Source organism: Rhopalosiphum maidis, chromosome 1 (genome assembly GCF_003676215.2).
Source record: "Rhopalosiphum maidis isolate BTI-1 chromosome 1, ASM367621v3, whole genome shotgun sequence".
NCBI classification, from domain to species: Eukaryota; Metazoa; Arthropoda; class Insecta; order Hemiptera; family Aphididae; genus Rhopalosiphum; species Rhopalosiphum maidis.
This window is the reverse complement of record NC_040877.1, coordinates 43,324,588-43,468,766: the sequence shown is the minus strand read 5'-3', so window position 1 is coordinate 43,468,766 and position 144,179 is coordinate 43,324,588. Positions and strand designations below refer to the sequence as shown.

At 26.3% G+C, this 144,179-nt stretch overlaps 6 protein-coding genes and 1 non-coding gene across 9 annotated transcripts in view; 5 read left to right on the top strand and 2 right to left on the bottom strand.

Moving 5' to 3' along the window:
- Positions 1 to 10,945, top strand: part of LOC113550116 — a 21,589-nt gene extending 10,644 nt beyond the window's left edge. The window contains exons 2-9 of the mRNA XM_026951776.1: positions 1 to 161; positions 916 to 1,033; positions 1,786 to 1,874; positions 2,842 to 2,912; positions 3,009 to 3,111; positions 3,188 to 3,518; positions 4,375 to 4,494; positions 5,123 to 10,945. The exon at positions 1 to 161 is cut by the window's left edge and continues 35 nt beyond it. Of these exons, the coding sequence (XP_026807577.1) occupies positions 1 to 161; positions 916 to 1,033; positions 1,786 to 1,874; positions 2,842 to 2,912; positions 3,009 to 3,111; positions 3,188 to 3,518; positions 4,375 to 4,494; positions 5,123 to 10,090 (5,961 nt within the window). The 3' untranslated portion in view covers positions 10,091 to 10,945. The remainder of the gene's footprint in view (positions 162 to 915; positions 1,034 to 1,785; positions 1,875 to 2,841; positions 2,913 to 3,008; positions 3,112 to 3,187; positions 3,519 to 4,374; positions 4,495 to 5,122) is intronic.
- A 17,746-nt stretch (positions 10,946 to 28,691) lies between these two features.
- Positions 28,692 to 39,616, top strand: LOC113549558. Of its 2 annotated transcripts, XM_026950917.1 has the most exons (8): positions 28,692 to 28,706; positions 28,888 to 29,071; positions 35,244 to 35,346; positions 35,476 to 35,540; positions 37,162 to 37,197; positions 37,298 to 37,412; positions 39,189 to 39,253; positions 39,341 to 39,616. In XM_026950917.1, exons 3-8 carry the CDS (start codon positions 35,289 to 35,291, stop codon positions 39,452 to 39,454), a joined length of 453 nt encoding a protein of 150 aa, XP_026806718.1. In that variant the 5' UTR covers positions 28,692 to 28,706; positions 28,888 to 29,071; positions 35,244 to 35,288; the 3' UTR covers positions 39,455 to 39,616. The 2 variants fall into 2 exon arrangements, with proteins under 2 accessions (XP_026806718.1, XP_026806717.1); XM_026950916.1 differs by lacking the exons at positions 28,692 to 28,706; positions 28,888 to 29,071 and adding an exon at positions 32,183 to 32,310.
- Positions 39,617 to 46,135: 6,519 nt separating this feature from the next.
- On the top strand, positions 46,136 to 52,976 carry LOC113548865. The gene is made up of 7 exons (XM_026949951.1): positions 46,136 to 46,259; positions 46,776 to 46,872; positions 46,955 to 47,019; positions 50,055 to 50,090; positions 50,184 to 50,298; positions 52,107 to 52,171; positions 52,229 to 52,976. The coding sequence occupies exons 1-7, from the start codon at positions 46,203 to 46,205 to the stop codon at positions 52,298 to 52,300; spliced, it is 507 nt and encodes a 168-aa protein (XP_026805752.1). The 5' UTR covers positions 46,136 to 46,202; the 3' UTR covers positions 52,301 to 52,976.
- Positions 52,977 to 54,959: 1,983 nt separating this feature from the next.
- On the bottom strand, positions 54,960 to 90,506 carry LOC113552675 (filaggrin-like). Of its 2 annotated transcripts, XM_026955523.1 has the most exons (9): positions 89,987 to 90,506; positions 67,614 to 67,733; positions 67,033 to 67,135; positions 66,835 to 66,962; positions 66,523 to 66,712; positions 63,845 to 64,040; positions 61,513 to 61,730; positions 60,378 to 60,638; positions 54,960 to 56,891 (listed from the first exon to the last, which is right to left on the bottom strand). In XM_026955523.1, the coding sequence occupies exons 1-9, from the start codon at positions 90,092 to 90,094 to the stop codon at positions 55,939 to 55,941; spliced, it is 2,277 nt and encodes a 758-aa protein (XP_026811324.1). In that variant the 5' UTR covers positions 90,095 to 90,506; the 3' UTR covers positions 54,960 to 55,938. The 2 variants fall into 2 exon arrangements, with proteins under 2 accessions (XP_026811324.1, XP_026811327.1); XM_026955526.1 differs by lacking the exon at positions 60,378 to 60,638.
- A 9,484-nt stretch (positions 90,507 to 99,990) lies between these two features.
- On the top strand, positions 99,991 to 100,112 carry LOC113550755. Its single transcript, XR_003405064.1, has one exon. It is a non-coding gene; the product is annotated as a U5 spliceosomal RNA (small nuclear RNA).
- Positions 100,113 to 100,611: 499 nt separating this feature from the next.
- On the top strand, positions 100,612 to 103,583 carry LOC113560547 (eukaryotic translation initiation factor 3 subunit I-like). Its single transcript, XM_026966483.1, has 6 exons — positions 100,612 to 100,933; positions 101,040 to 101,286; positions 101,349 to 101,498; positions 102,152 to 102,279; positions 102,990 to 103,190; positions 103,275 to 103,583. The coding sequence occupies exons 1-6, from the start codon at positions 100,931 to 100,933 to the stop codon at positions 103,521 to 103,523; spliced, it is 978 nt and encodes a 325-aa protein (XP_026822284.1). The 5' UTR covers positions 100,612 to 100,930; the 3' UTR covers positions 103,524 to 103,583.
- Positions 103,584 to 106,923: 3,340 nt separating this feature from the next.
- On the bottom strand, positions 106,924 to 129,232 carry LOC113549573 (forkhead box protein D5-C-like). The gene is made up of 5 exons (XM_026950939.1): positions 128,297 to 129,232; positions 120,006 to 120,070; positions 117,215 to 117,523; positions 110,872 to 111,318; positions 106,924 to 108,244 (listed from the first exon to the last, which is right to left on the bottom strand). Exons 3-5 carry the CDS (start codon positions 117,521 to 117,523, stop codon positions 107,771 to 107,773), a joined length of 1,230 nt encoding a protein of 409 aa, XP_026806740.1. The 5' UTR covers positions 120,006 to 120,070; positions 128,297 to 129,232; the 3' UTR covers positions 106,924 to 107,770.
- Between the last annotated feature and the right edge of the window lie 14,947 nt (positions 129,233 to 144,179).

The following is a 144,179-nucleotide window of genomic DNA, read 5'->3' as shown; positions in this document are numbered from 1 at the left end:
CCAATAAGTTCGAAAAAATTTCCTAAGTATGTGGACTGTCAAGAAACGTTGGTGGAAATGTCATTTATTAAATGGTTAGCTGGTTTTCGGTTGGAATGCCGTATGATTTCATGCAGTACACATACAGAACTTTTCATTGGATTATTCAATTTTTTTTGTCTGTAAGTACTTGGAAAATAAAATTAGGTATCTATCTAATTAAAAATTATGTAAGCACACAGGAACGGCGCTACCTTTGCAAGACCCTAGTCAAAACTTATTTAACCAATGACCATAGTCACCTATAGCCTATAGGACATAGGTATTAGGTGTAATTAAATGTGCGAGGCACTGGACATATGCCCCGATTTGCCCTCCCCTAACGCCGACCCTGTATGCACATTTGTATGCCCAGTTTTAAATAAAAAAATACACTTCAAAAATAGAATGTATTAATATTTTACCTATTTATAAAGTGTCGTCTAAAAAATTACAACATTCATGGTTATTTTTTAATTTTTTAAGTACCTTATAACACTATACTATATTCATAATAAGAAAGAAATCTTAATTGCCAACTTGTGCTTGGGGGCTTCACTGCCTTCACTACACAGCAGGCATTTAAATGGTTCACTTGGTGAGGGTAATGGACGAGCATTGCCTGACTGTACAAAAACACCAAGGTTCTTTCTTATTGTGAACTGAGTATAGGTACAATTTTTTGGGGGCTATTTATCATAAAAATAATTATTACTTTAGGTGAAATTAAATTTATGGTTCAACGTTTTAATTAGTTATTTAATATAAATAAAGAATTTTTATTTTTCATCTAAATTGAAATTATTTTTTTCAACCTTGCTTGTTGTAAATTATGTATTTATAAAAAATGTGTTGTAGCTATACATTTATTCATAACAAGGCTTTATTTGTTAACAGGAATATAGCACCAGAAATGGTTGACTGCAGAAATAAAATTAATAAATCAACTCTTTTGAAATCTTATCTAGAACAAACCATGATGTTTTTTCGAGGATACTATAAACGCATTAAAAAAGTAAATTTATATATTTTTTCATAAATAAAAATATCCTAATTATTTTTAAAATTGAAAAATATGTTGTGTCATTTAATAATTATTTGAAAGTATGTTATTTTATGTTTAATTTGATATTGTTAACACTTAAAATATATATAGTTTGTAGTTGAAAATGTTGTAGCTATAGGTAGCTATAAAAGATTTATTTTCAAATTATTTTGTGAAGAAATTAGACTCAAACAATTCAAACTTTAATAATGTGCTATTCAATTGTATACCCATCTATATACCTATCTATCTTGTCTTAATCTTTCAAATGTGTAGCATAGCAAATATGTGTTAAACAGAATAAAGTTTGTGTTGTTAACTAATATTAAAGAAAATTGACTTATTTACAAATTTAAATAATATTATAACCTGTGTTTTATTTTGATATTTTAATTTTAAACACATTACAAATATGTATATATATTACTGTATAAAAATGTTAATGTTCTCAACTTCTTTAAAAATTAAAACATCATTGAAAAACAACATATAAACACAGATTTTGTTTTTAAGTTTAAGTTAAATGGTCAATTCACCCCTCTAATATTAAATCTCACAACTCAAAATTTGTTTGGCCAAACACAAATTTGTTATGGTTTATGTTTGTAGGACATGTACATTACACCGGTTATACCAAATTTTTGTTTTTTCTATATCATAAATTATAAAAAATGATTTAATCTATTTTTATTTTTATTTACTATTTATAATTTTTTTTTCAGATTAAAGGGGATACTTTGGATGTTATATATTATGATAGAATGAGTTCAATGTTGGCATATTACATTGATTTGAAACTAATGTCATCTCAGTAAGTTCTAGCTTAAATACTAAATTTTGAGATATTGATATAAAAACTGTATGACAACCTTTACATTCACACTTAATATTTTAAATATAACTTATTTTTTATTGATAAATGATTCTGCTTAGTTTTATTTTACATAATTTAAATCAAAAACTACTAGATAAAGCATAATGGTTATATAATCCTATATTTTACATATTTACTATGCATCTCTAATCCCATTTATAACAATAAAATACATATCATTTGATGCTTTTTTTTTTTTAATCTAAAATATATTATTTTAATGAAATAATGAATAATGATTTTGATAATGACATTTTATTTAAATCAATTAAAAATGATGTTATGTAGAATAATAAATCAATAAGTATAATAAAATATATTTTTAAGTATTTAAAATACTAAATTTGAATGTCTTATAGTTTTTATATCAATATTGTGATTTGTGAATAAAAAAAATGAATAATATAAAAAAGGACCTTTACTCAAAAAATATGTATGTAAATTTATTTTTAAAACTATATATTAAATTATGAAATTGATAATACTTTTTTCTAAATCACATAAACCAAAAGTTAAAATTAATATAATACCAATAAAAAAATATATTGAACATAAAAAATTATTTTGAATTTATGATACAAGTGTTATTTTTTAATGATCAATGTTCTACCTGATAATCTATTTGTTATGGCTTATGTAATATTACTCAGTATTTCTATAATTTTTTTCAACTTATTGGTAAATAAAAAAAATATCACTTAATTGACTATTTTAAAATATACGTAATAATGGCTAAATCTTAAATATTACTTGTGATTAATAAAAGTATAACTATTATAATATTTTTCTATTGGTGTACAAAATCTTAAAAATATTTGTTATATACATTTTAAAATTTTAAATTATATCATAAAGTTAAACTTATGATTTATAATATTTATATAATTTTAATTATATGTTGTAGGCGTTATAAGGAAAACTCATCTCACAAAAAAACTTCAAGTAAAATAAATACAATGATATTTGTTTTTTTAGGTAAGATAATACAAGTTTAATGTATTACTATTTATTAAAATTTATACAAAATGTATTATGTATTTTATATGTTTTTATTTTTATATTGTTTTTTAGATCAGAAACTTGATTATATGTTTGATGCAGTATTTCAATTATACTATGTATTTTATGGTTCTGTTAATATTAATTTAGGATCAATAATGCTTCCAGTTTTTAAGTTAGTATCTTATTATTAATAAATAATACTCACTTATAATAATTTTTTAATTGTTTAATAAATATTTTATTTATAGAAAATTATTGTCTGAACATCCAATGCCTAAAAAAATGAAGTTTCTAACATATTTGCGATATATTTTGTGTTTTAAACTGTGGAAAAAAATAATTCACTCCTCGGGTATGGCTAGTTCTATTAAGAGAAAGGAATTGGAAAATATAAGATTATTATTGAGAGGGTTGAATGCTCCATATGATTTTATGATTCAACATGCAAAATATAATTGGGCTAACTGGCCAAAATTGACCATGTCGCCAAATGGAACACCAGATACAATACAAAGAGATTTAAAAAATCTTACTTTTGTTTTGTATCATACAACTTTATCACTTAAAGAGTGTTACAAGGTAAATTTCAAATTAAATGTTTAATTTATTTAATGTCAGTAGTACTTTAAATTAATCATACTGTATATATTTCATAATATTTTTTTCATATTTTACTACATACTAAATGAAAATTATTTTAAATTTACTTTTCATTCATTAAATTTTGAACTAATTAATATAGTAAACATATAAAAAAAAAATTGAAACATACTATCCTTGTTTAATATTTTTAACCGTACATACAGACAAATGATTTTTGATTAATTGATATGATTAATTAATTATTAATTATTAAATGGTACCAGTCAAAAATGTTTGATTGGTAATTTTAACATAAACATAAATTATACTCCGGCCCACAAGAAAGCACTACTTCTTCGTGCATACAAATGATTGAGCTCCACGGTTTCGTACCCACATTTCTCCCACTCTACCACCTAGTGCCGCCCCGCCGTAAATACGTAGGAATGCGCGAGAATGGACAAATTTTGGTCGCCGCCCAGAAGTGGTCTTTTGTGGGCCGGAGTACATAAGTAATAATTCAACTGTCTATTCTTTAACATTGTATTTGATTATTAGAATACTGCAATGCTTAATACTACTTTAAATTTAACTATATCACTCAATATTTATAAAAGTTCTTTTTTAGCATAATTTTTGCAGTTTAGTTTGGAAAAATATATAATTAACAATATTTAGTATTTTATAATGTTAAACTGAACTACCTACTATTAGTTTTCAGTATATAAATTGTAAATAAAAAGGCTATAATATGATTTGGTCAATAATTTGTATGTACTGTTCTGTTTGTATTTACAACTATTTACTAGCCCATAAAAAGAAAAAAAGTAGTTAATTTTTTTATTTCTTTTAGGATATATTGGACGCTTCAAGAAAAGATATTCCAATAGTATTGAAACCAATTGAAGATCAGTTGAAAGTATTACGACCAGAATTATTTGCAATTTCTGGAAAAGAAGTATTAACAAATTGGGTAAGATATTATTTTTATTTTTAATTATAGCTTTTATGTTTTTCAAATAATTTTATTATTCATGGTTACATATCAGGAATTATTTGAAAAATATACTTGTGTTTTTAATGCATAAACCATAGGCTTTACCTATAAATTACCTATATATATAATATTATAATAATTTAAGACACTTTTAGGATATCTTTACTCATTAAATTCTAAATAATAATATCATAACTGAAATGAATGGTTATAACAAAAAACTATTATTTTATGATTGATTGATTATTATCTGCTCTTTTTTATTTATTTATAATATTGATTATTTTCATTATGTTGTAATATAATTTTTTTATATTTTTAAATTATAAACAACAAAATAAATTAAAATTATTTAACTATAATAAATATTTTATTACATATTATAAAAATAATAACTTTTATTTATTTAACAAAAGTAACAACATAGTTGTCAATATATTAACAAAGAAATAAGTCACTTAATTTTATATTATCAAATCATATTACCTAATTAATTGTATTATTTTAATATAAGGTTTAATGTAAATATTAATTGATAGTAATAAATTTTAATTCTTAAATTTTGTATACTATTGTGATTTTAATTTATAACTATTTTTTGCAGAATGAAAATTTTGATGACACTCTAAAACCACTTATACCAACTACACGTTCTTGTAATAGCTTGCTGAGAAAAATCAAGTATAATTTTTATACCCCAGATAAGTATGTATTTGTTGATGATGAAACCGATCAAGTTAGTTCTATTACAAACATTGATGATTTAAGCAATTCAAAGCACTTAGGAGAAAGTTCAGAAGATCCTACGTCACGTGCTGATAAAAAATGTACAGAAAAAACTAATCTTACGACTTCATCAACTAATAAAGTAAATAATGAAAGCAAAAAAGATGAAAATGAGAAATCTTCTGTTGTAACAATGAAATCTGTAGTTGCTAATGGGGAATCATTCCCGGTTAATGTAAATCAACACCCAAGTGATGATGAACTGCAAGTCAATGAGAAAAAATCAAAATCATCTGAAAAACATGCATTACACGGGAACGAAGGCAGATTTGATCCTACATTATCTAATAATGTAAATAGATTAAATTTTATGGCCGAAATTACAAGTGCTGTTCATCACTCCTATGGACCTGGATGTTCTTTTGCTAAAGGAACAAAAAGAAATCAATATTCATCATTTAGTGAAAATAGTAAAAGCAAAAAAGTTTGCAGAACAAAATCCAAGCATGAAAAAAATATATCAAACTGTAACTCAAATCAAATCATTGATTCTGATTGCCAGAGTTTGAACATTGATAATATTAGTCGTGGCACTTTAAATAATGATAACTCAGTACTTGAAAATTTAAAGAACTCTCAAGATATAAATGGAGTTTCTCGCCTAATGAATGAAACTTCAGCCAAAGAAAATAAATGGATATCAAAAGCATCACACCCTGAATTATCTATAACTGCTGTCTTAAATTTGAAACAGACTAATTTTACTGTCAGTGATAAAGATGAAAGTATAGGCAATTGTATTCCTAAAGTTATTGATCTAAGTAGTGATCAGGATGATACTGCTTCTCCTTCAAGTGACATTCAATGGCCTATAAAGTTATCACATTCTGAACCATATTCTCCAGAATCTAAACCAATGGCTGACAATTCTGAGCAAATGGAAATTGAAACAACAAGCTCTGATACTGAAGGTAACAATAGTCCAAAGACTGATCATTTATTATCTTTAAGAAACTCCGAGGAAATAATTTCAAAATTAGTTTCATCCAGACGATCTATTAAGGAAAATGAAAACACACAAATTTATGCTTTGCCTATGGAACAGAAACTATCTCACGTAGAACATCCTTACATTGAAAATACCATTAATTCAAATACCCGAGACTTGGAAGTAGTAAATGTGTTATCTCCTGTTTCTATTAACTCAACTGATATCCCTATGAATAAAAGTTCATGGGTTCCTGATATGTCATTGGTACATGCCCATAATGATCATAATGATATTGACTGTGATCATTCTCAGTCTTCTTTACAACAATTAAATGGTTTATGTAATTCAATTAACATTAACACCAGTCGTGTTACTAATCAAAATAATGAAGTTGAAATTTTAAATAATATGCAGTTGGAAACTTCAGTTATGTCTAGACCATGTTCTTACAATCGTATCGAATCAAGAATATTTCCCGAAGATTCATATACAGCTGCTTTATCTCCTAGTGAAAGTTCGGTTTCAAATTCAGCATATGGTACTGCATATGATGTAAATCGAATACCTTTGGCAGCGACTGTTAAACCTATTCCTGTTACTGTGTCTTCAAAAGATGTAACACATGAATTAAATGATTCCGGTAGTAGCATTTATCACAATAGTACTATGAATATGTGTTTTAATGGGTTTAAGAAAAAATCTATCATAGAACAACAACCTTCTTATAATTTTGCAATGAATAAATCTAGACCAACTGATATGAATATTATAGAACGAGGTTCATCAACTAACAAAGACAAACATGATGTTATTGATGTAGTTTCGGATGAATTTAGTGATGTTGACTCCATGGATTTAAGAATCAACAGTGCTGAACCTAAAGATATTAATTTATCAATGTCTAGTCTAATATCAACTGATTTAAAATCAATTAATACACTTAATAGTTTTGAAAAGTGCGGTAATTGGTCTACCATTAAAAATCCATCCGACACATCTAATCATCATCAAAAGCAAAAATTAAAAATATATACAGATCCAACAGAAATGATTTCAGTACCAATTAATCTGAATACACAGTCTGTAATGCCAATTAATTTGAATGAAGCACATGTACAAAAGGTGTTTTTAGGAAATAAAAGTCCTCCACAAGTATATTACAGTCCAATTGCTGATTTCCGTGTTTCATCAGATATAGATATGATAAATCATGGAAATATAGAAGATCCCAATTTAATTCATTTTAAGAATAGACAGAGAAGTTGTGTAAACATGTGCTCAAATGATAAATATATTCATCCTATGTTACAACCAACTGATAATGATCCAAATGTAAAACAAACTATAATTAATGGCTATGATGGAGTTCTTAATCAAAATTCGTCAATTATGAATAATGGACTTTTGTATAAGTATCCAAGACCTGACAGTAATGCATCTGTTAGATATGAAAATCCTCCTCTTAGACTACAAAATAAAAACTCAGAACGCATATCACCACATAATGGGTTACAATATTCAAGTTATGATCAGATACTAGGACCAAGTTTGTTGGAAGATCCAAATCAAAAAGAAGAACAGTCAATGATTAATATGACACATTTAATGCTACAGTCTAGCAAAAATTGTAAAGTTCATTATAAATGGCCTTTAAATAAAAACAAAAGTCAAACTTCTTCAAACGGAAAACTTTTAGAAGTTTCTCAAAGTCTAGATTACAAAAGAAATTCAAATGTTTTGTATAAATATACTGATGATGAATTAAATCAAAAAATGTCACCAAATGAAATTCCAAACCAATGTACTAGTTTGTCATTTAACGAAAGAATAAATAACAGCACTTCAATCCAGCCAAACCAACAGTTCCAAGACTTATCTAATTTTATTGCACCTGATCATCTTTCACCTACAATGCAATCTGGATCTGATTCTATTGATGAAAAAACACAGATTCAAACAATTACAATCAATTTTAAAGGTGATCCGCGAACAGAATCAACTGATCATCAAGAAATGTATAGAAATACCAAAATACTAAGCCAAAGTAAAGAATCAAGTACATCATTTGGCATCGATGGTTTTGAAGCAGCCCACTACTTATTCAATAGTGGCAAGTTATTTTTATGCATGTATCCAAAATGCACCAATAGACATCATTTCCGTGTTATACCTTCCAATGCAGAAATGCTACGGCATGAGTTCACTGTACCATTTGATGACTTCCGTTTCAATATTCAGTATAAATATAAACAGTTATTAACTTCAAACCCAAGAACATGGCCTAGTATACCTGAATTAGTACAGTTACCTAAACGGTGTCTGTGTGAAATTTGTGGTGATTTTGATTCAAAATTAAATCAAAATCAAGATATGTTATATACATATGTCGAAGGGAAAAAGCCAAGTATTGAAGAAGACAATTGTGAAAATGAACAGCCTACAAATACGCAAATAACATTGAGTTGGAAAAAACATTTGGCACATCGTTTTACTTCAGAAGATGTTGAAAAACAGTCTATTTCACAGATGATAGAGGATATGGAAAGACATATAAAATGTTTTGCATATGCTTTTACAATTATTTTTCCATTAAATAAAGATGTGAAAAGCAATTCACAAAATTTACAAAATGCATGTGAAAGTTATTCTGATGCTGCTAATGATAATAATGAATCATTGAATTCTGAATGTAAAGAAAAACTTGATATTGGACATAAATATTTTATTAAAGACTTACATCTTCATTCTTATCAATATTTACAAATACCTAATAAAGTTATACCAAAACATGTTTTGGAAGAATTATCCAATTCATCATACCAACCACCTAACCAAAATTTATTAGCTACTTCACATCAGTTTGATGAAGAACATTTCCCTAATGAAATAAATAGGTATTTTGTAAAGAACTCTCTTAGTCCTTCATATCAATCAATAAACCTAAATTTAACTAGCCAGTCTTTAAAATATGTTCACGAAAATATTTCTAACACATCACATCAAACTGCTGTAGAGAGTTCACCTAGTACATCACATCAATCATCAATTGGAAATCTAACTAGTTCTTCTCATCAACCCATTTTAAACAATTTTCCTACAACATCACATGGGATCTCTCTGGACACGTGTTCTTCTTTAAACGATAGAGGCCCCAAACATAATCATGTGTCTCGTTATTATTCTGATGGACAAATGTATACAGAATTCCCCCACACATATCTTCAAGTTCCTAGTGCTCAGTTTCCAAATTCTTCAACAAATTCATATTATGGCTCACCTGTAAATATGCCATCAGATAATTCTGTGCCATTTTGTTCTCCAAGTTTATCAATAAACTCTGTGCCTCATTCACCATCATCAGATTGCAGCATACCATCCTTGGTTGAAACGGTCGCTACTGCTGTACCTGAGCATGCTTTGTTAGATGATAGTTTAGAAGCAGTAAATGCTGCTCATAACTTAATGTTGATCTCAAACCGCCATAGGTACAACAGTACTACTTCAATTACAACTACTAAAACTACTGACACTATTACAGTCACAAGTACCGCAAATAGTAATTATAAAACTATTAAAAATTCAAGTATTAATACAACTGAAATAAAAGCTAATAAAATGTCCATAGCTGACACTATAGTTAATAATATTTCTCCAGCTGATACTACTGCTAATAATAGTTCACTCCTTGACTCTACTAATAATAATATTTCTACTACTTGCAATTTGAGTGGAACTGTACAACCTTCTATAACTGAACCAGAGGATCAAGAAACAGATATTGTCCACAATAGTCGAAGAAAAAAGAAAAAGAAACATGATAAAAAAAAGGATAAGAAAAAAAAGGGAAAACGTTGATGATTTTTATTAATTTTAAGTTTTTATTTTTCCACCTAAGCTTACATTCCAAGCTTATAAAATTTCAAACAATAGTAAAACCAACAGATTTTAAAAAAATTTTTTTTTATAACATACTGTGATTTTTATTTACTTTTAAACAAACTGTGATAATTTAATATTGCTCATTTCTTTCTTTCTTCATATTTGCTAAATACAATTTACATTTTAATTATATTTTAAAACATATTCATTTAAATTATAAAAATATTTTTTCTCTACACAGTTTATTTTTAAAACTATAATAACATTTTTGCATTTATTATCTATATTTTGTTTTAAACAAATTTATCACAGTCTTAAAATGCAACGTTTTCTAATAACTATCATATGAATTCTTAACTAAAAAAAAATAAAAAATTATCAATCATATTAAGGAAGGATAAGTGAAAGTGGACATTGACTGTTAATCTATTCAGTTAAATAGAACATTAGGAGAAAAAAAATGTCAAATTTGTTGAAATTTAATTAGTCCAAATATTATTATCTAAGTAATTTTTTTCTTTATTTTTTGCGATAAATGTTAATAACTGAGTAAGTACTAAAGTTAGAATTAATTGTTAAAATAGTTATATTACCAGTCTGTTAAGTATTATATAAGATTTAAGTCACTAATGTAACTTGGTATCTACTAAAATTTCAAACACAACTTTGTTTTATCAGGTACCTTAACATTTTCTTTCAAAGGTAAATTTGTATCATTTAAAATTCTTTGAAACATACGTAATTAGTTTAAAACTATTGAATTAATTAATGTAATTTGTAAAACTAATATTTGACCACATTGCATCGAACAACTGCCTATAAATAATCTAGGTAAGAACATTATTTTTAATTGCATATAATTTATATATATGTATATATTAGATAAGTTAAATTTATCTTGAGCTATTATAGTCAATTAGTAAGATTAAGTTTGTTTTAGCTATGCTATTTCATGGTATCTTAGCTTTTTTTATACCATTATGAGTACAATTTTTTTGAAGTATATTATGATTATATAGGCGCAATGTCTGTTTTTAACTTGGAGGGGCTTAACATACTTAAATGAAGCAGACAAGACTCCATTCAAGTACTGATATCATATTTTTCTTACACACTTTCCTACATTTCATATAATATTATAATGCATTTATTAACAAATCTAAAAATATTTGTTCTTTGTTTGCGGACTGGATAAAATGTGTTCATGGGACCACATTTTGTGACCCATGGTCTAACATCATGTTGTTGCATAAGCTCGTTTCTATGTTTTCAGGTTTAAACTTTAGAACCAATTTTTTTAAATAACATTTACTATATGATGTAGATTAGATAATTAATGAAGGATTTAATACTTGCTAAATATACAGGCTAAGCCCCTCCAAGTCCCCCCCCCCAAATTGCGCCTATGATTATGAAACTAAAATATCAAGTATTTTCTTATTAGAGGATTCTTTCTGTCTTTCACTATAATTTTGGTAATTGAATTTCCTACTTTCATGGGCGTAGGTAGGAAATATTTTCGGAGGGGGTTTTTGTCTAAATCTATATTAATATTATCAAATTATGAATAATTTATTTGTATGTATTATTTAATACAGTTGTTTTATTTAATTTTGGGTGGTGTTTGAACACTCAATCCTCCCTTGCATATGCCCATGCCTACTTAAGTTTATTTTTGAGTTTTTAAAAGTCTTGTAGTATATCATATATATCAGTATTTGTTTGTAAATTGTTAGTATAATGCTCAAATTTATAAAATTATTGCATTAAGTATAAAAAAAAAAAACCTTACCAAATTATATAGAAGTTCCTATTAAATATTTAGTAAGTATTAACACTAATTTAAATGTAATTTTATAAATAAATTAAAGTTGTAGTTTTAGTTTCTATTTCATAAAAAAAAAAATTATGATTAATTTGAGCAAAAAAAAAAGCTTACTTGGTGTGTAAATTAAAAAATTTTGCTATTCATATCTAAGTCATATTATTTTGAAACTATTGTGTATTAATATTCTAGTCTTGTGTGTTAAATAGTAACTAAGAATCGTTTTTGTTTATTATGATTATTAAAATTTTAGTATAAAAATAATTCATAATTAAATTAATGCATAATTTATTTATGTCTTATGCCTATTATATTATGATTTTGATGTTTTTAGTCGAAATTCGGTGAACATATGTGATTTAAATATATCATTGTACTAAGTACATATGTTCAAAAATAAATTAGATTAAATCGTCTACTTGATCATTTCATAAAAACTGATTTAATTAATTGAATCTTTATTTAAGAAATTAAGTTGAGTGTAATATTACAATTGCACTTAAGATAATTAATCAGTAATTAGCCAACTAATATAAATTATTTTGTATTGTGTATTCTTATTTGTCACCTAAAATATATTAAATTTAATAAATTATTGGTGTATGACCTAAGTAACTATAAATGTGTAAATTAAATCAAGTCATTGAATGGAAATGTATCATTATTTTAAACGTTGAATTCATTTTATTTAAATTACTAAAAAAAATTAGACACAAAAATATAATATTGGAATAGCCAAGGTACCTTTTTTTGCACCCATTGCCCCCCTCTTGTATCTGTCCTTGGGAGTAGTCAATACATTGTGTAGTTTGAGTGGAAATTTGTCAATTTTGCATATCGATAACTTTATATCAATGTATTATTGATAGTTTAATGCTGTGCTTAACCCTTTTTTTTAACAGTTTTTGATTGATATTTAAAAAAGAAAATCTATCGATTGTTGTTAAAGATTAAAAACAATACTAATTATAAACGCGTCTACCGCGAACATCTGGTTTTCGTGCATATTAAAATATCTGTTTAAAAAAGATGTTGACATTGTACTTACAAAATTTATCGTCCTCCCGAACCGATCAACAGATAATGTAAATATCTAACTTTTTCGTGATATCCAGTATTATAATATCAGGCAATGATATCGAATGGATCTGTTCATATAATTTGACTGGTGTAATGTATCAAAAAGATTTTAAAAATGAAAAAAAATGACTATCGTCTTTGGATATGACGTATTGCAAAATTAGGTACTTATAAATGATATATCTACACAATCTACATTTTGGATTTAGCTACTGCTGTTTGATGTAAAACGAAATTTAAATGTTGATTTTGCATAGAATATGTATACTTACATATATTATGTTAGATAAAAATTCTTTATGCACTACAAATTATAATTGTTGAAGGTTAAACAGTTAAAGGCGTTGCTTGCAACCTCTGAATACGCTACTTTATATTGCTTTTTTAATCGTCCATGTTTACATATGTTATGTAATATGTATTTTAAAACGTATGGTTATTTTTCTGGTATCGAAATTAATTTTGATGCTTAGTGGCATACCTAGAAGTCCACCAAGAGCCATTTATACTAACTCAATTTGACACGAAAGACAATCATAACTTTTCGAATTTCCAACATTAGTTTTTTATTAATACCGATTTGACAGTTTTATTATTGTGGATGTAATCCTGAATAGGTCTATAAAAATAAAATCGAGATTTCTCAAATACCTATGCCACTGTTTATACTTAGATTATTTATACTGTACTTGTTTACTTTCCGGAAATCTTCACACTCGCCGACGTCATAATTAGTGATTTATATACTTACCTGCTATAAAAAAAAATGATGATAAATATATGTCGCGTGTTATTTGTGTTAGTCTTACGTCTGGCATAAACCTATCAGTTATTATTGTTACGTTTCATGTGTATTTTATAATTGTCCTATTTTTTATTATTTTCAACTCAAGATTTGTCGTGTCCAACATACTGGAATATAGTGTGGACCGTGATGTGGACACGCTTTTATCAGTGTTTTGATTGCCTTGAATATTATAGTATTATCAAATATTTATACTGTAAAAAGTAGTAAAATTCATAATTCGTGGACTTATTTTTTCACTTCTGCACTACTACCATATTCGACTATTTTATTCTGTGATCTAAATTTTGTCTCAAAAATGTTTTAAAACGTAATTTTTGCTCAATTTGTTATGAAATTTGTCCCTTCTTTAGATTTTGTTACTAGGTTCAGTAACATAGATGATAGTGGTGGTTAGAGGTAGGGATTAACGATTGGACAGTTTAATACTCCTTTCAAAATTCGAGATTTTTTTTTATGAATCTTACTTAACATAGTATTACAGTTGAATAATTTATGTTCAAATTTCAGACAAATGTAACTTTTTAAATTCATATTAAATATGGGGGGCTCCAACTCCTTTAAATTAATCCTGGTTGCACCACTAACCAGGGATATTGACTTAGACTTATTGATTTAAAGTATTTTATAATTCATATTTATTTTATGATAACTTATTATAAACCTGATATATGGTTATTTTTAGTTACTTTTTGTTTTAACTAATTGATTTTTTTTTATTTATATATTTACAGAATAACCTAAACTGTCGATTTATATATTAAGACTATATAGAAAAGAATCAATAGTCTTTCAAAATTGCCACAATATATATCAGTATAATATAATGGGTCAATTTGGAATTGTCTTGTCTTATCAAGAAACGAGTTTTATTTAAATAAATATACAAAGTTAGCGGTAAAATCAACGGATTTAAGGAAGAAAGCATTCAAAGGTACCTACTTAATAGAATATGATTTATTTGTATAATTAAGTACTTGAAATATTATTATGATTATTAGCAATTTAGTATCAATACATAATACTGGTTATGGGTTAACAGTAGTAACATGTGTTAGGTGTTTTATTTTGTTAAATTCTACTTTAAAGAAAAAATTATTTAAAAAAAAATATAGCACATATATAACAAGTTTGGCTATGTGCAGTGAAACCATTTAAGCCATTTTGATATATTTTTAGATTCTGAGCAGAACGATGAATATAATTTATAACTTTAGAGGGGTTCTTAATATTTTTCAAAAGTCTCCAGAAAAACAAACAAAAAATTAAGAAAAACGAAAATTTTGAAGCAAATCCAGTTTTTGCTAAAACTGATTTTTGTTTTTAAATACGAATAACCTTAGATACTTGTATTTTTTATAAGCATTTGAAGTTAAAATTTTGTCAAAATCATGAAATTTGAAAATTTTTGAAAATGTAATACAAAGTTCCTCCAAAAGTAATTAATTCTGAAATCAAAAAATCTAAAGAAATATATAAGCATCATTTTCTTTATGGAAATATTAAGCTTACATTTGTACAAAATTATGTGTTTTACTAATGAATTAGGATATTCATTATAGTCATTATACTTTTATAAGTATGTATTTAAAATAAAGTTTAAACAAGCGAAGTAGTGGACAAATATTTTGCGGGGTAACCCCGTATCACTCCACTCCGCGCATCAAAAATTTAAATACTTATAACTCATAAACTACTCACCCTAAATTTGATTTTTATGTACCAAAATACTCAAAAAATTATTCTGATTTGGAATATGATATTTAAATTCTATGTTGTCATTCAAAAAAGTAAAAAACTTAAAAAATATTTAAAAATATAATTTTTTAATAAAAATGTTGTTTTTTTAACAACTTGTGAAACTATGGAAAAAAAAGTTTTCAAAAAAATGAATTCTTTTTGAAATAGTGAGTGTTTTATGATAAAAGAACCACTCTGTTTAGTGTTTTTGTGCAAGTGTATAATATATGACTGGGCCACCCTTATCTGTTTATTGGCCAGTAGTCACTTTTTTTTGTTGATAAAATCCTTAAAACTGATTAAGTCAAATCTGAAATTCTAATAAATAATATAAAATAATTTATACTTGTACTATAAAATACATAATATTTTGTCTATCAAATTGGATATACATGTAGTAAAGTCCTATAGTTCAGTAGATTTTTAATTATAAATATACAAAAATAATGTAAATTAAATGCTGGTTTTTTTTTAAAATAAGGTTTAATTTGAACACCAATGAGGATCTTAGCTATTTAACAATTTAGGATGTAAAAACATGAACAAAATTAAATAATTAAAGCTAAAATATATAATATTTTTGTGTTTTGATTTTTATAGCTGAATAAAAATGTTATCAAAGCAAAAATTATGGCAACTAACCACTGAAAATTATAAAATTATTTTTTCAGTCAGAATTTCAACAATATTATTAACTACTAATTAGATGAAAGTTCAAGATTTCCAGGTACAATTTAATGTAATTAGTTATTAATTTTAACATAGTATAATACATACAATTATATAGTTCGTGCAACAAGCTTAGGTATTTTTTAAATTGTTTTTATTCAAAATTAGTTTTAACATTTTATTATTTTATTAGTAACTTATAATTTAATTTAATAATTCAAAATAGCTAAAATAGAACTTATTTGTAGAAAAATGTTGATAAAAAAACATCTGTTAAGTCAAGAAGCTTAATTTTATGATTTTTAATTGTAAAAGTATTATTGTTTTATGATAATTAACATTGTATATGTTAAAATTTAAACATTTTTTCTTGTATTTTTTTTTATGGTGCATAATTTTTATTTCCGTAACTATTGATTAAATAGTTCTTATATCCAATACTAGAAATGTATAGAACTATTTTTGTGATTAATTTTTGCATTTATTTTTTTTGTTTTGAATAATCTGACATCTGTTCACAAAATACAGTAATCTCAAAATTATTAAATAATATAAGACTTAATTTAATTATTGATATTTACTATCAATAAACTTTTACAAAACTCCTTAAGATGATCTTAGAGAGGCTTTAAATTGTCAATAGATAAATTAATAAAACAAAATAGTTTAATACATTTCTGAGTATTAAACTATAAATTGTCATTTAAAAATGTATATTATTTTAACTTTTAAAAAAAGTAAAAATTGATAGCAAATTATTAATGATTTAACTATTTTGAAAAAATTATTATTTTTTGAATCAATTAATGTCTCAAACTCAAAAATATTGAAATTTAAAAAATTGTAAAAATAAATTATTTAACTTAAATAAATGTTTTTACTTTTTCAAATTTTAAGTCAGATTTACAAATTGCTATTTTGAATTTTGTAAAATTAAATGTTATTAAATTAAATTTTATTTTAAATAAATTATAAATTATAAACATTTTAAATATGTATTGATTAAAACAAAAGTCATTTCATTTATTGATTCTTTCTGTTACACCTATGTATCAATTCAAAAAATGATTAATAAAATGTAGTTAATTTAGGGAAAGTTAGCAAGTATAAATTTTAATATTCTAGTTTTTCAGTTTTCATTTGACTTATTAGAAATATTGGTTTCTATTAATTGTATATGTTCTTTTTTATTCCTTTAAGAATTTAAATAAAAAAAGTTACTAATCTTAAAATTTTACAATAACTGTTTTAAAATTTTAAAAATGTACATACTACATAATTTTACATATATTTTTATCACAGTTGTGTGCAATATACAGGATGTTTCAAAAGTCTTCATCTGATTACAAATTTAAATAGGTCGACAATCGTTAGCCACAGATATTGACTCATATACTAATGGAAAGATAAGATAACCTAGTTTATTTTAAGTTATCTAGCTGATAAATTTGGCACCATAATGATAGGTAAACTAGGTACTGTAATATAAATTTTTGAAATCGAATGAAGTCTTTTGATATACTATTATTACTATTTTGGTACATATCAAAGATATCTTTTAAGTAGTATTTATAATCTTTTAGTTTATATTTCATTTTTGACAACGATAAGGCTTATATTAAGTTGTATTTTTTACTTTTATAGAAGATTTGATTATTTCTTCAATGTGTTTATTCGCTGGATTTTGGTTATTTCTTATAGTCCTGGGACCAGTGATGCAACCAAGGGGGGTGTTTGGGGTGTCTGGACACCCCCTTGAACCATAACTTTTATCCATAGTATACTAACGAATTTAGAAATTTATTGGGGAACTACTGTTACGCTACTGGCAGACACCACCCCCCTTAAAAAATCCTGGTTACATTACTGCCTGGGAGTATATGATTTTTTTATCTTTCATAATTTAGGAAATGAATCTTGTGCTAGATTTATTATGCTTTGTATTGGACTTGATCGGAATCACTTGACAAATAATCTTATATTTGAATTTATATTATCAAATAATCTTGGTTAAGTTAGGTAAATCTAATTCATTTTAGTATAAAACACATCTCATGAATTTTATCTGTACTATTGTTTGGTACATCTTTTTCAACAATTTGAATTTTTTTTTTTTTTTGCCATTACTTTTAATGTAAATTATGTCGTGAGATTATAGATTTTAAAACTTGAAACCTCTTACATTAGCCAACTAGGTGAGTGTGTTGGTAGTTACTTCTAGAATGTGAATGCTATTATTTTCTGTACACAATTATATTTTCAAAACTTTAAAAGAAATCTTATTCCATGAACCTATTTGCATAATTCTATGGTAATGTAGCGTATGTTAATATTGATATAAGTTATAAACAATATTTTTGTTAAAAATTAGATCAACTTATAAAATTAAGAAAAAACATATTTAGAACAATAAATAATAATATAAATATCCAAATATCCCATCTTCTTTGCTCAGAATTTTTTCAGTAAACAAATTTAATAACCTATTATTATGAGTTACTCTATGACAAGATAAACCAATAAACAGCATAAACAATTACACAGCACAAACAAGTTTTTTGACATTTTATGTTTAAATCTGAATTTTAACCAACTGTTTTTGTGGTCTCACTTTATATTATAATTTAATTAACTTATTAGCTATATTTAATATAATATCATTATAACAATTTAATATAATTGTGTGTATATGTGTGTATAATTTTTTTTTTCAGAAGAAGGATACAATAGGTTTAAATGTATCTATTAAATCTGAAGAAATATTAAAATACATATTATGTCGAATTGCGAAATTTGATTAGCATTATTTAAAAAAATACTTATTGTCAAATTGTCATCAATCTGAAAAGTAGTTTAAATCATGTTAATGTAAGTAAATAATAAAAATATTAATGCTTATATCTACTTTAAGTTTGAAAATAAAAATTTGTTTTTAGATAGTCAACTTTAATTTTTAAACAATACTTTTTAATTCATTCTAACCTCTATTAAGTGAATTTTTACTTTGTAAAATTAATATTTTACTACATTTATTTCAAACACAATTTAATTTCATTTTATTTACATCTATCTTAAAAACTATGTGAGAATTTATAAAATTAACTTGTCCAAAATACTATTTATGGCTAGTGTTTCCATACATCCTGATTAAAATATAATGTTTCATTGTCTCAATAAAGTGTTTCGGGACCATCATTATTCAAAAATTAAACTTCAAACAGTTTGTTTTACTAAACGTGTAAAAAAATAATATTGTTTTAATAACAGATAAAATAATCAATTTCATTATTTGATTGATTGACAAAATCTATTATGTAATAATTTTCCTGGCTTGATTGTGATAATTATTTATGAATATGATCTCGGTTTTTCTGTTCTCTTATAACAATATTTGTTATTCTCTAACAAAAATTTTTATTTTTTGATAATTTGGTCAGTTACTCATTTGTAACAAATAGTTGTTGTATCACTAATAAAATAAAAAGACACCTAACAAATAAAATATAATACCCTATCTATGGCCAAATTCCATATGAATAAAACAGTTGTTTTGTAAACTTGAATCATTTTTTTCCAAATTATTGAGCTTTAAGTTATCTATATTTTTTATTAAAAATTTTAAAATATACTAATAAAATTATGTATATCAAGATATTTATATTGTACTTAAACTTAGAAAATAGTAATTGCAGTAACTAAAAGTTAATACATTTAACTTGTGACTATTTTAATATTTAAATGTTATGTTTTCAGATCAGATAATAAATATTAAAAGATTTACTATATAAGGAGTTACGCTGTTGCAACTTAAAATTATTTACATATTACGAGATACCGCTCATCAAAATCCTAATTAAACTCAGTTATTGACACTGTCAAACAATCGGAAGAAGAGGTGTTTGGATAATAATATCCTATTCTAACTAGAATACTTAATATTATAATGATCAGTTGATGAAATATTTCATTTGATTGTAACTGGGTTACAAAAATCAAATTTAATGATGCAATCATGTCAAACTAATTATTTGGTCAAATAATCAATTACTCGGATAATGTTTTCGAGTTATAATTTAAAAAATATAAAAAAAATGTACTCAATAGACTTATAGATAACTTTTTTAATATATTTTTTTCTGTTTTAAAATAATTGATTTGGACAATGTTATTTTTTTTTTTTAATTTATGTTAGTGGTAATGTTTCCTAATTTATCATGGTCATAATTGATCTCAATATTATTATAATTTATAATTTTTTGTGCTGCCCCTTTGAGGTTTAATGTAAATAATAACAATAATATAATAATAATTTTAACATTTTATTTATACTACTATTATTTTCATTATTATTATTATTATTATTATATATATATTTTTTTTTTGTTATAGCTTTCATTTGTTATTAATATAATTGATAATCCTATTGATACATTATTTTTTGTACAGGGGAATTATAATATAACATAGGCTATTAGAATAAAAAATGAATCCAATTATTTCATATTTTAAAAAGCAAAAAAAAAGTTATGAGCTCATTTATTATAATTATAAATTGTAAAGTTTGTGTGTTTTAGTGTATCTTGTACATATTGGTCTTTCTAAGACTTTATTATTATTAAAATATATTATAAAGTCATAAATAGCTGTTGTTTAACAGGTTTACTTTTATTACTATGTATAAATTAATAATTAATTACGTGTTTAATTATTGCAAAATAAAAATTTTAGTATTATGGTTTTAAAAAAAGGTGATATATAATATGATGTAAACAAATATCACTATTATTTTTGTTGATGCCGAAACAACAGACAGTTGTAAATGAAACATGACTTATGATTGTTGTATGACCAAAACCTTTTTTTCATAATCATCCAATCATCTATTGTTTTGGCACCAACAATGTAATATAAACTAATTTTAAATTATATAATATATTATTTTCATCATCGTCATTATTTTTATTATTATTATTATTATTATTATTATTATTATTTTTATAACATTGTACAAAATCACTATACATTATTATTATTATTATTATTTCTTTTTTTTACTTACAATTATTATACATTAATAACTATGTAGTAGGGTTTTGTTCGCGACCTCTGCTTCTAACATATTATATATATATGTATATATATATATATTCCTTAACGTCGTAGCATGTCAATTGTATGTTTTTTCACCTAAACCATAATATAATATTATAATATATTACAAACATTATATCTTTAATATTATATGTAATATTAAGAATGTTATTTACTCAATGTTAATATTGCTTGTTTATGGTTTTATATTATATATTATTATTATTATTATTATTATTATTATTATTAAAATATAATACAATAAACATGTGAATGTTAAAATAAATATACGATACTATGTGTATATAATAACTAGATTGATGTTATTGTCTGTATGTTTTTTTTTCAATTTATAAGCTCATGCTCTATATCATTATCATTATTTTAATTTGAGGTAATTAAAAAAAAAAAAAACTTACAATAAAGTATAAGACTCATCACTGATTTCAGTATGGCCACTATGGCAGACGTTACTATTCAATTGAAAATAAATCTGTATTTTCATAATATAATCTTATAATAGTGTATCAACTATTTTTCTTCGATTGATTTTAATCATTTTTTTTATATTTTTTTTTATTCAATATGCCTAATACATATTACATAATATATAAAATATAATATGTATGCCTATTACACCATCACAATATTAATTACATTATTTTGTGTAAACTTAGAAGTAATTTTGTATCCTTGTAATTAATTTATGAAACATAAAAATAAAACAACAAAAGTCAATATTCGTGTATAATTATAAATTATATTATATTTTCAATCAGTTGTAAATAATCGTTCTAAATGTTAATTATTGTTGTGTAATTATTATTATAATTGATGTTGTAATCTTCTCATGAATTAAACCAAAGGTTTTGTTTCAATAATTTGTTTATTTTTAATTTCAGTGACTAATTGGGCTGAACTGCTCAATTGTTCACAGATTTCAATTTCTGTTGGATGATAGGTTGAAAACTTTACCAATCCTTGGTATGGACGTCGAATTCGAAGAGTTTATTACTCTTCACGGTTTTTGTTGTATGCTTTTTTAAACACTGCTGCAATCAGTTGTTTTATAGTGAATTATTATAAAGTTGATTTTCTTTTAGCAAAAAAAAATGTGCTTTGAAAATGTCATATCTGTATATGTGGCCATTTAAGGATTGGATGTCTATATGGTGGTCTAGCCTACCACTCTAAAAAGATAAGTTGTCAACTTGACCGTTTCTCTGTAAATGAGAAGAAAACCCACAGGCCATCTTTATAATATAGAGGATCTTAAAATTATGAAAAATAGAACAAGCAGTTCATTCATCATGCTTTTATTGTACAACGATCTAGACTAAAAGATTGCATGACATCCACTCACTCATAGTCAGAGATCGATCTTGATGATCCTATAAAATATTTGCGATAGCGATTTAAGTATTGGTAGCAAACAGATCTGTGGGCCTTGTCTACAAGCTTAATAATATAAAATATAATACTTTTGCATCAAAAGTGTACCTTTTCCATAAATAGGCACCTACCTACTTGTTTTCACCAAAACAATTTGTATACCATAAAAAGTCGTAATACGTAATAGATCAGTGAAATTTACAAGGCAGTCAATTTGTTAAAAGATAAGGGACCTAATCGATAACGATTTATAACTTGAACTACTGGTCTTTACAAATAATAATTGTGTTCTTATTAATGCTTCACAGCCGTAATAACCTTTAGGACTAACACCTGAAAATCTCAAACCACCCAACTTTGAGCAGCTATAACTCACGAACAGTTAAATGAAAAATAATAATTTGAACGTTAAAATTCATAAAAAAATAGCCCTATTATTTTATATTTTAAATATAGGTTGCCATTTAAAAATCAAAAGTTGTTAGTGGTTTCACTATTAAATATAAGAGTGTTAGTTATATTAATATATTATACTAAAATAATATATTAGTTGAACTAATAAGCGTAGAATGATAAAAGAATTACCCTGTGTATAATATTAAAAAAAAAAACAAATGTTAATAAAATCATTTTTATTAAAAGAATACCTAGTTAAGTAATAATATAATAATAAGTTGGGAGTTGGTTGAATATAAATAGAAAATATGTACTATTATTTAAAAAATCAAATAAGTAGGTACCTAATAGGTTTTTTTAATATAACATTTTTTTAATTTTGTAACAGTATGCATTGAAATGTAATATGAGTAGGTTTTATATTTATAATTATTTATTAAAATTGCTATATTTTTTTTTATTCATTAAAACGATTTACAATATATACAAACAAAAATTTAATTAGTAAATTTAATCATATTAATATTGGTTATTAAGCATAAGAGCAATTTGAGGGGGCTTATGCCCCTCAACATCAATCATAGCCCCCCAAATGGTTTGTATGTATCCCATTTCACCTTTATATATCTCAGGGAGCATACACACACTACATACATGATACATGTAAATTATAATAGCCCCCAAATTTACAACTCAAATTGCGCATATATTATTAAGTGACAGGAGGTTAACATTAATGTACAGGCACTCGGCAGTTGCATCCGATCTCGAACTATTATAGTGTTCTTAGCGTTAACCGAGGTGTTCAATTTCGTTTGCCGTTGGATTGTTTAGTTGTTTAGCGTAACAGGTGGCGAGTCGATATCTCTAAGTGAAAAGGTTACTTGAATATAAATTTAGATTCGTTTATTTTGATTATATCCACCTGTTCACCCACAGACTAATCATGTTTAAATGATCTCAAAATTTAAATCATATCACCAGTTGTATACGTGGTTTTCGTGAGGGAGGAGGGATGGTTATTGGTGTGTCGTCAGTATATATGTATGTACTTAGCGATGTATAAAATGTTTTAAGGATATTGTGATAAAATATCGAGTAAAGGAAGGGAGAAATTTCGTTTTGTTGGAGGACTCCTGTTTTAATTGTGTAAACAATAATTACTATGTAAAAATGATTTTATTAACATTTATAAATCTATTTTTCATTATTTTAATGGTTAGGGTTTAAGGATTTTGAAACTTTTTGTTTATTTTTTTTTTTTTGTTAATTTTTTTTGGTATAATAACTGTTAATATATGTTTTATTATAAGAAATAGATACTGTTGTCTCTTTACCAACTATACATTCTCCCCACCACAACCGTCTTATTATTACAATATTTTATTTTTTTGTTGTATTTAGGAAACCAACTGAACTGAACAGAATAAATAAAATATTTTACAGAACTAGAACATAACATAAGTATTGTTTTAAGCTGCTGTCTAATGCTTATAATATGTATACCATTAATTAAATAATGTGACAAAATTCGTATTAAAATTAATTATAAATTTTAATAATGAACTGTTCACGTGTATTTAAAAATCAAAAATTAAATTAGATATTGTCTCTCAAGTCTTAGATCTAAACTCAATATTTGAAGTCCAGTCTAGTTCAAAATTCCAATTATCCGATTAAAATTCAATAAAATCCAAAAAATTATACTTTCACCTAAAATTTTAAATCTATAGGTATATCTATACACCTTTATTTTTGGAGTTAGAATAAATTTCATAATTTGATGAATTTGACGAATTTACCGTTTTTAGTCGAATTTTAATTGTTGATCTTAATTCAATTATTCAAGACAGCAGCTCTAGACCTTTTTTTTTCAAATTATTAAAATCTATAGAAAATTAATTCCTTAAAATACTAATAAGCAGAGGTGATTTTTTTTCATCCGAACAAAGAAAGAGGTAATCTTGTAGAACTAAAAATGTGTGCACAGAATAATAATTGTAAAACCAGTAAGTTAGGTTAGATATAGACATCACTTAGTAGTCAAGTAATGGTAAAGTCTATGATTTATAAGTAGTAATCGGATTTTTGAGTTCGATTTAAAAATGTATATAAATTCCAATGATACTTTTATTTTAACCTGAAAAACACATAAACTCTACCGATGATAAAATCCACAGATTACACCTAACCTTTAGGTTCTGAACGGAGTGATGAATGTATTGATTTTACAATGATGTGTGTTTTTTTTTTATTTTTATTTTTTTTTTTGTGTCTTTCATCACGTTTTGGAGTAGTAATAATGCTTCGATTTTTGACTTCAGCCCCTCTTTGAATAGGAAAATTTATCTAGTTGGTACTTTGAGGGGGTCAAAACTAAAAAATGTCCAGTAGTTTTCAAAAGTGCCGGGAAAAACCCTGAAAAAATAACGGGAAAACAGGAATTTTTACGCATAACCACTTTTCGACAAAATCGATTTTTTAATTTTGCTGTAACTTAAAACGAATCATTATAAATACTTGAAATTTTCACCAAAAGTTTATATTAACGTTATCTATTTACGATTAAATTTTCAAAATATGTTGAACTTATAGACAATTGAGTTTTTCGACTTATCTAAGTTTTTTTTTCTTAAAATGCCGATAAAAAAATCTGGCTATCCAAAAAATCTTTAAAATTGAATAAAAGGTTTATTGTAAGTTGCACTTATCGTAGTAAAAAAATTCAAAAATCGTTAGTCACAATTTTTGTTTATAAGCGTTTAAAGTTCAAATGTTTACGAAATATATCAAAATCGCGAAAATTTGCTAGGAATTTTGAAGTTGAAAATTCATAAAATTTTTGTGATTTATACTTAAGGTTTGGAAATCCAATAGTTATCCATAAGTTTTCCTTCAAATAACTGTAAAAAAAAATTCCAGCATTAATATAGAAAACATTTTATGAGCGTATGAAATTTGATTTTTTACGAAATCACGTAAAATAACGATATATTACAATTTAAATATAAGTAATAATATAATATATCCTACTAATTATTATTAACTGACAAATCATCTCCGTTCAGATTCGTTTTTCGTATACCCGTCATTGCATTCAAATTTAACACATCCATTGTAGTGACCAGTGACCTACTGTCCATCTGTACTATACAGCAGAGCGATAACCATTTACCCACTTTTTTTCGTTTAATTTGCATCGAATCATTATCAATCCAAATTTTAAATTGTATTTAAGTTATTTATTTATTTTACTATTAACTAGCTGTTTATTATTGATAATTAATAATCATATATATATATATATATTCTATTAATTGTATTTTTATCTTTTTTTCAACTAACTAAAATAACTAGTGATAATTATATATATATATATATGTAAAATAGGTAGGTATTTATTTTTATTTTTTATTTTCGGGTAGTAGGGGGCTAAACCTGCGTTTATTTTCACCCAGTGGCGTGATCACGAGGGGGATCAGGGTGTTATATCTTCTTCTTTGGACCTTTTTGTAATGATTTATTATCTACACGAAAAAAAATGTAGGGTCTATGACAAGTCAAAAATGAATATCCCTCCCCTTTTCAAAAAAGCTGAACACGCCATTGTCTTTATGAGATTATTGTCCATGCGGCCTCACTTTTAAGTACTGACGAATGTATTAAAAAAATAGGTAAATGTTGTCCGGTTTTATGTATTTATTATTGTATTCCAAACGTAGGGTTTATTCTATGGAAACGAATATTTTTAAATCAACGCGTACAATCTATCAAAAATACATAAATAGCTAAAATAATCCATGGTAAATGATGATGATGACGACCTTCAATGCGAGCGACAATATTATGGGTTTTTTTTTTTAGCATATAATTGTGTGATTATTTTAATAGTGCATCATATGCCGAGAATGCAATTAAACGAAATTTACGATGTTGCAGGACAATTATACAACGTCATAATTATTATGTTGGTATAATAATATAGGCATTATAATATATTGAAACTTAAATAGGTAGGTAGGTAGATGAGTCGTGGGTACCTACAAGACGTAAGAAAGTGTTATAACTCATTGTTAATGTTTTGTGTTGCTTAATTTTTACTATTTAGTACGTATAGGTAACTATTAAAACTGAAACAAATATAGGTAGTTTAAGGGGTTAAGTGTCTATATTATATAATATAATATTCAGTGATTTTTTTATTTTACGTTGTTTTTTTATACAACGTTGTTATATGAAATCCGAATATATCTAATAACATTGGTCATCAATATATACATATTATTTAAATTATTAAAACATTGAACATTTTACCTATTATTATATATTTATATATAATAATATATAATATATATATTTTCATACATAAATTTGTCAAACAAATATCGTTTAATTATAATAAATAAAACTTAATCTTAATTTTTGACATATTCGTGAAAAGCATATGTTTTCATATACAATTGTTTGTAATAATTTTTATGATTAAAAATCACATTGGTGGATATAATCATATTTAATTAAGTATAAGCATAAAACACTGTCAAGTTTAGTTGTTATAATTGTAAATTTGAAACAAAACTGCATTGCTAGCCGAAAAGGGGACTGTCCTTAATTTTAATTGCATACCAAAGACGGTATAAAAAAAAGTCTAATCCGCGATATATGGTAAAAATTGTGTTAAATTCGAGTTGTAACCTAACTCGATCAGGAGGCATTTATGATTTTAAGATGTGTATCATAATTGTAAATTATAATATTATTATTGTCAGTTTAATGACGATTGATGCGAATTACTTATAAATTTGTGAGCTTTTATTCAAAGTACAATGAAATTTTTTAACTAGTTCGACTGTGACTTATTAGCTTTAACAAAACTTAATTTAAAAATCCATTTTTAGCCTATACCTCTAATAATACTTATTGTGTTTATACTAACGTTCTTATGCCCAGTAGAACTATTAATATTATTTTACGACTTTTACGTACCTATATATTTTATACTAAACCGAAAACTTTCAGATCCCTATTATATTAACCATAAATCATAATCTACTCGTAGTAGGTTGTTTATACCAATGGTTTTGGGTCGCCAAAAACAATAGACGAAATGATTTTTCCATATTATTTAAAAATAAAATAAAGTTATGATTTTTTTATATTGTTGTATATCTATAATAATGTAACAATTATCGGACGAAATTAAATGTAGAATCAGACTTAAGAGTATCAATTTTTAATTATTTTTTTTTTTGGGAGGGGGGTGGTCATGTGGTGACTAAAATTATAAGATATTTGTATAATTTATTTAATATAATGCCATTTATATTATTATGAAAATATCATAATTGTTACCACATTGTTAACTATATGTATATTTTTAATGTATTTATATGTATATGTATGTATTTTATGGCTACCATGTGGTCTTTACGCTTAGTAAATATATGGATGGGTATAATATACCTAACCTAACCTAACCTAACTTTGTGTTCAATGGTGTTCAAAATTGTTGACTAATGCAGTAATGCTAAACATTTAGTATAATCCGAGTGTATAAATAGTAATTCTAGATGAAATAAGACGCCCATAGATAGGTTAGTTGTATTTTGCTGTGGTACAAATTTCATCTATATTCGAAACATATATATATATATATATTCATTTAAATACTAATTTCTAATAATAATTATTAATGATTGTATTTTTTTCATCTGTGTTACCAAGGCAACCTATACAAATCAACAAGACTAATTATGTTTATATTTATTTTAATAGGTACGTAAAAACCATTTTTTGAGGATCGCAATGGGCTATTGAAGAATTACAAATTACAATGGATATAAACATTTTCCGGACAATGCGAAGCATTTTGCAAACAAACCGTGAAAAATCGATCTAATAGTTCCTGAGCCTATGTTAATATAGGACAGATATACCGACAGCCATTTTTATATATTATGTAAGATATACACGATGGCAATTTTCAAAATATGCAGATTAATTTTTAGCTATTACCTATATTTAAACCATGAATCTATTCACATTGTTTTACAATAAGGTGATATTAAGTAAAAAGTTAATAACAATATATATTAATATATATAATATGATATAAATAAGTACTATTATAATAACTAATAATTAAGTATCAATAATATGATAAATACAATGTTTTCGGCAAAAATTAAATTAATATAAATTACTTTAACAATATAAAAAAAAAAAAACACATCATGAAATAATATTATAATAGGTTGACTGTTCAGATATCCCTTCAGAATGGGTGTTCATACCCAATGATATAAATTATTGAATTCAAAAATACGATACTCCTTTTTAGTGGACCCACTCGATACCTATAGTGTACAGTAGAGAGATACCTTGCACTAGACCACCTTTATTCTTATTACCGCGGTTTCGGTGGTTGATGGACTTAAAAATCTTTTGTTCCGGCACGATTTCGTCTTGCGTTTACTTAACAACTTTAAGCGAATATGGCGGTTTTTAGGCTGGACACTGAGATCGTGTTTTTTGGACGTTCTGACAATCGTCTTTGAATTTTTCGTACACAAGAGCAGTTTATCCGGCACCTCTTTCGCGTTCATCAACTCTATTGGACGTTATCGTCGCTTCACCAGGGATGCTTGATACAGTCATAACGCTGCGAGTGGTTGCCGCGGGACGCAGATTTGGACACCGGTTGCCGGTAGTTCCTGCTGGCCCGCAACTTGGACACGGTGGACGGTCGCGGAACGTACGACCAGGGTCGGCCTGGCCAGGGGCGGAAGCCGGAATTCCTGCCTGGGCCCTTGCCGTATTATAGTTCCTGGGCCCCTGTACTGTGTTACCCAAAAATACAGTATACAATTATTGGGCCCCAGAAAATAATTCCTATCTGGGCCCTCGGGTACCCAGGCCGACCCTGCGTACGACTTGTTGCAGTTTGGCATCGAGGACTCGACCGTCGTCTCCGAAACGTCAGCTCGAGTGGCTCGACCACGGCCGTTGTCAAGCATGGTCACGCACCGCCTTACCTTTCTGGACACCGTAACTTTAGGCACCGCAGGCGCCGTCTGGTCGAGTACAATAGTTTCGGTCACTGTGTGGCTTCAGAGGATTGTTGTGACTTCTCATGTCTGGCTCCGTTGTCTCTGCAGATTTTAATCATTGTGTTAACAATGTGTTTATGTAACTAAATTTTTAAAAGTTAAAAAACGTTTTGTATTCCTAGCTATATGTATATCTACTATAAATATCTGAAGGTGTCTGTCGTAGTGATGGTAACGGTATATATCGAACATTTTCTGTATCGATATTCAATTTTGACAGTCGATAAAATTATTCAATAATGTAATAATAAGAATATAACTATCATACATAGTTATAATCAATTTTTGGAGTTTAAACGGAACGATGAATGCAATAATGTATTAATATATAAATGTGTATTTTTTTTGTGTTTACGATTTATAGTAAAAAAAATGCTTTTATTTTTATATCGTTTGATGTTCCGTGAAATCAAAAAGGTTAAGAAACACTGATTTAGTAAATATAATATAGGTACTTTAGGATATCAAAAGAAATAAATTCCCACAGTATTTTTCTTTATTTAGGAAACCCCGGTGTACCCATTGGCTATTGCCCACGATTATACAGCAGTACAGCACCGATTATTGTATCCTTCAATGCTCAGCCAGCACCGCTGCAGGTTCAGAGGTCTCTGAATTTAAAGACATTCGGCAATTCTATATTTATCACCGCGTCCAAGAAAACGACTTTTTTCCATTTAGTCGCTGGTGATAAAATGTATACACATATACGTGTTACTGAGGAAATGTTAAGATTTGTGTTCGTATATAGATATATTATATGAATGTTAAAGAAATTTTTTTCGAAAATCTGCTATTGAAATGATTTTAAAACACGAGACACTCATGTTACCATTAATTTTATAAAAAAATGTATAATATCAATTCGAAACTTAATAGCCGTATTCCGCATAATTTGAATATAACCTGACCTAACTATAGGTAGACAAAGCGTAATAAAAATATGTTACTTTTAACGGCACATTTAATTAACAACATTTATTATGGCTAATTGATATATAGACGAGAACTTAAAATTCAAATGTTAGGGGTGTTTGTGTATATGTAGTGCGATACATATATGTATATATGTGCAGTAGTCGATTACATTTGTCTTATAGGGGAGGAGGGGGGAAATACCTTTTTTGCCTAAAAATTCTACTTTCAACTCTTTAACCACTTATGATGGTAACTTATGAGTTATGATGTCTAGACTCTAGAAATTAAAATATAGCAATCCATTGCAGGTAGATTGACCACATCAGTAGAATTATTTTATACGTAGTGAGGTAAACCGACGCTGATTTGCTCGTGGAGTGAGGCACACTAAAACCGAAATATTACACCATCTATGCTGAAAATTTAATGTACTGTAATATAAGCTCATATAAAGATGTGCTATTTTATTTATATTAATTAATTAATGTTTAAAGTTTGTTCATTTTTTTTTTGTTTTTTGAAAAAATCAGATTACACAGCTAGTATTGTAATATAATATGTATATTTCATGATAGGTATATTATATTATTATATATAAAGTATTAAATTATGGTAGTGTATGTACATCAGTACATCATTATGGAAATTAAAGGACAATATAAAAATTTCTTTGAAATTAATAATAACTATCAATATCTATGCAATTGTTGGCGATTTGTAAAAAATCGTGTTGTGTTTATTCATTTTTTGCATGTAAAAATAAAAACATTTATGCAATCGTGTTAATCTTTTATTATCTTGCCTGCAATTTATTCGAATACTCCATAATAATATCATTAAGTTGTCATAGTTTACGCCAAAATCTGATTATCTACCTACACAACAATAATAAAACAATTATATAGGTAATTAGATGTATTATAATATATAAATGTAAATGTAAATAGTGCCTAGATTTAAATTGCAACTTTTACTTCCTGATTATTTTAATAAAACATATAAAAATCATAAATTCTCGTTTGATAATTTTATAAAACATTTTACGCATATTATAAAGTCTAAGTGACATCCAGTTTCACAACTCAACTCATTTTTAATATATTTATTGTTATCTTCCGCAAAACCCTTGTCGAATATGTCATTTGTTTTCGGAATTTGCATAGTTTTAATCGTAAGTATGTATACTTTTTTTATATGTGACCACGTTAGTATAGGATAACTAGGATGTAATATTAATGTGACTACAAATTACAATAAATCATTTATACTAACCATTATTTCTGTTATTATTTATTGATATTTATTTAAAGTCGTGGTTTATATTCTCAGACATAAAAAATATAATCACGTGATACTTGATATACATTTAAGTAAGTCTGGATATTAACAAGTTAAAAATTAATTTAATATTTTTGTTCTTGACTATAAATTTAAAAAAAACAATTTAACATTTTATTTAGGTATAATGTGCTATATGAGTACTCATTTTTTTTTTATTAATACTATCGAAGTGTTGAATACATTATTTCTGTATTTCAATGCAAATCAAAATAAAGTATAATTTAAAATACAAATACAACTTTGTATAAATGTTCATAGAAAATTATTATTTTTTTCTAACACATAAATTAATATCTTTGATCAAGAACTACGAATACTGCTATACCAGATGATGAACCAGTTTAACGTTTATTGATACCATAAACTTTTAAAATCGAACTACTATTACCTAAGAACTAAATTAAATTACTATGATTTGCATTATTTTTATTTATATACTGATATAAAATTTGTTATTTGTGTTTTGGCTAAATAAATTTAACAAATTGAAAACGGAGTTGACATATCCAGTCTTCCATTGAGATATATAGGTATTTAATTTTATGTTGTCACTAATATTATTGTATTCGTATATTTTTATGTCCCAATACTCATGTCATAAAATTTAAGTTATACACTAATATGTAAACTGCAGCTAATTTATAATTAAATGGCTGAACCGTCTAAATGAATACATATTATATTATTAATACGTGTCGTATACAAAATGTAATAGGTACCTAATGAAATCATATTTTTTATTAATTATGATTCCTGTCCAATCTGCGTGACGGTAGAATTAAGTATATACCTAACGACGTTGTTGTAGCTTGTAAGGTAATATATACATAATTATAATGAATGTGTTGGAAATAATATTCAACAAATATCACGCTTGGTACAATTTCAGGGTAGTATTATAATTTATAACTATTTGTATTATTATTCAATAATAATTATATTACTAATAAATTTTATTAAATAATGAAACCAACAGACCATAATTATAAGTAGGTAAATATACAGATATAGATCGTACATCGCATGCTACACGATTGCGAACTTTTTACCTTTTTACTGAAAAAGAACACATAATTGTGCATTTTTTAATTTAATGTATGGCTTTTCCGACGTATTCACATCAGATAATTGATTGCACCTGATTTTATTGTTAATGATTTTATGTTAACATGATAAATATAGTGTGCTGTGTCATATTACGTAACGTGTATATTTCCATTTTTGTTTACAATTTTGTTTTGGGAAAATAGAAAAAAAAAATTTAACAGAAAAAAATAAGCCATGTATTATAGTTGATGAGTATAATTGTATAAATACGAAAAATAGTGAATATTTAAATAGTGAATTTAAAGTTCTAAAATATTCGATACATAATACCATATATTACACACTGGTTTACATTCCCATTGCTCCATATTGTTTACTGTTTTTTTTTTTAATTTCAAAATCAACTGAAACTTATAAACAGATGTAGCAATCAATTATTAATTTATATCTAAAATTAATTGATATAGATAAACAAAGTTCATTACAACTTTCGATTTTTCATTTTTATATTGAAATTAATGATCACAATGTTGTTTGACATTTTTTCCCAAACTGCAAAATGATGGCCTGTAGATTTTATTTAGCCCAATCTTGATAATTCCAAGTGACGATAATTTATTAAAAAAATATAATCAAAAATCTGAACTAGGTATTTGGTTGAAACAATATTTTGGATTTGGATTTTTACCCTTAGAAGATTTAGATGCTTTTGATTATTAAATCGAAAATAGCTTTTTTGATCATTTTGAATTCGCTTATTATATACTGTACAATTATACATCATCTGATGCCGCTTTTTTACTAATTTTATTGGCAGCTGAACGTTGACCAGAGACTAGAACAATCAAAGGGCCAGAATCTTTCCATAGCCACTATGATATGCAATTGTATACATCTTATCCAATATCCATATATTTACCAAGTTATACATATTTTTTTGAATATTTAAAGTGAATTTCATTTTAACATTTTACATAGTATAAAATAACAAAATATTTAAAAATTATTTATTTTTGACTATAAGTATTACAATATTATTAATGTTAGTAAATTTTTTAAATTCTATGAATAACTTAATGTATACTACTATCTGTTTTTTGTATGACGTGCATCAATATTTCTGTTTATACGCGTATCACATCATTATTATGAACATATTCTATAGCTTTAATTTTGTAGATGAATATAAATTTTTCAAATAAAATTATAATATAATATAATGTTTATATCTCATGTACCTATATAATTATGTACTAAGTTTTAGAATATAAAACTTAGTATTGAAAGATAAGACTTAGTCCACAATAAAATAAGTCAACAAAAACTTGAAATATGGGAAAAGAAAGTTTTAAGAAACATTTATGGTCTAGTGTTAATAAAGAACTAGGGATATACGAAAAAAAGGGTGAATGTAAGTTCATATATGAGACTTCACTAGAAGGTCAAAAATACATATGTTGATTCCTACTCGATAAAAAAAGGTACGTAAAAGGTTCTACACTGGATTATTAAATATAATTATTCAATAACAGTAAAAAAATATACTACATTTTATATAATATTATAATAATTTATAAGTTATCAATTTGATGATATTGTCATATATTTTAATACAAATATATAATAATTCATAATTGTAAAAAGTGCACAATCGTGTCACGTCTGGTATATCGTAGCCTTAAGTATTAGTGTATACGTGTATTTATATGTTTACAGGGATTGGCGTATGCAGAAGTCCGCATAAAAAATCATAAGGAATTGATGGATGAAGGGTTTAACGGTTTCTTAACTTGCATGCCACAATTAGGTCTAAGTATTGGTAATTGTTATACATCATTATCACCTTATTAAACTGTTTGAATTATATATAGGTATACTATAGTTTATGGGTAGGTTAGGTATACTTACTATATTATTTGTAGATTAATAAAGTAATAACTATCTATAGAAACGTGCGGTGATTTGTTGGACGACAAATTTAATAGTAGCGATACCAAATATGACGGTTGTAAAGTAAGTACTTATTTACATAATTATACTATAAAATAAATAACCAAATTTAATAATTTAAATATACAACACATGACGTCACGAAAAAAATGAAAAATTATAATTTATAAATATTATTTGAATTTTTTATAATATAGAGCAGTGATGACCAACCTTTTTTTTGACCAAGAGCCATAAAAAAATAAAAAAATTCTCGGTGGGTCGAAAATTCAACTTTTTTTTTAAATTGAACGATATATTTTATTTTAGGCACATATTATCCTAATATAGGTATATTAATAAATTTAATTATTTATTATATATTGCTTGTTATAAAATTAAATATAAATATGAAGTATAAATATACGTAATTGACCATAATACTGTAAGACATAGGAACATTAGGAACTATTTTATAAACGTCACATTTTAAGAATACATATATTTTTTTTTGACTAGCGGGCCAGTTAATAAATGATCGCGGCCGTATTTGGTCACCACTGATATAGAGCACTAAACAAGTTTACATACGAGTAATAGACAATAAAATTATATTATATATATGGTATTTACCTACCTAATGAAAAGGTATACATATTGTATTTCAAACGTTTTGTAGTTTTAAAAAATTGTTCAACTGCATACTATTGTAGAGCTATTTATAAATATAAGTACTTAATTAATCTTAATAAATACAAGTGGGAATTATATGAGTCGAAAAATCAAATTTTATAAATGTTTTCTTACGAATATAATATGAAATTGTATAGGATAAAAACTACCGATTATTACTAGATTTTCTAAACAGTAAAATATTAGTTTATTAAAAATATGAAAAGTGTTGAATTTTTTAAATAATTTCATATCATAAAAACAAAATGTTTATTCTTTATTTACTATTTTTTACTGTTATCATTTTTTTATACTTTTTTAAATGAAATTATACATTATATGCTTTATACTTGAAAGCTAGATAGACACATCTAGAAAGTGGTGTTAGTGTGCTATAATAGCCACCCCCTTGATTGGTCTTTATTTTTATTCGGTAAGAAATTTTAATATTTATAATTATTTTTGTTATTGATGAATGTATGAAGTAATAATACCGTAGCACCTCTATAAAAAAATTCTATCGTAGCCTCTGTAATACATCACCCTCGACAATATCTACTATACAGCAGAGTGGGCTCTCTAAATTTTATTTGTTTTTATTTTTTCGAAAAGCATTAGATAATTAACCTAATCTTTAAGGCTTAATAACTCCTACTAGATTTAATTTCTTACCAGAAACTACCCATAAAGTTAGTAAATAAGATATTATTACTGCTCGTAATTGTGTTAGACACACAAAAAAACACACCATTGTTAAACGAATATGTTTATCGATCCACTCAGAATCTGAAATTTTACTTTGAGCTTGTAATTAATTAGTAATAAATACAAGTATATAAATTATCAATGATTGAAGATTTGAAGATTATTTGTATGGCACTTAATTTCCAACTTTAAATAAGTAGCTAGGTGCTTACAAATTATAACTATGTAATTATAATTACTCGTTTAATATCCGATTATTATACATTAAAGTTCTCAAAAAAATATTTCCAAATATGATTTATGTATAAACATAATATATTTGTTTCAGTGTTTATTACCATGCATAGCTAAAAGAATCGGAACGGTAAGTAACCTCAAAAAATTATGCATATAGTTTTAATTAATTATTTTACGATATAATGATACCACATAATATATATTTTTGTTTATATTGGTCTGTTTAGATGAACGTCAGTGACGGCAAGTGGAATGAAAAACGATATTGGGAAATAACGGCGTTGATCGAAGTACTGGAGTGGAGACAAGAAGCAGAAGCAATTGGAAAATATTGCAGAGACAGTACGGAATTTGATTTATTTAGACATTTTATAGTATTTAAATATTAATTATGTGATAGTATTATGCCTTTAAATAATTCAACACATTATATAAAGTAAATACTTTATTATCAGTCACTATTAAGTCTGATTTTTATTACATTTTCTAGCACTTTATTTAATAAATTAGGTAGATAATAATTGTCTTATTGGGTAATTCTATCAAATAATATAATAAAATAACTATTCTAATATAGCACAACACTAACAACATTTAATAACAAACTATTCAAACAACACAGCGCTAAAATATTTACAACTTCTGAATAGGGGAGTCCGAAACTTTTTCTTTAAATATTTTGTACTTTTGAAATGTCAAAAAAATGTAAGCTATCAAACGAATTCAAACAATGCTGTTCTAAATTATAGCACGAAAAAAATTACAACTATACGATTTTTATCTTTTGGAGGATTAGAAAATCAAAGCTATTTAATTGGCTCCCTTAACATTTATATCATATAAATCTATTGGTTATCAAAATTGTTCGAAAATATATTTAATATTTAACTATACATTAAAATAATTTAAAATACAAATATTATATTTTATAGTCATTTTTTCATTGTTACAAAATCTCAAATAATCTCTGCACCTCGTTTAGTACATTTGAATCGTTTAAATTAATTTTAGGGAATATTGTGATAGATAAATTTAAACTTATTTAGGTATTATTAAAATTAATTCTTTCTTTAATTTAAAACTATTTTCTTCGTATTCATACAAAATGTAGTAATAATTTCATTATAGGTATCCCATATACATAATAAATTAAATATTTTACATATTATACAAAATACCTACATTGCGGTAATGTATATAAATTTGTTGTCTAGTATAACTGTATAACAACTATTAGATGATATATTTAATATAATATTATGACATTATGTATAAGATATCTATGGACAATAGATCTGATTTTTGATTTCATCATCACTTGTTACATTTTAAAATTACACATAAAAACGTCTATTTTTCATTTATAGTATAGGTTAGAATTTTTTATTTTTCGCTAGGCAATCGGCTAGTAATAGTAAAAATTATAATCATAATACACGTAAAAAATGAATAGAAAACAATAATATATTGTATGTACTATATTATTTAAGTCATTATATGTGTAAAATATACCTAATAATTACTATATAGATATTATTAGCGCCAAATATAAAAAAAATATTTCTGGAAAATATTTTAATTAGTACTTATTAATAAATTTTTTAACCAAAATTTAGTTTGATTTACATCTCTTCTTCTCAGTTTTAATAAACAACTACCTAGTGGTCATTCATTTTTATAGTTCTTTATAGATAATACGCAATGTATCATTCACCATGTATCTAATTGATGAATTGTGATGTCATTTTGGTATTTTTTTATTAATATACATTTTGCAATTCATTTAGATATCTAAGTACGATTGTCTAACCGATTTCGATCGTCTTTCCTACTTCTCAAATGACACATTCATTGAAACGTTCCTCTCTAACTTTTCGTACCAACGGTTTTTACTACTCCTCGTTAGTTTTAAATTTAATCCTGTTTATCCTTTTTATACGCCATATAATATAATAGTTGTAATATACAATTATTTTTTTGAGATTATGACAAGATTTTTTTATTGGATATATTATTAATAATATAATATCTGCCTAAAACTGTACATAATATTTATTTTAATATCGTACACATTACAGTTGTAAACAAATTTTAGTGATATTTTATAACTTCTTTTAGGTGTAAACACACATTGTTCAGCTGGTTTTCCTTTACTCCAGTGTGCGTTAAAACATTCTAAAATGGTAATTGTTCTTAAAATATTTTAAAAATACCTATTTTTAATTTTTTTTAAGTGAATAATTTTAATTTTATTCGTGTTACTTATCCAGCTTCAAAATATATCAAAGAACTTTATGATTCAAAAACAAGCAGATGTTGAAGCTATGAACGCTACAAATTTCGAATATGAAAATGACTATCAAAATAATCAAACATCATATTAACTATAACCGGGTCACATACAATGAATTGTTGGTATTAATACTTATATTATATTATTACTCTTGACTCTGCACAAATACACAAATACCCACATAATACTGCATATTATTGTAAATGTATTCAGTAAATAATCGTCAAAAATTTGTAATAATAATGTATTTTAATTAATGGTGCAAATATATGATTAAAAAGAAATGGTGATAAAATACATGTTTTTTTAAATTAAATATCTAACTATTTGGTTTCATATTGTACTATAACTATATTATAGTATAATTTTATTATTAATTTTGATATATTATTAAAATAAATAAAATAATATATTATTAAAAATACGAATAATAACTGAAATGAATAGTCATTTTAGATAGTTTTTAGCATACATATTCCGGGGATTGCTATTGAAAATTTTCGGAAGTGCAAACTCTATACAGCAAATGATTTTGAATTTTAGAATCGGCTTTACAATGTTATTTTTACTATTTTTAAGTGTAGTTTATGAGTATTTATTAGTTTTGATTGAAGAAAAACGCTTTGATCTTTTGTTTCACAGTTGATTTCTGACAAAAAGTATGATTTAGTTTGTTCTTTAAATCAACAGTAAACAATTTTTAATAATTTTCAAAATAATCGGAAAAGTTTAAACAATAGAGTAAATGTAAAAAGGATTTTCAAAAAAAATTATACTATTTTAATTATTTTGTTGTAATTCCAAAAATAGTGTTCGAATGTACTTATAACTTTTCACTATTATGTATATTATTATTTATTATACATAATGATAAATAACATTTTAAAAATATCTAGATTAATTTTTAACTATTTTTGTTACAAATATATTCATACTTTTATACGGTAATTAGTAAGTTATTATTGACTTACTAATAATAGAAAACAAATAGTCATTTTATATCACTGTTATTTGTTAATTGTTAAATATCAAAAGGTCGAAAAAGTTAAAAAGTTTAAATGAGATTTATAGTTGTATAAGTATGACAATAAAATTAATCTCGAGTTCATTAAGTTAAATTCGTTCATAATTTGTATTGTTGCGTTAGGATCATTGATCAATATAGGTGATCACGAGTTTATGTTTAGGTGTAATATAAAATAATAAATGAATAACTGTAAACAGAGGTTATATTTTTATAAATGTATATTTGTAATTTATACAGTTGTATATTTAATTTGTAAAATTGTTTGATAAGTACATTAATACGTCATACATATACTATTTTTACCAGAACAAAATAAATAAAAATGTTGATATTTGTAATATTGATAGGTTAGCCTATATGTATCATGTCTGTATATTAATTATTTCAAAATCCTTTTAACACTGTGGATACTCCAACATATAAAAATTATTATTAAACAAAACACATAGGTATTTGGTTTTATGGGCATTATTGTCTACCGATTTGTGTCTTGACCTGACCCATTATCGTCTCAGATATAAAAATTTGATTCTTCAGTTAAAATTAATTTAAATATGTTTAATGTAAAATATGTGTACCCAGATGCGTATTATGGCAATCACTGGACTGCAAAACAATCAACGTATGTTCCTACGGTAATACTAAAGTCGTCGTGACGGATTTGCCCGGACTGTGGATCATATTGTTAATATAATAATTACTGTTCAAAATATATTAATTACAATTTTGGACAATTAATTATAAACATTTGTTTTGAGCATAGTAATACTATTTATGTAGCTAACTGTCATAAAAATGTTACACATTAACGTGATCTATAAATACTCAAGTAATTCAACAAAAGCAATTTAAAACGATCAAAAATAATATAGTTCTCAGAGTTAATCTTATCAAGAGAGCTTTCCTATTTGAAAAGTTTGAAAAAGTCTAATATTTCAATGCAACCACAAAGGTTAAAATTTTATTAACAACTACAAATTTTTGTAAATTTGTACCTCTATTATGTATACATATAACATATATATATATTTTTCAGAACATATAAGAATCAATTTTTAAGAAATTTAATGTATACATTTTTAATAATGATATTAAAATGTCTAATAATAATATCAACATTTTTTTTCAAATCTAATAAATTATTTTCTAGTGTTTTTTTTTTCATTTTTAGTGCATATTTGTAAGTTTATTGGGTGATTGGGTCATATATTATAAGCGTATATTTTAGTATTTTTTAGTGCCAGTTCTGAACCCTGATAATAATATTATAATATTACAATTTTGTTAGTTTTGTGTAAACTCGCCTTTTTTTCTTGACATACAAACATTTAATATTGTTATGATGATTTTTCAATTTTTCTAAATAAAACTTGTTGCTTATAATTATTATTTGCATTTTTTATCTATTATTATTCAATAACTAATAATGTATTGCGAGTACTAAAGCGTATGCTCACATGACACATAATAATATTTCAGGCGTATATTGACGTAAATAATTTCACGACGAAATATATTAAGCTATGTATATCAATGGCGTATTTAGGATTTTTTCTAGGGGGATATACGTTGGCAAACATATAATTTTCTCTACCGGTGCCCCCCACCAGTGTAAGCGTACACTTACCATTACTACCGTTTCTCAAAAATGTTGAAAATGTATTTACTTATTATCAATAAGTACCTACACATAAATATATAAGACTGTATTTTTTTTGTTTTGAAGATTTATTATTCATTGTCATTTTTTTATAAAATGGAGTAAACCATAAGAATACAATAGTAGTGCTTAATGATAAATATACAAATATATATATATATATAGGACGTACAATCAAAACAGTAAAAATAATGCACTAGTCAGTGCTCCGAACTTAAGAGTCTCAGGGTCTCAATACAGCTACTAAGGGAGGGCCCTTTTTTTGGTACTTGGTCGGGGGCCTGGACCCTGGGAAGGTAAAGATTAATGACCGGTAGGCAGCTGTCTAGTTTTTCTAGGTGAAAATTCAGCACTGGGACTAACGTGAGTGTTCGATTATAATGAATAGTGAATTATTATGGTGGATTAAAAATGAACTAATGTAATAATAAATATTATAAAAATAATTAATAACTCGTATTTAGTGTTTGGGTTTATTTATTATTTGTATACCATTTAATTATTAGAACTTATTGTTTAGAATGCCTATTTATAAACATATATATATATATATACCTTCACCTTGTAATAAGTTTTGAAATAGCAACCAAACACTTATTAATTATTATTAAAAGCATGATAATAGCCGGATCGTTATTGACAATAATGACGATTGACGGAATTTTACGATTTACAATACGAATTGTTTTCAATCATATACATATTTAGCAGTAAGTCGTGTATTGACTTAACCGGCCATCAACCATAATATTTCCAAATTTTTGAAATTTCAATATTTTAATAAAATGTAGCGTTTTCAATAATTTGATTTTGTATTTCTGTAATATATGTACGATATTATTAAACCTATCAAGTAAAAAAAAATACCAATGGGGGGATTTATCAGAAAATACGCCACTAATGTATATATATATATATATATATAGTTATATTTATGCAATGTTCAAGACAAATACACTTTTTTGAAAACTCGATAACGAATCATTGAATAAGTATACATCTAATTATACCTACTAAAATTATATACATTACGGTACATCACACATTATGTGTTATGTACAAAATTAAAAAGTGTGCAGTACTACAATGACAGTAAAAACAACATATTACACAGTATTTATATTTATTATAATATACCTAATACCTATATATATATACGATATACATGTATATTGTATATATCATACTATATCCTAGACACTTAAGACACACTTCATGTGTATTTATAGGTAATAATCAGCCGAGGGCCTGCATGTAATATACTTGTGTTGAAGTTGTTTCTTTTAAAAATATCCACAACTAGTTGCAAAACTATAATATAGAACAAATACGTCTTTCAATAAAACACAGAATATTGTTTTATTTAAGTATGTTGACCATAATTTGTCCACACTAATATGCACTTGTAAGACAAAAATAATAATGAACTGCGGGGGAGGCATAAAATATATAAAAACCATTTAATATAAATATTAAATACTATTATACTAATATGTTATTTTACCAGTAGGAATTTATGTATTTATATAAGTAGTAATAAGTCCATTCATTTCTCATGCGCAATATTCACAATTATTCATGTATGCATTTAAAATATTAGTATAGTTGACAAACTAATATGAATATTTAACTTATATAGAATTATGCAAAAAAAAAATAACATTCTACTGATTAAGTCTAAATGAATTAATAAATAAGTATTCTAATACTTAAGAAACAATCAAAAATACCTAACCTACAGTCCTACATGTGTTTTAAGTTTTGATAATACAAGATAGTAAATATACTATAGTATAATATATATATATTTAATTATTATTTAAGTAATATCATAAACAATAAATTATAAATTTTAAAGCATAACAATTTTTTTTTTTTAATTATTGTGTGGAATATTCTCCTCATATCCATATTGATTTGGATAGATCTTCCCAATTTTAGGGTAGATAATACTAATTGTTTCTTTAATTATTTTTACTTAATTTAGCTTAAGAATAAATACACGTGTGATTCATTTTTATAATATGATTATTTTGAACAAATTCAAAAACATTTATTTGAAATATTTTCAAACAAATTTGAAGCTATACCCACATGTCTTGTATCATCTTACAAATGTAAAACAGCAAAAGCTGTTTTGCGCAGGATATATTCACTCGAGTTGTAGTAATGTTTAATTGATATACAATACAGTTGAGAACATTATCTGTGAAATACAATTTTTATTTTTTATATCACTTTACGTTAAAAAGTTCTTATTGTTTCAAAATTCATTATTTTTATGTTTTTCAAACTTAAATAACTTTTTGTAGTTCTTATATGGGAAAAATAAAAAAGATATTTCACAATCAACGTTATCTTTTTTATGTGGTGAAAATATTGTTTTATTGTAGTCTTCTCAGCTAGGTTAAGTTACTTATTTATTAAAACGATGGAGCTATTAGTAACTATTACCATTAATTTAACAATTTAATAATTAAGTACTTTTATTAAACAATTATACTGTATATACTATAATATTAATCTCGTTAATTTTAAAAGAAGGAATGGGAGAAATTATTGGAACTCTTTTGTATACATATAATTATAATTTCTACATATAATTAAATCAAAATTATATTTAATGAACAAATAATAGTCAAATGCTTCAATAAACTTTCATTAATAAATAATTTTTTTTAAATTAAAGTTGTCAAAAAATATATAAGTATGTATATATATATACAATGTACGTTTAATTCAACACTCATATACCGAAATATCGACAAAATGTCAAACATAATACATTATAAAATATGAAAAAATAATTAAGTACATCATGCAAAAAATATTAAACAATGACCAATGAAACTTGATATTATAGAAAATAATGATAAAATGATAAGTAGTTTATATTGTATAGAGGACAGACCTTCGTTTGAATATTATGTTTTTCCTTGATTTTGTTATTTAATTTGTCTGTAAATAACCTATTTATATTTTTATAACATACAATGATAATCATCACTGCTGCGTACTGCCGTGTGTACAAGGATCATGATCTGGATTATAGATAATAAAATAAAACTATCTATATATTTTTTTAAATAAAAATTTGCATAAAAATTGTTTTAATATATAATTTATTATAAGTACCTAGTTACTTGTTTTATGCGTTCGTAGATAAGTAACTTAGCCAAAAGAGACTGGGGGTGATAGCGCTTTTTGAAATTTCAGAAAAATTCAAAAAGGCTTTCTTAAGTTTGTAAACGTATTACGTAAGTAAAACGTAACTATATTAAATTATTAAAATTTTAATTTGGAAAAAACTACAAAACTTACCTACCTAAGCTAAATATGTATCTAAAAAATACAGCTTTAAAAATCGAACACTAAATTATTTAGTGTATAAATTCTTCTGAAATTTTTATTTACTAAAATCAAAATTTAAATATATTTAAAAACTTATAAGTAATTATTTATGATCTGTTTTACTTTGTATAATAAGGATAAATAGATTAAATGCAGGTCCACTACTCCACTCATCTAAACTTTAAATACCTATAACTAGTTAAATTAATAATCTACTTACTAGAAATGTAATTTTCATAGATTGACTTAAATTGTGTAAAAGAAATATTTTCTAAACCCCAAGTTTACTTAAATAATTAGTGGTGTCTTATACTAGATAGATTACATTGTACATATAATGATTATAGTCTCATGCAGTTTACTCAATACAGAACAACAGAACTATCCAACACTATTTTTATACACATATTAATTATAAACAAAATAAATATATATGATATATATATTTATTTATAATATATACTGTTTTATTCAATCATTAATGCGGATAATGAAGATAACTACTAACTAGTATCTATTTAATATTGGTCATGTATTTTTTCAATAAACCGAATGACATTGATGAATTAAACATCCGGTAAATTAATTATATATTATATACATATACAGATAATATTAAATTACCTATACAGATTTTTTTGATTTTATCAAAAAATTGTTGTAAAATGTGGTATTTCCTGTCAAATGCTATGCGTTGAGTATAAAACGAGAATGATTATTTTGCAGTTTCCATTTATTAGGAATTTAATTTACATATCTATTATTTGTTGATCGTGTAAAATAAAATATTTCATTACAAATATGTTTACTAAGACTCTATTGGTTTGTCTTTTTGCAGCTATTTCAGTGATAATACCTGTAAGTATCTATATGTCAATATAATATGAAGAATATACACAGTATAATTTATCAATTAATCATAATATTTAGTATTAATTTTGGTACTACTATTATGTATACACAAGGTTAATTAATTTCGTACCTATGTAAAACTAATTTTATTATTATTATTATTATTTTTAATGATTTCGGTATTTAATCACCACATAATATGTCTTATACTAGTTATAATCATAGATTTTTTTAAATAGCTAAATATAACACGATAGATCAAATAAATAAACACAATAATATTTAAAATCAATTTTTAAAAGTATTTAATATTTTAATTTATACTTCTACAGTTCTACCTAGTATAATGTTGTATGTGCATAATTATACTTTATATCAATACAATTCTCCCCAAAATATATCAATCTTTTTTTCAAGATAAATAATACTGATTACTAAATCAAAAATATCGACATAAATGCGTAATATTATAATTTATAACACATATATATATATATCTTTGAAAAATGATTTGTGTTTCAGGTAAGTGCTGAAAAAAAATATAACAACCAAAGCGAACTTATAGATGATATGTTAGATAACTTGTTTCAGTGCATGCAAGAACTGGACCTAAATCCTGGTAATACTATATTATTATTTGTATTAAAGAATATTTTAGAAAACAATATTTGTATTTATATTATTTATTTACTGATCAATAGACGTTTGCGGTGAATTGTTGGTAAAGGACAAAAACCACGACGATAAGAGGTACGATAATTGCAAGGTGTGTATAGTTTAACTTCTAAGTATTCTAAATATAACTAACACCTAATTACCTAAGCTATATTTTAGATTGTGCGAATTGATAAAATAAAAATAGTTATATTATCTTGTCTGCGAATTTTTTTTTGTGTCTATCATCACCTTATGTGACGAAAACTACTTTAAATTTGAAAAAGGTTTCTATTAGGCAATTTTAACAAGTCGGTACTTAGGGAAGTCAAAAGTAAACAAATTTCCAGTATTTTACAAAATATTTCAAAAACGAATTACCGTAGTGTATGTACTTACTTGAAATATAAATATTCACCAAATATGTTTATTAGGATTTTCTAGATATGATAAAATTTTCAAAAAACTTAGTTTTTCGAATTCGTCTTGTTATAGTATATTGATGTAGACAGAGTCATATCTAAAGTGGAAAAATCGGTGATTCGTCCCCAGGTGTAATATTATTTTAGTTGTTTTGACTTTTGGGCATAAGTTTTGCCTTGCACATTTCGATGTATTTTTCTATTTTAGTTTATACGAATTGATTTTGTAGCAAACCAAATCGAAGTGTGATTTTTGATTTTCATGAATTTTAATTGAATTGCAAAAACTAGTTTCACGTGCTTAAAATACTAAATCAAAATACAATTTTTGAAAAATTCAAAAATATCCGGATATACGTATGTGTACTATTCCACTTATAATAAATAATATTTAATTATATAATAAAGATTTAATTACATTTTCAGATCTTAATACTAAAAATTCCCAATTTTATTAACTAAAACATCCATAAATAAGACAACCATTTTCAAAATCTCATAAAATTTCCAATTTACCAATATTTATATATTGTTAGTTTTTAATATTTAATCAAGGGCTTAGTTTTATTATGTTTTACTGTGTAGGAAGATGTATAATTTCTTATAATTATTCAAATTGTTTGAATATTATTTTATTGCAAATATTATCGAGATTGTCGACCAAAATAATCGTAAATTAATTAAAAAAATATTAATCTATAGATATAACAAAAATTCTACATAACTTGTATTTTATTTGTGTGAAAAAAATGTTATTACACTTAATACAATTAATATTTTTTGTACAAATACCTAGTAGGTTTGAAATAAAACCTAACTACGAGTACAGTCATCTCATTTTTTAAGGGTATTTATAATATTATTTTAATGTAAATTATAAGTTACAGTTAGGTTAGGTTTAGGTAGATTAGTCAGTTATTTTAATAAAAATGAGTGTATTATATTATTATTATTATTATCTCTAAGTATTTCATTTTTAGAACTGGCTGTCGAGAATTAATATTAATAATATAATAATATAATCATATTATCAAATTCTTCGAACGAGGTGATATTTACAGATATAAATAGTTAATAAGATATTTATAATGCATTCTATACCCACGAATATTAGATAATACAATTTTAATCAGCTTATAGTTTATATACATACTAGTATAAAAATATACTATTCTAATCTTTACGGTTATTATACTTGTTAGTTGTTACGGTTTACTTACCACGTAAGATACGAATTTGGCCGATTAGTTGATGAACTAGCTATGGTGGTGCAGGTTGACTTGATCTCTATAATATAATAAAGTATGTAAAGAGACACTGCAGGCCTTAGGTAATCAAACTTGTGGTAATACACAAATTTATAGTATAAGAGGACGCCATACCCGTTATGTTGTCTCTGTCTTACTAATGTACATTATAAACAATTTTCGTTCAGCAAAACATATTTTGTGATGTTAGCTTTAATGTTAGAGTAAGTTTACCTATTATCAAATTTAAAGGTTGGAATATTATCTAGAAAATGATATATGCTTTTATTGATATTATCATTTTAAAGTGAGTTATAGTTATATAAAATATTACAACTTAAATATAATTGGTATGGCGTCCTCTTAAGAGACACAAGCAAATATCAAAAGAGGTACCACATAGAAACGATAATAAATGTAGGTATAATCATAAAATTGATCTTAAAATCACACTTCACCGTGCTATGGGTGTTTTACTTTCGTGGCTAGAGGGACAGGCACTAATATTTTTCAAGGATACTCACTAGAGAAGAAAGATCTTTTGGAACTTGTACATGCGTTCGACTAAAAAAATAGACTATAACTCAATTAATTTCTTATTAAATCAATATAACTTATTACTTAATACTTTAGTCTAACTTAATAATTGATATATTATTGGATTGTGGTATTTTCTTAAACAATTTTGATTTTTTTACATAGATTAACTATAATGTTATTCAGTACACATTGAAATTATACCTATTAGTATTATAGTTTCTACGATTTTAAGTTTATTCGAGCCATATAAAGCGAGCAATAGAACGAGAAATAAAATATAATAGATATATAAATACCTAATGCATAATTAATACATTTTTCGCAACGTTAGTCAACGTATTTTAAATGCTTACCTACTCAACGTGTATTTATAGTCGAATCAAATAATGCAATTTAAAAAAATACTTTCACGGATAATCTCCGCGTGGCTAGCCTACCCTATATATAGTCTTCCCTCCACATAAAGACTCCTATATAATCTGTCTACGGAAAATAGTCAGAAAATTTGTGTTCAAAAAGTGCGAATTATAAAGACCTATAATAAAAAACTTCTGGTAAAATAATCCTAAGCATAAAAAGTCTGCTGTTAAATAATACGAATGGTTAATTTTAATTATTATCAAAAACTTCCTACACACATGTGCATCACCTGTGGTGTATAATTATTATTTTTATTGTAATTATTATAATATTATAATCTATAACCTATTTAGCTCATATCGATCGCATGCTGCTTGCTTAAGCCGGGGTCATAGCTTTACCCGCTTCGTGTCTCATTTATTGTATTCTGATTGATCCTTACAATCATAATATATGTCATTCACTAAATATAATCTATACCAGACAATTTCTAGTGACTATACTGACGAGATAGTACCTATTGGACAAATTCCTAATGCAAAATCGATAGATTATTATAATGCTATTTTATTTTTTAGTGCCTCGGCCCGTGCGTTGCAAAGAAAATGGGAACGGTATGGTTATATTATTGTATAATATAGTGTGTATAATTATAGTGTACTGCAATGTTTTTTTAAATTTTATTTGCGATTTCGTTACTATTTTAGATGAACACGGAGACCGGCAAATGGAACTGGGCCAAATTTAAACAGTTATCGAATTTGTTGGATAACGAAATCCTCAAAAATGAGGCAAATATATTGCAAAAAAACTGCTTCGATGGTGATGATAACTTATGATATTTTAATATTATTTTATTTTAATTTAAATAAATAATATCATATTATCAAACGATATCCCTTTATACGATCGGTGCTTATTATAATATTATTAAGTGTACCTAAATCTAACAAAATAATAAAAATCTTCTGTAAGATAATTTAACAAATTAAAATTAATAATATAGCTTACATATTTTCAAAAAGTCTCGCCTAATCTTAGAAACCGGTTTTACAAAATGGAAATCGCCAAAAATTCTAATTTATTTATTATAAATGTTTTCATGTACTCGTCACGAAAATATAATGATAAGTATCGTATACCCACTATATTCTACGCGTTTAACTATTCAGTATACATGCAGTATACGAGATGACTCCAACTAGTGATTTTTGTTCTCCCGATTTACGAATATTTAAAATCTGAAAGTCGTCCGGATGTGACGTAAAGCAGCTATAGATAATAATATAACATTGACGTATAGTGTCGAATGACAAAAGCCTTTCTATGCGCACTGTATAATAATGACCACGTATGTAATAAGTATAACGCCCATTATACGCTATGTAAATCACACGCCATCCAAAACTATTTTTTTTAATCTAGTAATAAAGGTACATATTTTCATATTGTATAAAAAATAAAACCTAAATCGATTTTTACTATTATAATCTAGCTATAAATCAGAATTGCGTGCGAAAATCATTATCTAGGTCAAATTGCAATTATGATGTTGTTTTGCGACTGAGCTGATTTGCACGAAATATGAACAGCATAATATAATTTAATATTCAGTCAAAATGATCGAATTAATAAATATTAAAAATTTCAAATTAAAAAAAAATATATAAGTATATATTATGAATAAAATAATCAGGCGTTATAATTTATTCAATGAAAATTGTGGTTCAAAATTTGTAAAAGACAAAAAATTATAATAAAATTCTTATGTTTTTTAATATGATATTTTTATGTGCAGGTTGAAAAAAAATGATCATTTGATCAACCTTTACGTAGGTACGCATCACTCATCAGTTAGAACCTGTCATAATAAAAAAATTCGGCTCTGTCGCAAATTACAATAGTCACAATTCGGTTGTCGACTAGAATACCGCTCTTTTTTGGCACGCGATTCCGATGCAGTACTAAGTATACATATTTATATAAATGAATGCACGATTGTATTTGGATCTTTTAGATTAGAAAACTATTGAACTAATTGGCATCAAACTTTGTACACGTTGAAATTCGGGGAGTATCTTTTTATTTTTTTTTATTTAACTTCCAATAGGCTTCTAAACAGGATGGTTTGCTCGCGAATTTAGTTTAGGCTCACGAAAATCGAATAATATTTTGGTTCGTGACTTTATGTACTGAGTTACAAAAATAAAATTTGCAAACAATTCTATGGACTACAGACGATCCGTCACGCGTTGCTATAGGATTTTTTTTTAAATAAAATAATATTTAATGGATTGTTTTTTATTCAAATGTACAACAAATAGCAATATCCGCATGTGTGCGTATAGCTTATATAAATACTCAAAAAATACTTGATCTATGTCGACAGCAAGCTAGGTATACCGATGCCAATTTGCTCGCTCGTTAACCGAGCGCGTACACTAAGACTTATAGATATAATGCCAATATATAGCGCCGTATTTTATTGTGTTTGTTCATTTTCCCCCATCGTAGTCGGGTTAAACAGCCTGTATATTATACACACATTAAATATATATTGAACGACGTTTATATTGTATATTTTAGTAATATATTATATTTACACGTGACGAACAATTTATCTATTGCAGAAGTAAACACTCACTGCGTCGCCGGTTACGCGTTCATGAAATGCGCCTTGGAACATTCCCCGATGGTAGGTACCTATTTTATTTTGTTTACGGTGTTGATTTCATTTCTTTGATTTTTACAGGCTAAAGATATGGTCAAAAACTATTTGTCCACCAAAGAAAACACTCCAAACGAAGACGAAGCCGGAGAATAACACAATGCATACCTAATATTATAAAGAATTGTACAATACTTAATAATTATTATTATATAATGTATACGCAGTTTAATGCACTCATATACCTAGTACGGTTCGTTATGCGTTTCAATTAAAATATACAATATAAACAAATACATTAACACAAAATCATAATAATTTGCACAGATTCATAAATATATATTTTTTTTAAATTTAAAACGGCATTTAGTAATAAGCCGTTACACTCATGCCAATTATAATATATTTATATAATATAATATGCCTTATACGTCTATATAGGTTGTTCATAAATGTCTATCGTAAATCGCATGACAATGCGTACCTATGTATAATATGATTAATAACCAGTTAACTGTGTTCCATGATGTTGCATATACCTAGGTAATAGCGGGTTACCTTGCCTGCGTGCAGGTAACGTTACATTAGTTCGGTCATGACGATAATGTATAATAGTGTTAATTATTATTGACTATTGTGGCGAGTAGTAGAATATATATATATATATATATCTATACTTAAGACGACTAAATTCATCGTAATCATTGGACATTGTTGTCACGATATCGATAATAGAATCGTTGAATTATTATTATATTGTTATCTCGACGGAAATCATGAAACTCGTAAAAAATCATAACGGCGACTGAATCGTTAAAATGTATTATTCAAAGAAAAATATTCTACTAGTATTAAAATGAACACAGTTATGACATTGTAATGTAATATAATTTAATCTTAAATACATTTTTTTATCTAGGCATTCACTAGTTATAAAGTGAATATTTTTTTAAATTTTATAACTTAACTAGTTTAATTTTGCATACTATAGAAATAACATAATTTTGTCTCAGTTGATTTAAATTAATGTTTTTGAAATTTTTAGTTTAAATTATGGTTCCAATGGTTTCATACATTTAATTACTGCGTGCACATACATGATTTAAAATATAATTAAACTATACTATACTTTATACTATAATTTCTGTTATGTTTCTTCAGTTTCTTGTTAAAATATTGTACATACGCGATAGATAAGCAAAACATACTATTTGTACTTATATACAATCCACTGCTTATTAAAAGAATAAATACATTATTTTTAAAGTGTGTTAAATTAATATTTATTTTCATTTTAATAACTTAACAAGATACTTTTATTATGTGTTACTTGTTTATTACTGTCTAAACAATCTTGTGTTCACTTAACTTAATTTGAGATAATTATTTTCATTAATTTGGCCACCTTACTATAAGCGTAACATGTGAGTAGGTAATTTATATAGTCAATGGTCATGAAAGACAAGGAAATACCCTACTGGCCTACAGCAATTACAGTGTTTGGCATAGTTCATTTTTTATTATATTATACATTAATCTCAATTAAAAAAAACTAAAAATGTACTAAAAGATTTCTACATACATATACTATATAATATATCTACGTATAACATATACACATAACACAATGAACAATTCTTGAATTTATGATTATATATTTATGTTTGTCGATTAATTGTATTAATATGATTTATATTCTAAAATTATGAAAATGAGTGAAAACAATTGTATAATTTCAACATTATTTTATCAACCTGTATGAATTTTGTGATAAAATTGATTTTCTTGAAGAAAACTAAAATTAATAACGATTAATATGCTATATAAAAACTTGAAATTTAACGACATTTATAGAATAGTATTTAAACTTTGTAGTTATATGAATGTAATGATATTTAATGAATTTGGAGAATTAATATTTAATAGTATTATATTTTCGTAAATTTGTTCATTTGTAAATATACATGAATAAATAGAGCTACTCTTAGAAGTATGCAACAAGGGCCACTTGTAAATTAGATTTTTAACTTGTTATTGAAAGCTTAACATAAGAATAAAACTCGGTTAAGTATAATAAACTATTATTATTATCTTGTGATATTACTTGTATCAATTTATGCCTATAAAATAATCCCATGCAATTTAGAATTTAGACCAGTATAGAGCCATAGAGGTAACTGTATAGCATCTAAAACCAACTCAGTCATCAAATGCATTTATGTATTCAATAATGTATTGAAAAACACTTATAATATATATATATTATATACATGAATTTGAAAATAATATTAACGAAAAAGAATAAGAAATAGCTTACTTTTCTTGTGAAAATAATATTCTGCATTCAAATCGCACCAGGTGTAATAGTTGATAGACTTCTGTCGCAGACATTGCTCCCATCTCAATAACTCTAACCCATTAAACATTATAGTCAAAACATTAGTACTTAAGGAAATTGTAATAAAAGAAATGTAACTGTCATACATAAATTTGTTTTATTTTAAAAAGTTGGCAAATTTGTTTCATACATTTACACTTTTTATAATCAAAATGTATGATGTTGTTAGCCTTTTAGGCATGTTTTTTTTTAAAGATAATTGATTTGTTTCTATTTATATCAATATACCTTGAATTTGTTATTAAAATATCAATAAATTGAAAATCGTAATACATATTATTGTATATTATTTTTTTTATAGTTCGAAATAACTTACAGACGGTATAATAATCTACAAAACATTTACGACTCTTTTGTTTTAAAACTTTTTCTCTTACATTTTATTTATTTATGTAGATAATATAATATATCGGAATATACAAGTACAATTGAGAGACTTTATTATTAAAAAAAGAAAATATTACAGTTTAAAAAAGCAAATAATAACTATACATTCACGCGCAGATAAAAAAGAATAACACATTAAATCGTGTGAAACGGTGGACCTGGTTCGGAACTGACGTACGATTTTTCGCGTTTAAAAAATGACCCTCCGAAACAAAACAAATAAATGCGTTTTAAGTGTATATTATTATCAGCTTGCGTAATGAACGCAATAAGTCGGGTACTATATGTAGGTATAGCTAATAATAGTAAATATAATTTATTATTATTTATTGCCAATATAATGATTTCTGATAGCATACAAATATTTTAATGTTTGTCCAGATCACGGAATGAAGACGTTACTGCATTTTTTTAGAACGAGATAGTTTAGAGAACAACCTGTTGCGGACATCGTGAAATTTATTAACATTTAACAACCAGCGATCTCAATTAAAAAATACCTATAGTTCGTCGCAGAAAACTAACCGAAACTGTACAGCGACGACGAAAACATTATACCTATACATGTCTAAACCGACGAAAAGATCCACTATTTCACAGTTTAAATAAAATTCAAACATACATATAGTATTTTATGATATACAGGTACACTATATATTTTCAAGGCTAAGATATTAGAATATATATATATAATATGATTAATAATAACAGGAGTATAGCTTTAGGCTCGGCCGATAGTAATAATATGATATTATAATATTGACTAGAAATAAATCTGAAAAGATTATGTATAATATAATAATAATATTTTTAAATATAACTTAAGCATAGTAGGTATGCATAAGAAAAAAAATCACAATGGCGGGTTATAATATAATATCTAATATTTGTTTATAATAAAATTTCTCGTCGCGTTAAGAAACCCGAGGAGAACAATGTATTGACGATGCGGTAAATAATAAAAAAATTGTTTAAAAAAAAAAATTATAAATGCTTTTAGAGATTCTCATCAGAGCCGGGTCACCTCTGACGGCGGCATCTGCTGCTGATGCTGTGCCGCGTATCTCCGGCAGTCCGTCTGACTGGCCTTGTCATTTCTAACGTAGCCCGCGAAGTAACCGCCGCCGGCCGCTAAAGACGACGACGACGAACACGCGTCCAAGTACTCGCAACTGGCCGACGACTCGATGGCCGCGATCGGATACTGCGGGGGTAACGAGAGCAGCGCCTCCGTGGACTTGGTCGGGTGACGGATCCGGCCATCGGCGTTGTGGCGATGGTGATGGTGGCCGCCGCCGTTGTGGCTGGAGCGCTGTTGATTGTGATGGTTATGCTGCGAGTTGTGATGCTGCTGCGGGTGTTGGTGATGATGGTGATGGTGGTGATGGTGGCCGCCGTGGTGTTTCTGTCCACCCTTGACGTTCTTCAGTTGCAGGTACACCATGTGGTGTTGTCCGGAACCATTGCCGCCGCCGCCGCCGTTGTTGTTGTTGACGATCTGGTCGCGATCCAAATACTCGTAGCCGAACCCGTAACCACCGAACGCCTTGGTGGTCAGGTTGTCCCACGACTTGACGGGTTTGACGGCGCAGTTGTCACGCCGGTACGTCGATGACGACTGCGACTTGACCGAGTGCTGCCGGGAAGCGGCCGATGGCGCCTGCTGGCCAGCAGCCATCGGGTCGTCGTCCCAGTACAGTGTGTCCGTGCTCAGTGACGTCGTGTACGACGCCGGGCTGTTCTCTGTCAGGCTGTTCTGCGATGGTCGACCGCCGCCGATCGACGTGCTCTGGCACATCCGCTCGTCCGACGCGTACCGGTCGTTAACCAGATTAGTGTAACCGTGGTTACCACCGTTCGCGTGCTGTAGCGGCGGATTGTGTTCGTCGGCCACGTCGTTCCGGGCCGAGTTGCGCCGCTTTTCGTGTCCCTTCCGGCAGTACGAGCCTTCCGATTTGCAGTCTGCGAACAACACACACACACAATACCGATTGTCCCGATTATAAACGTGTCGTACATGAAAATGTATATATAAAAAAAATAGTATAGAAACATCAATGATACAACGACATGTAGATATTATAATGTGAACTCGTAGACATGGTTTTGCTTCACTGAGCGAGTTCACCTCGTTTTTTTCTTCAACGATGGCAGTTATTCGAAAAACGGTTAAAGGAGTTTCAAATATGCGTTAAGACCATATACATGAAGAGTGTCCTGTAAATAATTACGAACTTCATCTGTTTTCAAATTATAACCTTAATTGGGTACCTACATCAAAATATTTAAAAAGATTTTATCCACTAAATAATTTACAAAATAAAATAGAATCTCATTTGAAAAATAAATTTGTATAGCTAAATGACATTTTCTTAGGTAATACAAACAATCTCCGAAATTTTGAATAATTGCCATATTGAAGAAAAAAAATGATGAACTTACTTGGTGGTTCACTCCATAAACATGTATATTGTGTGCTTTTGGTTACAGAAAGTACATACTATACAAAGTTATTAATATTTAAGTTTTAACTTTTTTTTAAATATTTTGATATTAATGCATACCAACATTAAAAAATAAATATAGTTTTTATAATTTTAAATCATCGTCAATTTTTAAATTTTGTACTTTTTTGAATAACAACATACATTTATAATTTCATTCAGATATTTTATATTATTTAGGTTAAGATGAGTGGAATAGACTGTATAGTTACTCATCGTTACTTTAATTATTTATTATAAATAATTAACGTTAAAATTTTGATTTTTATGTTTTAATTTTTTTGATAAAACTTAATATTTTGATTCAAAATAGGATATAAGAGAAGAAATTTATGTTATTCGAAAAAATAGAAACTTAAAAAGTAATTATAAAAAAAGTAAAAATATTAAAATATATTGTTTTTTTATATTAATTCAGACATCGAATTTTGTAAAAATAAAACTTACAAAACTAGAAAAATCTTTTCGAAATGTATTGAAATGTGTAAACGCAAATGGTAAAATACAATTGAATTAAAAATATTTTTTTCATCAGTTATTGTTAAGTCATTAAATAAAATTATCTTTAAGTCAATAGTTAAAATAAGAATTTTTCAGGTAAAAAAATCAGACTAAAAATGTTATGTTATAATTCAGATTGTTCCAATGAATAGTTAACCTATAATCTCATATCCTCAATACATAAAATTGTAAAGAATATAGATAATATAGTATATACTAACATTACTAACTATTATACACGAGTACAGTTCAATAGTTGAAAAGTTAAAAGAACTGTTTAAAATTGATATACTGATAAATTAAATCAAAGAGTTTTTGGTTTTAAATATTACACTCTAATAAGCGTATTTTTATTTAGCCGTTGACATATTTAATTACTATATACATCGATTAGTTAGATACATGCAAACATATTCTAAGTTAAATTATAATAAAATAACGTAAATAAATCCTGTTTTGATGTCAATGAACCAACATGCGCGAAATGCGAATATCATAGATTGTTGGCTATAGAGGTGGCCAACACTTTTATACCGAAGTATTTTGGCTCTACAAGCTAGAATCTGGATAAGCGAACAAACAAATGTTTAAAAATATCCACCATAGTACCCACCACCATGTGATGTGTTTGGCACATGAAAACAATATTTTTGTTGCCCTTTACGTGCTAATTAAAAATGCATGTTGCAAATTCCCATGTTTCGCGTGACAAAGTGCAACTTTATATGCGTAGTTGATGATTTTTGAGTTATATTCCTTTTTAAATATGGGTAGCATGTCATCACTCTTTTAACTCCGGCATTCCGATGAAATAATGTTACATGGACAATATATACCTAACCTATATATATACAAACATAAAAGTTACTAGTTCCCTATAGTCTGTGGCGTGACCAGGTGACCAGAAAAAAAGGGGGAATTCAAATTTGTCTGTGTTCTATAAACGTATAAGACGTAACAATAAAAAAAAAAGGATTAGAACTGTAATTTGTATAAAGGTTGCTGCGAAAGTATATAAAATATTATATACCCATTATCCATGGCATCAGAATCATACCAAATTTGTGAGGGGTTCTAGTTAAGTCTCCCTTATATAACACAGTCCCTAAAAGTAAAATCCCGGATACGCCACTGTTAATGTACTACATAAAATGTCAACTCTACTGACATGCAAGATAAGGCTAAAAAGTAATAATAAATAAACGTATAAGTTCATGCGTTTAATATCTATCATTATACATTATGATAATATGATAATTTATTTTGAGTGATAAAATAATAATATATTTCTCACAAGAGTATGTGTGAGACACAACGTGTTTACGATGACAAAACCACGCGTAAAATATGTGTATAAAAAAAAATGATATAATAAAATAATTATAAAACACACATACAAAAAGAAAACAATAAAAATATTAATGCGGTCAAACGCAATATAAATAATATAATAGTATTACATAAGTCGATAGTAGTGTTAATATAATATAATATATTATATTACATATTTTATTGTGACAACGATTCGATAGTGGTTTCAGTTTTCTACTGATGGATAAGTGCAATAAACGTTAAAATAAATTTAAGTACTAGTTCTTGTGTATATAAACCTAATTATAGTAATTTCATAGGCACTATATAATATTATTATTATATTATTTTAATGATTGGAACATTTGGAACATTAGAAACGTGCGTGTAACAATATCGAGAAACATAAAAAGTCTACCCCTGCAGTCTTTGCTTATACGTATTAAAAAAAAAAAAAAAACAATAAAGAAAACTCAAAAATAAACAAACGAAAAATGATACTCCAGTGTATGATGCGTATACATATGCGCGTATATACATACATATATATAATGCTTTCATTATGATCTATAAAGCATGATTTATGACGTATGCGATCCGAATAAAATATATTTAAGAAAACAAAAAAAAAGACGGAAAAATATGAAAAAATTATCTATAGGTAAAATAAAAAAAAATAATGACGAATAACAAACACCTACATATACGTAATAATAATATTATCAATAGTATAGGCGTATAAACGTGCAGCTCTAAAAGTAAAAAGTACATAGTGCGGGTGGGCAGAGGACGCGTGTGCGGTATATTATATACTTAAGGTGTATCTACTGTAATAACAACGTAATTTTTTTTATACTGTTTGCTATATAACACTACAACATCACTATATTACATACTGTCTACAATACCGCTAACTATTTAGGTTAAAACAACATTAACAACAACAATACGACAATGCGTGTTTGTCATCGTTGCGTGCATATTTTATTATCGTGTATACGATTTCAAGTGCGGGTGCGACGACCACGACCACAACAACAACCACTAAGTCGGCGTCCGCCAAACAACAGCGACAAGCAACGCGGCCAACACCGAGGTCCCCGGGGCCGCTGGAGCAGCAATCGTAGCTTGCCTGGGCTTTTGTCGCGGCCACCACGCGCCGACGATGACTTGCGTCTGCGTCGATGTCTCCTGGTAGGCACGCACTGCGATCCCGGGCAGCAAGCAGCCCCGCCGTCGGCCGCCAGATCATACGCCTCTACGCTGCCTCCGTCGTCATCTTCGTCGTCGTTGTCATCGTCGTCGTCATCGGCGTCGTGTCCTCCATCATTCCTCCGCCGACCAGATGATCCACCACCGGTACGTATGCAACCCCATCGCGGACAATTATCGCCTACACCGGAAAGCATATAGGAAACAACAAACAAACAAAAACGGAAGAAGAAAAATAGACGAAGAAGAAGAAGAAATAGATGATGAAGAGAAGAAGAAGAGAAGAAGAAAAAGAAGAAGAAGAAAAGTAAACATATCACCGCCTGCGTGTTATATTTAAGTATATACGAGGAATGAGCGAGTGTAAAGGTGCAAAGCGATTCCAAAGCAATTCATATGTGTATATGTATATATACATATATAAATAACGCACTTACGCAGCGACTGTAGTAGATCTTCTACAACTCAAAAACCAATGTTACCACAAATTTTAGCAAAATTAAATTGTTTTTTTTTTTTAAAAAAAAAAACGTTTTGGGTGAATTATTACATACTATAGTATAACCATACATGGTTTTCGAGTAATGCAAGTTCTACTATAATTAGGTACATTACCCGCATATCGTTATTATAGCGCAGCGCATAATTATTGTTATGTTATTATTGTCACGCAAAGACGCAATTCGGGGTGTTCGTGAGATAGGGTATATTATTAGATTTACCCCAAAAACTAAAAAAGTTTCAAATATAAAAATAAACAGAATATATCCTAGAAATATAATAGAATATATGCTAAAATTGCTATTGAACTTATAGGTCCTTTTGTAAAAAAACATATTACGCACGTGAAGGTAGTATATAATTTATAGTTATAAATGCAATTTGTAGAAAAGTAATATACGATTATTTCCACGGTAATTTTTATTCCGATGACGTAAATTAATTTCGATTTAAACATCAGAATAAAAGCATTATTTTTTAATATATACGTATTACATTATATGGATACGTATGTACATGTTGTAATATGACTGATATAGGTATCCGATATTTACCTTGTGACGAAGACCGTTGCGATGCTCTGCTAGTGAAGTTGTGCTGTTTGCAGTGAGGCTGCTGTTGCTGTGAACGATTCGGTACATCCGATGACGTGCTGCACCGCCGGCTAACTTCGACCACATAATGCGATCGTCTCCTCTGCTGGACCGGTTGATCCGGTGGCGCCCAGTTTTCCTGTTGGTCGAAGTTTTTGCTGCTGTTATTCGAACGATTGCTGAAAATACAAGGTACACAATTAGTATGTGCGCGTTGATAATTGATACATATTTGATATAACATATATAGGTTGTATTTTAAAGGTGACCAAAAATATATATTTTAGGTCAAAACAGGGGGAAAAATAACAGCTGAATTTATTTGCGTTGAATATATTGATATCACGGCGATAATAATATGACGTCATCCACTGCAGCGTCTGCAGCATTATATTATATATTATTTTTATTTTTTCCTATTCTCTGGTTATATTTTCTGGTGCACTATGAATATAAAAATAAAGACATTTTTCTCATAGTTATGTATATAAGTAGTAAAAATTATTCATCGATAAAAGATAGTTTTCGTTATTTTTAGTTTACTTTCAGAAAATAAAAGATTTTAGTGTCCCAAAAATTTAGTTGTGGGGGAAGAAACCGAAAACGGGACTATCCACTTTAAAATAGGACGCATCATCATCTCACCTATACGTCACAGGAAATATAAATCGTTCTCACAAAAGTGAACTCATAAAAACCATAGCAAAAATAATGATCGTACAAGTACTAAGCAACTGTGTATATATGATTATCATACTATATTTCTGTACATACGGTAATAATTGATTTTTATATTAAACATACAGAAATCAAAATTTAATTGATTTGCTAAATGTGAAAATGAATTATCATAGTATTATGTTAAGTTAGTCTGTAGGCTATACTCACTATAATAGTGAGAGGATAGTCACTAAAACATTATTGATTGCTGATGCCTACAGATATACACATTTGTACGGTATATAATTGATCACTTACGAGAAAAATTATGGAAAACAGAAAATACCAATTGGGTCGACCTCAATTTAAGCTCGATAGTGGTGTGTCCGACAAGCAAAATTAATATTCATTCACTAATCACTATACAAAGACTCCACATCCGATTATCGGTAACTTGATTCCAACTAACAGACTCACATTTATCACAGTACTATATGCCTTGTTCCATGAGTACACTGCGACTTGAAGCTGCAGTAGTTATATCCATCTAGTATTACTTTTATTTATATTAGATATTATAAAAAATCAAAATGAACAAAGTTCTGGTTAAACGTTCACGCTTAAAATTGTCTAATAGGACCATACACAATTTTTAGTCATAAAAATGACACTAAATTAAATATTGTTATAAAAATGATGAATAATATGAAAAACATGATTAAATTATTAAAATGATTTTTGGTACATATTTGACCTATAATTTTACATTTTTTTTTTTAGAATAATGTTGCCATTTTTTTTTTTTTTTATAAAGCACGACAATCATTTTTACGATTGCGTATGCAATTACTCGTATTATCAAATAAAGTAAATTTGATGACTATAGAAATTTATGCTGCAAATTGTCACAATAATTTCCACCTATTTGTTTCATTGTTTATTAGATCTATATATCTGTATATGGCTGTATATATTTATATCTTTTATAAAAAAATTTAACATTTATAGTACACAGGTTCTGACTAAATAACATAATATTCCTTGAATAATAGTTGTAGTAAATAGGTTCGTCTAAACATAGACAATTCAAACATAGATAATAATTATTTCACATTATGAATAACAACTGTAATGTTAACACGGGTGAAAGTAATGAATTTACATTTTTTTGATTCCTTAATTAGTGTAATAAACATAAAAACAAATATTACGCATTTAAGGTATACTATAGTATTTTATTATACTATTTTAGTCTATTTGCATTAATATATTTCCATGATTTCTAGTTAATATTATATTATTAAAATTAACATAAAAGTAGGTAAGTCGGGGTAATTAAGAACTAATAATTACTAATTAGTGTTTTTTTTAGGTAAAATTTTAAATGAGTATACTCGTATACGTAAATATCGTAGTAAGGTTTCATATTAAATTGGTACCAATTTCTTTACTAAAAAGTTAACTGTTATTCAAAATTACAACAAATGTATTTTATACCAATACTAATATCGCGGCAGAATTTTATATTTGAGATAGGAATGATAGTTCTTAAGTTGCTTAAGTTTACTAAATATTTTAATGATCCATGATGGAATGGGTAGTATTTAATATAAAATATATGTATTCTAATTACCTTTGCCAACCGACGTAACTTGAATCTCCATTAATTATGGCAGTAGCAGGCTGATGCAAGTAATAGGAACGTCCGTGCTGATCAATAAAATGATGTGGTCGATAAGCCAACATAAAATTTTGTTTGGGCACATAAATTGGTTGTGCTTTGGCCACGTCTTCAGTCGATAATGTAGGCCTAGACATAGAACTTTCACCTGTAATTTGTTAATCATTGAATCAGTGCCTATTGGAAAATAAAAATAACAAAAATATGGCAGACCTTATACAGGTCATTAAGCAGTATAATAATTTAAATTTTGAATGTAGGTTTTAATAAAATTGATTTATAAAATATTTTTCTTTAATTTTGTTAGATATTATGAAAATATAATTTACCAATTAATGATTAATAATTAATGTGAAAATTAATACATAAAACACAGCAACAAAGAGTCAAACATTTGAATTTTTATGTCAATTATTGTCAATTCCAATTTATATTCCAAATATATAAATTTTCAAAATTTTACATTAAAATTAAGCTAAAATGTGTGAATTACCTATGATGCTTTATAAGTTATTTGCAACAATACATACTTGAATTTAATTTTAAATACTATATAAAAAAAAATCTTTTATATTTAACTATTATAATAATAAAATACATTAGTATTTATTAATCTATAATATAAAGTTTAGTTGCTGTTAAAATATAGCCGTTCAGCAAGTTTTGAAAAAATAATAACACGAGTTTTTTGTAAGTGGGTATTTTAAATTTCGGCACACCCAGGTTATATAGATAGATTCATATTTTAGAAAATTGACTAAAGAAAAGAAATCAAAATTTAAAATAAACTTATATTATATCTTATATCTAAAGTTTCCAAATGAAGTACAATTGTTGTTACTAAGAATAAAACAAAATTCATAAATATGTATATCTGGTATCTAGCTTATAAATATATATTGTAATATACAATATTTTAATATGTAATAATATTTTTAAAAAATCTTGCAGTTTTTATTTATTAATTAATAATATACTATTTAATATATAATAAATTTATTCTATCTTACTAATAAATTTGTATATAAATTAAGTTATAAACTAACTCGTTATTTTTTTTTGAATTTTGTATTAATATATTTTTGAAGTGTATAAAAGAAATGTATACATTTAATTTTTTGTTTTTTATACATTTTTTCATTAGACTTTCTATTATAAAAACTGATCAATAACCCGACAAATTTAAAAGTAGCCTTTTTTATTAAAAAGGCTACTTTATCGCAGTTTGCAAGTGTACTAATAAGTACACTTGCAAACTGCGATAAATAAGTTAACTATAATTCGGAATATTGTTAAGTCATACATAAATAATTAATTGGTAGATATGAGTTATACTAAAAATTAGAAAAAAATAGCATAAGTATTTGAGTTTTATTTTAAATGTAAAAAGTGATTGTTATTTTCCTCAAAATTTTATTAAAAATTAAAAATTGTTAATAATGCATGGCACGTTATCAACGAAAATGTCAAATACACTAAAATTATTCTGCTACCTGTATCAGCTATGTATCACAATACATTATGAGACATTCCATGTTAGTAGGTTATTTACATCTGAAATCTCGAAATGCAAATAACCTGAATAAATTAAATATATTAAAAAAATATAGTTATCTGGGACGCCATAAGAGTTTTATATGTTATTATAAAATATCTTATAATACATACAGTTAAGCCTTAAGAGTAACAGCGATTCGTTAACTGTACACACATTATTTTAAAGTTCAATATAGGAAAAATTATCTTTATATCAATTCATTATTATTTTGTACATAAAATAAAGTATTATAGTAATAATATTCAATGGTAATCGGACTGTTAAAAATTACAATCTACAGACAGGTTGAAATATCACATCAAGGTTCCGGTTCGAACTCGAGCTGTACACCCAATTGCAATTACTACAAGCATTACTTCAACTTTCACATTAAAATTTTAAGAAAATAAACAGAATTAAAATCAATATTGACTATTTCTAAGTTATACTTATACAACATTTGTTTGCACAGTATTTTTAATATTTTAAGTTTAAATTCTAGCTGACCCATGCAATCACAAATTTACAGCTATGCGAATATTGAAACCAATGCCAGCGGTACAGCTGCCGCGCCACTGTCGCCAACTATTTCGTTCAACGTTTATTATTTTAAAATAGATAAAAAAAAAAGCCATGTCAATGACAACAATTGTTTTAACATTATTGTGTTCATAATAAGTAATAACTCATGAAAATGACGTGTACATACACACTGCGTGCGTAAACGCATGTCGCTTTAATGACATGCAATACTGTAACGCTGAAATTACTTAATTAATTAATTATTTGTAGTTTTCTAAATAAACAGCTCATCTTAACACATAAGTTACACAAAAAAATCATACAAATCGATTCGGTAGAACTTCTTCAGATAAAGCTGTATAAAAAATGTTATTCTCTTATTCTCTATCCGAAAGTAAAATGTAAAAACTAATTTAATGGAATATAATAAATAACAAATCACCATAATATTATCACCATAGATAGGTATAATATTAATTAGGTACTACGATAATATGGTAAAACAATACTGTAAGTAGAGATACATATACTTATTACTTGTAGTTCTTATAGGAATATTGTACATAATTACCGTTTTCAGTCAATATTTTTTGGTTGGCAGTGTCCTTAGAAGAATGACTAGACTTTTTTCTTGCCGGCAAACTGTGTGTTTTCCATTTTCCTTCCATGAGTTCTCTCTCTTTAATTTCGACCTTTTCCAGCTCTTCAACTTTGGCCTGAAGTGTACGCTGGAGTTGTATATATCTCATGTGTAAGTCAACCTATAAAAAATGCGTTATTTTTCATTTATTTCATATACATTAAAATATTTAGGTATATATTATTATGTATGAGCGAAATTAATTAATTATATTATTTTATATTTAATTATTCCAATTCTCACTTTTCGCACGCAGTCTTCAAATAGTACTACCATTCTCATTCGTGAATCACAGCTTTTTATAAAGTTTACCAATGCTTTATGGTCAGCTTTTTCCATGTCGACGCCATTTATTGATAGTATTACGTCGCCTATAACAAGCCATACAATGTCAGTTATGATATTTTGTATGTGAATTAATAAAAAGTTGATCAAATTTACCTTCTCTCATCCCAGCTCTATATGCTGGCCCATCATAATCTACATGATCCACATATGTTATCATTTCAATCTCCTGCTCTTTTTTATAATGAATGCCATAACTCTTTAAAAAAAAATCATTATATTATATATTATGAATCTATTGTTATAATTTAAAGTATTTTATAAGGCACAAGTCATAAGTGAACAAATATTACACTTTCTTGTCAGTATAATAGAAAAACAAAAGGTAAATACTTTATTTGTAGTAGTTCTGTATTCATTATCTATACAATTCTTAAAATTTAATGATAATATAGGAAAATATAATATCTTAAAAATTAACTATATATAGAGTATAGGTATTTTAATATATAGTTACACATACGCGTTATTGGCAAACGATACCGATGTTGAAAAATATATTAGAAATTTAGAATTGATCGATTAAATAAGCAGATAGTTATTGAAAAAAAACGATTTCATTGAATTTATAAAAAAAAATAGAAATTTTTCAACACTGTGTTTTAAAAATAATAATGATTATAAAGATTCACAATAAGAAATTCGTATTAAAAATGTAGGTACTTAATAATATTTACTTGAAGCATGAAGCCATAACTTCCATTTTTTTTCTCGACAATTATGGTCCTTCTCCGTCGATCTTCTTCTGGTTTTGTAACAGTTACATGATCACATTTCACGCGGTCGAGTATTTGATTCTAAAAAATAAATCATTTAGTTATTATACATTTATATTCCAATGTTATTACTTCTTATATTAACAAAGCAGCCATTGAATTTTGCTTTTGTTATATAATGTTTATATTAAGATTAATTTACACGAAATTCTAACTACAGTTTGAATGAAAATCAGCTATTCAAAAAACAGTTAGATGTCATATACTGTATATAAATCATAGATCCTTGGATATTATTCCTAATTTATATTATAAATCTATTAAGTTATAGAAATGTATTATATGACTATCGTTGTGCAAAGATGTAAAACTATAAAAACTAATTAGTGTCACCATCGAACAAATGTATAGGTTTTATAATATATTATTTACAATATGTATAATAAATCATGGTTCCTATTAAAAATGTCGAACATTATACTTTAAAAATTATGCATACGATCTGCCGAATATAATTTGATAAAAATATACAATAAAATATGTTCAACAATCTTACAAATAAGGTTCGTACACTAGATGGTATACTACTAGCTATTGGTGACTACTATATTATGATGATATGATGATTTCAGATGGAGCTATAAGGCCAAACTCGTTTTTCTACAATAGGAGAGATGGCCTGAAAGGAAATCGCCCCCGGTAACAATACAGCGATACTAGAGAGGTAGATATGTTATATCATTATTATCATACTATTATGAGTATTATTCTATTTACACATAAGAATATTACTTAATGATAATACGTTACCTACGAGTTCCTAAAATGTAAGTAGATTCTAGTGAGAGATAGTAATGTGTTAGAACACAACGTGGAGAGTTTTATTCGATCGCCGTAGTGATATATACCACACAATTTATACTAAATATTTTAATATATACACAAATACCAAATGGAAAATACTTCTTGTATTAAATACAATAAATAAAAAAAAAACCCTATCCCAACTTTTTCAATGTCAAATATAAAATCCAAAGTTATAGTGAATATTTTATATAGGAATTTATAACTTAATATTTAACAATATACTGTTTTACTCTTTAATAAATTATATACATTTTAAATGAAGATTTTAATTTATTATATTTTCAATGTACCGGTATACTATCATGTTATTTTTGTTATGCGAGTATAAACAGAAAAATGTATATTTTAATGTATCTATTTGGCGTTAAAAAATGCCCTTGTCACTTAATTATAAAATTTTAATCGAAAATAATGAATGATTTATGTGAATAAATACGTAAATAAGTTATGCGTTTAGTTATACGGCTTAATATACATTTATCAGTAATTGTAGTTTTAAGTTACAACTGTGAAAACTAGTAAAATAATCACGAATCTATAATATTTATTATTCTGAAATGAATGAGGTATATTATTAAGAATTAAAATTGGTGAAATACAAGTTTAACCAATATTTATTATAAGATTAAATTACATGCTCGATTATGATATAATTTAAACTCTTTACTTTACTAAAATAAATATTTGTTTGAAATAAATAATCACTTTTTTAATGTTATACCTATATAATATTATAAAACTATGATTATTATTGAATTGGAAAAATAATACAACGGTAAATTTCTACACACAATGCAACACATGCATTAAATATTAATTTTTAAATGTGTATAGTATATGTGGTAGAAAAATATGGGACGATGGAAAGTACGTTTTGTAAAATAAAAAGTTTGCATTAGTATTCTATGAGTATCAAGCTTTTAATTTCAAATTTCAAATTAATAAATTGTATTAATATTTATGTAATATTGTTAAAATAATGTTAATATATAAATCATTATATAGATATGCATTTAATACGGTAGGGAGAAAAATATTAAACTTGTGAAAAAATATACCGGGAAAATGTTTTTATGGTAATATTAAAATTGGAAAAATTGGAATGGAAATATTAGATTTGGGAATAGTAAAATTGAGAAAAATAGATTGGGAAAACTGTATTACAATCATTTAATACATTCAATTTGTTGCAAATTATGCATGCACTAATAATATACTAAAAATTAACAAAATATACATAACAATTTTAAATATACCAATAAGTGTACTTTAAAATATATTTAATCTATAAAAAAAAAAAAATTTCGATACCAAAATCTCTGTCAAAAATACTATATAAATAATCATGATTGTCGTTATTGTTTTATACGGTTATTTATTTTAATTTATATATGGTATAGTACATTTTATGGTGTTTTCAGCGTTGTAAAAGTATATTACGTATTATTTTTCTATTTAAATTAGTATTCAACAACAATTACTAATTACTATTGATAACAAGAATCTAAAAATAATTCATTTTTAAAATAAAAGTCAAATTAAAGAAATTAAGAGTTAAAAAATCCTTAATCACGATTGGCAGACTGTTTAAAAATCTTATTAAGTGTATGTTATTAAATAATGAAAAAGTTATTATATAGAAATATTTAAAAAGCTAAGTAGTGAGACAAATTTTGAACTATCTATACTGAGTATACTGAGTGCTTCTACAAAGTAAAAAAAAATATATCATTAAATAATAAATGTACAGCCTTTTTCATTACTTATTATAAGTTTTCAATGATATAATATATTTAATTACTATTGACACTATATTACAATTATGCAGAACCTCCAAAATTATATCGATAAGTTACACCACAACAATGATTATTATATTAAAACTAGTCATTGAAAATAATAACTTTGTCGGCGAAAGTAAATTCAAATATTTTATAAAATAATCGAATATATGATTATAGACATAATATTCCCACGCGTTTAACACAACAGTGTTTCACATGTAAGTAATCACTTTTGGGCTTATAGGCATAACAGGAAAAAAGTATTATGACACCAAAACTGGACTCTCCAAATACGTACACTTAGTTTTCTCTTATAATTCATTTCAGCGTTGGCAGAAAAACACTATACTTTTAATTTTATGCACCAATAAATAAAACGAATTATTTTAATGCACCTTAATATTAAACAACGAATTTCAAAAATATAAAATATTTTAAAATATACTTTATGAAAGTTTCAACCTCTGTAATTCCGTTTAAGGCAAGCCGAATGTTTGGAGGATTTCAAGAATCTTTCACTTTTAAAAATAATAATTGGCACAACAAACAAGAACTGAAAATAGCCAGTATGACTACATATCAATACATATTTAAATTAATAATAAAAAATATATAAGCTGTATATATGTTTAAGAATATTAAACATTCAATACATTATTATAATTGAATATACTATTCAACATTATAATAATGTAGAAATTATGAATAAAAAAGCTATTTAGAAATTTTGTGATTTTATTGAAAAGCTAAATTATATGTTTTAAATACACTTACAAAGAAATTAGTTTAAAAATATTATTATAACTCTTTTTTCAAAGACGAAAATAACAATCTTAAAAAATAATTAGCTATATTATATTCTAAGTATAAACTTAGAATAAATATTAAAACAATTTTTTTGTTTGTACAAAATAAAAATAACATTTTACGTACATATTATATTATACACGCACTAAATGACGTGAATACCGTTATTAAGTACTCTTAAAAGAAATATTTATAATTTATTTGAATTTCACCTTCATACGGCCTTCGCCGGGATAAACATAATACATATAATACACACTACACACATATAACATACTTATATAAGTATATGTTTTATATATATATTGATAATAATATAATAGGTTGTCATGAAAAACGGGCTTATTCGTTAGATTTAAATTATAAATCATAACGACAACTTTGTGTTGCTTCCCCTCCAACTCGGAAATTACTCTACAATACGCTTTTATTTGAGACAGTTGGCTCTGATTGACCTCGTACACTCATTCAGGTTTTTAACATTTGAGCCGAGACAAAATTGGATTACAAAACACGTCTTCTTTTATATTGTATAAAATCCTATACATTTTAAGGTTTTTACTATTTAAAGTCAAACTATTGCTATTAAGCTTGTTGATTAAACGTTCAACTTAAAAAATGTGTATTCAATTTTTTTATGATAGAATATTTAGAAAACATTTATTTTTTAAATATTAAAAAGTGTACGGTACTACGATGTATCTAAATATTAATATACACATCTTTATATTAGTTAATTAAATTAATTAACTAATGATAAAATTAGTAAGGTTTATGTAAATTTATTATACTTATTCGATTCAAACATTTGAAATTATCAAGAATTACGCTAAAATATGAGTTATTACTTATTATGGCTTAATATTTTCTTAAATGTCTTTCTTCTAAATTACTACTAGGTAAGATTTTATAAAACATTATTAAGATACAACAAAATTTTGTTAAAAACATATCATTAGTGAATAAGTAATTATTAATTACTAATTACTTACAATAAAAAAAATCGGTAATATGGTTGTAGTTTTGTATAAGCACTGACGTTTCTAATTCGAACACATTTCAGAGTCTAACTTAAAACAAGTCTTGTTGTTTCTTGTTTTTGACTTCTTACAATGAATTGAAGTATTTAAATTTAAAATAACTTGGCTTGGTTTAAAAAACTAACATTATTATTTACGGAAATTCTCACCATGACTCGTACCTAAATCATAACCCAAGCTTCGAAAGTTTCAACAATTTTATACTAATTTTTTAGGATTTGAACTATTTTATACCTACTTATAATACATTATAATTTATTTGATTTTATCTAATTTTATATCAGCATAATCAATATTTTATACACGTTCGGAATTCTAATATAAATATACAGCGTAGTACGTACTGCGTATATGTAAATTTGTATGACTTAGATCAGTGATCGGAAACCTTTTTAGACTCTCGGGCCACAATCACAAAATATAAGGAGTTCGCAGGCCAGACAAAAATAAAAAATTTATATTTTTAAATTATTTACAATGAAAAAAAAATACTGTCTATAACTTTAAAATAATAAAATGTATAAAGAAAAATTGTTGTCGTTCTAGAATTTTAAGCGGGTTGTACACAATAAACGTGCGAACTGCCAGTTGCCGATCACTGACTTATAGATTATAAATGTCAATATCAACCAATATATTACCACAGAATAGATTAAATATTTAATCTATTCTGCGATATTACACGTGAATATGCAATTATTATTATTATTATTATTATTATTATTATTATTATTATTATTGTTGTTGTTGTACATTTTAATAGTTTAGGTTAGGTCTAATGTCCAATATTTATGTTGAAAATTATTTTTCCGTTATTAAAATGAAAGTGTTATCATTATGATAGTAAATATACTATACATTCGTCAACAATAATAAAATACAATAGCTAATCGTACTATATACAAAGATAAAACTCATATTTTAAAAATTTAAAGCAACGTGTAACCATCAATTGTATTCCTACACCTACAATTAATTATAATTTATAATATAACTGTAATCGATGAGCTGTAATTATTAAAACAAAAGTTAAATTATAAGAAAAAAATGTATAATTTTGTTGTTCACAAGCTATTATATTCTCTGTGCGAGAATACCAAATAAATGAATAAAACAAATTTATTTCGATCGAAATAAAAAAATAAGTAGAAGAAGTAGATACATAATATAGTATTACCCATCATGATATATTATTTTCAATAACCTATCAATACTCGTTGGAATTTGAACAGATGAAAGAATAACAATATTATATTATGTTATTACACTATATAAACATATTATCATTTAGCATTAATCATTTACCATATATTTTAATCATATATAATAATATTTAAATTTAATGTACTTATATAGACGGACAAGCAAATTAATGCATTACTCTTTAGGTTATTTTAAACAACAACAAAGATATTTCGTGAAATAATAATGGACATTTTATAACCTCGCCAGCAATAAGGTGACGTTAAAGAAAATATGCGCACTAGAGCGTGCGTGAGAAAATTATTCAACAATTAAAATATTATATAAACCAAAGAATGATCGTCAACTCATCGCGACGGGCGGTCGACGGGTAAATCGCTTATAATAATATAATACACGTATAAATGTGTAATTCACGTCCTATATATTTAAACGAAGACATACGCATCCTCTGGGTGCGTACATGTATGTTTAGCAAACAATATAAAACGGTTCACAACAGTCTGCATAAGGAAAACAATGATTACGAATTGTCGGACGTGGTCGGTGAAACAATCACTTCTGAATTCTGATGCTTATTATTTATTACAACTTATGTTTATATTATATATTCGACATGGTCACCGAAGTGCATACATACAACATTATATTAAGAATATACATATACATATATATTTATATTATTTATAGTTAGTTCAGACGTATGGTGAAAACAAATATAACCGGACATTGAATATAATATAATGCCTAATAATAATAATAATAATATATATTGGTGAAGGCCAAATTCTGCTGCACTTTCCCTCTGAATGTCAATGTAAATAAATAATTAAATAGGTATAATACAATAATATTATATCTTATATCTAACTATATAAATGTGAAATGAAAATCTTTGTACAAGGTAAACTCTGGAACTACTTATGAGATCTTCTTGATTTTATTTTAACGAAAGAGTATATCACGAAGAAGGTTTCTATTGCAATATAATTTGTCTAAGTTAAAAAACGTCTGAGTTATCTACTAATTAAATAAACGTGTCAATTGTATACATTTTATACCTATAAATGCATTCTCGATGCATTCCGAAACTACTCAACCGATTTTGATAAAATTATGATCAATACGTGTAATTTTATCTCTGTCATAAGATAAGATAGTTTTTATCCCGATTAATGACCTCAAAATATTACCTCTTTATTATGTTTAGGGCTGTACAATTATTGGAATAATAGATTATATTTAATGAATAATATATAATCGGTTAATCAATTGAAAAAATGCAACTCTAGGCGCCACTAAGACAGTTATGTAAAATTGATATGTCAAAGATATCATGTATTATATATACACCAAATCAGAAAACCAAAAATAGATTTTATCCTTACGCTAAATGTTAGCATTGTTAGGCAACCAAACTTAACACGGGTGCATTTTGTACGGGCGACGAAGTGTACGGGGACAACTAATATTATATATAAATTAACATATATGTTTTGGTTACTTATATACTTAAAAACTAGTCGACAAATGTTGATCAAAATTTCAGAGATTGTACTTAAAGATATCAGTAAAATTTAGAAAACAGTTTGAACTACGTTCGAAAATATTTATACTGTGTTTAATCCGCGGCAGATAGAGGTTCATCTCAGTGGAACAGTCCACAAAGTGAAGTACACCAACGCTAATTTACCAGTCAATCAAAATAGATACTTACACCAAACCCGATATAATATATCTTATATATTGTGCCATATTTTATGTTCGTTCATTTTTTTACAGTAAAATGAGTTTATACAACTCATATATATATATATTGTATGTTACATATAACATAGATTGCATACAAATAAATTATCAATAAATTAACTTGAAAAAAAATACAATACTTTAACATTTAATCGAAATATATTGCATAATTTAATATGGGTTATGGGTATAAAGTTCATCTTTTCAATAAACATTATAGATTTAATAAAACAAAAACATAATATACTGACATAAATACTTAGCAGATATCATGCCTCTTGTTGTAAATAAATACATTTATATACAGCTAATTATACAGTATTATAATAAATTATTTTGAACAAGGTTAGCAAAATGAATATTATTTATTCATATACCAGCAATAATACTATTTTTGCAGAGATAATAATATAACGTATAATGAAACTTTAATGAAATTAAAAAATACTTAGACTAAATGATAGTACCAAACTTTATTTTACAAAAGTTTATCCTAAAACTTGTCAATTTAGTTAATAAATGAAACTCAAATACATCTACGTGAGATATAATACACGAAACTAATAACACATGAACGTATTTACGGGAGGAAGAGGATATTTTAAATGGTTCTCCGCATTTAGATTACCTTTTTTTCAACTATATGTTGTAATTACAAATTACTCATAACATCATACAATTATAAGCTATTTTAATAATTTGTTAAGTTAAGTTAATACTATTTAAATTAATACTAAATGGGTTAATTTCATTGAAGTATATTAGGTTATTGAAGAATTTTTACTTCAAAAAATTTAAATCGATTTTATATTTTAAAAAAAACATAATTTTATAATAATTTATGAAATAAATTTGGACAATATTTATATAAATAAATAATACGTTAACCCTTGCGGTCAATAAAATATATAACACGAAAATATGAAAATAGAAAAATCGAGTACTCTTACTTTCTGGACGTGCCTCGTATATTATTTACTTGCACATGCAGGTTATACGCCTGAATGATTTAAAATGTGTATAAAAAAAAAAAGAAAATATTTAAAACCATTTGAACAAACTGATTATAGTAGGTGTACTGTGTAAGTTAGTGTACGTTTATTTGTTTTAGACGTCTTGAGAGGCGATTGTAGTTGTAGACAATTACATTTCACTAAATCCTAAATAATTGTATACCTATTATTTTAGCCAAAGGGATGCTATAATAGGTCCTGTGTATTATGCATTTATGCGTGATTTTATGGTTTAGTAAAAACTATCACCGAAAACAAAACGCATACCTACTACAAGCTTTCAACACCATCCCAGATTCCAAGCAGTACCTATACTAATAACTAATGGACTATATGTACTGAAAATAAATGTACAATATATCGTAACCGCAACTCTGCACATGATTATTATTATTATTATTACGATATAAGCTACAGCAATGGGGCCAATATGCAGCAGGTGACAACGCATAAAAAGATTTTTTTATCATTCATCACGTATGCTCGTGTAATATACCTTAATTATATTGTATATACATATATATTATAAATTAAGCGAGTAAAAAGATGATAGACCGAAATAATTGTTTAATACGTTATTTATCGATCATTATAATTTATAATAATTTCATATTATATCAATTTATGATGACGGGATCGAGATTATTATTACGAATGCTTAACAGTTCTATGGCGTATTTTGGTGTGGCGCCAATATAATAACGTAGTCTAAATTTAAACGTCCCCGCAAGTTGCGGAAATCGTATCGTTGTTATTATACAATAATACACTCAACCCTGTATTCCGGTCCGAAAAATGCATAATTTTAATAAGATAAGTCATTAATTTTATAAAATAATAAACACGATTATTTATAATGCTGCAGTATTGCAATATACGCATGGACGCAATAGTCCGGATTTTTTAAGGAAGCATTTTAATCTTATATTTAAAATTTAAATATAAAATTGAGGCCTTTCTATTGTAGTCCTCAATTTTCATTCTTAACATTAAACTAAAAAAATAAAAATAGAACTATTTGACAACATATTTTGTAAACATCTGAATCATATAGGTAGACAATATATTTTTTGCACAAATACGATTGATGGGGGGGGGGGTCTTAAACACCCAAAACAACCCCTAGCTACGCCATTGATACTACGTATAATATATATCATATATTATTGTCATATTCGTATTGTTGTCTTTTTATTGTAAGTATTATACATGCGTGTAAATATAGAAGGCAGTGTCACACTCGCCACGGTCAGCCACCGCGGAAGAGAAAGTGTTAAATTTCAATTTCTACGAGGTTTATAATTACGCCTGCATATTATTATGCAAAATTACCCTATGATAACGGCACAGCTGCGATGTTTAACAAACCGTTTCCGTGGTACCGATACGCAGCGATTATAAAACATAGGTAATTTTATTGTTATCGGTACTGGCGGTACTGCTATTTTACCAAATCAAACCGTTTTTTGATTGGCTGCATTGAACCCAGTACAAATATTACTCGAAAAAAATTTAAAATTTAAAAATTTAAATCTGAGCTTTGCTTTGTAAACACTGATACAGCATATTACAGTGATAATTCAAACCAATAAACAATGACTGTCAACAATAATAATAATTAATAATAATATAATATAAATTGAGTAGCATCATAAAGATAATATATAATATATAAGATTATTATTATTATTATCATCGACATTATTATAACAAATGTTTAAAAATTATTAGTACCTATACAAAATATTATTGAAATAAACATGATAATAATAATATTTCAAGAATAAATAATATCCTTATTAGGAACGTTGTAAATATAATATCAATTATTTTTAATTACAGATATTTAAATAAATTATACCTAAATAAAAAAAAATCTATTACTATAGTACTGTAGTAACTTTAAAATAATGTAATTAAAAACATTTATACTCGAGCACTAAATGTTTGCGATGTACTGACTGCATGTCTGTATATTATCATCAATTTCTAAATATCAATAATGTTATATTATATGGTTTTATCAACACTAGAAGGTTAAAATAATAGTATTATAATATTCGTAATCAAAATTATAGTAGAGTGTAAAATATAGAAAATACATTAAAAAATACTTTTAAAACATCAAATAGTACACTTAATTATACGTTGCAATTAAAAGAAATAAAAAATCCAAACATATTTTCTATTTGTAAAAATATCTTAATATTATTTAACTGATATGCATTGTTTCATATTTGATAAAAAAAAAAATATTATATATATATATAATAGTATAGTATTACACATTATAATGTTTCTTTCACAATAATCCGAGCACATAAAAGTAATGAATACACATTTATTGTGACCTTAACCAAATCGCATATTTCCACTACATTTTAAACATCTACTATAATAGTAGCTACTACGTATATGTAAACAAAATTGAAGGCTAAAATGTTACTAAAAAAAATAAGCTTCACAAATGTTCGTCTTAGTCTTTAAATAAAGAGTATAATATGTATTCATAATTTATTATTATTCACTACAAGGTAATTTATTGCTTTAAGCCGATAGTTATAGTTATAGACCACACGTCAATATAATGATTATGTTCACGGTGTTTTTCATTTTTAGTCAACTCCGAATAGGTAATGTAAAATATATTCTATGTAAAAAATTGCAAAAATATACTTTTTACTAATGTTTTATGTTTAGTAAAAGTTAATTCGTCGGATGTTAATAACATTTAATTTATCATACAATAATATTATAGGTATCACCATAATTTAATTTTTAATTATCAATCAATGAATTGAGCTAACTTTTATTAATAATTTAGATGTTCAAAATCTAAATATGGATACGATTTTTAAGCATATTTTATAATATCAACTTATCAAACACTATAGACAAATTATAAAGCTAATATATACGATATTCAAAAAATCTTGTGTCAAAATATTTGGAAATAGATTTTGCGATCTTATATATATGATTTAAAAATGACGGCTATTTTTTTTTTATAATGAAAAATAAAATGTTAATTTAAATCAAATCAGATGTAAGACTGTAACGTCTGACCTTTTTTCTCGAATCAAAATTTCTGAACAACTTTTTGCTGTATGGTATATTTCTTGAATAATATTTTTTCAGAAAAAATATTTAGTTAAAAAAAATTATTATTTATTAAAACTACACAAAACATAATTTTATAAATATTTGTGTCGCTACTCACAAAAAGTGCATTTCATTGTTGGATGCTTCTTGCACAATCCAACCATTTTTATTATTATTGTAAGTATACTTTGAATTTTCACCTTTCGTTTACATTGTAGTTTTTTGTAAATCAATCAAATAAGTTTATTTTATTTATTTATTTAGAAGATAATGAATCTCAATGAACAAGTTCATAAGAGGCCTTACAGATATATATTTATATACCTATGTGAAGTTTTAAAATTACAAGGAAAGTAAGTATATACACATTTTTAAAATTACATAATATAAAATATATCTACTATACTTAATTTACAGTACTAAAACTATAGCAGTAATAAAAAATTTAAATATGTATTTTATACAAACAACGTGTTAATATTTATAAATTTTTGTTTTTTTCAGTAAACAAATTCAAATTATATTTTTAAAAATTTAAAAAGAATTAACATTTTTAATGTCCAAAACATATAAGATATATATTTTTAGACATAATTATACAAGGAATTTAGATTTCAGATTGTGCTGATTTTTTATACATACAAGGTATGTTATTTGATAACATATTTAATAAATTAAATTCTAAGTTCTAAGTTCTTTTAAACTTATAAGAATTTAGATTATTTTTTTACTATGTAAAGTACAGATAAACTTTGTAAAATAATTTTTTTATTTCAGTGAAGTAAAACATTTAATTAATTTTATAGATATTACGTATTACTATTATATTACAATTTGGTCCATGTTTTAAATTTTAAATTTTAAATATATTATTTTATAGTTGTAGTTTTTATTTAATGAATAAATTGTTGTGAAATAAGCACATAAGACTAAGAGTTGTTTAGAAATTGATTCCCAAATGTCTGATGGAAACCTAACCATTATTCTTCTTTTACATCTATAGTCACGCCAAAGTCATAGTTTTTATCTAAATATTCCAGTATAGGAAGAAGTTCTTCGGATGAATTGTCAAAATCGTAAATGTATATAAATAATCTTATATTGTATAAAATAATGTTTAAATTTCTAACATTTTTATTATTCAGGAAATTTTCTCTCCGGGAAAAATACCGGTAACCGTTGTTAAGATACAATTATTATTAGCAAAAATCTAGGTCATTTATTCAAAAATTATACTTTATAAATACTATTCAGTCTGTAAAATTATCCTTCAACAAAATTAATTCATCAAAAATAATCATATAGATTATAAAAAAATACTTAATTTAATATAACAATAATCGCCACAATGAAATCAAATATAGCTATCCACTTTTTCTAAAGACTATATTAAATTTTGCTTGGTAAAGATATTATATTTGATCGATTATTAAAATTAAGAAGTTAGAATTTATTAAAACAAATATTAAAAAATTATTACAACAACATAGAAGGGTAAACAATTTCAAAAATAATTCAAGTTTTTATTGTTTTGAACACATGGCTCTAATAATTAATAATAATTTTAATTCTGCAGTCATAATAAATACGAAGATAACTATTTTCAGTATATTTTATTCGTTTTATTTAATCAAGACAAAATTGAAAAAAAAAATTAAGATTCAGTAGTTTAGTCATAATTATTTTAATGCATTGTATGAAAATACATACTATCTATATAACATTTCTATTTTAAAACTAAGAATATAATTACTTGAATTCATATGTTATAATTATGTTGTATAATTGATTTACTTATTATATATAATAATAGTAGATAAAAGCGCACCTATTAGTTATTTAATTATAGTTTCTATAGGTTAAGTTGTACATTGCTATTATTATTTATTTTATTCCAATGTTAACAATGAAAATGATCTATTTTCATTAATTATTATTATTGTAAAATAAACTATTATTCATTATGATTTATAATTTAAAGTAATATAATAAATAACAATAATAGAAATATAGAATAACTTTAAATATTAAACGTTATATGGATACTATAGTAATAATTATATTATTTATTGTCATACAAAGTACTAAAATAATTGTACAAGCTATTGAATATTTTAGAGTTGTTATTTTGAAACAATAAATATAAATTCGTTTCTTAGTTAAAACTTTTAAAATATGTAAAAAAAACTGTTTTTAAATTCACTGTAAGTAGATAAAAATAAATATATTTATATTTTATAATTTTATGATGCGATCGTCAGGCTCTGCTTCTCTTTTATTGTCTTCATATCTGGTCCATTCACTCTACATACTTGACTAGGTATCTACAGTACCTACTACACTTTTTGGTGACTTTGCCGATAATTATGATATAGCCTAATAGCAACAACCTCGACACTGATTCCTAGTACTAATTTGAGAATATCTCATCCTCAAGAAATAGGATATGTAAATAAATGAATCATAATCCATAAATAATAAACACTCTATCTTCACTCTTCATCAAAAAAAATATTTACCATCACGTATTTCTTTGTAAACTTATTTTTCTAATATACTAATTAAGCAATGTATCCGTTACTTAGGTATTACTATCGACCAACGTCTTACCTTGTGCTTACATTTATGTAAGCCAACTCAAATCATGCAAAATTAACAACCAAACTACTAATACATCAATACATGAAATTTTTATCAAATCAATTTGTAAACCATCAAAACAGTTCACACACATAATGATCATAATAATCTCGAAATCTCTTTAGTCATAATGTAGCTAAAGCATATTACAAACAAATACAATTTGAAACTCAAAATCATATAAAAACCATCTAATTAAAGGACTTACATCCACAAATATAATATCAACTGTTAATCCTGAATAAAACACTAAAAAGCTGTACTGCGTTGACCTGCCTGCTTAATAGTATGCAACAATATACAATATAATATAATACTACCTTTTTTATAATTTAAATATAATTACATAATAATATTATGTAAATATTAAATAGCTTTACTACTTATGTCTAAGTTCATACAATGAAAAAATTATTTATTCTGAATATCATTTATTTTCCGAAAAAACATTGATGGCTTACTATAAAATATATATTATTATACTCGTATTTTTGATTGTAAATAGTTTCTTGTACTGAGGAATACTAGGTAGATATGTTGAATTATTTTTAATATTTCAAAAGTTTAGAAAAAATAATTACCAACAATAAATAAATTAGTAAAACTTTAATTGACCTATTTTAAGATAATACGATATGACTATTTGAGGTAACGCAGCTTCTCATGCAATGTTTAGTTAATTATAATAGACTAACGTGAAATAATTTTTTAAGTAGTAATAACTAGTATTATAGGTACTTATACTTTAATTCACGGAAATATATTTTCCACACATTAAAACCAGTAGAATAATCTCACACCTGCTGCATGGTAGATTTCGAGTGTACATTGTCATTGAGCAGGACATAATAACGAATGTGTTTAATTTTAATTAATTGATAAATTATAATATACGAAATAAGTAATGAAGATTCTGATCGAAGGAGATACAAATAGATAGTTAATTGATGTTTTATTATCTTTATACATTATTTGAGTTTTATTAATTTAATAGATAATAATATCTCGAATAATATTTATCAAGAATATAATATAATATACTAGTCAATATACCGACGGTGTAAATAGCTAAAAACACACATTTTGAAAATGTTATGATGGAAGGCCTTTAAGGTTATATAATCGCACATTTTAACAAAATAGATAACAAAATCATTATTTTTTGTTTAAATATCAATTTTTGTCAAAATTTGAATGAAATATTTATAAAAAAAATCGCGACTATATTTTTGATATTATTAACTTCATACGAAAACATCTTATAAGGAACTTCATATTATATAATGTTAATCTTTTTAATCTAGAACCAAAAATTGTATCAAAATAAATCGAAACAAAACAATTAAAATCAAAAATTTCAGCTTTCTAAATCATATAGTTCAAAAACAGCCAGTGTTTTGAAAATTCTATTGTGTCTAAAAAATACTATATTGAAAATTTCAAGGTAATTTTTTGTATTGTGTAAATAATCCCGTTTTACAATGTTTTTATTTTTGTTAGCTTTTTTTCAACAATTGAGAACAATATTTAGATTTTAGTATACTTTATATCTCCCAAATAACCAGTTAAATCAAATTAGTAACTAGAAACCACTATAAAATTTTTAGACTATTAAAGAAAATTTTCACTCCAAAACGTAATGACCAACATATAAAAAAAACTAAATAATACACATCATTGAATAGTAAAACCAATACAATATCATAACTTATTTATCTTCTCTTAGAATCTAAAGTTCACAACAGTTGTTAAATTTAAAATTAGCTTGTAGCTATATTATATATACATATACATATTTTATTTATTATTCATATATTAACTGTAATTGATGCCATTGGTATAGATATTCCATAGGTAACATACATCATTAAGTATTAAAAAATTAATAAAAAAACCTATTACAGTATTAATTTTTCGTCATAAAGATAATAATTACTATAAACACTATGAGTCATTGTCCGTGGTTAACAACAATAATTGTACAGCTTTTATTTTTATTTGAACCAAATAAAAAATGTACCTACCTATTTATATTTTAACTTATATTAATAGTATCATTATAATATTTATTAACAATTTTTATTTACATAGTTTTCAATTTTCTCGTCAACAAAAAGTTATTTAGATTTTAAAATTACTACGCCAAATATGTGTAAAAAGCGCTCGACGTGAAAAAAATAATAAACCATCAATTACACAACATTTAGCACCATAAGATTTAAGAAAACAATTCAGTAAAACTGCAATGACAAAAATCTATCAAGTCCTTGGCATATTGTTAATTGCTTCGTCAATTGCACGTTAGAGACGATCGTAAGTAAGTGAAAGCACATACAAAATATAAATAAATACATATGGGTGTGTCATTTTGCCAATTGACTAAAAGAACTATAACTTAATTTTCCCACGAATAGAATCAAAAATTAACAAATCAAGGTTTCTCAGTACTCAGTAGCTCTCTATTTTTATGTTATGGCATTTAATTATATACAATATTAACTGTAGACCTATAGTTTAACTAGATTTAAGTATTTAACTTGATATAATTTAAGATAGAGAATAATATATATGTCACATCAATGGCCATAAGTTCATAGTATAATTATGTTGTATTATATAGACACATATCTAGAGTTTTGATACCTATATCAATAAATTACACAAACTGGAAAAGGGCGAGGGTTGGCTGATACAAGTAATAAATATGATAGTGCTTACATAGCTTACTATATAATATAATATAATTATTATTATACATAGGCTTAGTTATTAATATTTCATAAATTAACTTATTTAATAATCAACTACCTTATATACATGCACATTAGTTTATATAATTTTAGTCTATAGACCAATAATTAATTGTTAGGATTTACTTGAAATTACGTAAAATCTAATTACATAAAAAAATAATAAAATACATAATGTATTCATAGAATCTTTCGGTTGTACACCCTAACACCCTCTTTATGAATTAATTATAAACAAAATAAGGTTTAATGTTTACTATTTTCCATATATTTCAGTATTTGAGAATTAGTATTGGGCTAATAAATCAAATTATGTTGCTATTATCAGTAGGGATTTAACAATTTTTAAATAATTCCAAAATTTAATAAAGTACAAGAACTTAATAAAAAAAACGATTTAAATCTTATATTTATTTGTTACTTATTGGTATTAAACAAAATAATTCTTTTAGCAGTAAAAATTCAAAATTTAAAAAAGTTTATAAACAAAATATTTTTTTGATAATATTGATGAAAATAAACCCGTAATATGGGTAACCGGTCTGTTGTACGTTAGATGTGAATGTACTCGTCATTGAGTAAGTCACTTTAATAAATGTGTTAAATTTGAATTCAATGATAAATCATTGTACACAATGAGCAAAGACGATCTACCTTCTTAATAACCAAGGTCACTATATTACAATAATATTTTAAATGTTTGTATTTTTTCTGGTTGTTTTTTTTTAGTTTTTGTAAAAACATGTATTTTATACCTTTATAGTTTATAGAAAGTAAAACATTGGCTGTAAATTAGGAGAATAGAAATTTTCCTCGTGTATACATTAAAATTGAGCTTATAGCCTTTTATAGATCTAGTTACTTGGGTGTTTTTGTTAGAAGAATATGGAGAACATACTATTTTGTTACATTCCTCGATTTACGTAGATAGGTAGATACATAATTTGTTATTGTTTAACTTTATGGAAATTATAAATTAATTGTGTGAATAAATACCTAGTATATGAACATATGGCTGATTAAATTAAAAATCAATTACGAAAAAAAAGTATGATAATATTTATTCAATATCAAATAATAAATGTAGGTATCATCACAAAAATCTAATTTTATTTTTGAAAAGTCAAGTATTTTAATGATTTCGAGTTTATTGGATAAGTTATAACTTATAATTATATAGCATTATAGATTTAAACATTGTATCATCCTTTTTGTGGCTTTAATTGTTTCCAGTTTCCACATTTATAAAAAGAAATACATAATAATAATATTCATGGTATAAATAACAAATTTTGTACAATTTATAATGTTTTATATGTAATAATTTATATGTTTTCTTGTAAACATCAAGATTGCCCGTATGTCTGAAGTATCACTGTCTGATATGCGCGTAATAACATATCAAATCTACGTACCTGATTATTTTTATTACAGACTTAAGTTTATTTATAGGAGTTTTTTTTAAATTATGTTAAAACGAGTTATATGAATTTGAAATTTTAAAATTGAAAATTATTCAAGTCCCTACATATAACTTATTATAAAAAAATATATATGTTAATTTTTCTCTTATATTAGCTATAGATAAATTGTAAGAAAAATCCAATAAAACATTCAAGTATGACGAACACCTATTGTCTAAACTTTTGAATATTACATTTTTCTTCATTTTCATATTATATGCTAACCTTTTCAAGTTTTTACACTTTTTATAGTTATATTTTCAATAAACACAATGTGTACATACAATTCGAGATTTAGTTAACTTCTAAATAAAATTTATAATATAATTTTAAAAAAAATTTTAAACCTAAAGGTACCTATAATAATTATAATTATTTCTTATTCAGATTTAAGAATATCAAATAGACACTTTAATTAAAAGTGTTAATATTTTATCATAAATAAAATATTTGTATTTATTACTTATATTTTACACGTCATGATGTTCATCAAGGTTTAACACATTCATACAATTATTTCATATCTGCATGGTAGTATTAAATGATCAATAATTCAACATACATTTTTATTAAATATTTTATATAGCAATAAAATTAATTCAGAAATGAATGAAAGTTAAATTAAAACTCGTAAAACTTTGGATCTACGATAACCTTGAAAGTATTATTTTAAACTACAGAAATGACAATTTGAATAATGTTAAATGTCATAGATAATAATACATTTATATATATATATTATGCAATTATAACCTCAAATTAATTAACCATTAAAAATTAAAATATACTAATAAATGGTTTAGTCATAAAGCTAAAAAAAAACTAGTTAAAAAAAAGAATTTGATTATCAAAAAAAAAAAATTAAGACAAAACTTTGTTTGGCTAACATGGTTACAATGAAAAAAATATTTATTTTGCAGTTTTTGTTTTTAATGAACTCACGTCTACTGAACGTCATTACACTATGGTAACAATTAGAAATTAAACTACTCATTATAATATGCCTAATGCAACCATTTTCATGCATACAATAACTATCTTTTACAGCTTATGTTTAGAAAATACTTTAATTAGGTTTTTATTTACATTAACACAATAAATAAACACTACAAAAATAATTAAATATCAGTATTTCAAAATTAAAGATGAAAATTAATGTTATTTTAACTTTTGAGTATATTTGTTCAGTAAATCTTTGTTCCCATTATAATTACTCATCTAAAACTAGGAATTCAATATCTATAATACTAAAATAAAACTACTTAAGATAAAAAAATTGATTAATTTCTTATTAAAATATTTGAAAAATAAGTTTTACTATTTATTGATAGTACTGATAAAATATAAAATGTATTATTGTACATATAACAGTTTTTACAATATTAAACTGTAAATTAATAATATTTATATAAGCTATTAAAACAAACTAAATTATCACGAATGCTGCAGTAAATTAAAAATATTACATTTTATTATAGGTACTATGTAATTTTTGTATTCCGATACCTTACTTGTATGGGTTATAGCCTATGTATATATTTGTATGATTTGAGTTACACGTACATGTTATACAATATTTTCATTGGCGTAAAAACTAATGTCTGTTATGTTTATATTGGTGTCTATAGTAAACCATGACAATGAGTCATACACAGGGTGCATATTTAATGTAAAATGACCTAAGACCACCCTTTTATTAAACTAAAATTCTACATGACTACATAAGGCAGCAGTGCAGCACTATATTTAGTCTACCACAAAAAAATAAAGCCTTATTTCAGCAAGAAAAATCAAAAATGTATGTAATGATATATTTATAGTTCTACATTTAATAAATTTAATATAGTGTTTTTATTGTTTTTAGTTAATGTATTATGGTTTATAATATAATATGATTTTGTAATATTGATAATTATAAAAAACAATATCAAATTAATTGATGTAAGACAATGGCGAGTTTTAAAACTATTTTAAGCGTCTGATAACATTGCGATAAGCTTATAACTTTATAAGATTAATTATAATTATAACTTTATTTTTGGTATACCGTGATTTGGTAATTACCGTAATAACATATACAATATAAATATACATGTCTGTCCTCAATTTAAAGGTTATATTCAATAGATTTCTAGATTCTAGTGCAACTAGAAACTTTTTTATTCGATGTACCTTTTGATTTTTTTAAAAACTCCTTCCGCCACAGTATCAAAAATATTAATTTTTCTGAATTAAAAAGATTGAAAATACTGTATTATTGATAATACCATAGATACCAGTGGTAAAAAAATACCAGATACCAATATCAAAATTCTAAATACTACCAAACTTATTAAATATATTATATAGCCATATAAGTTATAGGTACCAATTATTATACCTATACTACACAGGAATTACAATAATTATATACATTTATGATGTGTATCAAATCTGATTTATTTTAAAGTATGATACTTTAAGAATCATCAAATTTATCAAGACACTTAAAAAAAAAAATGTATTGCATTTCATATAAGAAGTATATATACCAAGAAAATATAACAAAAATCTAGTAAAGTATATTTTAATTGATTAGATGATTTTTTGTTAATTTCTTATTAAAAAAAACACGTTCAAACCCTGAAAACTATTTAAAAAGATACTGTATAATATGATTATAACATGATACTTTCTAAATCTAAAATTTTATTATATCAAAAATAAAAAAACTTAATATACACAAATCTTCAATATAATATTTTGAACCTAAAGATAAATTTATAGTTTTACCTACCGATGTGCAACTTTTTTAGTACGACATAAATAATAAAACTATAAAGCAATAAAAATTGCATAATTTTTAATTTACATAATAAATTATTACTAGGAAGCACAAAGGCTTAACATTTGATTAAAACTAATTTTTTGTTTACTAAACTATTAAATGTACTAATAATTATTTTTTTCAATTAGAGAATTTAAAAGAACCAACATAAAAAATTGAAATTGAATGTGTATTATAAACAATTTACATATTTATATAGTTAATCGTAGTATAGTTTATGCATTTGATTAGGTACTCTCTAAATTTAAATCATCAAATTCCATACTATTATATAGGTTAAATAAAAGTTTTTAATAGCTCTGATATTTTATTTTACATTTTCAGTTTAATTAATTATTACACTTTCCTTATTGTCCTTGTTATTGTTTTAAAACTAACTAACAATTTCCTAACAAGTTCGACAAAAATCTCTATTTACAATGGAAAACATGTAACACCTTATTTAACATGTATTTATGATATATTTAAATTATGTATTCAGGTGGAAAACTATGTTAGTAAAACGATGTCTATTGTCGTTTTCTCAATACTCGAATAACATAATAGGTACCTATTAAGTATAAAGTTTAAACGTAGGTTACAGTGCATTAATAAACATGGCATAATAATGTTTACATTTTCAAACATCTGCCTAGGTATACCTTCAATAGTCAATGCTACATAGTTGATAATAATAAAATATATTATTATTATGTCAACTCTGAAAGTCTGAACTCTAGTTATTAAAATATTATTTCGGTAAGAATCAAAACCGTCAGCTGTGGCCCAAATGCAACAATTCATATCGAACGTAATATGACAATAATTGATAAGTTATCAACGGCTTATCTACACCTAAATATAGACAACTTTGTGGCATGACACGATTATCGACCGTCGCGAGTGCAATGTATAAACACTATAAACAGAGACTATATTTTGCAGTTTGCACGCGCGTCGACAATCACCGCACACTTATAACTCTTGCATAAACCATATTATAGCTACTAACTCGACTTATTACACTTTATATTATGTATTATGTGTGGTAATATATTAATATAAGAAACTGGTAATAATATTAAAACATCAAAAATCAATTTCGCTTACCGGAGTGTCGTACTCGTCCTGCTGATATATGTCCTCATTGGAGGATCGTTGGTGCGAAAACGACTGTTTCCTACCCGATTTCCTGTCCGACGACTTTGGCGAACTCATAGCCGGTCGCACATAACCGCCAGTCTTTGTCGTTGTCGTATGATAATATGTAAATGCTTATGTATACGCAAATAACCAATTCCCGTTGACGCCGAAACGCGTTGATATAGGTGTTGTGTAACGAACAGTTGTCGTTGATATTTCAATAAGTAAAAATCGAATAATTTAAAAACGCCGATAAAAAACAAATGCAACTGTATGCAATAGAATAAAATATATAAACAGTTCAAGTGAATAAAAATATGATGTAGCACCCCCACAATTAAAATATAAATAAACGGTAAGTAAATATTAAAACGTTATTAAAAAATTATTATTATTTAAGTCTAATGAGAATAATGAACAATCGCATTTTCGACCGAGCCGAGCTCACAAACACAAACGTCAATACGGCACGACGACGACTGACTGCCCGCCGTCGCATGAGCGGCGGCTGAGGCGCGTGCGTATGATCAGCTGTTCACGACAACCGCCGCGTCGATCTCCCTCCGCTAAAGGCAGTGGTGACGGCATCGGTAGCTTCCCGGCGGCGCGACGTCGCCTATCGATTTAATTGATATTAATAATAATAATAACTTGGTACGAAAATAAAAACCGCATCTGACACGAGCGCCACACAAACTCGTTTCACGAAACCGGAAATGATTTGTACTGGTATAATAATATGACACGATGGTCAGATGGTGTGATACGCGTATCACTCGTCAAGCTCATATTATATTATAATTATATGCAGAATGCACAGTCGACTTAAGTATGTACCAACTATAACTATGACTACAAATATTATAAATCAATATATGTACCTATGTACAACTGAATAGACAAAAAACCGCAATAGATGCCGGACAATTAGGTAATGGGTAAATAGCAATGTACTATCTGTACATTAAAAAGATAGATCTTTTTTGATTGAAAATTATAATAAACTATACTCAAAATTCATAAAACAAAAACTAAGGTTTGTAAAGTGTAAATAGTTAAAACTTATAATTTAGGTTAAAATCACAAAAAGCTAATATGAACAATAATTCTATAAAATATCCAACAATAGTATAATCTATTAATCTACTATATGCATGAGTATTTAATAATAAGTGCTGTGAGCCTGTGACAAATATCGTGGATTATTGAATTATTCGTTTTTATAAGATTATCTGTAGGTACCCAATACCCATACATCATAGATAAGAAACAAAATATAATAATCTTTTAACTCTTCAAGCATCCTGTCCTGTGAAATACGTCACTGCAACGACTGCTATAGTAGTTTAATGTAGTATGACACACAAACACAATGCGGTTTAAATCCTATGACCTATAGACTATTTAACTATTATAGTATATTGCAGTATACTATAATATAAATATATTATTATGGGTGATACGTAAACCTAAATTTACGTGACAAAACATTCTGATATACAATAACGGATGCGCGTGGACGTAGTGCATCTATCATTTTTACTTGGCTAATAAACTATATACCTACCACATTGCTGCTGTATTTTATTTTAATAATTTTGTTAGGTATTATATACTGTTATTGCTATTAGTCTATTACTGTAATGCGTAGTCCCAGTGGCATAATAAATCTCTTGAAAGGGTTGGGGTCGGAAGTGTCGATCACTGAGGCTCCGAATTAGCGAAATCGTAACAATATTCCCGTATTTAATTACAAATTTCATAATTATAACTTATAATATTTTGATACATTTTGAAAAAAATGTCATAACATACGGTTTAATACGTTAACAGTAATAAAGTAAATTAACGAGAACACAGTGTAAATAAATACGAGTAAGTGCCTTTAAATAATATATATAAATATTAAATATTATATATATTATATAATATAATCACTATTTGGGATAGATAGGGTACAGTCAGACGTCAGTCATGTATTTTTAAAAAGGGTAGGCAAGTGATGGGTATCGCTCTGCAGCTCTGCTGTATAGTAGAGATGGAGAGGTCACTATAATGGATGTGTTAAATTTGAATGCAATGTCAAGTATCATTGTATACGAAAAACGATTCTGAACAGAGATGATTTGTCAGTCTAGGATAATTAGTCCTAGATAATATTATATTATTACCTATATATTTAAATTGTAATATTAGTAAAATTTTAGTAAAACCTAGGTGGCTAGGATACACTAAATAGTATAATTAAACCTCGAATGATTTTTGTAGAGTTTGAACTTTTACAAACGAGATTTTTCTGAAAATATTGACGTTTCAACATTTTAATTTCATTAATCTCTTGATTTTAATATTTTTTCTAGTTTCGAAAAAAACTGTGAATTAAGAATAGGATAATGGTATCATTGTATCAAACATGTGGCCCGCATGCTCGTACGGGCGCCGAACGTTTTCGCAATGTTTGAAAAAACATTAAAGATCAGGAGATAAATAAAATATTGACGTTGAAACGTCAATATTTTCAGAAAAATAAACTCTACAAAATAGCTATCTTCAATTTTTTTGAAAATAATTAAATAAAAAAATATATTTTTAACTTTTTTATCAAATTATTAAAATAAATTAAAACATGAAATATTTGTAGTTCTTTAAATATATATATATAGAATATAATAATATAAATAATAGATATTTCTAACAATTTCAATCATAAAGAGATTTTATAGTTAGGGTAATAGAAAAAGTATTATAAAAGTAATAATAATAATTGTTCTTACACTTAATTTTATTAAAATTTAAGCATAATCAGCCAATTAAATTAACTATTGCAGAACATATGAACAATATTTGATATAACATCAGTTAATAATCGAAAATTCGAAAATATTCGAATACTATGCATGTTTATACAAATATCAAGAATAATTTTTATTGCACAATAAATTAATTTAAAATTGTAAATATTAGACTACAAATCAGATTTATTGAAAATAAATATTTAATTCAATTTTTTTAATTTGAATTCAATCAAAAAATATATATATACAAATTATAAAATTAATTTTTTTTTCGATTTTTCCTTTGTTGAATATTTTTTTTTTTTTTGAATTTAAATTATAAGTATACCTATCTCATACTCGCATAGTTTATAAAAAAAACATTTTCAAGTTCAAAAAAAATTATTGTTAGTATAACCTACACTGATATGTATATTTTATAAATGATTAAACATATACTTTTGTTGAGAATCGAATAAAAAAATACATAATTTATTTATCTGGTTCTTCAATCTTTGTTAGTACCTATAATATGTATGCATCATATTATTTAAAATGTAATTCCTAATTAACAAGTACCTATACCTACCTATGCATCTGATTTTGGTGGCATTAATTAACTAGGTATAATAATAATTTAAGATAGTTTTTTTGTTTTTTATATACTAAACTTGTTTAGTTAATTTAATTAAATAGTATGTCTTATGTCCTCAAAACTAATAACATAATATATAATTTAGAAAATCTTATTTTTACATTATCTTGCGATAACTTTATACTGAGTGATAGATAAATACATTGTAATTTCTAAATAATTTTCAAAATAAATTATATATATTACGTATGTACTTAATACTCATACATAAAAAAAAAATAGAGGAACTAATTATTCGAGTTTTTTCTGTATAAAACTATATAAACTATTGTATTTAGTGAGTATGTATTATGCATACTTTGTCATTAAGTACTAATATAAAAGTACCTACGAGATATCTCATTAATAGCAGGTACTTTAAGTCATGATAAAAAAAAAAATAGTGAGAAGGCTATAATAATAACTAAGAAACAAAATTTTCACCACATAAAAAGGAGAACTTTGGTTGTGAATTATTGTTTTTATTTTTTAGATATTGTAACTAAAAAAAAAGTTAATCAAGTTAAAAAATAATGGATTTTAAAACAATAAGAAATGTTTCGTATAAGTACTATATGTGATATTAAAAAAATAAAAACGATATTTTATAGATAATGTTCTAAACTATATTAATATATTATATATCAATTTGAAGACTTAATTATCACTACAGCCTGAGTGGTTTTATTCCGCGCAAAACAGCTTTTGCTATATTTTACATTTGTAAGACGGAAATAACACAGGCGCCTGTAGTGTCCTCTTAACAGTCTTTTAACGATACTCAATGACAATAAGATTATATATTTTTTTTTACATGAATCATTTTTGAGTAAGTATTATATGAATTTTTTGACATTTTCTAGTTACCTATAATATTATAAATTTTTATTTTAAAATACAAGAAAATCTGTATAATTTTGTTAAATGTATTTCAATAACATAATAATCCATTTCCAGAAAATGTTTTACATCAATCAAATATAGTTAACAAACATATGGCTTATTAATTATGATTTTATTAATTTTATCATACTGCTCATATATATTGTATAATTGAGTAGGCACTAGCTGTCCCACGTTTTTTTTATACATTTACTATTGCTATTTTCTATAGCACTGAAAAAAAGAAAATTCACGATGATTCACCAGCTATAAATATTATTTAGTGTTTAGACAAGAACATGCAAGTGTCAAGTAGGCTTATAGCTTTATATCTTTATAACAATTACAACTATGAGTTATGATTAAATCATTGTTTTAAAACTCCATAATATATAGTCTACTACCTACGAACTACACTACTACATTATATAGGTAAGGTTTGATTAAATCATAAAATAAAGTAATATATTTTACATTAGTCATTTTATACACGAAATTCCACAGATAAACATTACATATTTTATTCGCATTGCACTGTATATATATATATATATATATATTAAAAACATACATTTATATAATCGCAGTATTTATTATTTATATTTTATAATATATAATGGAAATATATAGTATACAAATATTGAAATATACAAAACATAAACTACTATTAAATTCCTCAATACTTTTTATAACTACTGTAGAACAATAGATTAAAAAATAAATACCATGAAAGTCACTATCATAGACTCATAGGTAATAGGTATAATAGATTTTAAATACATCTCGTCATTAACTAGATCACTTTTATGAATATTTTAAATTTGAATTTAATATTTTACTGATAGACTATCGAGAAACAAGTCTGAGCGGAGACACGGCTACTGGATTTCTATTTCTGGTTATAAAAATATTTATATTAATACACAGTATTAAAAGTAATTTATTTTTATTTCAATTTTACTAAAATTATTAAATACATTTTTTTTCAAATATTGCTATTAATTTAATTAAATAACAACATAATATATGGTATAACATAGTGAAGAATATTCATATGTGAATTATATTAAAGGTTTGTGGAATAAGAAACTTGATAATAATAAAAATATTTTCAAAAATACAATATGTATAGAAGCTGGTACGATTAATGATTTTTGATTAAAAACAAAATAACAAAAATGTTTTTTATATCTTCAATCGATAATTAGGGTAAATTTGAACTTGAAACAATTATAAAAAAAAATTGATTATTAACTACTGCATAAGAAAACTTAAGAGAAACCCTATAAAACATTTTAAAACTAAAAATTTCTATAAATCCAAATTTCTATCTATAAATAGCTCAAAAATAGCAAAAATATTTTGAAAATTATATCATATAATGAAATGGTTAACTTAAATATTTACTGAAAATTTCAAATATGTGGGGTTATGTATTTATGATAATAATTCTAATAAAAAAAATTGTATTTATATTTTGTTGGAAATTGTGGTATTCGTTATTAATTCTATACTCTACGTCGATGTTCAATTATCTTGATTAAATCTACCTATCGAATTTATAGAATATACTAACATTAAAAATATAAATATAACTATTATTTACCTTGTCTCCTTTACTGAAAACTGTTATTTCATATACAATAATAACTTATTGATGAGTTCATATATTTTAACACATACATGATTATTGTGACCTACTCTATGACACCAGACGAAGTATACCTACCCACGCTCAAAACCTACATACTACTCGTATAGTAGTATATAGGTACATACATACATACAGCAGTCAGCAGAGCTAGTTCTTCAATTATAATTATTTAACAATATGTATTTGAAAATTAATTTTAAGCCCAAACAATGCACGTCACACAACTTTTAATTTAGAAATAACAATACTGCCAACTCCGTTTTATAATTACATTATTTTTAAACTAGTAGGTATAGGTATTGATTAAAAAAAATAGATACCTATATGCAAAAGTATAATAATATAAATATTAATTATAATACGATATAATATTTAAATTGTAAATAATTGGATTGATATTGCCATATTGGCATTTTACTACGCACTACGGAGTAAAGTTTGTAATCTATGCTTATTTGAAATTCTATTTAGAAATTATAGAAAAATAGAATATACTATAATACAATTATATTAGAAAAATAGCACGTAAATGATAAAGTTGTAATGATATAATGATACATCATTAATAAGCACGTGCAAATAATCAAAAACAAAACTAATTTAACTGTACATAATAATGATTGTGAAAAAATATTTTGTTTGGATTATAATAAATTGATTAAATAATTGAAACTAAATAATTTATTATTAAGCAGATGATGAATTCCAGAATTAATATTATATATAGGTGTATCACAAATATCATATCCTACTAATTTAATTTTTGCTCATAAAATATAATTATTACCATAGGTACAACATGAATTATATGTATCTCGTATTAAATATATCAAATTTTTACCAATCGATAAATAATAATATAATAACATTTTAATAAAATAGGTAATAATACAATACCTATTTAAATTGTTTTATTTTGTAGTTTAACAATTAAGGACGAAAACCATATTTTTGATGTAGGTACATAATTATGAAACGATGAAAAACAATATTTTTAACCTACCGTTAGCAATATAAATAATATAATATTTAATGTTGTTATTGACAGTCCTAAGTCTGTTTTAAATGGAAAGGAAAATAATGTATTTATATTGGACGCAATTAGAGTAGTTGATGAATATTTTCAGGACGTGATTCGTTTGCTGCGATATATTTGTAACAAGCCATCTTAATATCACATTATATTTTATTTCATTATCTGATTATTTCATTTATATTATCTATTATCTATTGTATATTTATAGGTAGACAATTTTTTTTTTATAGCTGATCATAGATTAAAGACTAAAGTTAAGTACATAATATAAACTACAATTTGTAGGTCTATAATACCGAATTAAGATAAGGTAAAGATTACAAAATATGTGAAATAGTTATTCGAATTATGAGCGTTAATGCATTAATATAAATTATAATAATAATCAATAGTATAAAATTTTCACGATTAACCGGTTATTATTTTCATAAAAAGCGTTTTACTCGTTTCAATGTAGCACGCAATTATAATACTTTGTGAATACTTTAGTCGCTAATAGATACTAATAAAAATAAAAAATTCAAACATTAATTATTATATTTACTTTCTATAAAAACATTTTTATTTTTTATATTAATATATAATAAAAGTAAATATTTTTAGTTTTTATCCATTTCAAAAATTTATTTTGGTAGGTACCAAACCTATTAATTGTCGTTGTCATTTTTTAATTAAAAAAAACTTATAATTATACGATTATTATGGTTCTCAAATAACAATAAGATTAACATTTTAAAAATATATTTAGGAATCGTTTTACTTAATTATTTAGTAGGTACTTATATTGAAGTGAGTTTTAAATTTTTAGGTCATGTGATTCGTGTCCGAAAATTGCAAGTGTTTATCATTATAGATTGCGTCATTGCGATATCCGATAGGTCCGAATACTACACATTAGGTATACACGCACAAACACTAATTACTAATGTCTAATAATGATTATAGAAGTATTATAGACATATATGAAGTTGGCACCCTGACTTTATCCAATCGTTTCCAAATCGGTCTTATTTTTTTGCAACTAATTTGCAACAATTTGCAATAAAAAAATTAGTTGCAAAAAAATGATGAGATCGATTTGGAAACGATCGGGCAAAGTTAAGGTGCCAACTTCACGTATACGTGTATTACTGCGCAGTGCGTATAAAGAATACCTATAAAGAATTATAGTATATACACGACCCAAATAAATTAATACTTCCAATCTCTACATAAACAATACTATTGGTAAAATAGTAACTGAAGAAGAAAATACAATTTAAATCCATGTTAAAAAGCTTAAAGTAATAATTAAAACAAAATATCCAGTTAGCTTAACTTTAAACATATGATGTATTATGTACAGATATAACCAAACATTGATCGACAAAAGCAAAATTGCAGAATCATAATAATGAAAATCATTTAATAGAATATTTGAAAACACTAGGATGTAAATATTTATTCCAAACTAAGTATTATATACTATATTTTATCTGAATTATTTTTATAATAAATGCTTAATTTTTAATAATAATTGTTGATTAAATATTTGCAGTTTTCAATTATCGAGTATTCAAGTATCGACCTTTAAAATCTCCCATTTTAATAGTGAAAAAAATGTATGTGGTATTAAACGGTCTAAAATATACAGTAAATGGTTATGAACTTATGAGTGGTAAGGTTTTGAACAACGCCCAATACTTGTAAATGGTTTTAATTTGTTTTGATTGTTCTGGTTCCTGGATTTATTTGATAAAGTTTTAAATTTAAATTTTAAAGAACAATTGAAAAATAATCAGTTAATCAATAAGATATTATTATATTTTTGTTTCATTAAAAATTATAATAGATGAATAATAATTTCTAAATTTGGCACTAAAATTATATATTGGTAAGAAGTAAGGACTATACTTACGTTTTATGGTACTTATAGTATAGTAGTATACATACATATTGATATTTAGTCATTATATTAATTTATTCTACAAACATGTTTAGTGATATAATATTAACACAAAATTAACTTATAATTAATAAAATTATAACTACCTACTATATTAAGGAGCTAGGGGCTGCTACAGTGCTACACCAACATTTGTTTTCTCTGTCTATCTCCCACATAATACATATAGGAACAATGATATTACGTATTCTCACGATTATGACTCTCTGGTTAAGTTTAGGGCAAAGCCAAAGGCGCCTAATATATATTTTATAAAGAAGAATACTTTCTGTGCATTAATCGAATAGATTTTTTAATATTTACATTTTTGAATAAGTTATTAATGGTTAAAAATAATAAAAATTATTTTAAATTAAAACATGTTTATATTTATAAAAAATGTAAATATTAAAAATCTATCCGGTCAATGCACAGGAAATATTCTGATTTATAAAATACATAATAGGTGCCTTTGCCTTGAACTGAACCAAAGAGTCATAATCGTAAAAATACAGAATTGAGAATACATTGTTTCTGTATCATGTGGGGATAGATAGCATTGTTATTGGTGTTGCAGTCCTTTAATATGTATTTCTATTCTTTGTTATAAATTGTAAAAATGAATGTTTTAACTGACAGTCAGTTATAAGTATACCATCATTGGCACCATTGTAAGGTACTTAACCTAAAAGTAAGTATTTTTTAGTTCCTTTAGTATGATTACTATGATTCTATCGAAGTGGACAAAAACAACATTACAGTTACTGTAAATTTGTTGTAGATGATCGGTAATCAATTTTATATCCGGTAGATAGCGTTAAAACATATTGTCTCTAAAGAGATGAACCTTTTTGTTAAAAAGTTCAGTGTTTTTTTCAACAATAGCATTAGAAAACTTAAATTAGAATAAATCATACATATTTTTAATACCAACAAGTAATTTATTCTTAAATCACAGTTTTACTTACAATAAATCTAATCTACTTTGGTAATCCATAATTTGAATATTCTCCCTATGCTGTACTACTTGTAAAGATTACTTTAGTCTGTCGATCCCACCACACTATCAACTCCGGTTCCCTTTCAATACGAAAAAATCTTTCGCCTTTTACTAAAGATTTCCGTGGAGGGGAGCATTCAAAGGAGTCTAGAAATACAATTTTTGTAATTGCCTGATTTCGATCGGGCTCCTAATGATCTAAGCGGTTTAAAACACCAAATACTAAGAATTGATTCACAGTGACCGCACTGTCCACACATGCTTAATTTTTCCGATGCAAATATGTACCAGTATCTTCTTCACATCCCGTTTATTATGAAGTGTAAACTTCTACGTAAAAAGTGCGGTTAACAAGTGTCGAGTAGTAAAAAGTTAATCCATAATAATATAACTTGGCCATCAAGAATGCATTAACATTTTGACGAAAGTTAAAAATCAGATTTTTAGACGGACTGTCAAATTATTATTTATTTATATTAAGTCTTAATAATTCATGGTGAGTAATGAACTGATGAACGCGGTTACCGGCTAGGAAGTGCTGATCAATCTTCCGAAGTCCAACACGTAAAATATAAATATGTATATATTATCAGTGTCGGCGTGTATACAAATTTATACTTAATAGTTTTATGTATTGGTGAGACTGTTATATTCATGTCTTATCTTATTCTGACGCTGACACGCGGTATCGCGTGATTTTCCGGTTCTTACCTCTTTTGAAAACTCAGTTTTCTTCAACAGTCAATACTCTTACATATTATGCATTGCTTATGAGCTTATAATATTTAAGCCGGGTTTACAGCTTCGTGTTGCGTGCTTTTTATCGTATTCTGATTGGTCGTTACAATCATGGTATCATTTACTAACCATTGTCTACCGGGAAATTTCCAGAGTTGGGACGAGCTCAACTTTTGGACACTACGCGACAGACGACGTAGCTGTGAACCCGACTTTACAGTTACAATTTTTTTAAATAATAGTATAGAAATTCTCCTCATTCGTTCACTATGGTGAGTCATTGTTTAGTGCTCATTGCTCTTATCTATTATTTACAATGTTTTAAAAAATATTTATTTTAAATATTTGTCTTAATGTTAATTTTATATTGTTATACAGAAACCTTTAATGTTACAAGGGCACGAGCGTGCCATTACTCAAATTAAATACAACAGAGAGGGTGATTTATTGTTCTCGTCTGCTAAAGACGTAACACCAAACGTATGGTATTCATTGAATGGTGAGCGTCTTGGTACATACATTGGCCATACTGGAGCTGTATGGTGTATTGATGTTGATTGGAAAACCACAAAGTTTTTGTCTGGAGCTGCTGACAACACCTTAAGACTTTGGGATGTTGCAACTGGTAATGATAATGAAATTTTCATTTAATACCTTTAAAGTAATAATTTTAAAATGTTTATGCAGGTGTGGAGATTGGTAATATAAGTAGTAATTCAGCTGTGCGTACATGCTCATTTAGTTACTCAGCTGATCTTGCCAGCTACTCAACAGATCAGGCTATGAAACAAGAATGTGAAATTTTTATAGTTGATGCTCGAGATGATGAGTCTTTTAGTAAGTTAGTTTGTTCATTATATTCGTTCAGCTATTATTTTTACCAATTAAACATTTAATATTTGAAATGTATAGGTAAATTATAACAATAAAATTAAAGTTTTTATTCTTAATACCAAGTTGGGTATTTAAGGGTTCACTCTAACTAATTTGATAATTTATCATAATATTATAAAAGGATTAGGTATAAGTTACATGTAGTATTAATCTTTTATAGTATTATGTAAGACATAAGTTAAGTTTGGATACAACTATACAAAGATGTATTATTTTAGATTTTGATGGTTTATAATTTAAGACAAATAACATTATGTTAAATATGAACACTAGAGAAGTGTTATATGAAAATCTTATTTTGAATATTTTTTGAGTTTATAATGAACATACTTATTTTAAATAAATACAGGACTCATATTAAAAATGTATACTATTTAAGAAAAATTATTGTTTATATTTTCAGTTAATTTTTGTTTTTATGTATTCAAAATCTCCCTATTTGTAGATAATTTAAATAATATATTTTTAAGTTGAAAACAATCAATATTAAATGTAGTTATATTTTATAAATACTGAATATTTCTTCTTTAAATATTTTTATTTTATAAACATAATATATATTTAATATTCTAATCGTTAATCATTTATGTTTATAGAAAGCAGTGCGCCAATTTTAAAGATGACTGTACCTGATTCTAAAGTGACTTCTTTAATTTGGGGTACATTAGACCATACAATCCTTACTGGACATGAAGATGGTGCCATTACTCAATGGGATTTGAGAGTATGTATAGTTTTTAGAAAATACATTTTATTGTTTATTATATCCTATAGTTGTATATAAATAGAATCCTAAGAGGAATATATATTTATTCAACATATTTATTTTTCAAATCTATCTACAGTGGAACTTCTATTAAATGAAATGAGGGTTCTATAAAAAAACTTTGTTGAAAAGAAATAACACTTTTCTCTTAAAAAAACTTATTTTTAGTGTATGAAATTTATCCCAATAAGTAATAATATATAATATGTGTATAATATTAATAAATAAACTAAAATAAAATAAATACTTTTAAATTATATCGAGCACATATTATTATGTTAATAATTTTTTTTAATCTTTGTTGTCAAAATACTTTCTGATGTCCTGTTGTTACATTTTTAGTGTGTTAAAATCTACAACTGATTTTATTATTGATAACTCATCTGTTACATATCAAAATCGATAACATTAATCTAGGAAATAAAATTTAACGAGGTCTGATTATGTACAATTAAGTATACTCTCATTTATCTAATTGGTGTGTGTAATTTTCAAATAACAATAGTTATTAAATTTGTTGTAGAAAATTAACACAAAATAGAGAGTTTTGTTAAATAAAAGTTCCACTTGTATATTATAATTTATTTGACTTCAAGTGACAAAATACAATTTGAGGTTTTTAAATTTTTGAGATTTTCCTATGTATTTAATAATTCTGTGTGTTTTAGACTGGAAAAAGTATAGAAACTGTTAAAGATCATCAAGGATCAATCAATGACATGCAAAAGAACCGACAAGGTACTATGTTTGTTACTGCATCAAAAGACAAAACCTCAAAGCTATTTGATGTAGATGATTTGTCGGTTCACAAAGTTTATGTCACTGAACGTCCTGTTAATAGTGCTTCCCTATCACCAATATACGATCATGTTAGTTAATAGTTTATATTTTATAAATTTTGTCAATATTTTACATTGAAATTTAACAATATTATTTTGTTTTTTTTATTTAAGGTGGTATTAGGTGGTGGTCAAGACGCTATGGATGTTACAACAACAGCAGCACAAGCAGGCAAATTTGATGCCAGATTTTTTCATGTCATTTTTGAAGAAGAATTTGCAAGAGTGAAAGGTCATTTTGGTCCAATAAATTCATTAGCTTTCCATCCAGATGGCAAAAGTTTCAGTACAGGCGGAGAAGATGGTTTTATTAGGGTACAATCATTTGATCCATCTTACAAAGAATTTAAATTCGATTATTGATTATTTAATTTAGTGTCAGTGTTAATAATTTAAAAAAAAAAATAAAATATTTAATATTAATTTTTTTTATAAATTTATCTTACTATAACCTGTCTATAGTCTGTCCAGCGAGAGAACGCGCCGATTTTGCACATACCCTCGTGTCACCACACCATGCTATTAAAACTGGTTTGCTTATGGCTGGGTATCATTGGGGAATGCGCAGAAAAACTGATTTTGGTTGGTTTTTGCGGAACATTCTCTTGCTGGATAGAGTACCCTTATGTTGTTAAATTGTATCATTTGGTAAACCCTAGGCCTGTGTTTTAATAATTCCTTTTATTTATCAACTTATTGCATTTTATATTTTTATTATATCATACTTAATAACTTAAAATTTTAAAGTTAGTTTATTGAAAATAATAGCATTTTAAAAGTTAATTGGTTATATATATTATATATATTATTTGTCTCCCTCTCATAGCGCACTATGTACAGGGTGCCTGGGGCCTCAGGCACTCATTAGAATATTGAATTTTACAGGGGTTAGGCCCCATTCTCCAAATTGTACATTTATACCTATGATACTAAGGTACCCATTAAGTTTTTTAAAACCTGGCGCCTATGCTTCCTCTAACAAGTTTGTAACATAGTAAATGTATATTTACCAGTTCATATTCAACTTTGTTAATTTTAATATTATATTGAGTTTACATATTATTAAACTAACAATATTATACTCTATCCAGCAAGAAAACATACTAATTTGGAGCATATCCTTATAACACCTTACCATCAGACTGATTTCACTACGTCAGGGTATCACATGAAATTTGTAGAAAAACTTATTTTTGTTGGGCCAATGTGTGCTCTTTTGTTGAACAGAGTATAGTTAATAGCTATGTTTTGGTGGTGGTTTTTTTTTTGTATTTTGTTTTGATGAGAATTTTCAAAACATATTTTATAGATTATCAATTGTTTAAGTTTTTAGTATCATAAAAACATGAATAATGTTGACCTTCAAGTTTGATAATAATGGGTCAAGAAATATTAAAAAATAACAAAACTGAATATAATTTTGCTATGTTATACATATTATGTAAGATGGAGACAAAAAATACAGATTTTGTAACTGACTGCTTTTAATATGAATCGCACAGGTTATAAAACATAAATTAAAATTAATTTTTTTCCTATATTATTGTAGAATGTCCATGGCACTTTATTTATTTGATGATTTATAGAAAAAAATAATTTACTACTTTGACTGATAAATCCTATATTATTTGTTATCGGTGAATTAAAAAAAATTATGCTTGATACAAATAGAATGTCTTGAATAATATTTAAAGAATTTTTTTTTTAAATATTATGTATATAGTATATTTGTGTTTAATTATTATTTGTCATTGATTAACACCATATTTGATAAGAATAAGGAAATAGTTATCTATATTTGAAAAATTGCATTAGTAGGTAAATGTGCACACATATTCTGTGTTTGTGTTCATATTTATTTAAATGTATAAACAGTATTTAAAATTTAAGCAAAGTTTAAATGTGAACAAAGTTTACTGATATTTTTAATGAATTGGTACAAATTTAAACTGGACATTTGTTTTCTTGAATTTTCTGTTTATCAAATGGGCAAATGGCCTTTGAATCATGTCCGGAAACCAATTTTAAAATGTTGATTTTCTGTATTATACCTAAGTTATGATCTGTTATATTGCAACATTTTTTACAAGATAATATTCCAATAATAATCTATGTAAATATAAGTATTGAACTATATATAATTTTGTTTTAGAGTTTTAGACATATTTTCTTTTTCATCTAAAGGCTTGTAGTAGGTAGGCGAGTATTTTTTTTTTGAATAAATACCTAATCATTACCTATTAAAATAAATTTGTTAACTATAGATTTTGTAGTTATGGATGTCTTTATGAGTAAGTTCCTAGTATATCTTCAAGGATATATTTTCAGTTTTATATGTAAAATAAATTAAGAATGAATAGAATATTTCTCATGATTCCTCACTTCTGTGTACCTATATATTTTATAGGTAAGTATTAATGAATTAGATTATAGATAGTGCAAAAGGGTATGTTGAACGTTTATTTTGTTATAGTCAATTTTTTTTCAAGAAAGCCAGGTAATGAGTAAGTACGGAATTATACCCACATACTATTTAAGATTTAAGCCTATATTGTATTTTATAGATTTCATACCACCAAATGTATACTACTATTATTATACACATAGACATGTATGTTTATACAGTTCAGTGTTCTATATTAATTTTGTAGACAAATAAAGTCCAAAAATGGTGCCTATGTTTTATAGTTTCCAGTAGTATTTATCTACATATTTTTCTAACTATAATAATATTAATTGGATACCACATCAGTATATACAATATTTTACATAAATAGGTACCTAGTACCTACAATCTACATCATGTTTTATACTTATGCAGTAGTAGTATAAACCTCTTCGTATTTGACTCATTATGATAACTGATTGTGATTATATTATTTTAAATTTAAAGTATTATTTAATTTAAATGTATAACGAAAATAAAATAATTACCTATCTGTGTATTGTCAGAAACTTTATATATTTATATTTTCAAGAAAATTATAAATAATTTATTATACATTTATATACAATAAGTTAGTGCAATTAATGAAAGAACGTATAACACTTATTGTCTTTATTTATATATATATATAAGTGATCACCCGTCCTTTGCAGGTCACGTCGAAATTTATTATTATTATTGAGATATTGTCTGGGTATTATTCTTTTTTATATAGTCTTTTTTTTTCACCATCAAAGGTCAACCGCCATCCCCGTAGGAGCCTTGTGGTACAAATATGTTGGTAAAAGTAATAACAATGAATGAAATACGAAGAGAGATTTTTACTATATTCTATTTAAAATGAAAAAAAAATTACCGCCCTCTTAATATGTTATAATAAAAAGCAATTATATTGATATATTGTCGTATTGAGTACTAACTACACTAGTCCAGTACTCGAGTCGCGATAACTCGAAATTGTAAGGTGATAAAAATTCGCTTCGAGATATCTAACTCAAATTAATAATAATTTATATTTCTAGGGGAATAAATAAAAAAATTCGATTTATCAAGTTTTTCGAGTTATTGCAACTCGACTAAGAAACAGTCAATAAATATGTAGGTATAAGTCGCCAATTGCATCTTAGCTCTCTTCAAAAGTTACAATTAAAAAAAAAAAAAAACAGTAGTCCTAAAATTATATAATATCGAAAAAATGTCATGATCTCACTCTCTATATCTTAGTATGTGAATTAGTGATAATTTGTTCAATATAATATAGGTAGTTTTTAGACTGTTCTTTTTTTAAATCGTGACGGTTGCCGAATGCCGAGACGAGCGGACGGTTTATACTATGTTATCTTAGAAATAAATGTATAAAATAATCATAAATAAATAATAAATATTGAACTAAATCAAATAGGTAGGTAGGTACTTTGTACTCGAATATATATATAGGATTAGGAGTTGCTAAACGCCACCCCTATTTTTACGCATAATGTGATTGCAATTATATAAATTAAACAATATATAAAATAGTTGAAAATTATGAATGAACATTATTTACCTAAATATTGTACGTAGTTATTTTATAATTGCCATGTAGATATTAGTAGGTATAGACAATGTAATTCGATACAAACATTTCGTCGTATTGAAAAGTACTTAAAGTGAAAAAAACCAACAAACGATTCATAGCACAGTAGTTATAATAATAATGATATAATAATAATAATAATAATTATAAGCATGTATAGGTAGGTAGTAGGTATGTACAAGTTTTATATTTTCGAAATGAAATTAATACTTTCGTTCGCGCGATACTGCGTTTCTATCGCGCCGCGAAAAAACATAAGTCGTACACACACACCCACACATGCAGACACACACGGTTCGTCGAATATCTTTTTCGTGCACTGTAAATAGTTATATTATATTACTCATTACTCTGTAACAGCGGCAGGTGAGTATTACCCATTATACGTGGGTATGCTAACTGCACACGCACAAACGTGCGGGCACACGAGTTGACGTCGTTTGTGCGAGTACAGTACGTTTGTACGCTATACATTACTATATATACAATATTGATACGCCGCAATTGACTCATATATATATATCGACGCGTTAGAATAACATTAGATGATTGTGCGTGTGTGTGTGCGCGCGCGATGACTGCGACGTCTTAGCAGCGTCTGCCGCCACTGCCGCCACTGATGTTGCTGTCGTCCTCGTCGTTGATGATGATCAATTTGGGCTTGGACTCGACGGCGAGCTGGTGGCGGTGGTGGTTGTTGTGGTGGTGGTGGTGGTGGTGGAGGTTTTGGTGGTCGTCGCCGGCCGCGTACTGCTGCAGATCGTTGTTGTTGTTGTGCACGCCACTTGACGACACGATCTCTTCCTGAGACATCTCGACACCGCGGTGCTTCTTCTGTATCAGGTTCTCGATGTGGAACGCCAGGTTGTGCGAGGACACCGTGTCCGCCACGGCGGCTACGGCGTGCTGTTTGTCCGCCAGTGACTCGGCCGCAGCGGTTACGGCGTTCCTGCCGGTCAACTGGAACTCGGGGTACACCGCGAAGTGATGGTGGTGATGGTGGTGAGGACTGGCCAGCGGCTGTTGCTGTTGCTGCAGCAGCGACTTGATGTCCTGTTGGTTCTGTGTGTGCGGACATCATATATGAAAAACACGAGACATACCATCATTATACATTATATATACTTAACTGTAGTTGTATATACATGATTTATAATAATATATCATAGTTTATTGATGTGGGTAGTTGCTAAGTATGGACTAAGTGAATAAATAATTATAGGTATACACGAATCGGTGCATCAAAATGGCATGCCATAAAGATATACATAAATTGGAATGTCGTGTATAATTTTATTTATCACAACTTAATTGTATTTATATTGTAGACTTCTAATTATTCAAAAATACATACCTAGTTTTTTATCATAGATTCACCTACTTTTTAATTTTTACTTTAAATTAGTACTTACTGAACTACAGTGCCGTATCTTAGGGGGGGGGCTTCCAGGCTCAAACCCCCTTGAAATGTCAGACACGATAATAATTTTATTAATTTAATTACCGTTTGTGGTGATAAACTATAAAATAACGCAGTTCTTATTACACCTACTTGATCTTGATTTGATAGTATGTATAGTTATATGAATTATATTGTCAGAAAAACAGTGAAAACTTAATTTGTTGTCATAATTAGCCATCAAAAATTAAGCCCCCCCACCGAAAAAAAATCCTGGCTAGGCACTGCTGAACTACAATTAAATTTAAGTGACATTTTTATAAATTGAAAACTACTCGAATAATGAATATATTATATTATTATGTATCGAAACGCATTGCCTATTGATAACTACTGAAATTTGAAAAAAAAAGTATTATTATAAATTATAATATTATTTATTTATAATTCTGTATATTTGTTGATTCTAGATGGAGCTTTTAAGAAGGCTTTTTTTCCTAAAATAAATAATAAGTAAAATGTTCAAAATTGTGAACATTTATAAATTTATACCATTGTTAATTAATTTATTAATGTCTGGATATAATTCACAATTTTTTTCTAATACTCTTTTAACTGTCAAACACGGGATATGAATTAATTTTGGATAAAATATTTTTAATGTTTTCACTGCTTTCACCATATAAGTTAACCAGCATTACTTATTAAAAGTAATACTCTTTGTTCGATACCGGGAAATATTTTTAAAGAAGAATTTACAAATTGACAGATAGTTTCATTGGTACCCACTAGTTTTTTACATGAAATTAAATATGATTTTCCTGGGTTTCCATCTAATTTACTAACTAATAAATTAGCAATACTCAAACCTAAATAATAATTTTTACATACATTTTTCTATAATTGTTTACGTAAATTAATTATAAAAAAATATAAAAATATTTTATAAATAAATAATAATAAATTATTGTTATAGATACCATTAATGACCTATAGAAGTCCATATCGCTACGTATATCTTATATATATTTATATTACACCTTTATACTTCATAGATCATATAATCCAACTAGTAATAACAATCCATAATAATGTTATTATTTTTATACTATGAAATTAGTTAAAAAATATTGATTTTTACATTTAATTACGTAAAATATACAAAATTGCAAAAAATTGCAAAAACATTAAAAATTGCAATAAATTGCAACATAAAATTAAATAGAAAGACTGCAATTAATACAAATCGTGTACATATTTGATCAGATTCGAATTATTTGATGATACAAATAAGTTGCAATATCAATTAAATCCGGTCTTTAATTATAATATATATATATTTACAGTGTGTTAACTATTATTGTTATAATAATACAGTTATACGCCATAAGAAGAGTCGTTGATATACGAGTATATAACTATAAATAACCGTTAACCGGCCTTTTTTTTTTTTTACCCATAATTGAATAAGAAACAGGTCTGCATTACTACAAAATTAATTTATCCAATTGTTACTAACAATAACTTCATAGTTTTTGGCTCTGTTATGTCAACGATCTTATGTATTAAGTAAAAGATAGCCGTCCACCGGATACGTCATCTTTATTATAGGTATGGGTGTATAATATAAATCGCAATAACGGACAACTTATTTGTTAAAATAGTTATACACACGCACACAAACTATCATATTGCATGCATAGATAATATATCATCTATATTATCTATGATTGCATAACATATAGCATAATATACCAAGTATCTACCTGCGCCAGTGGCGTGGTGAACATTTATTAACTATATGATGCACAACATATATATTTCAGTATCTATACCCACCCGGGTCCCTATTTTCTGTTATAATTGACTTGGTTTACTAAAAATAAAAATTTACTTCTTTTTTCTTATTTCCCACCGTAACGCCTAAGGGTCATTAAACCCCTTTCACGTCACTGTCCCTGCCTATTTAGTCGACCTATTTTTCTGTGCACTGTACAGGGTAGATATTATTAGTATTATTATATGTATATCAATTTTTTCGTACTGCCCAATTTACATAAAACTTTGCATTACCGTGACCGTGAATTCAATCATGAATTAATTAAAGTAAGTCACAACTAGGTTTGCCCGTGAAAAAACCGAAATATGACATTTTGCCCAAGTAACGTGGGCAGTTCGCGTTTAGCCTGGACATTTTTGATGATGTTTACCATTGAGAACATTGTTCTCTGACGGGTCACTCCGCGTATACGCATTGTGATTGTCTGCAACTATCGACGACGATGCTTACCGTCTGGTGGTGGTTTTGCTGCTGGTACGGCCTGTGCCGGCGCATCCGCCTTCGCCTGTAGTTGCCCCGCTCGAACATGTCGGCCGCGGCCACCGGATCCAGTGTCCAGTAGCTGCCCTTGCCGCCGCCCATGTTGTCGTCCATGCCGGTCCGACCTCTCGGGATCTTGATGAAGCAATCGTTCAGGCTCAGGTTGTGCCTGATCGAGTTCTGCCAGCCCTGTCTGTTGCGCCGGTAGTACGGGAACTTGTCCGTAATGTAGTTGTATATTTCGCTAAGCGTCATCCGCTGGTTGGGAGTGGACGTAATGGCCATGGCGATGAGCGCTATGTACGAGTAAGGCGGTTTCTCGTTGCACCCGACTGCTGCCATGTCCGCGGCCGCAACTGCGGCCGCGGCCGCTGCGTTCTGTTCAGAGGGCTGGTCGAACAGGCTGATGGCCGGTACCTGTGAACAAATCATAGTTATAATTATTATTACTCGTTATAATATTATGTACGTGTCGTAATAATTATATTTTGTAAGCACTTATATATATATATTATTCACTACATAAATGTGTGTTAACGATTTATGTGTTGTTTGCTGGCAGAGGGTGCGGCAAGTAAAAAAAAAAAAAATTATATACGATTTCAGAATGATATTATATAATTTATATAAATAGCAATTAATTAGAACAGATTGACTCATCAAATATGTATATATTATATTTTATAATTTATTGCGTATACAGTATACAATTATAGCGATGTTTTTTAATATGTGTGTTTGTCAAGTATACAATAAATAATACAATACGGAGTATATATTATTACCATATAGGTTGATATTTAAACTGTTCTAATTCATTGGTGGAACCTATGGAAGATAAATGAATCAGACAGATATAAAATAATGTTCTCTATTAATAAATATTAAATAATATAAATATATAATTTTAACGGCAAAAATATACAATATGTAGTTTACCTATAACCTATTCCCTTTTATTATTATACCAAAATAATTTATTATAGAACAGACAAAACTCTGAAAAGTCATATTTTTTTTCTATTGTGTGTATAAAATGTGTATGAGGATTTTTGATATGAGATTCTTATAACATGGTGAGTACCATTATTATACATAATGTCGTAAATTAGATCTTCTTAAGGGTATTGTAGTTGCATGTAGGGCACAGACGTCGAGCTCTGTCATTATCATTAGTAAAGGAAATGTGCTTACGTCTTTCGGTCGTCAACATTTAAGTGATGACATTGAAAATTAATAGTTGATAATAAACTATAATATGTTTTTGCTATAAATGTGAGATACTAGGCCAGCAGTAAAATTATGCGGACGAACACAGACACTTTTTAGTTTTTTACGTCAACAATGTAAGAACTTCTGAGCTCTAATCATCGTATAAACATTTAACATATTACATATGAAAAAGTTCGAAATCGATTATTAGATAATCCGATTTTAATGTGACGAGTCTTTAAAAATCAGGGAAGTTACTAGTGAGGTATTTGACTTATTTCTATGACGGGCGGGGGGGGGAGGGCTTACTAAATTTACGACTATTATGCACTTTATAAGTAAACTGTTTTTTTTTATTTATAAATACTTAAATATTTTAAACTTCTTAGAAAATTAAATAATACAATAAAACTCAAATAACAGTAAAACAATATTTAATAAATTATTTGATCAATATTTATATTTATTCATCTATGTATAATTCTCATGCCAAAAAATCAATTCACTTAGTCTTTTTTGCCTCATTGTAGATCTAATAAGCCATATTTTTAATCTACATATAATAAATGAAAAATTTAAATATAACTTATGTAACTATTAATGTCAATTGTTAACTATCTACATTACCTAAACTTTTATGGCTTTATAAAAAACAGATGAAATTATTCAATTATTATGAACTAGAAAATATTTTAAATAAAATTAATTTATGATGTTTGTATAATAATAAATATTCTACTTTTAAATAAACTTTAATAATTTATTCAGAATTTTGATGGTAAATTGCTGTAAGATCTAGTAAAAAATTTAAAATCACAATAGCTGAAGCCTAAGTATAGTTAGTACTTTAATAATTTTGTATATGCATTTAGAATTAAGCATATTAAACTAGCACGATTAAACTAATGATATTGCAACATCACGCATCGTCACAGTTACGTTTTATATCTTGAATTGTGGAAACAATTGAAATATTTATAATTTTTATCGTGTGTAATGGCATTGATAATATACTGATAACCATTTTTTTTTCAATTTTCGTAATTTTATCATATTTACAAATAAACGTTTTGGACCACGGGGAAATGGCAATCGTCCCCCTCACTATCGAATTCTTCGCGGGAAGTTGCTCAGCTATATAGTATATATCATCAGTGTGTGTAATGTGCCATCAAATATTAGGTTACTGATATAGAATATAGATGTGTTAAATTTTAATTTAACCATAAATCATTGCCAGTTAGTCTATATTTATATAAGAATGTTTTATTATGTATTCTTTATATTGTTATTAGTAATATGGCAGGTTAAACTGTTTTTTGCCGGAAAAATTCATACATTATGTTATTCATGGTAATTATTAAAATATTATTTCATACAATATTAATAGCTGTTATTAACTTAAGTAAATACAGATGTGCAGTAAAACGTTGTAAATAGGTTCATGGTATATAAATAGCTTAAAATAAATCTAACTTTTTTGGAAATTTCATTGAGTATAATAAATAATTATACATACGCAGTGGTAAGTGTTTCAAGTCCACCAAATAATATTATTTTAAATTAAAAAATAGATAACTAAAATCATAATTTTTTTAAATTTCAAATTTCATCGAAATTTGAACTGAGAATGTTTATAAAACAAAATTGTGCCATGTATATTTAAGATTTTTAAGTTTCTATAAGAAATCTATGGCCTATGGGTTAAGATTTTATTAGAAACATTATATTATATATTTTTTCAAGTTTTAGCTATTTAACTTGGATATTTTATAAAATTGTAATTTTAATAATTGCATATATACAAATAAATTGTGACGATTTATTTTACACATAATAAAATTGCTATAAGTACTAAAAACTTATGTAAGATATATTAAATTTTCTAGTTTTAAGACTTTTTATAAGTTTTTATAACAATCAAAAGAAAAAAATTTAAAATGCCTATAAATAACTTTAATATAATCTATACTCTATAGATATATTTATTAAATTTAATCATGTATGAAATAACAGTTTAAATAATTATTGAATTTTTCAAAATTCTATAATTTTTCATCTTTGAATTATAACAAAAAACGAATTCGATTTTGTCAAAATCTGGGTTTACGTAAAATTTGTTGTTTCCCTAAGTAAAGGTTTAATTTGCTTCCAAAGACCACCCTTTGAATTGAAAATATAAGAGTTTGCACTGCTTACAAAGGTGAAATAAAAATAAATTAATATTTACAATAAATACACATAATTGTAAACCCAATATACATACCGTTTCGCGGAGAATCTAATATAATTTATTAAGTAAAAGGTTCCAAATCGCCAAAAACACATTAATAGTCAGTATGTTCTAAGATCTATGTAATTATGTGACCAATAACAAATAAATAAAACGTATTTGTATAAAAATATTAAAAATACTTAAGTAAAATTTATATATATATGCATTTGAAATTAGAATTTTGTCGAAATTAATAAAAATGTCAAAAATTTGCAAACCATTTTTGTAGTTAAAATATTGTATAAACTTTTCTTTTTATAGCTAAGTTTTGAAAATTGAATACAAAATTAAGTAGTTCAAAAGTAGTTCATAACTTTAGTAGCTCTTAATCATATAATCTAATGAATATAATATAAAAGCAATTATTTTTTATAGACATTTAGTCTGAATTTTAAGTTAAAATTGGGACGAAATTACTTATTTAAAGATAAACAACGATGATAATTATTTTTTTTATAATTTAAAAACATTATTCTTCTTAATTTTTATGTAAGCATATTATATTATTATAAATTTTACTATACTCAATGGTTTTTTTTATTTTGTTTAAATGTGTTATTATCTTTTTATTGTATGAATCTATTTTTACCGTTTTACAGTATTTACAGAAAGATTTTATTAAATTTTGAGTTTTAATGTTGATATAATATAGTATTAATACATATTATATTATAATAATTAGATTTTAATAATATAATAAATGCAATATTTTCGGAAAAAATGTTATAAACCTACTGTAATACTAAAAGTAAAACAAATGACTCATAACTTTATCAAAAATGTATCATGAAATATACTAAGTGATGTAGGCTGACAGACCACCTCCGCTCAAAATTGTTTTTCGTGCATACACAATGATATATTGAATTTAAAATTAACACACCCATAATAGTGATGACCCACTCGACATCTAATACACAGCAAAACCGTACGCACTTGCCTATCTATTTTATGTTGCTTTTGGTTTAGTTATTTATACTTTGAATATCGTACAAAAATAAATATAATTTAAAAAAAAAATGTTATTGTAATATAAAAATTTATATAGTTATTAAAACACGATAGATATTATTAAAACGCTTTATTACTTGTCTTGTTACTACCTATAGGATTAGTACCTAATTGTACTAAAGAAATTATTATTTTTAATTATCTTAAATATTAGGTAATATATGCGTATGGTGGATTCAACACGTTTGATCAAGTGGACGTGGACTCACTCTAAGTTGTTTTATTTATGCATCAATAAAGTCTTAAAAGTTTTATCATTCACTATAATTTACATATAGGTGAGGATTGTAACATATGTTTCAATGTTTATACCAATAAATCCTGTATGTATTTTATCTCTGACCATAAAATTGGTCTGAATCGTTTCGGAAAATTTAATGATCTTTTCCCGTGAATATAAATTATAATCATTATTTTTCGTAAAAACTATAATTTAGCCGCCACTTGACTCTGCTCATAGTCTGAACTATTTAAATGCATATAAATAAATAAAAATAAAGTATTGTTTTATTTTCGACAATTTTTAGAAATACATTCGTCTCTATAATATGCAATTAATTAAGTCTAACTAAAAAACCATTAGTATAAAAATTCTCTATAAATATACCACAATAATTATTACGTATTTATATATATTCTAATATGTGCATTATTATCAAAATCATAGAAATCGATAAGATAAACGCCTTGTTTTTTTTTAATTTTTTTATCTCGAAAAAACTTAGTCTGTATTTTTAACACAATCAGTAAATACGATAACTACCTACACACATAATGTATAAAATACTAGAAGAACGCGTAACGAGGGAACCCATCCAGGCCGTCCATATTGATAGAACCCTTTAGGATAGAATTTGTTTATTTATTAATCATTATTATTCTAGTACTATGTAGTGCTAATTGAGTAAGTACCGCAGCTTTTTTTGACATGGTAGTCAACGTGGTAACGGAGAGAGATTATAGGTAATGTTTGGTCGGTGTTGGAGTTATTATAATGAAACGTATTGTGATGGTGAAATATGATGGAAGGTTGACAGGACTGCGCGGGTATGAGATGGTTTGGCGCCACCCCATTTTTAAACTTTAAAATAGGGTGCATCCGAATTGTGTGCCAAGAAAATAAACATAAATTGGAATGTCCGAATTGCATGCCGTGTACCTATACCTATTACCACCTACAAGTTTATCTTCATTTATCATGCACTTACGTGCACAACTTAAACTTTATTTTTGATTTCTGATTTTTGATCTATTTTTTTTTTTAATTATTATAAAATTTGGTGAACTTTTTTTGACAATATACAATATAGGTGCAAGTATATAATGTATAACTAGCTGTCCCGTGCACTTCGTTGTCCGTAAAAAAAGCATCCGTGTTAATTTTGGTTGCCTTATGCAACATAACATTGAGCGTAAGGATAAATACTATTTTTAGTTTTCTGCTTTGGTGTATAGAGCCTATACGGATACTTCAGGCGTAGCTCTAATACATTTTTTATCTTAATATTATTTCATATTAATATAATAATGCTTACAAAATATTAAAATCTAGAAACTAATCAGTTATAACAACCATATCATAAAGCGTTTCTATTCATGATTTTTTTTTAAAAAAAATATAGAAAAATAAAAAAAAAGTTTAAGTTGTGCACGTAAGTGTATGATAAATAAAGATAAACTTGTAGGTGGTAATAGGTAGGTACACGGCATGCAATTCGGATGCAGCCTTAAAATAAGATCACGTAAAAATAAAGTTAGTATCGTGTGTGGGTCAGCTGACAATAACAACACATATATTATATTATATAGACTTACCGTCGGCATTTGTGGCTTATCCGCAAAGTTGACGGAACTCTGCAACCTCAGCGATTCTTGTAGGTAGGGCAGGATGCGAGAATGCAACATGTGCTGGTAGTGCTGTTGGTACAGTATGGGCAGCTGATGGAACAGGGCGATGGCTGACAAGTTCTGCGGCACGGGCGGCAGCGACGCTATCGCCTCGGCCAACATGTTCCGCTGCTGGTGATGACTCGGTATGGTCGGCTCTTCGTTCTTCATGTTGTCCACTGCGGCTGCGGTATGGCTTGGCTGTTCCGGTGAATGGGGTTGGCCCCCGCGGTTCATCTGCAATAACCATGTACGGCGGTGTTAGTATATTACCATGCATGGTTGGGGTTATCGCGCAGTCGTCGGATGTGAACGACTGCTGTTTTTGATCGACAGTATTATATATAGTGGCAAATGCAACGCTAAGAATGATGGGACAGAACCATAATATTACGTATTGTTACTATATTATTATAACGGATTCTTCTTTACTAGCACGTAGAATTACACTGCCTACAACTCCTTTCTCTTAAAATTATTAAATAATGTGATCTTGATGAATTTTTTCTGTTAAGTCTGATAAATTTTAAAGTCACTGACCACAATAGTCGCGATCATTATCTGTTTTGTATTCGTAATTTCCCCCAAACCCACATGTTAAATAGACCCTCATTAATATTAATAATATTTCAATGTCACACGGCAATGATCTTAATGTTAATAATCCATTTAATTGTGAGTCATTATACCTCTTTTATTTGTATTTTAATTTGAAATTTTATTGTTAATATTACATTAATATATATATATATATATATATATATATACATTGTTTGTCCGTAATATAGTCATTGTCCGTTAAGGCGTTAACTATCTTTTTACGTATATAATATACATAATACATATTACATTGTTTTTCTTCTATTATTTTATTTGTTCTCGTATATTATTAAACTATCGTGTACTTAACTTGTTAATGTTACTTATTAATTGGTTATCACTAATTATATTCATTAATATTATTTTTATTATTTATTACTGCCTGTATTTGAAATTGAACAATTGTCTTTAAAATGAATAAATAAAATATTAATCGACATCCGATATTAATATATAATAATGTATTCTACAAGAAATGCTCCCATTGGTCAACATTCAATGTTAAGGATTTTTTATCGGACAATTTTGAGCAGAGAATTGATAATGAAACGTAAATATACTTTGAAGTACATACCTATCACATTGTAACGTGGTCGGGGACCACGTTACAACATATTTGCAATAATATTAATTACGGTTTATAAATATATATCTAAACTCGTATTTCGTATCAATGTTGTGAAAACGTGAAGTACCTACGAAATATACGTATGTTAAGCACTTAACGCTATTGCTTAATGGCAATAAGAATACTCTGTTTTCAAATAATTATATGTGTATAGTGTATGTACTAAGTAGTATGTATGTATAGTCGTTAAATTAATCAATAATTATCATACAATATTTGCATCTTATACCGAACACCAGCATTAAAAATCATTCTGGTTAGTGGTTGTTTATATTTTAAGACGAAATTTGAAAAAAAAAATGGATAAAAAAGATTTAATGTCGAAACGAACAATTTATTATTGTTAAACCAATAAAACTATTATAACAGAATCTACAATATTGAATCTTTGGTTCAATGTATTAAATTTAGTAAGTGTCACACTTACTCTCCGATTTTCAATTTTTGAAAAACAGTTTTCCCGTTGTTTTTTTTGACAAGTACTAAGAATTTTTTCTTTTGATTTCTTAAAATACAAACTATAATAGATCCAATTTTTTTGTAGGAACCACCCTAAATATTGTAGATTGAAGCATTGTTTCTGGTATAAAAGGTGTCAGTAACCGCCTAACACACACAAACACGCACACACAAAATATTGTAAAATCAATACATCTATCATCACTCCGATCAGATTCTAAAATGCAATAAAATATTAAAAAAATAAAATAACCTTATATTTTATTTTGTGAAAATAATAAACATAATAACTAATATTTTACCACACAATAAAATTAATTCAATACTTATCAAAATACTTTATGTATATAAATATATATTTGAGTGTTTTTTAAAAATATTCTAATGATTAAGATTGCTCTCGTGGTTAATAATTTAAAAATCCACAAGTTTACTACATATACTTGAGTTATAATAGTTTACGTGCTAGTATGATACAACTTATATTCAAATGAATAAATATGTTAAAACCCGGTCACTTATTCTTCCCTGACTATTTAATGCATATAGGCACGCGTGTAATAGCTAAGTGCTAGGTGGCGAAATAAATGGTATGATTTCATTAAAATTTTATAAATATTACACAACAAAAAGGTTTGGGTTGTCATCAATCAGTTGTCAAGTTTACCCCGCCTTATTACAGATAAGATATGGTTACGTTAAGTTGTTTTCTTTTAAAACTGTTAATATTTATTGTTTATGCTGCATACCTAATCCAATACTAATATTTAGTGGAAACAAACAATGTATTGAGCATTTTTAGGTTGTTGAAATACGTATCGTTGTAAAATGGATTAAACACATTTGCTATTGGTTAACGAGGTCTCGTCTTATTTAAACTATAAAAAAATCATGCATGTTTGTGCGAGACAAAGACCACCATTATTGACTTTAGAGTTCAGAGATAAAATCATTTTTTTTTTTCAATTAAAAAATCTTTTAATTTTGTGATATCTGTGTTTGTCCGTTAAAAAATATAATATCGAAACTTACCGATACCAAGCTGCAGTCTGCAAGATGCCGTCCGTTTGGTCAAACACTTGTAGGACCCGGATATTCTGAAAAATAAATTAAAATAGGTATCTATTGTAGTATCTGATGTAATACAGCAACTGTGCATTATTTCCTAGTTTTTTCATATTATGTTTGTTATATACATTTTTTAATAACAAACTACGAAGGAAAATGTACAAAATGAAATTAATACTATATGCCTTTTATTAAAACCATATGACTTTCCATCAATATTAATTATTATTATAGTAACAATAATTCATAACAACACCAGTGCAATATCCAATTTATAGTCGTTATTATATAGACGTGGTGTTTTATTTTATTTTATTATTATTATTATTTTTACTACTACATACGACAAACGTAATAAATTGTTATTTAATCTATTCACGATAACGATTTACACAGTAGCCGTGTGTGCCGTGTCCTCCCCGCCTCAGACGGGAATAATTGTTATTGTTTAATATTTTTCAATACGCGATAAAAGACAGACGCTGTTGACAAATGTGCCGTTGATGCATTTGTGAATAAAAAATAATAATAAAAATAAAAAATAACACACGCTCGACCACATGAAATAATAATAAATAATATAATTATTTATGTTTTTTCATAAACAATTTATTCGAAAACATTCGATCGCGTACCAAAATCGCCGAACCTATTTGTAAAACAATAATCAAAAGTAACGATCACTATATATACCGGCGGTGCGTTGTGTTTTCATTAATAATTCTGTGGTTAAAAATTCGAACGCTATTGGCAAAAAAAAATACATATTAGGAAAAAAAAACAATGAATAATATGTTTTTAGATAGGATATAATAATATATGTATACTCGAATCGTTGACTCCAGGTCTTTCCACCGGTATATCCCACAGGTGTGTAATGTATATATATATATATATATATATGTTATATGCATAGGTACACCGATGGTTATTCGATATGACGATATGTAAATAACAATTGTCAACATAATATTCTGATGAATACAACCGATAAAAGTATATATAAACGCATTTTGGGCTATAGATATAATATTTATTATTATTAGTTTTATAAGTGGTAACTGGTGACAAACTATTATTATTATATCCAAGTTTTCAAAATAATAGTTGTGGTTTAAATAATATTACGACATTATTTGTATATGTAGTGTATGTGTAAATGATAGCTACGATAAAATAATTTTGATACATTCAAACTTTTATTATCAACTTATTATGTTATAATATCTTAGACCTTCTTGATTGAACTCTTTTGAAACTATTATAAGTATTAACTATTAACGCCATGACGTATGAACACGAACTTTAATCGAAAGTATGGATCACCCCAATGCATAGTCATATACGACACGGCAAACCGTGCACCCAATAGTTAGGTTTTTTTAACGATCGTAATGTAAATTCAAAATTGTATTAATCATTACATTTTTAACACGAGAAAAAAGTCGGACAGTGAAACGTGAAACACTTGTATAATGACGAATTATAAATAAATACTGTAGATTGTGTATTAATATTACCTATAAAATATACGAATGTGAACACATATTGACAAATACCTACCTATATAGGACCTCTATGTACTATGGCTATATATAATATTATTTATACACTATACAGAGCGATTATGATAACATGAATTAATGTTTATTTTATTATACATAATTGGTAATAAACTAATAAATATATATATACTTTAGATCATGTTTTTTCCTTACGGAATGACAAATATTATAATTTATATGTATTATTAAAAACAACAATTTAAACGAATTGTTTTATAGTTTTTAAATTATTGATTTTTATGTTTTTTTAATTTTTTTATTATTATTAATTGTATAAGTTCGTCGGCAGAGGTCATTAGCTTTTCTAAATGTTATTTATATGGTTATACAAAGAAGAATCTGATTTTTATATATTTATTCAAATGTTTATATATTAAGACAGATATTGACTGATTTGCTTTAAAATTATTATTTTACATAAAGCCAAACGGGACATATGTATTAATACATTATTATTAAACATAACAACGAAACACATTTAAAATTAATGGTTGTCTACTGAGTAGAGTAGGTACTGTCTAAAATAATTTCAGTTATATTTTTTTCTGCGCCTAATGTAAATAAGTTTGTGATAGTATTATATAGTATAATACAACATAATATCAACAATATATACTTAGTACATACGTATAATATAGACACATACTAAATATAATAGTGCTATAATAATAGTTAATACAATTTGTAATAGTTTATATCGATTGCTTATTGTGGAGTATTAGTGTTATACTTGTTGTACATACAACATACTATTATTATTGCATTTTTAACTATAGTGATTTTGTTCGTAAAACACTATTACAAATTGTCAAATTGTCTATTTATATTTTATGACATTTAAATTAGTTAATACAGTTTTAAATCAAATATGTTATTATTTTTAAATGTCATCTGTTCAAAAGATATTTATTTTTATTATTAAAAGTTAGATTTTTGTTTTTATTATAACTAAAAAAAAGAGACGTTGTTAGAAAAAAGTGTTATGGTTGTAATTATGAGTTTTATATACAAATACCACATAAACGTCTAGTTCACAAGTAAAATATTTTTTATACAAGTTATTTTTACCCTGGATAAAATAAACAAAAAATAATATAAACAATAATATTTAAGTTATAAAGTTCATATAATGTCAAGAGCACATGTTTCTCTAAAACATTTTTTTAACTTCTTTAATAAATACTTTTGAAAATTGAAATGGGCAATAGCCAATGGGTACTTACACAAAAATTAAATATGATATATTATAAACAATGATTTTATTTATATATGCGAAGTGTCTTAAAAAAAAACTATAATAAATCTTTTTTAAAAAAGATGTAACGAGTAGGTATATCTAGTACCATAATATATCTATTACCTATACATATGTATAAGACGTTCATATGCTTTAAAACAAAATATTTATGTATGCAATTTTAACATATTATAAAATGTATGTAATTAATTGCTTTGGAAGATAATGACTAATATAAATGATGATATGAAGTAGTATTAAAACTTAAAAATAATTATAGATGATAAAATATGTATGTATAATATGTGTTAAATACTTAATTATATAAATAATATAATATATTATATTTTATTTATGTATATTTTATGGTGAAATTGTAGATGTTAAATTTTTACAAGCAATAGTATATTAGTATAGACCACAAATATACAAATACACATATAGGTACAAGCAAAATAGTTGAGTTATCCTATAGAATATTGTACTCAAAATTATAATTCAGTGTTTAATTTTTACGATTGGGTATTTATTGGCTTAGTTTTTTTTTTACTTATTTTTTTTTTTAAATTTTAAGACCTTTGTAATAATTAATTATTTGTAATAGATACATACAATTGTTTTATGTCATCAAAATAAGCTTAAATTAAATTATGCATATAAAAATAGGAAATAAACCGAAAAAACACATAAAAATACATATATATTATACAATATATGTAAATGACGATATACACAATATGAATAGAAATTATTTTATTTTTGTTCTTATAATTGGAAAAGTGAAAACCTTTAAAATAAGAAGATTATAATTTATGATTAATCAATAGTATAATAGTAACAAGAATTGCAAAAATTATATTGGTAATGTTAAAGTTAAATAATTATATAATTATTTTTTTTTATTATTATTATTAATCGAATACAATTTATGCAGCTATAAGGCTATTAATTTAAACTTATTTTTACATAGAGTCTAAATACATATTCAAATCACATTCTTTCTTACACATATTTATAATATATGTACATTGGAGTAGAATATTAATTATAATTTTAAAATTGTTTTACATAAATGAGATATAATTTTATTTTTGATACATATACTGCTGATATTCTTATTTTAAACAAATTATTTAATAAGTTCTATATAAAAATAAAAATATAATACAATAAAACATAAACTATTTCGTATTTTCTATTAGATTTAAAAATATATAGATATGTACCTACATGTTTAACCATAACCATTATAAGCATTATAAATTTATATTATTTTTTTAAACGCAAAAAAAAAATTATGAAACTTTAAAAGGTTTTTAAGCGTGAGAAAATAATTTATACGTGGAAAATGTTTGTAAAATAGAAAAATGTTAACACCTCTAAAATTTGCATTTTATATCTTAATTTAAGTTTATAATTTGTGTTAATATTTTGTGTTTGATAAACAAACAAATAAATATAATATATAATTTTAGCTGATAAAGCCCATTACCGAATTTAAATCAGTACCCAGTAAACGGGTTTAGAGGTCGTGGAAACAACTTACATTATTCGCTAGAAGATTACGTATGTAGTTACTTCTTATCTATAATAATATGTCATAATGTAGATTTTAAGAAACGTATTGAAAATTAATTAAAAAATTAAGATAACAATTAAAGTTAATATTAAAACGATTAAACTGTATATCATAATCTATGTTTCGTACAATTAAATACTATATTTTACACGTTTTTTCAGACTAAATATAAAATATCAAATCAAATAATAAAAATTAAAATAAGGAGACACATATTTGTACTGTACACTCACGCTATATAAATATGTATACGTGTGTTAAATGTGTATAGTGGTGTACGTGTTACCATACAAATATATCACATACACATCACATATATATATATATATATATATATGAATATCCTAATTAAAATTTTAATTCTAATAATATAGGTACGATAAATATTTTATTTGTTAATTTTTTTTTTTTTTTTAATGTTCATTTAATAAAATTACACAACTATACAACAAACACATATTATTACAGATTTTTCTATTCAAAATGTATAATTTATATATATAGCTTACTAAATTATTTACTACTACCTTATATAATTGGGAAATAAATTATGAAATGTTCCTATATAGTGCACAATGATAGAAATGATACTAACCCTTACAAGTATTGTCAAATTATGTTTCATGAAAATTATAATAATAATAAAAATTGCATTTGCAGACAATTAATATTACATAATATATATATTATAACAATAAAATTATTTTTACTGTAGTGTATTGCGAGTATTTATTTATTTTTTAATTATTAAATATCATTTGAAATTTATACTTACATACTTGCATAATTGTACTTATAATAATTAATATAGATAACATGATTAATAGGAAGGTTTAACACCGTTAGTTTTTAAAATTATAAAACATTCTTACAATATTTTAAGATATTCTGAAGCTTATACATTATACATAGTTTTGGAATTTTTAACTTTTAATCATTACTGTATCAAAATAAGTTAGGTAAAATACTACAACTACATTAAGTGTCAAAATTAGATGAATTCCAAAACATTTATTTTATGTTGTCCAAATTGAATTAAATATAATTAGGTATAATAATTTATAATAATTGTATAATAATGTGACTATACGTAGGAATAAGTTATATTACTTTTGGTTTCTTTATCAATATTCAATATTATTATTGTTTCAATATCTTATCACCAAGAGCAAATTCGTTTACATGACATTGAAGACACTCGAAAAAACGTGCGCACATTTTACGCATAGTCTAGATTATAAAATTGCTACAGATATAATTTAAGGGTTATATGAAATTCAAAATTTTAATTAATAAGACATAAAATTCAATAAATTCAACAGGTATTTAATAATACAATGTATTTCATAGATATATCTCAATCATTTCTTAGCCCTTTAAATTCGAAACGTCACACAGTCATATTTTATATACATTCTTATCTATATCAGTTACTCATAAAATTTAATTTTAATTTAGTTAATTTATTAATGTGTATAATATATAGGTATTAATCATCACTTTAATAAAAATTTATAATTAAATATTAATGTACCTCTGCCCTCTGATATGTCTTATGCTTTTTATTTAAATGTATAAATGTATAAATTAAGTTAAAATACTGCGTATAGACTTATTCTGAAATATTGTTAAGTTATTCGATTATAATTCTACTTAATCAAATCATCTAAATAGGAAATAAAAACAATTCTGCACACTCCAACAGTTTTTTTAAATATTGGTCACTGAAAAATGTATTTATCAGATAAAATATTGATTTTTATTTGTTATTAAAAATAATACACTTATAATAAAACATTTGGAATTTTCATTATATATAAAATGGTATACATTCTATACTTTTATCTTAGCCAAAAATATATACTTTTTAACTATTAAATAAAAAATGTATAGGTCAACATTATATTAAGCACGTTTAAACACATGGGTCCTATTTCAGGACCATTTTAAAAGAGATAACAATTAAAAGTGACTTGCTGAATAATGTTACATGTACCCACATCCTTAATCATTTTTAAGTCTATACCTCTAAAGCTATGCCTTCTAAGAAAACCTTAGGTTAACAGAAATCACGACCTGCCCGAAATTTTCATACGCACGTTGGTTGATCTAAATCACGGACACATGAATTAAACTAAATTCACTGGATATCAAACGATTTAATTTTCAGTTTTTAGTTATGTGAGACGAGCTTTGAGATGTATCCATTAATTATTTATAATTATAACATGTGAAATATTAAAATTAACACTAAATTTTAACATATCATATACCTACCTAAATATTTCTATACATATAAATGTTGTTATATTAATATGTATGTAAATATGTATTATGACGATATAAATATACAAATACAAATGTATTTACTTTAAAAACGAAAACAATTAATCGAGTACTTTCTGAGTACCAAGATATAAAATTGATTATAACCACATAATTAATAATTATATGGTACATACATGTATTAATTCGAATCAAATTAATCAGTGTAAAATTACAAAAGTAAGTCATCAATAAAACGTTAATATATAATTTATAAGCATTTTTTAAATTCATTATCTTTATAAGTAGGCAGTACACACTAAAGTAAAACAATGTGGTAATTTATATATATATTTACAATATAATATTTACATAGGTATATTATATATAATATACAAATACAATACACCTATAAAATGTGTATTTATCAGAAAAACTTGAGTGAGCAATATTTCGTCATCGTCTTTATTATAATTTGCAGACATTTATTACCACAATGTCAAGGTTAGAACTTACACCTTAATTATAAAAATTAATCATGGAATGTTCCATATAAAATAAAATAAAAATGATTGAAAGACAATTTGTCGATTTAATCGAAAAAATAGGTATAAATCAGATTACATTTTGAAAATAACCATCACAAATTCACAAACGACTATAACAAAAATATAAAAATTTTCCTATGATATATAATAATTGATCATCATATTATATAGATATACCCGTGTACAATAAAAAAGAAACCGCTTTATTTAGTTTTTTAATAATAATAATCAATTATTCCCTCGCCTGGGTTAGGACAAATATTTTGCAATCTCTTTACACATTTATGCGAGGAGGTACCTAAGCCACGGTTATTAACTAAAATAACGCGCGTTGCAAATTTATTAAAATTCGTTAGCGGAATTTCCTCGAATAATAATAATAATAATAATAGCGTTCGCCGATGTCGCCGAAGACGAGAAACAAGTGAACAGCATCACCACTGTATATTATTATTACGTTAATATAGCTCAGTAAAAAATATTATTATACGTGGAAAACATTAACGGGCGCGTTATTTTAAGATGTGTCGTCAAAGAGCACGTTTTCGAGGGAAGAAAATAAAACGAAAACCATACCCGCAGTACAACAATAATAATATTGTATATACTGCCGAAGAACTAACTGTCGAACAGAACAAAAAAGAAAAAAATCTGACAATTTTGCTGTAAATTAGATTTCTAACTCCCATCACGACCGCGGTCGTAAAGACACTTGTTTAAAGTCAAGTCGGAAGTTCACTGCGGCTATATATATTATATATTATATGCGTCGTCTGTCATGTGGTGTGGCGTTCATCGTATACTTTGATTGGCCGTTAAAATGTTGGTACCATTATACCGGTAACCGCGGTCTGCCGGAAAATGTCCAGAGTTGGGTCGAGTTCGATGCTTTTGGACGCTACACCCGACAGCAGACGACGTATATGTATATTATTATATATTATATATACGCGAACCGCACATGCTTAGCACGCGCGTCACGCCCGGTACAAAACATAATATTTTGGTATAAACCTGTTGTTGTTGTTGTTGTTGTTATTATTATTTGAATCCGCACTTACCGGTGGGTTCGAAATTTTGCGCGGGCACACCCCGGGTGCCGAGTGTCGGCGGCGGCGGTGGCGTCGACGGTGGCGGCGGCCGACAACCGGCGTATGATATCGCCGCGTTTCGTATAATGCTGAGGTTTCGCGAAAAACGCGCCGGAACAACCGTCGCCGGTTCGAGTGACACGACGGGCACGCACACACACCGGTGTAATGCGACGGCACGGCGATACGCTACGACTGCCGCCGTGGTACGCGCGAGTGTATTGCACGGTAACGGTCGTGTATTGGTACGGTAGCGCCGGTACACTGGTGTGATTGTGCTTGCGGCGCGCGAACCGGTGCAAGCGTGCGAGTCACATGCGCGAGCGTACGCGTAACGATAATTGTTGTTCGGTTCGCCGGACGGCCACCCTATAATGTAATATGTATTTATAAACGGTTAATAAAAAACGAGTACGATACGTGTGAAAAAAAATATCTATCGTACAACAATATATTTAAATATTTTATGCATATAACAGCGACGATGTGCGTTATACGTATTTATACGATTACGTAGTATTACGATTGGAGTGCGCGAGTTGAGAAAAATACAATGTTTTTGTGAAATTATATAAGTAATTGTTTTCTGTATAGGTATATGCTCGCGGTATGCTCGTACAGTACAGTCTATTATTATTTATTATATACTTAATGTACGATGATAATATTAGAGCCGCAGACGAAAATAAAAAACCGTGACGCGTGCTCGACTCGGAGCGAGGTCCGCGTGTACCGAGCGACGGTAAGAGAGTGTGAAAGACGCGAGAAGATTTATAATATTATTATTACTGTGAGCGCACCACCAATACACACGACCGACCGGCTCTGTCTTCTTACCGACATTAACAACACACTACTCTACACACGCACACGCACACGCACACAGACACACACAGACACACACACGCGCGCACACAACACTGGCGGCGGCGAGGCACCACTACCGGAGGAACATTAGTCCAAAGTAAACACTTTGAAAATGGAATTGTTGATGACACAGTTGACGGGCGGCGGTAGGGGGGGGCGGTCGAGACGCGGGCGGCGGAGGCGACGGCGGAAAGGCGACTGCGGGTGGGTGGGGTCATGTGCCGGGGCCCCAGCGTACAATTGGTCTGCACCGCGGCGAGGCGGCAGCGGTGGAGGGTTTGTTTATTTAAATATGAGTTGTGTTTGGGGTACCCTCTCGCTCGGCCGCCGCCACCGACTGCTCCTCGCTCCGCGCCGACCCCCCTCCCCTCCCCACCACCAACCCTCCGACCATGACCACCCCACCGACGACGCGCCGTCGAGCGAGCCCCCCCAACGCCCAACGATCGACACCGCTCACCACCGCGAAATTCCTCGGTTCTGTACACGAAAAATAAACAAACAAACATTACATGTACACATATAGTGTACACACGCGGCGCGCACACCCGCACACACACACACACACACACGGACTCGCAAACACCAACTTTATGCCGTAATAAACACACAAACACACACGTATATATGTAACGTGTGTATGCACATCGTATATATATATATATATATATGTGTGTGTGTGTGTGTGTGTAATATATATATAGGGTGCGCCGAAATGACGAGCTTTTTTATTTTTGCCCCTCGCTCACCCTCCCCACGCCATTGCCACCGAGACCTTATTTTATGTAATTTCCTCCAATACACATTATATCTAATAATGTATACGGCATATGTATATACACACACTCGCGTGCGTTTGTGTGTATATTGGTTGTATTCGTTTTGTATAGGTATATAGGTATTTGCTATTATTATCATCGTTGTGGGTTTATTTTTCGTCCATCTACACCATTTCGGCCGAACCGCCGCCGTACTTAGTAATAACGCATTAATGCTTATATTATTATATTTGAGAAAAATATTGCGTATAGCAACATTTGACATACCTATATAATATGTATTCAGTATTGCGCATAGGATTTATTGTATATCAGTAAATTGTATTAAGATTTCTAAAAACATGACTAGACACATTATGACAGCAATGGCTGATGCTCTCAAGACAATCAAATGGTTGGTAAAAGGGTACATTTTTTTCTATACAAACTAAATCAATTATCATTCAAATTTCCTTTACGTGCCAAACTATTATAGTATTTTGAGTTATAGTTATATATCTATTATTTGTTATAGTCTTACATTTTATTTTACAAATACATTTTTTAAATATATGTGGTTCAGTGATACTGTCTAAACTTACAACTACGTAACAGTTGTCTCATTTTATACTTAAATAATTTTATAATACGTGTATCTGCATTATAGTCGCCTGATGCATTGGCACAGGGTGACCCAAATGACTATTATAACGATTTAAAAATTGTAATTGCATTGAAACGTTCATATAACTTACTATATCATGTGTCCAGAGTGAAAGTTATTGGTTGGCGTCTCATATGATAATATAACTTAAGTTATGAAAAGAAAACTTCTTTAAAGGGAATAAGTCTCTTTTATTTTTTAGTTATAGATAGGCTCAACTTATGGGGTAGGTGACATAAGCACACACCTGGGGTGGCATTTAAAATTTTAATGCTATGAATAATTTTCATAAAGATTGAATATGTTTATATTATGTGATGGTGTATTAAGAAATAATAAATATTAATTATTTTGCTGTGATTTTTAACAAACTATACTTTTTAATCAGTGCATATTATGAATAATGTAAATTTCCTTCAGTTTAATACCATAAAACATTTAGTAAAATTATAAAATTGTTAAAAATAGAGGGATGGTTGAAACGATACGTCATCAGTCTACCTGCATTTTTTATGTTACAACCGCTGTGTTTTAGATCTAAAAAAATATAATTATAGCATCGGCTAATAATCAAATGACGATTATTAATAATTATTATTTATTATTTTTATTTTTATTAACCGTTAACTTTCAGATTGTATAATTTCTAAATTATATGCTCTTGCTGATTACAAGTACCTATATAATTATAATATATTCTTTTAAATTATATAACAATACACTTAATTTGTTTCTAATATTTCCTGTGCACCCATGACTGCTATTTCTATTCATATTTTTTCGTAAACATGTTAATATACTACAACATTTAAAATATATTTCATATTAATTCAAAAATAATTATGAAAATATCATCGTTCTAAATCGTATGTTTGTAGAAACAGATGAATTATGTTAGTGTCAAAAAGATTTTTGAAATCTCCGTACTTAATAAATATATTTTTAGAAAATTCAACGTAATGTGCTCCACAGATATTAAGTACCTATACTTATTTAATTTTATTATTTGCCAGTTGAATTAGTTTTATTTTTAAATATATAGTATATATATTGTTTGTTAATTGATTTTGTTCTCGTTATTAGTCTTATTATTATGACGACACAAAAACTATTGTCTATTATCGGATTATATCTTCAGTAATAATATCAAATTTTAATTTTATCTATATTGAATTCGATTTGATAATTTGGTCAACTGACGCTATTCGTCTTTACTAACATAAATACATATAACTAACTTAAACCAGTAAGGGTTTACTAGTCTATAACTACACTGATCTAGTTAATTTTTATAAATAAAAATAATGTATCTACATAGATATATGTTGATTCTCACTTTGTTAATACATATGTTTAATGGAAAAAATAGTGTATATACAAACATTGTGAGGAACGTAAAAACTTAGGTTTGCCTAGGTGTGTTTAATGCCGAGCCGGCAAGCCTGGTTATGGGCAATTTAACTTTTTTTTTTAACAAAACTAAACAACTAAACTTCAACGAACCAACACTACAAAATAAACTTATTATACTATTAATGCATCATAACACCTGCACTTAATTTTAAAATTTTACAATTTAATAAAAATAATTTGTACATTTTTGGTTTAATTGTGTATGTTAGTTTATAGCACAATAAAATAGCTTGAAAGTTCAAAAAAATTACGATACAACTTTAAAAAGGTTTGAAGATATATCAGCAAACAAGCGATAAGTTCAGTTTTCTTTTAAAAAGTTAAATAACTCATAATTAAAAAAATAAAAGAGTTCACCCCGTCTTTCAAGTGGTTTTTGATAATTTAAGGTATATACCTATATATATATACTATCATATACGACATCGGCCGGTCGCTACCTTCCGCATCACATTGTATAACAGTTCTTACAATAGTTTAGACAATCTACTAAGTCCTAATAGGAAATATTCAAATATTTTTTAGTATAACATTTCTTAATAAACTATAGAAATTATGTTGTAATAAATGATGTATTTTAGTCATTTAGTTCAACTCTGAGCATTTTAAAAGAAATATAGTAATTTTATGGATTACCATAATTATAATATAATATATATTTACTATTTAGTTCCAAGACAATGTAGGTACACCATAATATACATTAGTATATTACAATTTAAAAGTTCATAAGAAAACTCTTAAGTTATTAATCCTTAATTCTACCATCAACAAATATGACTGAGGACTGCAGCCTCAAGAAATATACACAAATCTAAAGTAAAAAATCTCACATCAAGTTTTTACGGAAAAAGCACAGAGGTTATTGCGGTAATTCGACTGTTGGGCAAAATAATTATTAAAAAATCTGGACACTCTTTCCACTGTAAAGGATATATTTAATTTAAATCTAATGATAAATCATTGTAGCTTGTAGATAAGTATACGAATATGATTCTGAGCATTGCAGATATAATTCATCAGCTTTTATTTCTATGAATATTTATTATTTTATAATATATTTAAATAATTAAAAATGTTTTGTTATTCTATTAGTAATACGGTATGTTGAACTTATACTAATAAATAATTTTAATATTATATTATATATATATATATTCTATAATATTGTTATTAACTTATACAAATTATAAACAATTATTATGTAAAGTTAGTATTATAGGTTCGTGGTATATAATAATAAGCTTAAAATTATTTTAAAAAAAGTTTCAAACCTCTTGATTGATTAATATTTTTTAAGTTACAATAAAACGGCAATAATCGTTAGGAGAATACATATCGTTATTTTTTTCGTTTAAATATCCAAATTCGTTGAAATTTGAACTTAAAATGTCTATAAAAAAAAATATTGTGTCTATAATGTAAGTATTTGATAATTTTAAATTGCTGTAAAAAAAACTTAAGAAGACGCGTTAAGATTAGGTTAAGTTAAGTTTTAGTCATTAAAAAAATTACATGTATACATTTTGAGCCAAAAAATTTTTTTCAAATTATCATAATTTTAAATATTTGGATTTGAGACGTTTGAAAAAAATGTTACCTATACTTACATTTTTTTGGTATAATTTTAAATCGCCATAAGAACAACTTTATTGTATTAAACTTAAAAACTTTTCGACCGAAGAATATAATTTTGCTCCCCTCCTCCAAACCGATATTCTAGTTACGTCACTGTTTATTATTATTACTAGTAATGTTGGTAGGTACTATACACGAGCAGTGTTTGCGACAGTCGACAACGATACGCATATATATTATGTTTTATAGAATTTTAATCTACAGATCAACTACAGAATGCCAAGTGGGGCTAAGTTATAGAGATTCAGAAAACGAAAAAAATATCTTAACAGGGCGTGTTTTTAATATCTCATTAAGGTATAATTGATATATTATAATATAATAGTTTGACTTTGTTTGAGATAAGTTCTTTTTATTAAAATTAAAAATAATTTAATTGTAAACAAAGTATTTAGCATTGTATTTGTATTGAATTCCACAAAACTTTTTGCTCCAATCAAACTGTAATATCTTTAAAATATTAACGCTTGGTAAAAAAGGTAATACTATACATTTTGTTTTGTTATACTTACATTTTAACAGAATAACACTACAAATATTACACAGATAGAAAAATGTTTTCGGAAATTCTGTTTGTACCTAGGTATTTCATTTGAATACTTTCTTATCTCACACTCATATTTATTTAGTAATGTATAATATAAATTTGACATTTAGCTATCATATAACTTGGAAAATTTAAATTGGAAAACGGACTCTTACATTACATTTTCTAATATATAAATTGCTATGTATTTTTGTTAATTATTATTTTTTAAGGTTTTTATTTATTTATTATATTATTATAACTTATTACATGTTTATTTTTAAATATATTATAAGTATTATCTGCAAAGATAGTTTGAAACTATAACTATAGTAGTTTTGATTGAATTTATAATACTTACTTTTGGCATTCATGAATTTTTCCTTAAATTATTTATACATATAATATTTTCTTGTATAAAACATGCGTTTTAATTCACTATACATTTTAAATTTTAATCGAATCAAACAAAAAAATAAATTTATAAATGTAAAAAGTAAATAACTAATATTGTTTAATAAATTAAAATGTAGTATGGTAAATTTAATTAAAATACTTATCAATTTATGATTAAATGTCATTATTATAATATAACATTATAAGAAATCAATTATAAAATAGGTTATTGCTTTAACCTAAACGTATATGAACTCAAATAAATTGAGGACGTTAGAAATTCATATTTTTACAATATTTGTTTGTTTTGGAATAAGATAAAATATATATACCGATGTGTTTTTGTTTATCGTATATACAAGAAATAGTAAAATTATGCTACCTCTGCATTTTCATAACTGTTGCTTCCAAGTTTTTTGTTTTTAATGCATTGACCTACTATAACATTTAAAGAGGTAAATATTTTCTGTGTTTTATCTTTTGTAGTTTTCAATATTTTTTATTTGGAGATGTTAAACAAAGAATATTGTAGTTTGAAATTAAAAAAAAACGTTCTTCCCTTTAAAATAACAAGATTCAAATCGGAATGATGTTTTTAAAAAGTATAAACTGCTTCTGATTTGGTTTTAGACATATACTACATATATTATTGAATAATACATTAAAAAATATTATAAAATTTTGCAGCATATAAGAGGATAATGTTTAGCTAGTAGATTACTGAGATTTTAGTATTAATTATACTTGCAAATATATGTAATATATTATGTCAATATAATCAGTGGTTGATTTGGAAAAAATGTACATACACAAAAATTACATCCATAGTTAATTAATATACCTAATATAGACGCAGTGGGATTTGACGTTTTGTCCTATTTTCTTTTTATTACACCATTAAACATAATATTACCACTAAACAACAGACATTTTATAACTTATTAATTATTATACTTACTTTAAAAGTTTCAACAATAAACGTGTGTGGGTACTAAGTGGTAGACTTTTGTAGGTAATTAAAGTAATACTGGTATAAAAAGTAATCAAGTATAGTTTTAAATATTTTAGTGAGGTTAGTTATAATATATTGTATATGTCTATATGTAAATAATACTAATACAATTAAATGTAATTTATAATAATTCATATGTGAATATAATACGTATGTTTGTTGTCTAAAATGTCAAATGTTGAGTCTGTTTTGTTGAACGTTGTTAAACCACTTAGTTTTTTTTTATACAACTAATTTTAGTACGACATACCTAAATATGATAATATTGTCTTAAATACACGAAGGTATTGTGTGTTTTGTTTGATAGAGAAATTGTTAACGCAGTTATATTATATTATACTCGCAATTATGAAAGTATATACTTTGACGGAGAAACAATTTTGTCTACTACCAATATATAGTCTATTGTATATTATTTTCCCTGTGAAATTACATGGGAAATGAATAAGTATAATCATAATCAATAAAACAATATTCTTATGATATAACTAAATTTACATATATTAATACGAATACGGAGTAGCTAGTCGCAAGATCGAGCGTATTCTGAGAAATGAATGAGCTCTGTGAACTGTGACGTATATATCTATTATAAATATAAGTATTACCTTGTTCATCGTATTGTGTTTATAAATATAAACAAATATCTATTATACGATAAAAATGATAAAATTATTATTAAAATAAATATGATCCTGTTCTTTAAAATCATAATTTTCTATCCTTTGAATCGACAGTCTCTTAACCAATCATTTTTACATATCCATTAATTCACAAATAACCCTTGCTCTAGTATACATAGTAAAGTTTCGTGGTTGGCGTTCTAAAATGTCGCGTATCGCTACTCTCATTATAATATTAAGAACGAGCCTATTAATCATATTATATTGAAGCTAGCTTAATGATTACCCTTAATTCTAACCTATGTAGTCTTATAAATTAATGAATTAGCTCTTATTGTTCAATTCATCTTATATAAACTTTTACTTAAGTGTGTTCAATAATTAAATGCACCTATCTAATTTTTGAATTTTTCCATTTTTTTAAACAAAATTGTAATGTTAAACTAAAAAATAAACTCAGAACTCGCATTTTTTAATATAGTAGGTTTCAAATGTATTTGGTCATGAATCTGTTAAATTTTAATTTAACGAATAATCATTGCATAATAGGAAACAATGATTCTGAGCAAACTAGAAATAAATAGACTCATGATCATCGTCTTTCTATTACTAAAGATTGCTTATATTAAATTATATAATACATTTAGTATAAATTTTTTTTTAATTCAGTAGGTTAAGCTAATGGTTAAATGTACATAAGTTTTTTTTGGGCCAAAATGGAAATTACAAGTATTATATCTTAATTAAATGTTTTATTTAATTAATATAGAATATTAGATAATAGATTATTTTTACATGATAATAATAACATAATTTTATTTTAACTATAAATTATAGTATAAAATAGAATTTAACTATTAGATGTGTAGTTAGATGGCAATGAATCTGATGAATAATATTACCGACTCATTTTTAATAAAAAAAAAAAACAAAATCTAACACATATTCATAATTTATAATATTTTATTTTGCCATTCGCATAAATTACAAGTTAACAGCTCTGATAAAAGACATACAGAAGGTATTTTCCGGAAATCTTCTAAGGTTTTTTCAAACATATATATTTTTTAGAAAATTCTCAAAAGTATAAACATTTTGAAAAAAGTAAGCAAAAACATGACTTTTTTCAATAGAAGAAAAAAATGCCCTATTGGTTTTGTATTTTTTTACTTTCTTTATATTTTACAATATAATGTTTGATAGTCTCATCGTATATATTTAGTAAAATAACATTTAAAATAAAATAATAACAAAGATAGTAATTATCTAATCAGGTCGCACAAAATTGCAGAAAATAATTTCTTACAGGTGTTTTTTTTTTTAATATTACAATGATAATAACATTCAATATTAAATTACATTTATAGTTTTATCCGTATATTTATAAAAAAAAAAAAATACCACGTAAATTACTACATATTGTAAGTTCGTAATCATAAAAATGTACACCCTGCAGACTTTTCACAATTGGTAAAGAAGAAGTATTGGAAAAAAATGTATATAGGGACATATAGGATTGTAAAATGTTTTGAATAATTTATTATTATTTTGAAATATTTAATAAAAAATGAGTTTTGTTTACAAACATATTATGTTATTAATAGCAAAAATAAGCGTATCACATATAGTAATATTCTACAAATGTTAAATTAATAAATCAGTAATCAACATGGTTTGAATTATAGCATTGTGATTATGTATAAACTCCAATAATAATGAATATAATGTAATTTAACAAATAAATATCTACTAATATAAAAACAAAATTCTATAAATGTAGCAAATAATAAAACTCAATTAGAAATAACTATTTTTAATAACCTTTTATACTTTAGTTATATGTTATTTTGTATGAACAAATATTAGGTAAGTACCTATTTTATGAGTTTTATTGCTACTTAAACTGTATTATAATAAAAATAAAGTAAATTAAAATCGTTGTTACAAAATTGTATTTATTTACAATATTTTTTTTCAAAATTAAATTGAATATTATAAGGCCTACAAACTATATAAAACAAAAGTGAAAATAAGGTTGAAAATTTAATTTCAGCTATTATGTATTTTAAATTGATATTGAAATAGAAAAAAATACATTCAACATTTTCCATTTTAAAAATAAATGCGTGATTGAAATTATGAATGTTAAATAATAATTTCTTAACAAGAAAATATAATTTTTTTAATTAAATAATATTTAAATGTATTTAAAACCAAAAATGAATGTTTAATATGACAAAATCACCCGGGATTAAAATGTCTTAAAATTCAACAACTCTGGTCAACAATGTTTCAATGAACAGAATCAATCAGTTTATTATTTGCATTAACGGTACTGATTTCAAATCTTTTTTAATAATTGATTTGGATTCTTGCTGTTATTGAAAAAAATCTACCACTTGAAGTTAGTTTAATTTATATTGTTATTATTATTATTATTATTAATATTATTTTGATGAGAAAAATAAATTCAGCATAGATTAATAAAACCATACTCAATAAATTAATTCTATAAAAATATTTTAAATTAAAATCAATTTTAATGTGTAATAGTTTTTTTTTTTTATAAATATTCAATAATATTAAGTATATACACTAAATGTAGTCGTTAATTTAAATAATGTATACAAAACGTATTATGCTGCAAAATATATAAAAAATTCAAAAATAAATTTGTTTTTTGTAAAACTAGTAATTTTATAGTATTTAAAATTTAAATTACACAAATGCTAGTATAGCGTACAAATCCTTTACAAGAATAATTATTTTTGATTTAATGTAAACAATAATATTAAACATTATTACGATAATAAAATGATTAAAATGATTATTCTATAATTTATTTATTTTTTAAAAATATTTTATAAATAGTTAAACCGTTTGTCTATCATTATTTTAAATGTTGATGTATATTGTTTTAACGTTTTAAGTATATTCAAGTTTTGGTTTAAGCACAAGGTGTTTCTCAATGTATTAGATTTTTAAAGTGCCAATACCTATATCAGTTAGAGTTTCAATATAGTTCCCTACTATTTGGAAAAAAATAAATATATCACGAATCATGCTGTATATATAAAAATATATATTTTATTTCGAGGAGTAAACATGAGGTAGATAAGAAAATTGTTGAAGGTTATGGGTGTGACTTATGTTTTACATTTTTATTCAAATAAGCCGTGCTGTAACATATGTATTGTAATTTGTAAGTACTGTGTATACTGTATTTATTTCAATTTAACAATTTATTATGGGTTGGTTTAATAAAACATTCTTAAAGTAGAAACCTTTATTTTATTACAAGCATTATTTAAAAATATTTTATCAATAATAGCTGCATTGATTCTGCATATGACTATCAAAGAATATTACAATTTTTATATTGCTCTATTTTATATAGTTTACTTAAACAAGTTCTGTGCAATAAAACGATTAATATTTATACATAACAATTTATTATTCTCGTTTATATTAGTATCTTTTATTTATTTGTAAACAAAGTAAATCATGTTTACGAGTACATTCCAAATTTGAACGATTTTATTATTTTTATATTCATTTGATCACACGAATATTATGTCTTTATAAATTTGTTACAGATTAAAGAGTTAACAGTATACCTATTTTAAAACACAGTCAGCATAAAAAGTTTAAGTAAAATATAATAATAATAAACAAACAAACAAAAATAGAGACTTTGGTAAATTGTTAGGTTTAAGAACTGCAACGATTTCAAAACGTATACAAACGAACAGCAGTATACAATATAATTGCAGGTTCGACAACACCGAAGACGATTTTTAAGTCTTCCATGCGCGTAGTACTGGACGACAGCCTGTACGTTTATTGAGACTTAACTGACGATTTTAATTATATATATATATGTATATAGACACGTCAGCGTAAGTCAAGTCTCCTAAATAATAGTTTAATAAAAATTTGATATCAGTAGATATTGTGTTATTTAACGAAATTAAAGGATTTCTGAAGGACTTGGGCGATTTCGCAGGAACCGAGTCAAATAAAGAGAACTATTATACACAATTACGATAACTGCATATAGCATATACTCGTGATATCGAATCGAAATACGAGTAGTCTAAACTATTACAGCATTATTATTCATATCGCTCATAATATTTTCCATAACACCCATCACATTGGCATTTATATACTGTTATCAATAATACACTGACCATCCTAATATTGTATAATACCATAATATTATTTAATAATAATTAACACAGGATTTCAGTTCAATTAGGGTTTTACTTAAGATAAATTACAGACATGTTGAAGGTTTCTAACATATTTAACTTTCCCAAACCAACCTGTTCGAAAATTAATTATAATAATAATAGCTCCAACATTAAAATTCGAAAATTATTCAAAATGCCTATTTTTATATTTATCTTAACTCTAATATATTTTACTTAATCCGAAAAAATATCATTTTAAAATTAAGAATTATAAGTTATTATTCCCCGGTCTCCGGACGGAAGTTTATCGATGTATGCTTTTATGTCCAAGTTTATAAATGGATTAATATTCAGTATTATTTTGTATTTACAGAGATTATTGAATTTTTATGTCCATCAATACCAACCGTGTTCTTGTCTAACATTCTTAATTCTAATTCATCATATTATATTTCTTATGGTCACAATAATCCTATTGATAAAATCTCTTGTAAATATAATAGATTAAATAATTTTAATTTGTTTTATACAAAACATTTTTAGTATGGCATGTATTGTCTTGTGATGGTACAAATTTCTGTTTTTAAAATGAAACCTCTCTTCCCCCACCCCTTTTTTACCATAATTTATGCTTTAAATTAATGTATTTTTTTTTTTTAATTTTTAAAAATGCTTTATTTCAAGCGTAATTTTTAAGTACATTATAAAGCAACATCATTGTTATATTATCTAGACCATATAGTTGTATACATATACTGTCATCACAAATTAAATATTTATTTCATGGAAAAAATTACACTGGTACTAATAAGTGTATTTAACTTCTTCTTTTTTCTAAACTTTATCGAAACGTTTTAAATATTGATTGGACATTTTAAACGTTATTAAACAAGTGGTGTATTGATGTACCTATGATGGTAAATAAAATGTGTGTAGAAGATAAATGAAATGAAATTTCAGTGGGGGACTTAGAACCCCACCAGTATCCTACCCCTCTGCACGCCACTGATGTTGAATATTCTAATAATAGTAACCTCCTGACTTATTGCCTATATGTATAACATACTATTAAGGACACAATACAAATATATAATATAATATGCCTATTAATGATGAATTAAGACATTATTATATTGCCTCGGCCCTCGTCGGCTATACAAATACTACGCGGTAATAGCACAACTGTTTAGAAGGGGTCGTCCCTCATCTGAACCGTATTTGCAGAGTATACTTTATATTAGTAGCGAATGGTGATAAACTGTATTCGGTATCAACAATGACAATATTTAACAATAATAATAACAACATATTAATTAACACATTGATATAATATGAGGAACAAAATGAAAGTACACATATCATAGACCGTCCACGCCTCACCCCCTCCCCCCCTACCGACCCACACACGTATCAGGAAATATCTAGTCGCGCTACCGTGGCCACGCGGTAGTTCGAATAACATAAAGCTGAATAAAAGTTTGTCGCTAAGACCGTGTCTGTACGCCGAATGTATATAACCACCGCCGCCGCCGCCGCCGCCGCGGCGTTCGTTACAATATATGCACCACAGCTTGTGTGTGGCGTGCGTGCGTGCGTGTTATATTTATGTTTGTGTATACGTCTGCAGCTCAAATATTAAAACAAAATAACGGCGAACCGTCATCAAGCGATCCAGAGGGGCGGCCATATTGTTTTCGTTTTTACGTGTTTATTTAGGAATTATGAATTATTCGTTCGTCTTATTTGTTTATGCCGCTTCGTCCTCCTTTTCGTGTTCTCCGCTGCCGCCGGCGCCGCCGCCACCACCACCGCCGTAACCGTCGTCGTCGCAGTCGCAGTCGTCGTCGTCGTCGTCGTCGTCGTCGTCGTCGGCGTACAGCCGCGGCGATACTACGACTATACCATCACTATACGCTGTCGTCCTTTTCCTCGTCTATTTCTCTCTTCTGCACATTACTCTGTCTATACTCTCGAGTCTGTCGGGTTCCTCTCGGCGGGCATCCGTCCGCGCGCGCGTGTGTTTATCTAAGCCGCCACCACCACCACCACCCCCGCCGCCGCCACCCTTCTCTGCGTGCGTCGGTGCAGCGGTATATTATTATTTTACTGCACACCGTCACTCGCTGCCGCCGCCGCCGCCGCCGCCGCCGACGCGGTTGCACGGGGTGTTACACAAATTTGTCGACACGTTTGTCTTGTCCGTCTGAAGTCGCGGAAATTTTAACGTTCCCGTCTTTATCGATAACGGCAAATATGCGCAGTAGACCAGTAGACCACTAAATCAGTAGACACAGTAGACCCATCGTCAGTGGCGTGCTCAGCTTTTTTAAAAAGGGGGGGGGGGTGGGGGATTAATTTTTGCGTATTTTCAGACCACGTTATAACTAAAAAAATATATATACTCTTGCATTTACCGGCAGACGCTATAGTTAAATATAAATTATAATATATTATATATATATATCATTAATCGCGTATATGAAAGTGTAAAAGAAAATTTGTATTTTAATTATTAATAAAATATATATTTGATTATGCTATAATTAATAATTAATATCACTTTGGTGAAAAACACACAGTGGCGGCGGTAAATATGTTTTAATTGCTTTAATTGCTTTATCATATATTTTATTATTATTAATCGACTTATCTTATATAAAAATTAAAAATAACACAGAAAAACATATTGAAAACATAAATTTATATTTTAACAATTCATGATGAGAAATCAATAAATAAAAATAAGCCAAAGGGTGGTGAATGACCCCCTCCCCCCTCGAGCACGCCCGTGCATAACGCGATCCACGTACATTGTATATATTATAATAATATCATATCCATATGTCCAAATACGTATCGTTTAAATCTGAACTGTCCTTATTTTTTAGTATTATTTTTTCTTGTCTAGACAAACCTCAAACGGGACGCTTATTGTCCCATTTTTTATAGAAGATAGTTCTGTTGTCTCCATATTATTATCCAAAGAAAAAAATTGAAGTATAATTGTACGTGAAACGAATATAAAACAATATTTTTACAGTTTTATATTGATTTATTTACATACAATTTAATAGTTATAATAAACTACAGTTTTTGAACGTCGATTGACGACCAACAATTGTAAGCGATAAACATGAAACGTATTGGCGTATTATCATAAAAAATGACCCGCACGACCATCACCCTGCATAACCTCGTCTAACAGGCAAACATTATCTCCAAATTATCTTTTAAAACATAAAAATATTATACAATTTTCACAGGTATTTTTTTAAAGTTATGCCAAAACTGTTTGTTCTTTTTTTTTTTTTAATATGATCACCCTAACCTAAATTACCATTATTTTATGTCGCATTATTATAATTATTGTTATCTACGGCTCGGCGTCGTCGTTATAACGCAAACGCCTCATATTATAATCATATTATTATAATGTGTATCACATGTTTACACGTGAAGGCGTCATGTGGTCGTGTGAAATTTTTTATTATTACGGATCTACTTCCGTTTTTCTGTTCTTATTATTAATGTGGCCTTTTATATGCAATGTATTTATATATTCCACATTTGACGTCCTTCCGCTGCAGCTTATAAGCTGCTATGCTTTTGAAAGTTTGCGCAAAACCGTGGCGCATGGTCATGACGTAAATGAAGCATCAGATACTCGGATACATGAACGTTTGGCGGCGAGTGAATGCGTCGTTTTTTGCGAACCGAATGTAAATTTCATAATATGCTCGCATGTAGACAATGAATAACT

Coding starts and splice junctions, on each gene's coding strand:
- LOC113549558 (XM_026950916.1), top strand. CDS start 32,275: ATGTCATTTGTTTTCGGAATTTGCATAGTTTTAATC. Junction 35,347..35,475: donor ACAATTAGGTCTAAGTATTG/GTAATTGTTATA, acceptor AACTATCTATAG/AAACGTGCGGTGATTTGTTG. Junction 37,413..39,188: donor TGGAAAATATTGCAGAGACA/GTACGGAATTTG, acceptor AACTTCTTTTAG/GTGTAAACACACATTGTTCA.
- LOC113548865 (XM_026949951.1), top strand. CDS start 46,203: ATGTTTACTAAGACTCTATTGGTTTGTCTTTTTGCAGCTATTTCAGTG. Junction 46,873..46,954: donor AGAACTGGACCTAAATCCTG/GTAATACTATAT, acceptor ACTGATCAATAG/ACGTTTGCGGTGAATTGTTG. Junction 52,172..52,228: donor CCTTGGAACATTCCCCGATG/GTAGGTACCTAT, acceptor TGATTTTTACAG/GCTAAAGATATGGTCAAAAA.
- LOC113552675 (XM_026955523.1), bottom strand. CDS start 90,094: ATGAGTTCGCCAAAGTCGTCGGACAGGAAATCGGGTAGGAAACAGTCG. Junction 66,713..66,834: donor TTGAAGACTGCGTGCGAAAA/GTGAGAATTGGA, acceptor CATTTTTTATAG/GTTGACTTACACATGAGATA. Junction 56,892..60,377: donor TGGCCGCGACAAAAGCCCAG/GCAAGCTACGAT, acceptor TGTTGTTCGCAG/ACTGCAAATCGGAAGGCTCG.
- LOC113560547 (XM_026966483.1), top strand. Junction 101,287..101,348: donor ACTTTGGGATGTTGCAACTG/GTAATGATAATG, acceptor ATGTTTATGCAG/GTGTGGAGATTGGTAATATA. Junction 102,280..102,989: donor TTACTCAATGGGATTTGAGA/GTATGTATAGTT, acceptor TGTGTGTTTTAG/ACTGGAAAAAGTATAGAAAC.
- LOC113549573 (XM_026950939.1), bottom strand. CDS start 117,523: ATGAACCGCGGGGGCCAACCCCATTCACCGGAACAGCCAAGCCATACC. Junction 111,319..117,214: donor ATAAGCCACAAATGCCGACG/GTAAGTCTATAT, acceptor ATTTGTTCACAG/GTACCGGCCATCAGCCTGTT. Junction 108,245..110,871: donor AGCAAAACCACCACCAGACG/GTAAGCATCGTC, acceptor CCGCACACACAG/AACCAACAGGACATCAAGTC.